The sequence below is a fragment of the Taudactylus pleione genome, unplaced genomic scaffold, assembly GCF_031769625.1.
Source record: "Taudactylus pleione unplaced genomic scaffold, aTauple2 ptg001138l, whole genome shotgun sequence".
In the NCBI taxonomy this organism is placed as follows: domain Eukaryota; kingdom Metazoa; phylum Chordata; class Amphibia; order Anura; family Myobatrachidae; genus Taudactylus; species Taudactylus pleione.
This window is the reverse complement of record NW_028285539.1, coordinates 367,476-511,654: the sequence shown is the minus strand read 5'-3', so window position 1 is coordinate 511,654 and position 144,179 is coordinate 367,476. Positions and strand designations below refer to the sequence as shown.

The window sequence follows — 144,179 nt, the reverse complement described above, 5'->3', positions numbered from 1 at the left end:
AGTGTGTATGGGGAGCGGGAGCAGGGTTAGAGGTAGTGTGGTGTGTGCAGAGATAGAGGTAGTGTAGTGTGTGCGGGAAGCGGGATCAGGGTTAGAGGTAGTGTGGTGTGTGCAGGGAGCGGGATCAGGGTTAGAGGTAGTGTGTGCAGCAGCAGGGTTAGAGGTAGTGTAGTGTGTGCAGGGATAGAGGTAGTGTAGTGTGTGCGGGGAGCGGGAGCAGGGTTAGAGGTAGTATAGTGTGTGCAGCAGCAGGGTTAGAGGTTGTGTTGTGTGTGCAGGGAGCAGGGTTAGAGGTAGTGTAGTGTGTGCAGGGAGCAGGGTTAGAGGTAGTGTAGTGTGTGCAGCAGCAGGGTTAGAGGTAGTGTAGTGTGTGCAGGGAGCAGGGTTAGAGGTAGTGTAGTGTGTGCAGGGAGCAGGGTTAGAGGTAGTGTAGTGTGTGCAGCAGCAGGGTTAGAGGTAGTGTAGTGTGTGCAGGGAGCAGGGTTAGAAGTAGTGTAGTGTGTGCAGGGAGCAGGGTTAGAGGTAGTGTAGTGTGTCCGGGGAGCGAGAGCAGGGTTAGAGGTAGTGCAATGTGTGCGGCTAAGGTGACCCATGGAGCCACACAGTCGGTTGCCGCAGATGAGAAGAAGAAGCCAGGAAATCTATGTCAGCCGACAGAGATCCTGTCTTCCCCCCCCCCTTAATGGCGCTGACACGCCCATAAACGGCAGCAGACTGTCAATCACTGAAAGTCTCTATGGGGATCGTGCGCCTGCGCAGATTCCCGATCATCGTGCACTGCTGAATGAGGTCCCTAGTTCAGTAGTGGTAGCACTAGTTTGTTGTATGCAGTATGCTAAAATTTTTGTTCTGCTGAGGAGTCCCAAAGGATATCTGAAATATACCCATTTTCCCCTGACATTTAAGGCAGTTTCAGCAAAGAGGCCTATTCTTCATCTGTGGCAGTTGGGCCACAATAAGTATCAAACCTTATCACCACATACTTAGACAAAGATGTTGGCATTATAGTGATAGCATACATAGGGTTACACCAGATAACTGTTCCATTTACCTGATACCTTCTGCGTTCAGGCTTGCTTAAATTGTCCGATCCTTAAGTCATACCATTACCAATGATAAATAGATCCCAAAAGCTTTTCCCATACTTCAGCTGTCTTACATGGGTCTGTACGGTGCATGATGACAGGTTGAGTAGAGCGATTTTTGCTCGTGGCACACAGAGGGCTTTCAATCAACACTACTCACTTTTCCTTTGTTCAGCAGGAAGGACATACAGACCACAATGCCGCAGGCTCAATAAAACAAAGAATTTTACAACAATTCATTGTACAAAGTGTTTATTTAGCAGGAGTAAACAAATTAGAGGGTGCAGAATAGACCCTGTCTAATCCACATCACTGGTGAATTAAACAGTTTTATTCAAGACCCAATATTAGAAGTATTGTGTATAATTTGCATGTACTTGCTGTGAGAATTGTGTACAGGTAATTTGCATTTCAGATGACTGAAACTGGCTGTACTATGATACAATCCCATTTAAGGTGTTAGCTATATTTACCTATAAGGCTCTGGTTACCTTGTCTGGTTTCTTATATGTTCTATAAACAAAGAAGGAACAACAACATCATGCTCCTAATACAAACAAATGGTGGGAGTCCACAACTGGTCCCCGAACAGTATATCTAGCCCCACAGGTTTCAGTACAACATAAATTTAAGAAAGAAAGAAAAAGACACATACAAATAGGACATTGTCGAACAACAGCCCCTTTCCCCCTCCAACTGCAGATCCCATTGCAGTACCATGCTCTGCTACTATATTATTCTGCTACTCTTGCCTATATTCAACTATTGGCAGGGCAGGCAAGCCCAAAATCTGCAAACTATGCACTTCTACTGAGCGGCTCTTCTAAGAAGAGGAGAAACAATCAGGGGTTGCTCCCGGTAACTGCCCTTGCTAGAAGTTATGACCCAGGGCGACCCACAGGTCCATGAGATGGGGGTGCCACTGCGTATTGAGGATCAGCTGGTTGTACTTTTTCTGATAAGAGCCTGTGCTGGCAAAGAGATGTAATTAGTGTGGTAACTTACTGGTACTGTTCCTCTGCTGCCAATGCGAAATGCAATGCTGTTGGGAGACATAATAAGTAAGGAGCACTAAGGGGCAGAAGAGACATGGTAAGCATACCATGGGAGAGGAGATAGTGGCACACAGAAAACGGGAGCAGCTGATAAGACATGGGGCCTGAGTCAGAGATGTGTGCAGATGACTGATAATCTGCTCATGCGTCTGATTCGCATGGTGCATACATCAAAGTACATTACTGTAGTCACTCGCAGCGACTATTTTCATGCAGAGTTATTGACAGTCAGGAACCATTTGGGGAGGTAACGGGGGAGTGGCGGCAAAAACGCAAGCGTGTCATGACCATATTTTCGGAGTGGGGTGCAGCCTGCGTCTGCGATCCAGTACACAGATAACATGGCTCCGGGGTCTCAGTACACATGGCCATTCTGAGTACCCATAGTGCTACTCAGAATGCCGGTTATCGGAGGATCTGTGACCAATGCTGCGTCTTTGTATGCAGTGACTTGGATTTGCCTGTGGGCATCTCAGTACATATCCCAGCGGCTGCAACATTTCCATATTTTCCCACAGCAGCTGCAAACAAAGACACAGCTGTAATGGCACTAGCCAACATATCTGACTCAGGCCTATGGAAGAGACAAAGGTGATGTTAAAGCAGGGGTATCTTAAGAGAGGAGGGGACCCGTGTGCAGTCTCCGCCCGGTGCCCCCTTCTCTCATCCAGACAGTGCACTGGGCGCAGTAGACTGGCACAACGCTAGAGTCTACTAGTGCTCATGGTCTACTGCGCATGTGCATGTCTTCGGAGAAATGGCACAGCTGCCATTTTACCAGCGATTTCCTACTGCGCATGTACAAAACACTGGGAAAAGCTGCCATGGGAGGGAGAGGGGGGACCATTGGTGTGTGTTCATTTTTCATGTGTGGGGGGATGGGGGGCTGCTGTCTGTGTAGGCTTTCAGAGTGTGTGTGTGTCAGTGTGTGTGTGTATATCAGTGTGTGTATCTGTGTCAGTGTATGTCCTGACTACAGTATATACCATGAAGACTATGGCACTGCACCACTGAGAGAGCGCTATTCCTGAATTTGAATCAACCTCTTTCTTCAGGGTCCATAGACTCAACAGGGAGACCTTGGGGGTGTAGGTGATGGAACTAAGGGCCCGATTCAGAGCCGGACGCTCTGACCAGAGCGCTCGCTCTGAATCAGGGCCCTCCTCCATGAAAATGGAGCGTCCTCCTTCATGCTCATATAGCTGTGGGTGACCACCCACAGCTATAGCGAGCGTCCATGATGATGGTCGCGATGGTCAAGACCATCGCGACCATCGGGCTTGCGACGGAGACCCTGCGGTAGGGTCTCGCTGCCGCAAGCCCTGGTGATGTCAGTGGGGCCAGCTTCAGACGGTAGGCGTTCCCATGGGAACGCCTCCGTCTGGCCGTCACGGCCCCGGCACGCCCACCAAAGGAAAGGGGGCGTGCTGTCAATCAACATCGACAGCACGCCCCCTTTGGTGCGAGACCCGGAGCAACAGCTTGGCTGTCGCAGTCCGGGTCTCGCGCATGCGCACGACGGAGCTGCCCTCCGTCGTGCGCATGCGCAGTGGGGCAACATCGACCCGTTTGCGAGCGTCCTTTGCTCGCGAACGGGTCTGTATGACCCCCTGAATCTGGGCACCACGCAGTTACAGCTTTCAGCTCCCAGGATGCACTTGGTCCACTCTCCTTATACCCCACTCCCGAGCCAGAGGCACCTCAGTTTCGTTGGTGCCCGGCCGGAGTCGGGTCACCGTTACACAGGGGTTGCCTAAGCCCTTAAGCTTATTATTTTAGTTTAATTATACTTAATCTTGAGCGCGCAGCAGCAGACTGTCCAAGGGACGTCTGCGCTGCCGCTCCGTCACCCATCCGGGCCGCGATGCCAGTACCGATCTGGGGATCTCGGCGGGCATTCCGGGGGTCAACGCTAGCCAGGGCCCCCGGAGAGGACCCAGACTGCAACCGGACTTTAGGGGACAGGTAAGGCAGGTCGATGCTTGCGGTGACCCGTGTGTTATGGCAGTCGATACCTCCAGTCTCAGGGGACAGACCGGAGGTGTTGAGTGTGTACGCAGGCACTAGCCATCGCGATCCACTAGACCACCAGGGACATTTTGGTGCGGGAAACCAGCTTCCCAGGTGTTAATAATCGGCCAGGGGAGCGAGCTTCCCTGTTCAAGCGGCTCCTCCCCTCAACTCAGGGCGCCTTTCCTCTGAAGTCTGTCTGGCTTCTCTGAGCTACTCTCCTCCGGCCACACCCCCTCTGAGTACTCCGGTGGCCATTTTCTTCATGGTGAAGTCACAGCTGTCTCAGGAGAACGCGTGGTCCGGTCCCCCTACATACCTCTCCCCAGGGTCAGCATATGTAGCACTATTTCCTACCAGACACTGCATCTGGGTAGTTTAGTATAGTGCCAATGTGCAGTAATTCCTGCATTGTATGTGACTTGTGCATTACTGTCTGTCTGTGTCTCTTCTCTATTGTCAGCATATGGCTATACCATTTCTCTATTTCATGCCCTAATACAGGTGTTGTTAGGGTGGTTCATAAATAACCTCATTCATATAAATAATATTTGTGAGGTCAGTCACATACTGAAGCATGCTGCACTGTGCCATATTTAGGCAGCAAGTCCCTGCATCTTACCCAAGCATTAGGCAGGACCAGTATATTGCTTCCCTGCTAGTATTTGTACATACTCGTGGTTGCATTGTACCCAGTGCCATATTGTGTGTTGTTTTACCTTGCAGAGATGTCCGACAAGGGTATTGAACACATTTCTGCACCCATTCTACAATGCAGATTATGTAATGCAGTTTTTCAGTGAGGAGGATTTGATTTGGGATGGGTTATGTGTGAGGTGTTTATAACTCACCAGGTAGCTCAAACCCCTGAATCGGTACAGGAGCCCCCTTGGGCAGTCTTTTCCCAGATGCTGGCCTCCATTGCAGGCCGCCTAGCGGTACCGGCAGCCTGTAATTTCCTCACAGGGACTACCGCTCATATTGCAGACCCCTTCTGTGTCACAGCAGGCTGTCATTCTCACTCCGGGATTACCACAGGGTATACCTCCACCATGGGTGGATGTTTTCTCTACTTCAGTGCAGGGTCTGGTAGCTTCCTCTACAACCATTCAGACCATGTTGCAGAATAAGAGACCTGTACGGCCAGCTAAGCATCCTGTGGTGTCATCTCAATCCACTCAGCTATAAGAGGCTGAGATGTCATCTGATGATGGAGAAGTAGCTGACACCAGACTCCCCTTTGCAAGAGGCGGAGACTAAAGCTGGTCACACACTAAACCAACTTTCATCCAACTAGTTGGCTGGCTGGAATGAAAATCTGGTAATGTATGGGAGTAAATGATGATCAGCAATTTGCTCCTAAATGCCAGGAAACAGATGAAAATGGTCGGTCAGACAAGTTTGTTAAATGTTTGATCTAAACAATTTGTTCAAACAACAGTTTTTGTCCATTTTCTGGTGTTTGGGAGCAAATTGCTGATTGTTATTTGCTTTCATACCTTACCAGATTTTCATTCCAACCAATCAACTAGTTGGATGGTTGGATGTAAATTGGTCTAGTGTGTGGCCAGCTTAAGTCTAGGATTAATATCCCTGCCTTGGTGCGTGCGGCCAGATCCATATTGGTTACAGAGGATGATGAGCCAGCCCCTAAATCCAAACACCCTCTATTTAAACAAATAAAGGTGACTTCGGCAGTGTTCCCTCTGTCAGATCAGCTAGTGGACCACATGGCTGCTGCCTAGCTATCACCAGGTAAGAGGTTTCAGCCTTAAAAACGTTTAGCTATTTCCTGAGGCTCATTATTAAAAAGTGGGAATCTCCCCCTGCAGTGGATTCCCACGTTACAAGATTGATTAAAAGTGCAATGTTACCTATGCCTTCCATTTATTGCTTGAAAGATCCTACAGATAGGAAAGTGGAAACTTGCCTGAAATCAACATACTCTCTTTCAGGAGCTGTTGCCCGCCCGTCCATGGTTATCTCCTGGGTATCTAAGGCCATAGAGTGTTGGGCTGATGCACTTGAGGACTCCTTCCCATCGGAAGCTCCGGTCAATCAGGTGTCGCTGGTTGGCCACATCCGGGATGCGGCTGCATATATCGGTGAGGCCACTCTAGATACTAGTCTACTGACCTCCAGGGTCTCGGTCGCAGCCGTGTCTGCTCACCATTCCCTGTGACTGTGCTCTTGGAATGCAAATGCCGATTCTAATAAAGGCCTGGAGGCTTACCCTATAATGGGTAGATTTTGTTTGGTCCATACCTGGACAAGATTGTGGACACATTGGCAAAATCAAAATCTGCGTTTCTGCCTTTGGCATCTGCTCCTTCAAAGTCTCGAGCCTCCTCCTTAACCACTTAACTGACGATTTTTTTTCCCAATACCCGCTCCAAAATTGTCGTGTTTTTTTATGAGTGAATTAGGTGAGGAACATCCATTTTAACTTCTCCAAAATGGTTTCATAAAAAAAATAGTTTTTTAAAATAACTGAACATCGGAAACATCTCGACCATCATGACGTTCAATTAGAGACCGGATACAGGAACCAGGTATGTCAGGGGCGTTAGGGGGGAGGTTAAACTTACTTTTTCCCAGTGACTGCTCTGTTTTGCAGGCGCTGGGTAGGGGGTCCTGCTTTGCTGACCGATGAGCAGTAATCGGCAGCACAGCAGACAGAGGGGGAGAGAGTGCTGGCAAGCAGAGGGACCGGAAGGTCCCCCTGAGAGCAGCAGCTGCGGGGAGATCTTCCTGCAGCTGCCCTCATGTTTATCTGTCTGGACAAAATTTACGTCCAGTACAGATAAAGAACTGCCTGGTGTGGACAGAAAATTATGTCCATGCCAGGCAAGTGGTTAAGGTCCTTTTCATCCCCAAGGTAAATTTAAAGGGCAGTCCTTTCCTAGACAGTCCACTGCCAAGAAGGCTGCCAAATCTAAGAAACAGGCCTGGACCACAAGACGTCCAGCCTCCAAGCCAGAGGATAAACCCTCAGCCTGACGGGGCGGGCCTCCCTCTGGGGGACCCCAGAGTGGGAGGCCGACTTCTTCAGTTCGCCTAGTGCTGGTGTCAAACCACAAAGGACGCTTGGGTAAGAGAAGTGGTCTCTCATGGATACACCCACTCATTCCTTCGAAGACCTCCTCACCAGATTTTCTGCACAGGCCCTTCTTCAGACAAGAACAAGGTCTTACAGATCCAGAAAGCCATACGGTCCTTGCTGCAGGCAGGGGTAATTGTGCCAGTTCCTCTAGCCCAGCGAAGCACTGGTTACTGTTCTACTCTCCTTCTGGTGCAGAAGCCGAATGGATCTCATCGGCCTATACTCAACCTCAAATTCCTCAGGGTACCCAGGTTCAGGATGGAAACCTTATGCTCCATCATACTGGCTATGGAACCTGGGGATTTTATGGTATCCCTGGATATTCATGACACATACCTACATGTCCCTATCCCTATAACGCCTTCTCATCAGCGTTATCTCCGGTTTGCTATACTACAGCAGCACTTCCAGTTCAGGGCGCTACCCTTTGGCTTATTCACTGCTCCAAGGGTGTTTACCAAAGTTATAGGCGGTCCATTTGCGGAATCAGGGTATCCGACTACTACCATACCTGGACGACCTCCTTCTGTTGGCAGGATATCCAGAAGTGCTTCAAAGCCACCACCTTCAACTGACAATTGATCATTTTTCTGACTTCAGACAAGATCCCAGCATTACAACTACGGATACGCAGATGCCTCCACAGTCGCCGTGTGTCCATACACTGGGCGATGCAGGTTCTGGGATCCATGGTGTCCACCTTCGACATTGTGGAATATGCTCAATTTCACTTCAGACCTCTGCAGGGCCTGATCCTCTCCAGATGGAACGGATTGCCCCACCGGATCAAAGCTCAGACAATAGTGCTCTCCCTGGAGGTGTCCGTCTCTGTTTTGGTGGCTACTGACGTCTCATCTAACCAAGGGTCATCCCTTTTGGATCCTGGACTGGGTACTTTTTTTTTTCAAAATATTTTATTGGTAAACTGTATACATTAATAAAACATACATAATAGACAATGTATCACAGTCAAATGTATAAACAATTACATTTTATATTTACCATGAAACATATATATATATGTAAGCTGTCAGAAACAAACGGATTGAGAGAACCGCATGTATCTCCAATAAACACCATAGGTCAGCCAAATTACCACTTTAAAAGGGTGAGCATCCTGTTGAAATAACTTCTAGGTTGTACCAAGCAGTTAACTTCACTGCTTGACGTAAGTTATCTTTTGTCTCAGAAGGTAACGCACAAACATATGGTAACCATATCTCGAAAAACTTTTTGACCTTTTTTTCCTTGTTAATTGACATTTCAAGCCAGTCCATGTGGAACAAATAGGAAATACGAGGTATTAACAAAGGTAATGTCAAGATATCTGTGGATATCCACTGAGACAGGATGGTCTTCTTTCCTGCTGCTGCAATTTTAGCTAACAAAATACGTTGACCCAGTGGTGGTTTAGGTAACTTTTGGTCAAGGTATATGTCCCATAGAGCCCATTCGGGAGAAATATTGATAGCTATACCCAAAACATCTTTAATGTAAGTTTGAATTATAAGCCAAATTTTTTTTACTTCAGGACAATTCCACATACAGTGATAAAGATCTGCTTCTAAAGCTTGACATTTGAAACATTTAGAATCATTGGAGGCCCCCATCAAAAAACGCAGCTTGGGTGTGTAGTAAGTACGGAGTAGCAGTTTATAATGCATTTCTGTGTAAGAAGCGGAAATAAGTATTTTATTTAGACGAATAAAAGCTTGAAGAACATCATTAAGTGGAATGTCAGGAAAATCAATCTTCCATTTAACAATACCAGACTGTAATTATTCCAAATCTATAGATCGTTTAATTTGAGAATACAAATATGAGGTAGAGCAACTTCTTCCTGAGCAACTACTCAACACTCTATCTAATGTATGTGTCTTGTCAGAATCTGTTAGTTTGGAGAGAGTGTTAGTCACATAACTTCTAAGTTGGTAATATGTAAATATAAAGGAATATTTATCTGAGGAAATGTTTCTTGTAATTTTTCATATGTAAGAATTTTAAGTGTCTGTCCATCCAAAACTTGATAAACCAGTCTCGGACCCCCTGAACCCCAAAAACGCACTAAAGTATGATGTAAAGCAGAGAATCCTTGAGACCTTGTATTATGATATATGGGTAAAAAAATAGTGTTATATGTTGATATACCCATCTTGCGTCTAGATAGATGCCAGGCTGTGCACGTAGTGGTTAACAACAAATTATTAGTAACCGAGAGAGGAAAATCTGTGGGTCTCATATGTAATAGGCTAGAGAGTGTAATGTCAGGACAAAAGGCTTGTTCCAAGCCAGTATTAGCGAACTCTTCAGAATTCTGTAACCAATCAACCGCATAACGTTAGTTTGCAGCTAGATTATTGCTATTTATACAGGGAAGGTTAATACCTCCCAATTGTGTGGATTGACTTAATTTGAATAAAGATATTCTTGGTTTCTTATCCGCCCAAATAAACTTGCTCATAGCTTTATTCAATAACTTTAGATCTGAATCTTTTAAAAGTAAGGGTAACATTTGTATTGGGTAGGAAAAGAGATCATTACCTAGGAAAAGAGATCATTTTTATTAAGTGGCATCTACCTATGTAAGACAGTGGCAAGTGTTTCCAGGCCTGAAAGTCAGCAATAATACAGGATATTACAGCAGGAAAATTAGCCATGTAAAGATCAGAGGGATTGACAGGTATATGTAAACCTAAATAAGTCAAAGAGGTATTTGCCCATCTGAAAGGAAAAGAACCATTCCAGGCAGCCTGGGCACCATCGTGTAAGGTTAAAGCTTCTGTCTTAGACTTATTTATCACAAATCCTGACATAATTTCAAAATCATTTAAAAGTTGCATAAAACCTGGGAAAGCAGCTTGTGGATTAGCAAAATACAATAGCAAGTCATCAGTGTATGCTGACACTTTTAATATTTGATTTCCAATTCGAATCCCTTTCCATTCGGTCTGCAAATAAAAATGTCGGATAAGGGGATCCAACGCTAAATTAAAAAGTAGGGGAGATAAAGGGCACCCTTGTCTTGTACCGCGATATAATTGAAAGTTCTCCGTATTTAAACCATTAATGGTGAGAAAGGCTGTGGGGGTATTATATAGTGACTTAAAAAATCGTATAAAACATGGACCAAAATTTTGAAAATGAAAGATGCGTAACAAATGTGTCCAGGACACACGGTCAAATGCTTTATCAGCATCACAACTGACCAAGAGAGACTTATCCTCTGAGTTTTGTAGTGATTGCGTTATGGCTGCTATTACCTGATGAATGTTATTTACTGAAGATCTATTCTTTACAAAGCCAGATTGTGATGTATGGAGTAACTTGGGTAAAAGCATCTGTAATCTTTGTGCCATAATGGAGGATAATAACTTTAAATCCTGATTTAATAAAGATATGGGACGGTAAGACTGTACTAATGTTGGATCTTTGCCCGGCTTCGGTAACATTATTATACGCGCTTCATTAAAAGAAAATGGAGCCGCTGTGCCAGAGAGAATAGAATTAAACAATTTTAATAAATGAGGAGTAAGAAATGGAGATAATAATTTATAATATTCTGCACTAAGCCCATCAGGGCCCGGAGCTTTACCAATTGCTGAATGTCAAATAGCCGCCAAGATTTCTTGCTCAGAAATTAAATCAGTCAGTATCTCCTGTTCCTCCTCAGTTAATATAGGGGAACCTGCCGACTTTAAAAATTCCATACCTAAAATTTGGTTATCTGGTGGTGCAATGTATACATTTCTAAAGTATTCCAAAAAGGAATTTGTTATATCAGAAGTGGAGGTAAGAACATGAGATTCCGAGACAATTTCTGAAATGTTAACCTGAGGACGCTGATTTCTAACCACATTGGCCAACAGCTTCCCTGCCCTATTTCCCCACTTAAAATAACAATGTTTCTGGTAAGCTAAAGAACATTGGGCTTTTTCTGTACACAGTGTGTTATATAAGTTTTTAGTTTCAATATAAATCTGAGGAGTTTCTGGGGTATTAAACCTTAATACATTTGTATAAGATGTAGAAAGAGCTGTACTAATAGCTTGAAATTTTTGGGAGAGTTTCTTACATTTTCCAGCAAAATAAGCTATGATCGAGCCACGCAAAACCGGCTTGGATGCTGCCCAAAATAAATTGATATCTTCAATATGTTGATTATTATCGTTGACATAATTCCCATAATGTTGTTCCAAATATAGCTTAAAATCAGGACAATTATATAAATAGGAGGGAAATCTCCAATTAAAGGAGGAAGGTTTTGGTGTAGGAAGGGATAAGGAGAACCATGTTGGAGCGTGGTCAGAGATAGCTATATTTTCTACTTTAGCATCATAAACTTCAGGAAGGAGATTTGTGGGAAGAAGCCAATAATCAATTCTGGAGGATGTATGATGTGGGTGTGAGTAAAACGTATAATCATGCTCCACGGGGTGTTGATACCTCCAGGGATCAGAGAGTTGAAGAGAAGATATAAGAAATTCTAAGGCCTTAGATATAGTGCCCCTTCCCCCATCACCTGATCTGTCTAATAGTGGGTTGAGAGTAATATTGAAATCCCCCCCTAAAATAATGGTCCCTTCGGCCCAATTCTCTATTTGAACATATAAATCTGTAAAGAAAACACTGTTAGGACCAGTTGGTGCATATATGGTGACAATAGTATACAAAACCCCCTCCAATTGTATTTTAACAAATAGAAATCTACCCTAAGGGTCACACAGTTTATCAAGTATAGTGTAATTAAGGGACTTGTGTAAAAGAAGAACCACACCTCTTCGATTAGAAGTATATGAAGCTGCTATGTATTCATTTAACCAATTGCTCCTTAACGTATTTGGATCCGCCTCCCTCCAGTGCATTTCCTGAAGCACAGCCACATCTGGTTTGAGCCTCTGTAGATGTTGTAATACCTTCCGCCTTTTGAGCAGTGTGTTAAGACCCTCTACATTCCAAGTGAGGAATTTTATACGATCCTTATAATTAACAGGTGTACCCAAGGAATTCAAGTTATCAACCAATACCTTGTTTCATGAGAATACTAATTTGTTGAAATTCGTTAAACATAGCATCCCATGTCCCAGCGAGTAGGGATGCCACTGTTTCTATAAACGCGCGGTCTCTCAATCTCATTATCACTACATTTAACCAAACACATATACACCAAAATGATACAGTCCTACCATTTTGTGTTTTTCTTTGAACCCAAACATAAGGCCATTGTGGCCAATAATAACCAGTAACTATATTCCAAATATGAGAAAATAATAAAAAAAAAATTCTAAATCAAAACAAATAATAAAAAAAAGAACAATTTAGAGGAAACAGAGTTTTCCAAAAAACAGTAAGAATTACACACAATATGCAAAAACAGATGAGAATCAATTTCTCATTAACAAATATTAATGACATAATGAGGCATATGCGAGTAATATAATACTTGCGATTTAAGCATTAACTCAATGTTCATCGACAGATGAAGGTACGTTAGATTCCGAAAGAGAAGTAACAAATGTCTTTGCCGGGGACACCGAATCAAAGAAATACCGTTTGCCATCATGTTGTACTCTAAGCTTAGCTGGGTAGAGGAGGGCAAATCTGATTCCAGCATCAAAAAGCGACTTGCATATCGGTGAAAATTCTCTTTGTTTCATTGCCACTTGATAAGAAAAATCTTGAAAGAGAAGCAACCTGTCCCCTTTATAGGACAAATTTTGAGATTTACGATAAGCCTCCATCAGTCTAACTTTATCCATATAATTAAGGAACCTGAAGATGACAGGTCTAGGTCTGCGGTGATCTGCTTGACGATCCGGACCAATCCTGTGTGCACGTTCGATCAATATAGGACCTGATGTAGAGCCGCAACCCAACTCCTGAGGAAGCCATGTGGAAACTAAGTCCATAAGTTCCCGCTGTTTGACAGACTCCGGTAAGCCAATCAGACGTAGATTATTGCGGCGGTTGTGATTCTCCAAATCTTCCAACTTTTCCTGCTTGGTGACAATGGAAGCTTCCTGCGTTTCAATTACCGATTTGGCCGTAGTAAGATCATCTTCAAGATTTGAAATGCGTTGTTCTGCTTCATTAAACCTCACACTATGCTCGCGAAGCTGCGTCACAGCTGAATCTATCGCCTCTTTCAGACCAGCCAACTTTTTATCAAGCAATGGTGAGAGAAGATCCGAGATTTCCTGTGCTTTGGCCACCGACGCGGCACTGAATTTGGAAGGATCAGACACGCCATCCATGATATCATCCCCAGCCGGGGAAGCAGGAGGACTAGAGGTGGTAGATGCTATGGTTCTGGTCTCTCTGCCTCTAACACCTGGACCTCCCTTACCACCCTTTTGTATTTTGGTAACGTGTTTATCCATATATAAATCTCAGATAATGGACTTTGCTAGCAAAAATTGATTATATTCAATATGCCAAAGAACAAAACAAAAACTGAATAATCCTGACCAGCAGGGAGAGCTGATATAGATATAGTGCCTTTGGAGATCCAGAAAAACTCTCAGATGTGTCTCTGTGCAGAATTGTGTTACAGGAACAGCAGCTACAGAGCCCTGCCAATCCCAAGATGGCGGCCGTGGGTTAATACACTGCACTGCCCACACAGCACTTATTTATCACCTGTATCACAGGGGGCCAGTGAAGCTAGAGAGGCAGGAAAGTAGGTGACCCCTCCGATAGTACACTTGGGGGGAAGAGGTGACAGGGGAGGCAGCTGCGCGGTCCGGCCGGATCCAAAATGGCGGCCGCGATTAGTGGTGCTATGGACTGCACCTAAACTCCGGGGTTATTGTGATGGTGGGGAGCCGGGAATAGTCTCCACTTACCCACCGCTATCTCCAGTGTTCGCGCCGATGTCCGCACGTCACTGCTCCCTGCGCTGTGGGTGGTAAATCTGCGCTAGTATAGAACGGGAGCGAGAGCTCTCTAAAATGCGGCCATCTTCAAGGTCCGCCCACCGGAAGTCCCTCAATGGACTGGGTACTTTTAACAACGGACGCCTGTTTTCTGGGCTGGGATGCAGTGACCTGTCCACACTCTTTTCAGGGTCATTTGACAGCAGTTGAGGCACCACTTCCAATCAACATATTGGAACTTCGGGCCGTGTACAGGGTCCTCAAGATGGCCAAACACATACTTTTCAGAAAACCAGTGCAGGTTCAGTCCGACAACACCACGACGGTAGCTTACATTAGCCATCAAGGAGGCACTCGAAGTTGGGCAACAATGACAGAAGTGTCACGCATTCTGACATGGGCAGAGCATCACCTACCACTCATTTTGGCAGTGTTCATTCCCGGAGTTCTCAATTGGGAAGTGGACTTCCTCAGCTGTCACGACATGCATCCAGGGGAATGGTCTCTCAAGAGGTGTTTCAACTTCTAGTGAATAAATGGGGCCTCCCGGAGGTGGACCTCATGGCCTCCCGACACAATCACAGGTTACCAGTGTACGGGTCCAGAACAAGAGATGCCGAGGCAATCTTCGTGGATGCTCTGTGAATGAAGTGAACCTTCCAGTTTGCGTACCAAACAAGACGGAGGCACTGTCCTGCTGGTGGCTCCAGCTTGGCTCAGACATCATTGGTACTCAGATCTTCTGAGTCTCTCCATCGACATTCCGTTTCTACTGCCTCAACATCCGGACCTATTGTCTCAGGGTCCTTGCCTTTACCAGGACCCGGATCATCTGTCTTTGACGGTGTGGCTCTTGAGACATCCCTCCTAAGGTTCAAGGGATTCTCTCGCTCTGTTGTCAATACGATGCTTAGAGCGCATAAACTGTCTTCTGCTAGGATCTACCACAGAGTGTGGCATATGTATTTCCAGTGGTGTCGTCCTAGGAATTACGACCCCCAGGTGTTTCGGATTTTTCTAGAGTCCTGGCCTTCCTTCTAGCTGGATTGGACCTCGGACTCCGCCTCGCCTCGCTGAAAGTGCATATCTCTGCACTGTCTGCATGGTTCCAACGTAGAATTGCCCCAGTTACGGATATTCGCATATTCCTCCAGGGTGTCCTCCAGATTCAACCTCCCTTTGTCCCCCCAGTGGCTCCTTGGGATTTGGCAGTAGTTCTTCGGGCCCTCCAGGGTCCTCCATATGAACCACCAACAATAGACCTTAAGTGGTTAACAGCTAAAACTCTCTTTCTTCTGGCAATAGCATCTGCCAGGAGAGTGTCAGAGTTGGGGGTGCTCTCCTGTTGCTCCCCCTTCCTGATATTTCACCAGGACAGGGCTGTGCTTCGTACTATCCATGAGGATCTGATTCAGACCCGCTCACTAGGATGTGTTCGCTTGTAGCTGGCCGATTTTTGCATTCTGCGCATGCGTATGCATCGTATTGAGCATGCGCAAACCATAGCGAGTGATCGGGAAGCGTTCACCTGTTGCGCATAGAGTTCCCAGCAGAGTGAGTGACAGGAGAAGCCATTTGGGGGTGGTGACAGGGGCTGGCCATTAATAATAGAGGAGTGGAGGTGTTAACGCAGGCGTGCCTGAGCATCTTAATGCTGCTTCAGAGGTGTGCATAATTAACAGGCAGTGTCATAGTACACGTCACCTGGTTGTATTTCACACTGAAGTGATCGCAGTGCTTCCAGTAGGGTATAGTCAACCTCAAGCTCTGTGTTTACTTCCGGTGGTACCCGATGTACCGGTGATTGCATACACTTCCTGGAGATGACGTGCGCAAGTGGGCGTCCTAAGACAGGCTTGGGGGCATCTACATACACTAAGCGATCGCACGCCAAAACATAGTGGGCGTGCTTATGCCTTGTCGTGCGATCGCCTGCCTTACTGGGTGTGTGCCGAATTTGCATACACTAGGAGTGAGCGTACGCATCTAGCGAGCGGGTCTGAATGAGCTCTTGAGTTCCTTCCTAAAGTTGTTTCTAGTTTTCATATTAATGAGGAAATTATAGTCCCGTCCTTTCAGTCAATCAGATCTCTCGGCAGGTGAGGCCTCCTTGGATGTGGTATGCGCCCTCAGGATATATGTGGACTGTACCAGTTCCCTTCGGAAATCAGACTCCTTGTTCGTACTCTATGGATTTCACAAAAAGGTATGGCCAGCCAATAAGGAAACAATGGCTAGATGGCTTCGTATGACTATCTCACAGGCTTACACGCAGGATGGCCTGCCTGTTCTGGCTTCTGTTAATGCTCATTCTACTTGGTCTGTGGGTCCCTCGTGGACAGCTCGCCATGGCACCTCGGCAGTTCAGCTGTGTAAGGCAGCCACGTGGTCTTCTGTCCAGACCTTTCTAAGGTTCTATGCCTTTGATACCTTCGCCTCTCAGGATACTTCCTTTGGGTGTCTCCTCTCAGCGCAGGAGCGTCCCCACCCTTAAAAGGACTGCTTTGGGACATCCCGAAGGTCTCCTGTGGAGCCTATGGACTCTGAAGAAGAAAATGAGAGTTATGGAAAGAACTTACCTTTGTTAACTCTCTTTCTTCGAAGTCCATAGGGTCCACAGGGCACCCACCCTGACGCACCTGGCTTCATATGGGCTATGTTGCTGGTCACTGGTTTTCCATCTCCTGTGTGAGAATGTAATTCTTGAGTGTTCCAGTCTTCCTTCTCTCTTGTCCTCCTCCGGCCTTTGGCTTATTACAAACTGAGGTGCCTCTGGCTCGGGGCGGGGTATAGGGAGAGTGCACCCAGTGCATCCTGGGAGCTGAAGGCTTTAACTGCATGGTGCCCGGATTCAGTTCCATCACCTACACCCCAAGGTTTCCTTATGGACCCTATGGACTTCGAAGAAAGAGAGTTAACAAAGGTAAGTTCTAACCATAACTCTCATTTTTTATTTTAATATTCCTTTACGCTTTTTTGTTTTTTATATGTGAAGTAACTCTCCCTTGTTACTTTGTGTACATTTATTTATTTTTAAATAACTTTATCAAATGTACATGACTTCATTGCTGTTCGTATCTAGTCATCATAACTTGCATAACTTCACCAACCTTGATAGAAAGTAGACATGGCTCATTCCCATTACCTCAATACATAATTTTATGTTATCTACCTAATTACTTATAGGACAATTGTGGTAGTTCTCAATTGTGGTAAATCTGATGTGTACATGATATTATGGAACATATAAGTCCTCGTTGAGTCTGTCCTTAGACAATTGAAATAAGGTAAAAATCCTTCCTGACTCCAGAATAATGAATCTATAATAGCACATACCCTTTTACATGTAACCAAACAGACATCAAAATATATGCCTTTCTCATATTTACTTCTGTGCCATGGGGCCAAAAGATATATCCACAGTTGGCCACTTTGGGGGGAGATGTATCAAACAGTCTAAGAAAGATAGGTGGTGAGGTTGCCCATAACAACCATCAGATTCTACCTATCATTTTATAGAATGCACTAGATAAATGGTGATACGTTCAAGATGCCGTCGGACGGGATCTTGGACGTCTATGTACCGACACCTGAATCCCGCCGCCCATCAAAATGCCGATGCCACCATACTGAAGACAACAGGTTTGCGACGCCGGCATCCCAAAGGAAAGTATACGGGTAAGTATGACACTTAGACCAGGGATGGGGGAGTTAAGTTTAGGGACCTCCCGGGGTGGGTTAGGGTTAGGCTTAGGCTGCGGGGAGGGGGGGTTATGGTTAGGCAACATTGGGGGGAGGTTAGGGTTAGTCACTTCCGTAGGAGGTTAGGGTTAGGCATCACCAAGAGAAGGTTAGGGGGGAGACAGGGAGGGTTTAGGGTACTTACCAGCCCCTGTCGGGATTCTGTGTGTTGGGATTTGAACTGCCAGCAATTGATCCACCGGCATATCATACCCATTCTGATAAATGATAGCTACAATCTGTTGCTATGGGCAACTTTATTCTTTTATAAAGTCTGAGTGAAAGGAGTGGATAGATATTCTTTTATTGCCATTGTATATGTGTATTTTAGTTATGATATAACCACTCACCAATACATTAAACAGTCTGTTCTCATAGGAAAGGGTTTCCTTACTAATGTGGTGGCATGTATGCACTTTTCCAAATACTATATTACGAGGTACTGTTATTTTGTTACTGAAGAACCATTAATAATTGTCTTTTGTATCCTTCAGCTACAATGCATGGCTTTGTATGTGACTACCTCTCACTTCATGTGCGACAAAGCTGTCCAGACACCCATGTTCTCTAGTTCCCAATGCAGAGAAGAGGCACATGCTCTGCAACAAGACAGATTTCCATAGCCCGCAGGCACAGAGACTCCACTTTCAGCTAAATCAGCCTCCAGCAAACAAACTGAAGCCACAAACTGTTAGTTCTCCTTTGATTTTACCATCTCATAACACTGATTTTCAATCCAAGTACAATTGGTCTAATACAGGCCTATGTTACACTAAGATGGTATTTGCTCCCTCCCTTATACAAATCAGGTACATAAGTGATTACATTTTAAGGTGGCAGTTACATTCCCATGGATGAGCGGTCGCAGTGTCCGCCTTTGCACATCAAGAATTATGATACTATTCCTTTCTTCTTCAGGGTCCATAGGCTCCACAGGGAGACCTTGGGGTGTAGGTGATGGTACTGAATCCGGGCACCACGCAGTTAAAGCTTTCAGCTCCCAGGATGCACTGGGTTCATTCTCCCTATACCCCGCCCCCGAGCCAGAGGCACCTCAGTTTCATTGGTGCCCGGCCGGTGTCGGGTGACCATTAACACAGGGGGCTGTTAAGGCAGCCCTTAAGCTTTTTATTTTATGATTTCTTTATTTTTACTTTACCAAAGGAGAGCGCGCAGCAGCAGACTGTCCATGGGATGTCTGCACTGCCGCTCCGTCACCCCTCCGGGCCGCAACGCCAGTACTGATCTGGGGATCTCGGCGGGCATTCCGGGGGTCAGCGCTAGCCAAAGCCCCCGCGGAGGACCTAGACTGCAGTTGGACATAAGGGGCAGGTAAGGCAGTCTATACCTCCAGTCTCAGGGGACAGATCGGAGGTGTCTGGGTTTTGACGCAGGCTCTAGCCACCGCGATCCACTAGACCACCACGGACATTAGGTGCGGGAACCAGCGTATCAGGGGTTAACAACCAGCCAGGGGAGACAGCTTCATTGTGGTTCCAAAGCACAAAAATATATTATTCACATAAAAGCATATAGTTACACGCCTTGATCTATAATACAATCAGTGCAAAGGTTATACAAAATACAAGGTACAGTCGATACATACGCATGCGCTCTGGATCCAGATTTCCCGGCATCAACTATGAAACCTCCGCCAACAGAAAGAGACGATGACTAACTACCAGATATAGAACGCTTGCATATATACCCTTGCAGAGATAAGCAATACAATAGAATGAGTTGGCATGATCCCATTGGTTCTTCTTCTTGGTTCTTCTGTAACGATGCAGTCCATAGGCCAGATTGTTTTGTAATAGTTCAGCCCTCCAAAGGCTCTCTGTGTGCATTTTCCCGCTGAAGAACAAGTCTAAACTGGCTAGCAAACATTACATTACAGAGTACATTTCAATGCTTAACTCTATCATTCATAATTTGCAGACGCATGTTGCGATCTCCTTGCCGATGGAACCGGAGATCTGGAAATAAACAGTGGTTTAGAATAGTACCAAACACGGTCTGCTTATCATGTACTAAGACTTAGATACCAAATATATGTATTCACAATAGACTTGATACCGTATAAAACCTTTAATATGCTAGGGAACCTTTTGTGTAAGTATGCAATGTGTTAGTGTGGGGATATTGCATATAGTCGCTAATATGCGTGGTGCGTTTTATGTGCAGAGTGCTTTGATAAACAGTGCAACTGTGAGCTGTGCATCATGTATATTATATGTATAATTTAATGTGCGTATGGGGTATGTTAGGACTTCTAACAATATGCGGTAGTAATGCAGTCGCACGATGCTAATAATAGCATATTAGCATCGCACACAATGGTTTCATGCTGACGACGCAAGATGGCATCGTCAGGGGCAACAAAATGGCGTTGCCCGATATTAACTTGAGATCTGGTCTCAGCTAATCAAATAAATGCAAAATGTACCTGGCGCCAATCTAGTTAAAAACTTAAATTAAGAAAAACAAAAGGGTTTATTAATAAATGCTTATTCTGCAGCTCTCTAGGTGGGAGATTTACTCGGAACCCTCCTAACCTAATAGGTAAACAGAAAAAAATATTAGAAGAGAGCGCTGAAAACAGCAGTAATTATAAATATTTATTAGATAATTGGCATAAAATTATATTAATAATCAACATATAACAATTGCCGGCCAGCAATAGCACAATCCAATCACTATTTATTGGTCTATACAATTTGAATAATGACACACAGAATTCTAAAAATAATTTTCCATAAATATAATTATAATTATAACCTATTGTATCTAGAGAGTGTTCAGTAGGATATTATATACCCTCTAAAGACAAGCCACAAAATAGAGAGGAAAAAAGAGCAACAGTATTTGTTTAAATAATCAATTATGAAGATACTTTTGTAGCAGTAAATATCGCTTTTCTTTCAGGAAAAAAAGGGGAATACACAGTTTATCTCCTGTTTGATTTGGGATCAAACTTGTCTGATAATACACACGTGCTCCGTTTGCAGTATTTTAGCAGCTTCACCTGTGTAGCAGCTGAAAGTAATTTGTAAGGTCTTATAGCAATGTGTTGTTTTTTATATTTTCAGCTTAGATATACATTTTAAATAAACAGATAGCTGCGCATGTATGTTTAACCAAGGATAATGCGTATCAATCCTCTCTAATATGCAATTATGTTAGATATCCAACATGGCCATGTGGAAAAAATGAAAAAAGAGAAAAATTAAAAGTAGAACAATGTTGTTTTACCGGGATATTGAGCCCACAGCTTGAGGTTCACCAGACTGAAGAACCACTTTCAATATTCCTCACTCCGAGTAATCTATCCCCTCTCTGTGTGGTCGGCATCTATCAATCAATGTCTGTCGGCGTCCCCTGCCAAGCAGAAATTAGGCCCGCTGTATATCCTTCGGGCTAGGTGCACATCTCTGGGGGTTGAAGCAGACAGTGTGCCCGCTGTACGTCCTTCGGGCTGAATGCTCGTCACTGGGGGTAAAGGTTAGCTGTTTTCTCGAAGTGGGTAGCGTGTATCCAATGATTGTGGATATGTATCAGCTGGCGTCACCTGGCAGCCGGACAGTGATACCGCTGCACTCTCCTTCGGGCTATTGCTCATCTCTAGATATTTGTGAGGTAGCAAATTCCTCTTTGCGGGTGGTATGTATCAGTCAATAAATGTGCATCTGCCGGTATGCATGGGGTAAAACGCATTTCTCCGCCTACAGATTCAGCGGTTTCCTCAGTCAGAATGTCCTTGCATTAGACAGGACCCTCCTTTTATCTGTCTGTCAAAAGTTAACACATGTGCAGCTTTTGTTCATTAATCAAAGCTCATTTCCATCTCACTATATGTATCATACTGTGGATTTTTAGAGACTTAATTGTTTCTTTCTGTTTTTAGCTTTCTTAGCTCTCCACTACATCTTATTTCCCTAGACATATAATATAATCATTGAACATATAACATATTATTGATACTAAGTATCACAAAAGAGGATAATAAATACATAAAAATCAAAAATTAAAACTAATTGAATAATTATTAAAAAAATAAAATAAACCATGTTCTCAATTTAAACCGTATATCTTGAAAAATTCTATAATGCTATCCCTATTATAAAGGGGATGAGTAACAATGAATGGGGACTAACCATTTTAGCCTAACGTGGATATATAGGATAGAGACCACCAAAATATAGATGTATGTATATATATATAATCCTCAATTTGTGGACCATCATACACACATACCTGCCTATACTGACAATATTACATAAGAGACAATGAAAGAAAAGGGGGGGGGGAAGAGAAAATACTAAAATTATTGTATAAATATGTAAATTAATATATTTCTACATATTTTAACATATTTAAACAAATAGAGGGGTGTATATGAGGGGGGAGGAGGGAAGAGATCCCAAACCTATTACACATTCTCCCATTGGGGGCTGCATAGTCCAAAGGGAACTTTGATCCTAACTAGTCCCTAGGGGACAGTATATCTAGCCTGAGATCTAATAAATGCTGTTGAGTTCAATCGTATCATGTAAGCCTTCTGGGAACAGGGTTCCAAGTTGGTAAATCCAAAAGGCTTCTCTTGTACAGTGTCGGCTAAATCTATCCCCCCCTCGTGCTGTAGATTTAATTTGTTCAATCCCTACGATGTTTACATCTTGACTAGAGGTTCCCTTACAGTAGGCAAAATGGCTCGAAAGGGGGTGTGTTTTTATAACTTTACATATGTACCTCCAGTGTTCCATAAACCTGATGTTAAGTTTCCGAGTGGTCCTGTATAATGCAAGGACATTCTGACTGAGGAAGCCGCTGAATCTGTAGGCGGAGAAATGCGTTTTACCCCATGCATACCGGCAGATGCACATTTATTGACTGATACATACCACCCGCAAAGAGGAATTTGCTACCTCACAAATATCTAGAGATGAGCAATAGCCCGAAGGAGAGTGCAGTGGTATCACTGTCTGGCTGCCAGGTGACGCCAGCTGATACATATCCACAATCATTGGATACACGCTACCCACTTCGAGAGAACGGCTAACCTTTACCCTCAGAGACGAGCATTCAGCCCGAAGGACGTACAGCGGGCTCACTGTCTGCTTCAACCCCCAGAGATGAGCACCTAGCCCGAAGGATATACAGCGGGCCTACTTTCTGCCTGGCAGGGGACGCCGACAGACATTGATTGATAGATGCCGACCACATACGGAGAGGGGATAGATTACTCGGAGTGAGGAATATTGAAAGCGGTTCTTCAGTCTGGTGAACCTCAAGCTGCGGGCTCAATATCCCGGTAAAAGAACATTGTTCTACTTTTAATTTTTCTCTTTTTTCATTTTTTCCACATGGCCATGTTGGATATCTAACATAATTGCATATTAGAGAGGATTGATACGCATTATCCTTGGTTAAACATACATGCGCAGCTATCTGTTTATTTAAAATGTATATATAAGCTGAAAATATAAAAAACAACACATTGCTATAAGACCTTACAAATTACTTTCAGCTGCTACACAGGTGAAGCTGCTAAAATACTGCAAACGGAGCACGTGTGTATTATCAGACAAGTTTGATACCAAATCAAACAGGAGATAAACTGTGTATTCCCCTTTTTTCCAAAAGAAAAGCGATATTTACTGCTACAAAAGTATCTTCATAATTGATTATTTAAACAAATACTGTTGCTCTTTTTTCCTCTCTATTTTGTGGCTTGTCTTTAGAGGGTATATAATATCCTATTGAACACTCTCTAGATACAATAGGTTATAATTATATTTATGGAAAATTATTTTTATAATTCTGTGTGTGTCATTATTCAAATTGTATAGACCAATAACTAGGATTGTGCTATTGCTGGCCGGCAATTGTTATATGTTGATTATTAATATAATTTTATGCCAATTATCTAATAAATATTTATAATTACTGCTGTTTTCAGCGCTTTCTTCTACTATTTTTTTCTCAGCTAATCATCCAGCTTCAACAGTCCACCCTTTGATAGCAAACAATAAGCTATCACACTCTGGTCTTAAATTTATTTTTAGTCCTACACTATGACATATTATTTAATGTTATATTATGGGATGGCACAATGTGGTCATTAAACCATCAATAATATGTCTCTGGGGGGGACATAAAACTACCCTTATACGCACTCCGCGGACCTTGGAAGATCATGGGAAAGATGTGGGGATGCACCTAACCTATAAAGGAAGTCTTGAAGGGGATATGGACTTACATTATTAGGGATGTTTAAAATAACATTTAATAATACATTTCATACATGGCTAAAACTATACATCATCTGATGGTACATTCTAGTTCATGGTTGTAATGCAGTTCTTCATTTACCTCATTATTCATATTGTTACTACTGAGCACCATCATAATTTCATTCCTTTGATTTACCTTAGTTTTACATTTTCCACATTTCAACACAGTAGGAACACATTTGACACATAAGCCAATTACTATGATGACAACCAATATGAGGATCAGGAGTTTACCTATACTAGCAACTATTTCCTGGACCCTCTCTCCTAGGCCGGAGAACCATTTCACTGGGTTCAATCAAGAAACCCATTCTTCTACCTTTTCCTCTACTTCAGCCGCTGAAGCATTATGGGTCTTCCAAAATTCCCATTTTAACTGCAGAATTTCATCCATCTTCCAGTCTATCACCTCCTTGGGGTCACTAGTATCATTTGTGATGTATGTGCAACACTTTACACCAAATTACGTGGTTAAGGTCACACAGTACCCTCCAGTGACAGCTGTTAGATAATTTAACACTAGTCTATGTTGCACCAGTAATCTTTCTTGTAGGCCTGTAACTCCTTACCTGTGTACCTAAACATGTCATCATACATCTCGGTGATATTATTTATTAATTTAGCAAGATCTTGAATATATCTGAAATTTAGAGTACCCCGAGCGATCCTGGTGGGATCCAATGCTGCTAAAACTTGAAAGCCAGTTGTTTCACTAATTAACTGTGTGGCTTTATGTACATCACCAGGTAATCTATTTCTTTTCTTTTTTTATATTTTATTTTTATTATGACTCTTTAGCATGTGAACAAGAAATAATATGCAAATGTACATGATACGTAACAATTCAGCATACAATAAATAACATTATATTAATGTCAGTCACATAATCAACGGTATGTTATATGACACAACAGTTTAAATAAGTGACTTCAAAATTGTAATAAAGATCTCCAAAGTTTTCCCCTGCCATGCGGATAGAAGCCCCCCATACTACATCAATATCGGTGGGTCATTATCCACCATTCGCAAGTCAAACCATGATGTAGGAGAGAAACATTTGTGAAGTAGCCTTTTAGTATTCATTGGTAAAGTATTTACATAACTCTCCCACATTTCAAAGAATTTACCAACTCTAGTCTCCCTCTCCAAGGATGCCTCCAACCATAGGTAATCTATTTCTTTTGTGTCTGTGTTCATAGTGTGTGTGAAGATATGGTGATGGTGTGTTTTTATGAATACCAAGCATTTCACCATGTGTAAGGGTCATAACCTCTGGGAGTACTCTTCCCAGGTAACACAACCTTCTGAACTTGGAGAGAGCCACTTATACGCATTCCTTCCACATATAAAGTATACATCATCGGGGAGAACATAAGGAATAGAATGCTTTATAATCATCCAACACATTTCCCTAACAAATGATCCTAACTCAGGTTCCCCCATCTGGCTAACACATGTTTCTGGTTGTATAACCCTGGCACAGTACCCTTCTGGTACTCTACTAACCATTTTATTTTATGTCACTTAGTGTGTACCGATACCGGAAATGTTTCCCACTTAACGTAATTGTGCGTAACAGTTCAAAATTTATAGGCTCATTATCAGCTCTTAGTGAGAAGGTCATCGTCTGATTATTCCCAGTCACCTCCCAACTTCCTGGTTTATTGAAGTTGGTGATGTTCAAACACAAAAGTGATTTATCCACTTGATACTGGTGGAGTTTAAAATGAGGTGGTTTTGACATAAGACATTTTCCATCCAGCGTCTTCCATTGTTGCAATTCTAGGACCTCAGAGACATTTAATGGAAATGGTACTAACCCTAGATTATGCTGTCCCTGAGGCACATGAGAGAACACCCAACAGTCAGTCTGGTTTAAAACTTTGCCCACCAGGCTATGATAATCCTCTAAAGGATACCCACCCCAATACTGGTTATACTTAGGTTGGCACCGTTGGATGCAATTCTCATCAACTAGGGATCCAGAAAATATAATATTCCTCAGACGATAAATCTTCACACTGCCTCAGAGTTTCCAGGTTAACAGATCTTTTAACAATTACTGTACTGCGTTTGGTCAAATACTCCCCCGATTGGTGTAGCACTCCTTCTCCTAACTCCACTCCATCGATAACACCATCAGCTCCCCTCTCCATCATCTGTCCTCCGTCACAGAAACCAGAAATCCTGAAACAAACTAGGATGATGAGAATTCTGGAAGAAGACACAAACGTAACCCCAGCACACCACTCCATTGTTGGAACAATATTCTACAAATTTCTTTAGCTCAGGTGTCTCACTGCAACTTTTAACCCTCCTGGAACAGGCTCGCAATTCACAGGTCTATGTTATCTGCCTCGACTCCGCCTTGTCCCTCCACCGGTTGGTTGACCTTCTTACAGTGAGTGGAATGGACCCAGGTATCTTTCTCTTACACTTTCAAGGAAGTTGCACTTGTCAGCAACACTTGATATGTACCTTCCCACTGATCTCTCAAGCAACCTGAACGCAAGAAATTTCTGATCATAACAAATGCTCCAGGTTCAACATCATGACAGTTTGTTTCTGGCATATCATGTGACAACAATTTCAGTTTCTGCTGTTGCTGCTTTAACTGTTTACTCATTGTTATAAGATACCTTACAGTAATCTCGTTGTTACTTTTCTAGGCTTCCTGCGGACTTATAATAAAATGAGGTTGTAAACCAAACAGTATTTCAAAGGGAGACAGATTGAGAGGGGGTCTAGGAGTTGTCCTGATACTATGAAAGACAAGTGGAAGTTCTTCTGGCCACCCCAGTCCAGTTTCTGCCATGATCTTACTTAATTTATTTTTAATAGTACCGTTCATCGTCTCCACCTCGGCACATGCTTGCGGTCGGTAAGGGGTTTCCCACTATTAATATCCATCAACTTACACATGTTTTGGAAGACATCACCTGTGAAATGAGTACCTCTATCACTTTCAATAATTCTAGGGATACCGTATCTGCATACAAACTTCTGAACAATTTTCTTAGCAGTAAACACAGCAGTATTAGTGGCAGCTGGATATGCCTCTACCCAGTTAGAAAATAGATCTGTACAAACTGATACATACTTGAGGTTCCTGCAGGGTGGTAATTGGATGAAATCAATTTGTATTACCTGAAAAGGTCCGTCTGTTGGAGGAATGTGGGATGGCTCAGTTGGTATTGTTTTTCCAATGTTCTTCCTCAAGCAGGTCAGACAGGACATTGCCCTCTTTTCAGCTTGGGAAGAGAAACCTGGTGCACACCAATACGCCCTGACCAACTTGCACATACCTTGCTTTCCCAGGTGAGTCAGACCGTGCGCTGCCTGAGACTCCTGGAGGGAAGCAGGCCTACTAGGCACAATAAACTGGGGTGGTCTTAGGAATGACCTTTTCATGAAACTCAGTTGCACAGGATAAAAGTAAAATTTTATTTATTCATAAAGAATTATAATCAGCAAGGTCTCATATAAAGGCTCAAACAGCACAGAGGTTCACATATGCAATAATAAGTATAGGAGAAAATCCCCAAATATATATATGCAGTCTTTAACATATAAGAAGTAACGTGATAGGAAACCCCGAGTCCAGTATGAGGCTAACACCTCAGGATGGCATTGAGGACCTTTGCCAGGGTAGAACCCTGTAGTAATGGAAATCCGGAGCAGAGCGAGCCCTGCAGAATAATATAGTTCCGGGACAGAGCCGAGCCCTGTGGTGCAGTTAGAGATGAAGCAAACTTGAGCCTTGTGGTGTAGTGAAGTCGGAGCAGGGTTAAGCCCTGTAAGGCGATGATATTCCAGAACAGGGTTGAGCCCTGTGGCGTGGCTAGAGTTCGGAGCTGGGTTGAAAATTAACCACATACTGACCAACTGGAGCTGCTCCCTGCTTTACTCGTAAAATGTCCACAGATGCAGCCACTGATGTTCCAGGTTCGTCAAATATCCTTTTAAAAGTCGAAAACAAAAGCTTGGTAATTAGACATTAAGGCATCATTTCTCTCCCATAAAGGAGAGGCCCACTCAAGAGCAGTACAAGACAATAATTACATAATATAAGCCACTTTAACACGAGCGGTGGTAAAACTCTGAGGTAACAATTCAAAACGAATCTCACATTGGTTTAGAAATCCTCTACATGTTTTTGGATTACCATCATAAGAGGTGGGAGTCGGTAGGCGTAAATGAGAAGCAGAAACCCCTGATGTACTTGCAACAGGAATTTTAAGTTTATCAAGATGTGGAAAGATCCTGTAGACATTGCAAAACTTGACATGAGTATTTTCCTGTACTTCCAAATGGGCAGTCAAACCCTGAAGCACCTGTACCCCAGTCGCCTGTTCCAGATCCGGATTCATTTTTAGGTCTGTGCAAACTGTCACGGCTGCCGACACCTGAGACTCCTGGAGGGAGGCAGGCCTACTAGGCACAATAAACTGGGGTGGTCTTAGGAATGACCTTTTCAAGACAGGAAGAGACTAAGGCCCTCATTCAGAGGTGGTTGCAAGAAGCGACCGCTCGCTCTGAATGAGGGTGGCCACTTGCTTTTTCTAGTGTGGCCTCCTGGTCGCTAGCTAAGCTGTGGGTTACCACCCACAGCTTAGCGACCGACCAGGTTGATGGTCGCGATGGTCATCGGGGCTTGCGACGAGACCCTAAGGTTGGGTCTCGGCAACCGCAAGCCCCAGGGAGCTTCCTGCTCTGATCAAGCAGGAAGCTCCCCACTGACATCACTGCTGATGTCAGTGCGGCCGCCCACAAAATGGTAGGCGTTCCTTAAGGAACGCCTCCGTTTGTGAAACCACCCCGCCTACAAAACGGGGTGAGCTGACGATCAGCATCGACAGCCGGCCCTTTTGTAGTGAGCTCCGGAGCGAGAGAGTTTCTCTCTCGCTCCGTGGCTTGCGCACACGCAGTGCGGCCACTGCACATGTGCAGGACCAAAACATCGACCCGGTTGCGAGCGCTCAGCGCTTGCGACTGGGTCTGAATGAGGTCCTAAGTCCTGTAATGGTAAAGCCAAAATAGAAAAACCTGGGTTCCACATTCAGCAGTATCCACACATTCCCAACAAGGTACGGATTTGTTGTTGTTTCTGCGGCAGTGTCATGGTCTGTATGGCCTGGATTCTGTCAGTAGTCAGATGTCGTAACCCCTGGGTTAGGCAGTGTCCCAAGTATTTAACCCTGGACTGGCATGACTGTAATTTGTCCTTAGCAACCTTGTGTCCTGTCTGTGAGAGATGAAGCAACAGTAGTTTAGTAAAATTTAAACATGACATAAACGAATCAGAACACAACAATAAATCAACTACATATTGTATTAGTACAGATCCATTGGCAGGTTGAAAAGATTATAAACAGTCGTGTAAGGCCTTGGAGAAGATACTAGGGCTGTCTATGAAATCCTATGGTAATCGTGTCCATGTGTATTGTACCCCCCTGTATGTAAATGCTAATAGCTACTGACAGGATGAAGAGGGACAGAGAAGAAGGTAGGTCAATGACAGTAAAATGGGTTGCATTTGGTGGGATCTGCATGAGGATGACAGCTGGATTCAGCACTACAGGGAATTGGCTCTCTACTACCTTATTAACCCCTCTAAGGTCCTGTATCAGCCTATAACGCCTCCCACCACTCTTTTTCACAGAATAGATGGGACTGTTGGCTACACTCGCTGTACGGACTAAAATTCCCTGTTGTAATAACCGCTCAATTATGGGACAAACCCCTATCATTACCTCCTGTTTTAATGGGTACTGGGGAATTTTTGGAGCTTGCCTACCACTTTTTAGATTTACCATTACGGGAGCGAAATTTGCCATCAATCCAGTGTCCTTTCCATCTTTGGTCCAAAGTGAACCTGGTATTTGAGATAACATCAGCTCTACATGAGATGAATTCTTATCTGAAACAGTAGAGTGAAACATTAACCTTTGGGGAGTGTCCAATATATCCCTCACCTCGTGCGCAACTCTCTGGGATATCTAGAAATATACCATCAGGGGTACAATAAATGACACATCCCATTTTACATAATAAATCCCTTCCCAGTAGGTTAGTAGGGGCCGCCGCTGCCAGGAGAAAGGAATGCCTGGTATGCAATGGACCGATAGTAACCTCTGCAGATTTGGTTAAAGGATAATGTTGCACTTTACCCGTTATACCCATTGCTGGTACTGTGTTGTTGGTCACCTGTAAATTAGATGGAGATTTTATCACTGATCTGGTCGCCCCTGTGTCTACAAGAAAAGAATGTTTTACCAGCTACATCAACTAACATTACAGGTTTTTCTCTAATATCTCCAGTTAACCTGACTGGCTGTAGACTATCGGTGTGACCTGACCCCTAGAGCTGACTATCTTCTTCCAGTAAAGCGTTCACTGCTGCGACATGAGCAGGTGATGGTTGGATTTGTCCTGACTGTTGTGGGTGCCCCTTCTGTGGGTAGGTCGTGTTCCCTGGTTTGGAGTTTCCCATTTTCTAGCCTTACAGAACTTACTTATATGGCCCTCTTTGTTACATCTATAACACCTTCATGGTTGGCATGTTGTGAAAGGTTGTTGTTGTGTGGGTTGAAGAATGAGGAATGATTGTTGTTATGTATAAGGGTTTGGAGGTTGTATGGGATGAGTGTATTAGGGCTGTGTGTGATAAGAGTGCTGCGGTGTTATTTGTATTCCTTCCAGAGCTTGACTACTAACAGCCATTAGTTTCTCGCTCTGCATCTTTCTCTTCCTAAGGATGTTTTTATCATGTTCAATTGCAGATTCCCTGAGTCTATCTACCGTAACTCCTCTCCAACCAGGAAGTGAGGTCTTAACACTGGCTTTTAGAGGGTCTTTAAGACCATCCATAAGCACCGTTATGGTAATTTCCCTGTGATGGGTGTTGTCCTTTATATCCTCTATGCCTGTGTATTGGGTAATAGTCTGCAGCGCTCTGGTTAAATAATCTGCTGCAGACTCACTCTCTTTCTGCTTAATCATAAAGATTTAACTCCAGTTAACAATTAATGGGAAAAATACAGCCAATTGGGTGACAATGTGTGTTATATTGTCCTGATTACCTTCATCAGTTATGGGACTATCTCCATCCAATATACAGGCCATGATAAACTTTTTCACGTTGGTATTGTGTGGAAGACATGCCTGTAATACCACTCGACAATCTTTGTTGGTTGGCTCATGAGCATTACCTAAATCCTTTACAAATCTCTGGCATTTTGCTAGTTCTTTCCTAGGGTCGGGGAAATCTGTTATAATGGAACGTAGTTCTGCTCTTGTCCATGGACAATGTATCACTACATTCCTTGTGGCCACTACACCATGTGCATCCGGATTCCTGCCACACCACTACCTTTGGCCTTACTACCTGTTTGAGGGTTCAGCCTATGGCTACTACGTATGGTATTAGCAATCTCCGCTACTGTTACAGCAGGTGTTAATACTTCCTGCACTGGTGGGGCTACCTCCATTTCTGGTACTAGTGGGGCAGCTACCTGTGCTTGCTGTGGTGGTACCTTTAACATTTGTGCAACATGGGAAAGAGTGGACATCACAACAGGTTCATCATCTGCATCATAAACATGTTGTTTATAGTTACTTAGAAGAGGGTACAAGTTACTTGTTACATTTTTATGAGTTTTTAGATCGACTGTACCTTCACCCCCATCCGCATAGGACGGAGGTGGTGTGTGTGTGCTACTAACATTACCTTCTGCAACACTACCTTGCTGTGCGTGCATGCTACTTTGCGGCGCGCACACAACGCTATTTGCGTGCACGCTCCCTTGCATCGTGTGCGTGACACTAGTCTGCGTCGCGTGCACACCGCTAAGCCACAAATCCCCCTCGTGCTGCCACAACTTCAAGCAATCATTAAACTTTATCCTTTTCTTCAGAGACTTCACTAAACATATACTGTCTCTGAGATTGTTCAGAGCCTCCGAATCAAAGCTACCAATCTTAGGAAAAGGTGTTCTACTCTTCTTGGTCATTTTGACCCATATGTCGCAGTACGCTGTAGCGTACGCACCATACTTTTTAAAAATAACATACCTGGCCGACCCAAGCGGCCCTTCCACCAGCAGCACATCATCGACCATTACTAGAGATTGCTTCGCACCCATCTGTGAAAATGCTTAGCAATTTCTAGAGAATTTCGATTGGTGAACGATTTTCAGTGAGTTACGTTCACGCACTCCCTCCCGTTATGCACAGTCGGCCCGCCTGGCGTTACAGTCGGCTTGCACAACGAGGAGCAGAATAACCACTTATTGAAAACTATTCTACCTGCAACGATATTAAACCCGAGCTTCCGCCGTTCGCTCCTTCCTGCTATACACCACTTTCCCACTAAGCAATGGAGTACGTGTGCATAAACGAGGAGTAAAATAACCGCTTAGTGAATTATTTTACTTGTGATGAATTTAACTCCAAGCTTCACCACTCGCTTCCTACTTTGAGTTTACTCCCACTGGTAGCATCTAGGAGTTCCAATAACTCCTAACCTTGCCAGCAGTTTCATTCCCATGACAACCCACTTCACAATCACGGTTTATATGACCATGCAGTTCGACTGCATTGCCCAAAGAACCTTATTTATCAATGGACTTTGCAATTAATGGGTGCCAGACCAAGAAACCCCTTAGTTTCTGGATAACCACAATGTACCTGCTTTGTACACTGGCCCAGTAGTTTGTACGGCCCTGTCGGGCACCTACCGAGTTTCAATTAGGCTTAACAGACAGTAGCCTCCACTTACACTTAGGCTTAACAGACAGTAGCCTCCGCTTTACAACCACACGTTTCAATTACACACACCTTTTCTGCGCAGAAAATAAAAACCTTTTTCCCTTAATATAGCAGTATAATTCAGAGTTTTAATAAGCAATCACACTATACATACAATGACCATTTGAACACATGGCAACAATACAGGAAATATGGGTACACTATTGTGTGACTTCCCCTTTTAACATGAACCTTTATCAATGAAGGAAAACAAACTTTTTCCTTCCTTGTCCCTGGATTCTAATTAGCGCTCCTTGAACTCACACAATAATGGATAGCAGTCTCTCAGCATCAAGTGGTAGCAGGTTTTTCGAATGCAATGCGCCCTTTCCTGCGTATGGTGCCTCCACCCATTGATGAGAGACTGATAACCGTTTGTTACCGTGTAAATTGGCAATGTGATCTCACTCTACGAGCCCCCAACTATGAATACCTAATGATCTCTATACCCAAAAATTGCTATTTAGTGTTGAGTATGCACAAGAAATAATTGCTTTCCAGACTTTGATTGTGGTTCCAAAGCACAAAAAGATATTATTCACATAAAAGCATATAGTTACACGCCTTGATATATAATACAATCAGCGCAAAGGTTATACAAAATACAAGGTACAGTCGATACATATGCATGCGCTCTGGATCCAGATTTCCCGGCATCAACTATGAAACCTCCGCCAACAGAAAGAGAAAGATGACTAACTACTAGATATAGAACGCTTACATATATACCCTTGCAGAGACAAGCAATACAATAAAACGAGTTGGCATGATCCCATTGGTTCTCCCTCTTGGTTCTTCTGTAACGATGCAGTCCATAGGCCAGTTTGTTTTGTAATAGTTCAGCCCTCCAACGGCTCTTTGTGTGCATTTTCCCGCTGAAGAGCAAGTCTAAACTGGCTAGCAAACATTACATTACAGAGTACATTTCAATGCCTAACTCTCTATGAGTCATAATTTGCAGACGCATGTTGCGATCTCCTTGCCGATGGAACCGGAGATCTGCAAATAAACAGTGGTTTAGAATATCACCAAACATGGTTTGCTTATCATGTACTAAGCCTTAGATACCAAATATATGTTTTCACAATAGACTTGATAACGTATAATATCTTTATTATTAACCTTAATGCTAGGGAACCTTTTGTGTAAGTATACAATGTGTCAGTGTGGGGATATTGCGTATAGTCGCTAATATGCGTGGTGTGTTTTATGTATGAATTTGATAAACAGCGCAACTATGAGCTATGCGTCATGTATATTATATGTATGATTTAATGTGCGTATGGGGTATGTTAGGACTTCTAACAATATGCGGTAGGAATGGATCCCCTGTCTCTGTAAGGGCAGTGGTGTGACCGTCTGAAGCTTCCTAAGGACGCTCCAGGTGGCATTGCTGCATAGAATCTGGCTGCAGGGTGCCATTCTAGGCACCCTGCTAGCCAGATAAGGCTAGCAGAATAAAGCTCCGAAAGGCCTGACCAAATGATTCTGGGGGCCTGAGGTTCCCCATCCCTGCTCTACAGCCACAACAGGCTCAGGCGATATAGGTAACTCCTGTACCTCCACCATGGGTAGACGTACTCTCTAACTCAGTACAGAGTCTGATGGCTACATCTAATGCCTTTCAAACCATGTTGCAAGGTGAGAAGCCCTTAGCCAGCAAGCCCTCTAAGCGTCCTGTGTTATCTTCACAGTCCACGCAACTCTCAGATTCTGAGATATCATCCGAGGAGGCAGACGATGTTCATCTCTCTAACCCTAACCCCCCTCTAGATGAGGATGAGAGTCGGTCAAAAATTAATATTCCTGCCTTGGTGCGAGCTGTCAGATCCATCTTATTAGTAGAAGATGACAAGCCAGCCCCTAAATCCAAGCACCCTCTGTTTAAACGACAGAGTGGCTTCAGCAGAATTCCCTCTATTGGATCAACTAGCTGAACACATGGCTGCAGCATGGGAAGAGGTTTAAACCACAGAAAAAGCTGACCTCATGTTACCCTTTTCCTGTGGCTCATTGTGCAAAATGGGAATCACCCCCTGCGGTGGATTCCCATGTTACGCGTTTAATCAAAAGCGCTGCGTTGCCTCTTCCTACAGTTACTTCCTTGAAGGATCCTGAAGCTTGCCTGAAATACTCTCTTTCAGGGGCCGTTGCCCATCCAGCAACGGCTATTGCAGCTAAAGCTATAGAGAGCTGAGCTGATGTACTTTTCCCTCAGTGGCTTCTAGGGATCAGATGTCTTTTGTTGCTCACATTCAAGATGCAGCTTCTTATATTGGAGAAGCAACATTGGATACCAGTCTCCTAACCTCCAGAGTCTCAGCTGCGGCTATGTCTGCCTGCCGTAGCCTGTAGCTATGTTCATGGCCAATGTGTCGTTATCGGCAGATTGACCTGCATGTTCAGGCGATGATAGATGTCGAAAACGACCAGCGGAAGATTTTGTTAACAGCAGAAGCCCTGTGGGTCGTTCCCTGGAGCCGGAGGCATTATGTGTAAGGGACACTACTACTGTGGGCATTATGTGTAAGAGGCACTACTACTGTTGGCATTATGTGTAAGGGGCACTATTACTGTGGACATTATTTGTAAAGGGCTCTTCTATGGGCATTATGTGTACAAGGGGCACTATTACTGTGGGCATTATGTGAATTGGGCTGTACTACTGTGGTCATTATGTATATGGGGCACTACTGTGGGCAGTATGTGTATAAGGGGCACTACTGTGGGCATTTTGTATATAAGGGGCACTACTGTGGGCATTGGGCACTACAACTATGGCATTCTGTGTATAAGGGGAACTACTACTGTGTGGCATTATGTGCATAAGCAGCAGCATCATTTACATCGGTGACACCCGGTGCGTTTGTGGTATGAATCTTCGCCACGAGCGTGCAAGGGGCATGGCCTTGCTATGTGAAGCCACGGCCCCTATGTGCCATTCTTGGGGAGTGTGACTGCATGTCACGGCTCCCGTTCTCGGCACACAGTGGGTTTACCCAGCGCTCCAGCAGCTGTTCAGAGCTGCCCACAGCCTCTCCTTGTAGTGTGGCTGCTCGTGACATAATCTGACGGGGTGATACCAATATAGCACAGCAGCTCTGTTATTTTGGTGTCACCCCCTCAGACAGAGCCGGCCCTAGGCATAGTCATTCTAAGCAAATGCCTAGGGCGACTGGAATGCCCAGGGGCATTCCAGAGCTCTGCCGCTGCCCCCCAGAGCTGGATTAAGGGGAGAGCGCTGGGGGTAAGTATCCCCGTGCCCCCCTCTCTGATGGGGCCCCCTGCCACAGTTCGGATCTCTATACTGATCTGATATCCGGCACTGCGCATGCGCACCTCGTTGGAGCCGGAGCGGGTCCGCTTTGGACGCTCTGGCTCCACTAACATAACAGCGCCGCGGCCCGGCCCCTTGTTAAACCAACATACTTACCCGGGTCTGGACCTTTTGGAGTCTGGTGTTTGGTATGCCGAAGCCAGTATCCAGATCTCCTTCGGGATATCAGTGTCAGCATTATTGCGGGCGGCGGGATTCCGGCGTTGGTATATGGACAGACAGCGGCATCCCGTCCGTCGGTAATATAACTACATACACGTATAAACACAGATTGCTGGTGGGATTATCTGCTAGGGGGCAAAAAATCAAAAATTTGCCTAGGGCACCAAATTGGCTAGGGCCGGCTCTGCCCTTGGATGGTGTCAACCAGTGCGGCTCGCACCTCCCTAGTGACGGCAGTGGCATAAGGGGCATTACTGTGTGGCGTAACGTGTGTCAGAGTACTACTGTAAGGCGCAACTAGAAAAAGGGGCACTACATTGTAATGCAATGTGAATAAGGGGCACTACTGTGTGTTGTAATGTGAATAAGGGACACTACTATGTGGTGTAATGCGAGTCATGGGCTCTATTTGCCGCGTAATGTGAATAAGATTGCGCTACTATGTTGCAAAATTTTAATATGGGGTACTATTGTGTGTCCACATTCCTTCCTTGTGAGACCATACCTCATTGGCAAAAAAAAAGTACAGGAGGGAGGAAGCAAAGTTATAGTTTGCAGGGAAATACCGAAACCCTAGCACAAGCCCTGATTTCATGTTTGGGTGTTTTTAACATTTGTTGCAGGTTTTTAGAAGTGGAGATGTTGCCCATAGCAGCCTATCAGATTCTGTTTAACCTTTATCTAGCACTTTCTAGAAGATAATAGCTAGAATGTGATTGGTTGCTATGGACAACATTTCCACTTCTAAAAAACCAGCACTTTATTAAATATACCCCTATATTTGTTTGTTTTTCGTGCATAATAAAACCTTTTCCTTCATTATTGGAAGCTAGACTGAGGGAGAGCTACTCCAATCGCTGGACTTCATGATTTTTCTGCAGATGGTTAGGGGCCCATTTATCAATAAATATTTGCGACTCATTCTCCAAAAACACCCAGTTTTGGGAGGTAAACGCAAATATTTAGTATCTCCCGAATGTATGACAGAGGGATAGCAGCAGAAACAGTATCTCTAATACCTGCTTCAATACCCCTATTCCCACAGGCAGCAAAAACCTCCATAGATTTCTCTGGGGGATGCGATGCTGCCATATTTACCAACTTCCGGAATGTGATGCATTCCAGAGATTTGCTACCGCCATCTGAAGATGGTGGTAGCCCACTGTAGCCTATGGGCTACACATCGCAAAAACTACGAGAAGACAGGCAATGGCTGTCGCACATATGTAGTCTGTAGACCACGCATGCGCTGGAGTCAAGCAGGAGTGAAGAGACCGCTGTTGTGGTCACTTAACTTCAAGCACATTGCAGGGATGGGCTCCTTTTGGATCCCCTGTCTCTGCGGGTGCATTTTGTTAAATCCCAGCACTATGATCGCATCCTGCAGTACAGTCATGGGCGCTAATATCGCACCCAGATCGCATTGCAAATGCTATCATTAATAAATGGGCCCAATAATGTTTGAAGATTACACTGATTAAATGGGGCCTAAAGTTTGAAAGACGTGCTCCCATCTCTTTATGTTGTATAATTTGATGTTATTCATCAGCCTCTATTCATTTTTAATTAATTAATTTATGTTATAATCATCTAATGTGACATCACTTCTGTTCCTCCCCAGCCAGCTCTCGCACTCCCCACCAATTCTCAGGACTGGTGGGGAGAAGGTCATTTTGTTTCCCTTTTTTTTCCTACATGCGCCACTGTGCAGGATGAGTGGAACTTGTCCTCCGCAGCCATGATATAAATGTGGGGGATGTGTGACTGGACCCAAAAATTCTTTATTGTTCTGAAACAGTGCAGTTTATTTAGTAATGAATCTAATTAAGGCTATGGCATATTCCTAGGCTGCTATAGGCACCTTTGCACCTAGACCTGCTGAGGTATAAATGCACCTGTCAGCAAAGTGGTGTATCGGAGACTGCTGACAATGCTGATTTTCATCTGTATATGCTGTTCTGCACAAGTGTGGCATGTTCACAAATATTGCGTGGTTGTAAATGTGTAGCATTTATTTGTCTCCAGGCAGAGGGTGGGCGCATAGCTCAGAGTCACTTCTGTGCACACACTTGTATGCTAAAACTCGCTATATGGGGTATATTTACTAAAATGCGAGTTTTTAGAAGTGGAGTTGTTGCCCATAGCAACCAAATTCTAGCTATTATCTTTTAGAAGGTGCTAGATCAATGTTAAGTAGAATCTGATTGGTTGCTATGGGCAACATCTCCACTTCTAAAAGCATGCACTTTAGTAAATATACCCTATGAGTCCGTGCAGAGATCTATCCCACACAGAATCAGCCGCAATATGACGTTATAGCTTTTACTACTTCAGATTGTGGAGTTATTTTAAAATTCCATATTGAAGACTACAGAAATCTTGTCTTTAACTCACATTATTACCCCATTGTTCTTTTCACAAATGATGTATCTGCACATTTTGTTATGTAAATATATATATATATATATATATATATATATATATATATATATATATATATATATATATATATATATATGTATATATATATATACGCACATGTGTATGTTCATTTTACTTCCCAGATCCGAGACAGTGATTAATGTGGTAACACTGCTGTAATAATATGCAACAACCTTTTCGATAGATTAGGGACACTCCGCTCCACATGGACTTATTTACACATAAATGAGCCTTATAATACTCATAAACAACTTCTGCAGGAATATTACTCAGAGCAGTGAATGGCGGGAATGTGCATCACATAACAACAGCACAACTACTCTACTACGTCTGTTTCATCTTATTTTTTACTAAAGCCAGTCACCACTGGGCATGCGCACTGCACACCAAGGCGTAGCGGGCCGGCTATGTATTAATTGGAGCAATACTGGAAGTAGGAAAGACACGCCCACCGTGCGCCTGACCTATGATAGGGGCCTGTCTTACTGTTATCACTGCAGAGAATGGAGTCACCATAGTTTCGAGTGGGCGTGGCTTACATGTACTCGATCGACCCGCCTTCCATATAAATACCGGTGGCCGGCTACAACGAGTGTGCTGCTAGCAGAGACAGCTTGGTTAGGTTGTGTACAGGAAGTGCCTGTCCTCAGTATGGGCTCCCGGGCGTCTACTCTGCTGCGGGACGAGGAGATAGAAGAGATAAAGAAGGAGACCGGCTGTAAGTAGGGTGACCCGCTGCCGGGCACTGTCATTCTTGGATAGGCCGCATATATGGTTCTAGGTTTTCCGTGTCTGTTGTCATTGACCATAGTCCACATTCAGCTGCTCGCTCCTACACTTCTGCAGGGTTCTTTTTAATAATTGTTTATTCTTCTACTGCACTACATCTCAAATATATTATTTTTGGTGGTTTATATTGCCGTGTTCTAGCTGTCATGTACTTTCCATATTCCTGTATTATCTTTAACCATTAGTCTACCTGTAACAGTAACCTGTGCTCTTCTGCTGAGCTTTGTAGTTCTACATTGTTTGTCACATTACCTGCACTTAGGCCAGATTGTCCCTGTGTTCCTGGGCAGCAATCCAAACAGGACAGTGATGTAGGGCTGTGATGGGCAACAGGTGGGTGCCAAGTTTGTACTTGCAGCACCAGCTCCTTCCTGCTTTGTTGTCATATTTGCTTGTTATAGTTTGTAACACACTTGATTTAGAAGGCTTGTTGGTATGTTATAATACATAGGTGTCGCTTTCATTGCTCAAGTGTATTCATTTAATTTACTAATGAGATTAAGAGTAATGTGCTGCCCTTTTTGACGGTTGGAGGGATGCCCAATCTGGTTACTGGCAAATGATGCATTCTATTGTTTATTAGGTTACTACCTTTTGCACACATAATGTCCAAACAGACCAGGATCCCAACTGTACAGCATTGCTCTGCTTTATTGTTTTAAGGTTCTTATTGCTTTGTCTGTTTTATTCTAGGTTAGTCTGTACCCTTCCATGTCTGCGTGTTACAGCCCCCTGTGCACAGTAGTGGACTAATTGCCCTCTGGTTATTCCAGTTTTGTTACTTAATTTAGCAATCAATTAGTATGTGTAGGTGGCTGTGGAACCTAGTGTGGTGAAATGGATATGTGCAAATGTGTTGATTATTGTTCTAGCTTTAATTAAAAACTGACATTGTAAAGGAATTGTTCTTGTTGTTATCTTATATCTTTAAGGTGCTGCCTACTTTCCACAGCTCCATCCAATATATACAGTTGTGTAATAAAGGAATAGCGGTTTGGCTGACTTATGTATTGTCCAATAGCCTAATTAGACAACCAATGTGTTTGCTCTCAAATCAAAATTTAATGTGATCATAACAATTATAAATTATTTTGCTAATCCGATTAGAAAAGGTCACATTGCAATGAGTGTTCATCTATTATATGTTGATGAACATGTAGAATTGCAACGTATGTGATGTTGATATGTCCATGGTCCGATTTCCCTTTGATATGTCTTGTGTCAGCTGGAAGCAGTGCACTACTTTAAACCAATATTCATGTGTCTGAGTAGGGAAACATGGTGCTCCATTCCGGGGCAGCTGTTATTTTTAGTTATTACTTATTTCTGTTTATGGCTTTGTAATTTATCTGCAATTTACCTGACCTATGAAGAATATGTATATCTTGTATATCAGAGGTTTTGGCTTGGGGCTAATGATAGGCGTCAGTGTTTAGACACCTATCTTTGGTCCCATGCCGGGCTTTCAATTTCTGGATTCTGGCGGTTGGCCTTTTGGCCGCCGGCATCCTAACTACGTCCCGTATCAGATGTTGCTTTGTTAAACACATTACATTCTAAAGCTGGGTACACACCTATACAATCATCGGGCCGTTCATCCAATATCGAGAGAATGGCCTTTGGATTGTATAGTTGTGTATGCTGACCCGATGCAGGAGCGTTCGCCGATAAACTGCTTTTAACGCTCCTGCAACGGTCGGGAGCGAGACGTCGTATCTTATGTACGGTTTAATATTGGTCGGTTCGACCTCCCTATCCCATAGAAGCCCGTACACACTGTGCTATGTTTGCACAGTGTACGCGGCTGACGGGGTCACACTGGGGACAGACTGCATGGCTGATCGGGACAGTTTTACCTGATCAGTCTGCAATTGTAAAAGTGTGTACCCAGCTTTAGCAGTTCGTTTGTATAATGTATGCAGTTTTCAATAAGGTTATCAATCCTTCACATATTATTATAAATTCATAGAAACAAATCTTATGTAAAATGAAATGCTAACTTTGTTTATCATTTTGCTTTATTAAACTTTTTAAATAACCATCAATTCTATTGGGAGTATCCAATTAGGCATGTTAAATTACCACTAATTACCTCGCCCGGGGCTATCCAGTTAGCCCTGAAGTTGGCCCGACGCTGGCACTTATCGGGGATTTTTTTTTTCGGGACCTAACGTGTCCCGAAAAATGATTCACGATAAGTGCCGTTTTTTTTCACCCCCAAAAAAAGGCGAAAACACATAGGTCCGCGAGCTTATTGCGACTCCTATGTGTTTTAGGGAGAACTATCCTATTATTTCGACCAAAATAATAGAATTAAGTGAAAAATAACATTGGCGAAAATCGGGGATAATTGTTGAAATCCCTATTTTTTGTCGATCGCGGGGATCAATTAGCGCCCGAACAATGTTCGGGGCTAATTGGATACCGCTCTGAGTACTATCTCATTTGTTCTTGTGTATGCAGACTAGTGTTGTGATTTAGCATGAGAACTATCCTTTTGTTTAGGAGCTGGCTGTTTTCACAGGACGTCATTCTTAGTTTATAATTCAATTATCTCCCAGTACAGAGAGAATGCACAAACCAGACAGAGAATGGTGTGAGAGGGCGAATCATGCTATATTTGTTGAAGATAAATGGCATTTAGGTGATTTTGGAAGGACAAGCTTTTTTTTTTTTTTTGCCAAGAAATTGTAATAAAGTTATTATATCATCTGTAGTCTTGTTCTTCAATATGGTCACGATTTCTCAATGACCTCTAATTTCAAGATAGATAACTGTATGTGAGGGGTGTGTTTATTGATTATCTGGGTTTTGGCATTGTTTGCTTTATTGGCAGCGCTAAGCTTTTAAAGGTTACACTTCGAGTTAAGCTTATGCAACTTTCAATGTTTCTTCATGCAAGCGTGCTTAAGTTACAGAATTAAGTGGCCTTCCAGTGACCATTGAACCATGTCCTATGTTGCTTGATAATTGTGCAGGGTAATAGCTGTCATTATGTGCCAGTGTCTTTCATAGTACATGCCTTTTGTATGCACCCAGATGTCTTGTAAAAAGAACCAAATTCTGCGAGCCCGATGACTTGGGTAAATCTCTGATGTGAGATCTATGAATGAGCAGATCTTGTTCTGCGAGATCACTGTGCTCTGGACGCTGCAGTCTGATTGACAGGCTGCAGATGTTTGCTGTCGCCCCCTGCTCAGTCCCCAGGCAGCATTGCAGAAAACAGGGTGACTTTTTGCCCACTTTTTCTGGGAGTGCTGGAGCCAGTGGCTGCATCCTTGAACAAAGCTTCACTGGCTTCAGCAGTGTGAAGTCCCTGGTCATCCTCAGTAACCTGAGGATTACTCGGATGACCGATGGTCTCACAGATGATCCGATGCTGCATCTTGGACGCAGCAATGAATCAGAAGCTGCCAGTGGGCATCTGTTTACACAAGAAGCCTCCTGCGGCATTGGCATATTTCCCAACTGCTGCGTACAAAGACACACTGACTGTGTGCTTAGCTTATATCTTTGAATCAGGCCTTAAATGTGGTATTTGAACAACTGAAGAATCCTATCATTTAATAGCCCAATGTATTGTTAAATACATTCTATAGTGGCTGCATCAAAGTATTTTAACTCTATGGACTTGCATTTAAATTCACAGGGGTATATTTTTTAAAGTGCAGGTATTTAGAAGTGGAGATGTTGCCCATATCATCCAAGCACTTGTTAAAGCTTAACCGATGAATCTTTTATACTGAAACAATCTGAGATGACCATCTTCACAAGTTTCAGTCAACCTTATTTTTTTAGTATTGGATTAAATAATTTATATGCGATGAGACAAGGCAAACTATGGGCTTGATTCAATTCCGCGTGATGCTGAATTGCCCCAGGAGGGAGCTCCCTGAGCTATTCAATTCCTGTGCTGTTTGTTGATGGTTAGGCACCAGGAAGGGAAGGTTAGGGTTTGACACCAAGGGGAGGGTTAGGTGAAGATTAGGGTTAAAAAAAAAAAATCAAGTGTCGACCACTTTCATGGTGACCTTTAGTGTGTTGACCTTTAGTCCCAGTCGACCTATTGACTGTCTAACATATGGGGTCTATCTAGACACTGTCGACCTTTTTGCTGTTTATCTGTTAATCCACACCTGAGCAGATTGCCTATTGCCGCTTTACTGATGCATATTGTTCCAGATAAGGGGTCATTCCAATTAGATGTGAGGTGTGAGTCGATGTTTTATTTGCAGTGCAAATTAATTTTAATACAATTAGCAACTCGCACCGATCCAGTCAGAGAAAACCCGCATACTTCCGTTCGCACCTCCCTGCGGGTGTGAGATTCTTCTGTATGACTCTGCAAACCAAATGATCAGTTTTTTGGTGTCAAGGATAGTCTCCCCACTTTTTTATGCTCTTTTGTCACATTACATTTGGCTGACAATTTGCAAACCCCCAAATAGGTATTTTTTTATTCCATTGGAGAATTCTTGGGTGTGTGCATTCGTGCGAAGTCCGCGAGTTTTATGAAACCAACTCTCAACTAGCGCCTAATTCGATTGATCCCTAAATCTACTTCCAAAGTCTGGTTTTCTTCTTTTGCCTGCATATAGTTTCAAAATGTATTATATTTTTCTCAGATCGGTGGTCTATTTGCATCAAATTGACTTCAGCTGTAGAAAATCTAGTGTATTTTGTTTTCATTGGCTGTTCTAATGTTTATCTTTCTGTTTAGTCTCTCACAGCCAAATAACACGTTTGTACAGTCGGTTCACCAGCCTTGACAAGGGGGAGAATGGAACGTTAAGGTAGGTGCATTTCAATAGGCAAAAAACAAAGTAAATTACACAGAATTGAGTGTGACGCTTAACCCTCTTCATGGTTGGTCCTTATATTTAACCTGCTGGTCTCAGTATCACTTTAATCTTAGCAAGACATCGTTGTGCCCATAAAGAGCAATCAAAATTCATTTGGAATCTGTATAATTTTGACCACTTGGGCTGCCAGTACTGGTTATTTGTATGCGTACTTGGTAGTCAGCCAGCCACAGTTGCTGGCTTTAGTATTGTACTTATTTAGACAGATAAGTGTGAATCACTGGCTATCCACATGTGTCCAGCCTGGTCACAGATCCAGCTATTAGGCCGAAAATCCATATGTTCAGGTGTCGCAACCTTTGTCAGATAATGCTGGAGATGGTTTCTCTTTATGAACTGCTGTCCAGGCCACTGCTTCATGTATACAGTAATTATTGTCAGCTTTAGCATTTAAACATGTATAAATCAGTAACTCTACTACCATCTGCAGAGGGAGTGGTGCATTATAGCTTCAGGGGCTGATGCAGACCCGCTCGCAAGCGGGTCTGTTTGCCTCCTGTGCATGCGCCGCCTCCGGCGTGCGCGAGAACCGGCCAGCGATGGGCGCTCCGTCGCTACAGGTCTCGCACCAAAACGGGGCGACTGTCAATTGTGATTTGTCTACAAACAATGAAAATCCAGGTGCTTTCTCAGGGTTACTTGTTGATCATATCAATATAGTCTCTAGGCTTGTGTATATTCCCCCAATGTCAATTCAATTCCAGGTGTTCCTTAATCACATATTCATTGCATCATGGTTATGGATATGTAAAAGAAGGAAATAATCACATATATAGTGAAATTTCATTTATTCAAATAAAAGTATAAAACAATTCCACCCCCATGGGATATTCAGCGTACCATTAGTGAAGGTGTATCCTATACACCAGAAAACACATGTAACAATGGTTCTAATCCGGATTTAGAAACCTGTTAAAGCGGTCCCTGGATCTGGAGATCCTTCCCACCACTCACGCTTCTGGCAGTCTGCTCCCACCTTCCACCAACGCGTTTTAACTTTATCAAGTCTTTTTCAAGGTGCATAGTCTCTGGTGGATTGTTAATGTCTTAAATACCCCGCCCTGCCCTTTGTTTGGTCCATAGCATCATCGGTTACAACATGTGTAAACTTAACACTACTTGAATTCAGCACATGCCTATTATACCTGGGCATCCTGCACTTCATATTTGTATAATATATATATTTTATTTCATTAAATACATAAAACCCCGTTTTAAGTGGCACTACCTATGTTCAGATCTCTATGGAACGCACTCGGTGGTTTGTGGGTAATATGTATTACCCTATCATCTGTATTACTATCAACGTGAGATCCACGTATCCTTCTCGGCAGGGGGCCGTGCACGTGACTTCCCACGTCACACGGCTCTCCCTCCTAGCCGTGCATCAGTCCCTGGTATCCGCGTGATCTCTAAAATTCTGTTTACATCTTATACTTAAATCAATCTCAAATCCCTTGAGGTCAATTACCTATACACTATATGTAGATTAGTGTATAGGTAATTTGACCTCAAGGGATTTTAGATTGATTTAAGTAGAAGTAGTAAACAATATATTATTGTAGATTTTATTGTATATTTTGTACTATTTAAGGTAATTTTAAGAATGTATTACTATACCTATTTTTAGAACTCTATGGTTTTAAGGGCACTTTGCACTTTAATGTTAACATAACGGAGATGCGGATGTAGAGTTGATACGCACAAATCAGTCATCATTTACTAGGTAGCTTGCGTTCCAAAGGATAGTCACGTGATATAGGTCGCGGACACGTGTCTCGAGAGACCACGCGGCTATTTGGATGCGGTCACGTGATCTAGAGATCACGCGGATACCAGGGACTTGACGCACGGCTAGGAGGGAGAGCCGTGTGACGTGGGAAGTCACTTACATGGCCCCCAGCCAAGAAGGATACGTGGACCTCACGTTGATATTAATAGATGATAGGGTAATCCATATTACCCACAAACCACCGAGTGCGTTCCATAGAGAACTGAACATAGGTAGTGCCACTTAAAACGGGGTTTTATGTATTTAATGAAATAAAATATATATATTTTATACAAATATGAAGTGCAGGATGCCCAGGTATAATAGGCATGTGCAGAATTCAAGTAGTGTTAAGTTTACACATGTTTTAACCGATGATGCTATGGGCCAATCAAAGGGCAGGGCGGGGTATTTAAGACATTAACAATCCACCAGAGACTATGCACCTTGAAAGACTTGATAAAGTTGAAACGCGGTGATCGAAGGTGGGAGCAGATTGCCAGAAGTGAGTGGTGGGAAAGATCACCAGATCCAGGGAACGCTTTAACAGGTTTCTAAATCCGGACTGGAACCATTGTTACATGTGTTTTCTGGTGTATAGGATACACCTTCACTAATGGTACGCTGAATATCCCATGGGGGTGGAATTGTTTTATACTTTTATTTGAATAAATGGAATTATACTATATATGTGATTATTTCCTTTTACATATCCATAACCATGATGCAATGAATATGTGATTAAGGAACACCTGGAATTGAATTGACAGGTGCCTTCCCAAGTAACACAGTTACAACATAAGCAGTACAATGGGCGGCACTCCGGTCAATGAATTGCTCCACACACGGTAGTAATGATCAACGTTTCCAGGGTACTTTATTCCCTCGTCATCAGGATGAGGGCATAAAGTACGCTCGAAACGTTGATCATTACTACCGTCTGTGGAGCAGGTGATCTCTTCAGAAAAATCTGTTTGGTTGCATTCTAAATTGGAGCGCGGTATTTATTTGTTTGATTCCTTACTGTCAGTTGTGATTGACAGCTCGTCCCGTTTTGGAGGCGAGCAGGGGGGGTGGCTGGACAAACAGGCGTTCCCGAGGGAATGTCTTCCGTTTGTGGGTGGCCCTACTGACATCACTAGTGATGTCAGTAGGTGGACTTCCTGCTCTATTAGTCCACTGGGGCTTCCGATGGATGGGACCCTACCACAAGGGTCTCGTCGCAAGCCCGATGGTCGCGACCATCACCTGGCCGCTCGCAAAAGCTGTGGGTGGTCACCCATAGCTTAGCAAGTGGCCAGGAGGATGAAACAAAAACAAAAAAACTCCCTGATTCAGAGCGAGCGCTCACAAAGAGCGTCCGGCACTGAATCAGGGCCTCAGTCACTAACACTGGCGCTTACTCTGTTCAGCCATTTTTGTCAGGCTCGCAAAATAAATGCGACATTGTTTCTTATCATTGGTTCTTCCCAACACAACTTTGCGTTTTTTTATGTATTTTTTTTATAATTCGACTGCTATGCGACCCTTTCAATGGATTTCTGAAACTTTGGTGTTAATAAATCTTTAATATTCTAGGCCAGTGAAAACTATTTATTCCCCCTTCCCTCCCCCTTGGAATTGGCTTGAGAATATTGGTACTTTTAACTTTTCCAGATTTTTAAAGAGACAGATATTCCCCACTTTAGGTAGTGCAGTTTTAAGCCAGTATGTCTGATCCTATTCAGTCTAGTTTTCCTACAATTTGAAGCTTTGTAAAAGCATAAATTGGACTATTAGAATTTCAAATGAATAGTCTTCCTCGGTTTGCTCTCCCCACACTGGACCACATCCAGAACTTTTTAACTGGCTGCCATCTCCCTTAACTGTTTTCCTCAGCTCCAAAGTCGTTATGTATCAAAATTGAGGCGCTGGAGATTCGGAAGTGATATAGGGCTTCAAGGCCCCAGGTCCAGGCGGTTTCACTGCCACCTATTATAAGTCCATAAACTCTATTCTATCCCCTTATTTGGCTGAGGTGTTCAAAGGTGTGGTGATCGGGGGCTCTTGAGGCTAGGATTATAGTTATCCCCAAAGAAGGGGAGGACCCCTCCAACTGTGCTCATTACAGACCCATCTCGTTGCTGAACACTGATGTCAAGATATATACGCTAAGATTCTCGCCACCCGTCTGAACTTCGTATTGCTTAGCTTGATCCATAACAATCAGGTTGGCTTTATACCGGGAAGACAAGCATGTGACAACACCAGGTGAGTAATTAGTCTCATTCACTCCATTAATGCTACCAGCACCCCAGCCCTGGTGCTCTCCCTAGACATTGAGAAGGCCTTCGACTGGATTAGCTGGCGCTTTATGGTCCAAATATCTCCCCTGATTTTTGCTCTGGTTATTGAACAGCTTGCAGCTCAAATTCACCTTGATTCAGATATGTGATGTAATTCGGCAAAGCAGAATACAAAGTGTCTTTTTGCCGATGACATTCTCCTAACCCTAACTTCTCATACGTCTCTTCCCAAACTCTTTCATACCTTGTCTGTCTGATTCAATTTTGGGCTATAAGGTCCCTCTCCCTTAATATCTCACCCACGACCTTAGATCTCCTGCATCACAATTACAATTTTGCCTGTCATTCCTTGAAACTCAAATATCTAGGTGTCTACATTACGAATCTGTACGATACTTTAGACACGGCAAACTTTCCTCCCTTACTTAAAACCATTATACTAGACTTCCTCTGTTGGTGGGATCTTATTTCTTTTTTCTGGGCAGGCTAGTGGCAGTTATATAATGAACCTTCTGCCCAGACTACTCTACCTCTTCCAGACCCTCCCTATTGTTGTCCCTAAATCAACCCTATCACAATTACATCAGTGGTTTGTCCAATTTGTATGGAGATCCAAACCTCCATGTATTAGCCTTCTCACTCTTCGTCGCCTCACTACCAATGGTGGTAATGGGTTTCCAGATGTTAAGCTCTATTACTATGCTACTCACTTAAGCCAGGCAATAGCTTGGTTTGCATCTTCCCATATACCTAGGTGGGTGGAAGTCAAAGCAAACTCGTGCAGTATTTCCATTTGTATGTATGAATGCATCAGATAGACCCAAATCTGCTTGCTTGTCTACACCTGGTAATTGCCTTTACATGCTGTGTTTGGGATTTCATTATGATATCACTTCCTACCCATCCTCTATTTCTCCTATGTGGTGTAACCCAGCATTCTCCCCGGATTTCAATCTTCCTCGTTTTTCCTCTTAGAATCAGGGAGGTGTTACGGTGGCATCTGATCTCCTTGTCTCGGGTGGACGCGCCTCTCTGGGTTCTTTATAGAGCAAATTTGACATGCCTTCTATTAACTCTTTTGCTTACATTCAAGTCCATCACTTTATAAACTCCCACCCCCGTAGCGATCAACAGATCTTTAACCCCTTTTGAGTCTTTGTCACTATAATGCTCTCATGAAGGGTATTATATCTATTCTCTATAACCTCTTGCCTGCCAACCTGGGTCACGAAATACAGTGGGAAAAAAGACCTAGGATGCCCACCTGATGAGGACACATGGGCCGTGAAACAGAGAGGGTGTTTTAATTCCTCTATTACCTCCGCATTCAAGGAAAACTCATACATGATACACTATAGATGTTACCTTGTACCTGCTCGTTTGCACAGAATGTATAATTCAGCCTCCAATAGCTGTTGGAGGGGATGTGGCGAAGTGGGCACTTATTTAGTGTTCACTCTAGCTCCGGCGGCTGGCAGGGCGCCGGAGCTAGAGAAGGCCCGCTCCCCTCCGAAAAGGGGGCTTGGCCATTGAACAGGGGGCGTGTCTATAAGACGCGTCACTCTTGGGGACCTGCCCGGCACTTACGGACACGCCAGGCAGCCCCGAAGCGTTGCTGACAGGGAGAATAGATGCCGGGCGCACACGGCACGGTACATTTACCCACCCGTGGGACACTGCGACCCGTGGGTTAAGACAGCACCCGCAGGGCAGGGCGCCACGCCCCGCTAAAACAGGCTAGCAGGAATGCTATTTACATATTTGGTGGTCTTTCCCCAAGATAACCCTATTCTGGGATGATTACCTTTCTCCTGTCAGAAGTTCTCAAGTTACCACTGAAAAATAAGTCTCACTGGTCTTTTCTCCTTGACTGTCGGGCCTCAACAAGCTGCTGATAAGCTCTTCATATTCTAAATGCAGCCCATTGCCCTAATAGCCAGACAATGGAACGGTTTTGACCCTCCCTCTGCCAGCAACTCATAAACAAAATCTGGCATGTGGCGGCCATGGAGAAAATATTGGCTTGCCTTCACTGTACCTCTCAAGTGGTTCTCCCTAGAGATGTGCGGGTTCGGTTTTACAGGTTGAGTCTCCCATATCCAAATATTCCGAAAAACCTTTGCTTTCTGATGGTTGCATGTGCACAAACTTTGTTTAAGGCATAAAATTAAAAATATAGTATAAAATTACCTTCAGGCTGTGTGTGTATAAGATGTATATGAAACAAATGAATTTCATGTTTGTACACAAACCTTTTTTGATGGACAAAATTATTAAACATATTGTATAAAATGACCTGCAGGCTGTGTATAAGGTGTATATAACATAAATGCGTTCTGTTTATATTTGATTCCCATTCCCAAGATAGTTAATTGTGATATGCACATATTCCATAATACGGAATATTCCGATATCCAAAATGCCCCTGGTCCCAAGCATTTTGGATATGGGAGACTCAACCTGTATTCGTTTATTATTGCCAAATTAGCACAAGTTCAAATTTATCTTAACTTTGCAATACAAAACACGTCAGAGCCTGGTAGCCAATATGATGCTGTTTGTGAGAACCGAACATATCAGAGTAAATCCGAACCGTACATCTCTAGTTCTCACATTATAGCACCACACCACATGGAACCCTGCCCCCTGGCTTTTTAGACCTCCTGCTTTAATGTTACCACATCCATTTTACCATGGTGATTTTGTTTTATTTTTTTTTTATATTTCTCTGTTATAAATTAGGGGGGCTTAAGCAAAGATCCCCAAATTATATAATGACTCGAACAAGGCTGTCTCCTCCCTCATCCTGTCTTCCCCGCCCCCCCCTCACCCCTCTTATTTTATGCTTTCATCTGCTTTCCTCCCATGCTTTAAGATTCCTATTTGCATTCATATTATAGTTTGATAATGATGCTTACAGCTAATTTTATGTGCCTTGGCATTTAATGATACTCATTTCTATACTTTTTTTTTTTTTTTTTTTTTTTTTTGTGTAGATCAGTCCTTTTTAGTTCTACACCTATGTTTTTATGTTAATTCTAGAATCCTAACATTTTATTTTTATGTATTCCTCATATTTTACTTGCCTATGCATGTATCTTTTGTTTGTTTTTTCTATTTTTGAAACACTAAAATAAACATGTTAAAACAGATTAATTTTTTTTCATTTGCTGTTTGGTAATTGCAAAATAATCTTAGCACCTGGTTTATTATTTTAAGAAAATTAGCATATTGTGAAGGCTTTCATTATACTAGACTTGAGAATTAAAAATCGTTGCTATTTTGTTGCCCCAACCACTCTTATGCAGCCATTTTAAAATAGAGAAATATGTTCACCACCTTTAGGTGTTAGCTTGTAAAACCCACACTTTCAAATATAATGTTTTATATGCAGTCAGGTATTTACAATGATCACTTCTCTTTAAATGACACCGTTCTTGGAAAAATGTTTTATGATGCTTGATTTGAGGTATACAGTGTCCTGCAAAACGTATTCCAAAAATAAAAGGGCAAGTGTATTTTCTGTTAATTGCGCTGGCTCATTTGTCTATCAGGTCAGCAGTCCCTTGCCTTGCTGATCTTTATACTTTTGTTCCCTCAGTTGGTGTGTTACACACCATCTAACCAACACTGGCAGCTTACTGGTGATAACACAAAGCTATTTTGTACTTGTGTTACAATTGCTGTGCTAAAAAAACCAAAGGAGTCGCATTTGGTTTTTGTATAAACTATATACTTAGATATAGCTTAATTTTAAACTGTTTAATATTTACATATATAATTGTTTGGTTTTCTCCTAAATTAAAAAGTGAAGTGTTTAGGCAGACCTCTTTTACACTGACATGAAAATAGTCTTTGCTTGTGAGCTCGCACTAACCCGGGATTTTTGTCAGTGGAACCTACTCAACCCGGGTCCATTGACCCTCGGGATCCAGCATGGGTAGCTTTTAAGGATACTGAATTTAAACCTCTATATGCTCCTGCCTATACCTTCTAAAATTGACGCTATTTGCGTACGCAGTCATACAGTAAATAAATGCCTTCGGACTTTGAGAAAATGTATTCCAACGCACAAAGGTTGTTGTTCAAGCAAAGTACAGATAGTTACACGCTGTGATCTAAATACAATTTACCGCAAAGAAATTATACAGACCCAAGGTACAGTTATACATACGCATGCTCTCTGGGACCAGATTCCGGCATAAACAAGAAATCTCCATCAACAGCATCAGCATGAAGACTGGGGTCAGAACACATATACCCTTACAGAAATAAACTATACAATAGAGAGGTCTGTTGCGATCCCATTGGTTCTCCATCACGGTGCTTCTGTTACAGGGCGTTTAACAGGTCGATTCAAATGGACACAGACCAGCCTCCAACAGCCTTTTGTCTCCTCTATTCCCCCTGCATGCAAATCTAAGCTGTTAATTGTACAAAGTACATTTTGGTGTTTTAACTGTCTACGGTCCGTAAGTTGAGAATGCATGTTGCGATCTTCACACTGATGATACCGGGAAGCTGTTGAGAGTGCAGATCAGTACAACACCAAACATGGCTTACTTATCATGTATTAAACCTTAGATACCAAATAGCCATTATTTCACAGCATTTGTAATAAATGGATAAAACTTGAATCTTATACTTTGAAGCTATGGAACCTTTTACGTGAATGTGCAGTGTGTAAGTGTTAGGGGTTTGGGGAAAGACGCTAGTTGGGGCAGATGCGTACGCACGATGCAAATAAACAGCGTTCGCATGTGGGGTATTATGCATTCGCTAATGTGTGTTATGTTAACAGCGCAAGTGTGCGTAATGTGCAATGTTTATGCATGTGAGTCTATTTATGATGGATGTTAAAATATATATATATATATATATTTTTTTTTTTTCTCATTCCTTCCTAACATTTTTAAAATGCAATGTGTTATGGGCAGTGAGCTTCACTCTCAAACAGGGTGGTGACCCCCCCCCCGCCGATTGCTGGTGCCATCCTGTCTGACAGTGAGTTTAAAAGCTTTCTTCCGCCTAATTAGGATACCTGTGTCAGTTCTTTTCAAGCAGATTTCTTATCATTGTACATTCAGTCATATTCAAGTGTCTGGGCCATATTACAATTGCCACATCTACACCTGTCCACATGTGGGGTCTCTCCATTTACATGCAAAAACACCCACAGTTCCTGGTGTATTGTCTTTTCTATTTACTTTTCTAAGGTAGCTGTTTTTCCTAGTTGTTTTGGTATTTTTCTATGCAAGGTTGTCCCCAGAATGGGCCTGTCATGGCTTCTAAAAGGATTACCAAAAACATTGCCATCTGTACTTGGCTCGTGAGTTGTAACTTAAAATGGCGCTGGACAGCCATTCGCAAAATGACTTATTTTTAAGATGGAGTCTGGTTTCCATTTGCAAGATGACATTGCTCCAAGTTAACTTTACACTGATTCTGTCTCAGCCACTAAACCAGCTTCGACACTTTGCATGGTTGGGCATGGGTCATTCCGGATCACCCTGCAGTGTAAACGGTGTGACCCGGGTCACAATGACCTGGGTCGTGTGGCATGCTAACTGGTTGGCTTCAGTGGCACGTGGAGATTACATTATCTGCAAGCGGCCACTGCAACGCAGAATGACCCAGGACACTGCAGACCCAGGTCCAGTGTGAACAGTGCTGACTCAGGCATAACCCGCAGTGTGAAAGGGGTCAGTCCCAGGTCTGATCCGGGTTGGAAAAGTGTTCCAAATCCCAGGTCAGACCCGGGACTTTGGTGTAAAGGGGTATAAATGACCTTCACTAGCTTTTATATTGTACTTTTTTTTTTTTTTCTTTCATCTCAATCATGACTATACTGATGAGCCTAATTAAGAAGAATCCCCTTTTTTTTTTTTTTTTTTTTTTTTTTTCCCCCTAATCAAAATTAATTTTTGAGAACAGCAAAATTTTGGTTTTGCAAATTAAAAGTTTTCTTTAAATGTCCTACCTATCTGCAGGTAATAATGAGCCATTGCTTTGAATACTGGGCAGAAGTTGTCACTTGGCCGGCGCAAACATATCTGTATCCAGTCTGTTCATAAAGCTGGTTACACACTATACAATATAGTGTATGATCTATCATCCTGATGTGGATTGGAACAATATATCGTACACATTATAGAGTTTGTACGTCCGATCCGTCATTCACTGATTGTTCATTGCATCTTCCCATCTGTTCTGCACAGCAGTTGGAATAATGCGGTGCAGCATGTAACAATACACTACGCAGTCATATGCCGGATCTTGCTGTGTATGACGCACGCAATGTATCGTTACATTGCATTTCACAATCTGCTGGGCCACACAGCTTAAGTCTGGATAGATCTGGTTGTGACACAAGTGATCAGCTCACATGAGGCTCAGTCGTTAATTAAGAACACAGTAATGTGACTATAATTACTGTGAAAGGCAAAAGGTTTGTCTCATTTTGATATACCGTATATACTCGAGTATAAGTCGACCCTAATATAACCCGAGGTACCTACTTTTACCACAAAAAACTGGGAAAACTCATTGACTCGAGTATAAGCCTAGGGTGGGAAATGCAGCAACTGGTAGTGCCCCCAGTGGTAATCACCCCCCCCCCCCTTTTAGTGCCCCAGTAGTAATCCCTTCCTGATAGTGCCCCCAGTGGTAATCCCCCCCCCCCCCCCCCCCCGGGGAGTACACCCAGTGGTAATCTTCATTCTCCCCCCCCCCCTTTTTTAGTGCCCCCTGTAGTAATTCCCTCCACCAGTAGAGAGAGACTTAATAAAAATAAAAAATAAATCACTTACCTGAAACCCCCACTCCTGGTCCCGCTGCTAACAGCTCCTTCGGCCGCTTTGCATGGGAGAGACGTCATTACTCATGACGTCTCTCCCATTACCCACTGTGGGAGCCGGAAGATGGCTCCCGCAGTGGGAGCAGCCGATGAGTCTGACTGACACTCTCATCAGCTGCTGATTACAGCAAACACACAGCTGTCGGCTTCGGTGGCTGTGTGTTTGGCAGTGTGTAGCGCTGCCCGAACTCCGTCTGGTCAGAGCTACACACTTCACTCGAGTATAAGCCGAGGGGGCACTTTTTCAGCACAAAAAATGTGCTGAAAAACTCGGCTTATACTCGAGTATATACGGTAATCAGTAATTGGGTGGGTGCATGTGTGTCTGTATGGATATATAGATATTGTATAACATTTATTTTAACCAAATTCATTTTCATTAGTTTCAAATACAATTCTAGGGTACATAAAGAAAAAACTAAGGAAGGAAGGGGGGCATGCCATTTAAAGGAAGGTACAGATCTGTTCACATACACCTATCCTAGAATGGCACCAAATAGTCCCTTTGGTGCACCGCTGACTATACAACTTGCCCGCACCATGCAGCTTTTTCTTCAAATATGTATCTTAATCTGCTGCTTGAGACAAAAAAAAACTAGCCCTAAATACTTATTAATTAATAGGTTAAAGTACTCAAGGGAAGTGCATTTGCTTCCTATGCAGCATATGTCCTGTGTGCGGCCAGCTCTGCATAGGTAGCAAAATGTGTTGTGTTCTGGGCGAATGTTATGTTTGCACATAGACTTATTGTGTCCAACTCTGCATGAGGCCCTGTAGCTGCAAAAGGTCATATTGGTTTGATTGTTAAATACTTTGTTTTGACCCCATCAGAAAATGGAAACTAAACCAATTTCCGTTTCTTTCTAGCAGAAGAAAGTGTTAGTATGTAACAGCCTTTTATAGCATAACCTGCCTAAACTGGTGAGTGCTGGATATTGTGTTCCCGATTTGCATCAAGTAATTATGTCATGGGGCCAACCATTAATTTCCTTGCTCTAAAACTAATTGCAAACCGTTCTGAGAGTGTTTAATGCACTATAGTTCTTTATTTAAGGCATGTTGTATTCTTTTAAAGTCATTAAGTAACTTTTTAACTCCATAAATATGTTATGAGGGACATAAACGTTAACCATACTTTATAGCATTGTCAGTTTTCTGGAATACGTAGTTTCTATTTGTGTGGGGGATTGGTGACCTTTTACTTATGTTTAACCGTATACTAGTCTTCAATATTTTATTTTTTTACATGAAAACATTGGGGGTAATTCAATTCAGCACGAGAACTCTTTCCTGGGGAAATTTGCTGAATTGAATTGTCCCCAATGAGAAGTATAATACTCATACAGGACTTTACCCACCTCATATCCAGGTGCAGATCCTGCTGTTCACAAAGCCAATGTAAACCGATTTCCTAGAATTCACTCATCTAATACTTAAAGCCTGGTACTGACATATTCATATGTGATTGTATTCAGCTGTACCTCTCCTTGTGGGTGTTGTGGTCTTATATCAATGCACGGTATGATCTTGCTGGGCATTTATCTGGACATGACCATGTTTAGAAAATGTCCGTTACAAGTGCCATATTTTGCTTGGAGCTTGTGCAGGTATATCCTAAAACTGTGTGGTATATAAATTACCCTGTACTAGGGAATCCTTATTTTTCTGGATTGAGGGTCTCTATGGGCTTGTTGCATAAGCTTTCTCTCCCTGTTCCAATGCAGATATATAGCAGAGATCCATTACTCTTTGTTGTGCCATTTTGCAGTCCATACCGCCGTGATCTTGCTGTGTCTATGGTGCATAATATACTCTATCGCTGCAGTCCGTAAGGACAGTTTGATCTTTCCTATCTTTCCTATTGATGTAGACTGGCCCTAGTAGAAGGAAGAGCAATCATGCTATGTTCTCTCACAACGTCAAATGGAACAGACTTTGATAAAAGCATGCCTAATCTAGCCGGATTGCCAACTTCACTATGTACCATTAATACATTTGAATAGCTTTGGGAACTCCTTCCCGGTGCTATTCACATCGCCCCTGGATCTCAAGCTTTCCCTGCACTCTTGTTGTAGTTGAAATGCAATGAGCAGCCACTTATTCAGACAAGTCCAAATATGATCACAATTTACCTCCTTAAGGAGACCCATTTAGATATAAAATATACTCCCTCTTGTGTGAAGCTTTGTTAAAATAACTGTTTATTGCTCAAGTTATGTTAGTTATATTCAACCAGTTTTCATGTAATTATCGTTCATTAATACAAATATAACTGAGTCAAATATAGGCCAATGTCACATTCAATTTGTGTGTATATAATGCTCCCCATTAAAGCACCTTTTGATAGAAGTTAGATTATAAATAAAAACTATATTCTGGAATGTGTGATGAAGATGGTCATATAGATCTGACGTGCTTGATTGATCAAGACTTGCGCCCCATTATGAAACGTTTACACTCCAAATCCTTACCGGATGTTCCAGCTACTAACTAGAGCACCATAACGCAAGTATGCGCTACTAGACTTTCTTTTCCCTTTTTTTTTTTTTTTTTTTTTTTTTTTTTGTGCTCTGAAAAAAGAATTTTACAAAAAAAGAATACAATATGGTTGTCCCAGATAGGTGTAAAGACAAATTATAGCATCGCAGTATAGAAGGCCTATGTAGTATTAAACTCAACAATGTAGTCTTATCCAATGTTTTGACCTAGGTCGAATAGCATAGATGAATAATGACTAATTTGGTACTACAAGCAAAGGGGAAAAAAGAATCAAACAAACTAATATGACCATTTTTGATTATACGTTTTATAACATAATTATGGTCTCTACTTAGGCCCGTACTCAATTAAATTTGCATTTGTGATAGTTGTGTCTGCCATACTTTTCGCCTATTTTAGCCGCAGAAACTTATCACGCGATTTGCCCTAGTCAATTCCATAAGACGCAGTAACGCAACCCAGTGAATGCAAAACGGGCAAAGTGCTGACAGAATTGGGGACAACAGCCTGTCACCCCCCTAAAAGATGCAGTAACATTGGGGATCAATGTACATGCCCCTGAATAGCCCTAATAAAGCTATTTGGGGTACTTAAGGTGTCCATTTCTTCTAATTAGCGTCTTTACTCAAAAAAACTGCTTAATGCTATTCACCACTTGTGCAGTGGGTGAAAATAAGTAGTCCTGGCAAATTTTGGGTACTTGAAAATGGGTGCATGCATGGTTTAAAGTCGATAAAGTTAAGTTTAAATAACTTAAACGCACCTTCGGCAAGCGCCTGCAATAAAAAAAACCCTCAAGTCTATTTCGCTAGTTTTTAAGTTTGTACCCTCACTGTGCACTTTTTGCCCCCATCTTCAAAGTGCTTTTTGGGGTGTTCCTCACTTTTTTTTTTTTAATGCAGTTATACTTTGTGGGGCTGTCCCAAGGGTGCTGAGTGATTTCTCCACCTTTGCACCCCCAAAATAGCGGTTTTGCACTTTTTTTTTCTCCACCTATTCAGAGGCGAGTCTTTTTCGCCTATTACATAGCGTATGCAATGCAAAGTGTTTGCCAGGCGGAAACTTATCTCCGTATTCAATTGCAAAGTCGCAATCGGCAATACTTTTTAAGGATTCCAACTTTTCACGGTTAATTGCGTACGGCCCTTAAGGTCACAATTATTAAAGAACATTATCCTAAAAAGCTGATGTTCTAAACAAACAGTGGCTAGGTGAGTTGCCCTCCCGTTTTCTCATTTGTCTAAAGGTGGGTACACACCTGACAAATATATCTGCAGATGATGGTCGTTCAGTGTGTATGAACGACCATAATCTGCATGCTACAGCGGGTCCCGGCAGGTGGTAGGAGGCATGGCCTAATCGGAAGGTGTGGCCCCGCTCCCTTAGAAAAACCCTGTTTGCGGCGCTGGGGAGGGGGGAGCTGTTTGCTCCCCCTTTGGCATAGGAGGCTGCTGCTTTAGCAGCCTCGGACAGTCTCCCAGTCAGCACAGCAGCGTGTGCTAGGCTGATGGGGAGCGGTGCTGGACTCGAAAGTAGTACCCGCACGCAGCTCCCCCCTTCCCCTCTCTGCACCCCTGTGTATGGGTGGACAGATATGTCTGTAGCCAACGTATCGTCTGTACACACTAACCGACGGGGACGCGATATATTGGGCGATCAATTAATCAGCCAATATATCTGCCAGTGTACCCAGCTTAAGTAGCTTTTGGGAGCTTAAAATATAGTGGGAACCCTCTATGGACACATCTAGTAGCATAAAATGTCCGCCGGGATGAGATACAATGCAATGAATAATATACTCTAAAGTCTTGCGCAACAATATAACTACTCCCCGAGTTATAAGAGGCAGAGGAGAGGACACGGAACTGAGATATATTAGGTTTGTCAACCTCTTTAGGAACGAGATGAATCTCCTGTAATAGAGACATCACAACGCGGTTTCTGACAATACACAAGATTTAATTTTTTTTTGTGCTTAATGGGTGAGATAATGCCGCCCACATTCCACAAAGCTAATTTAAGAGCACTCATATGAACCATTTCAAAGTAGGAGGTGGGCGGCATAACCTACACATAAGCAGGAGTAGTTTAGTAAGCACCAAAAGGTTATTTCAATAGAGAGCCGTGGTCCACGGAGCCACCCTAAAAGAACACCCATAACAAAATGAAGATATCTACAGTTTTATTTGGTATAGAAAACGATAAGAGACCAAATAAAAGCTTTTCCTCCATAAACGGGAGAAAAAATTGCGATAAATATTTTCTGGAAGTCTAAAAAGTAAAGTATGATAGTTAGTTAGTCTGCCCAAATGAAGCTCCTAGGTGCTATAACAAGATCCATGAAACATTAATTATCATAACTATTGACAAAGTTTTTTGAGGCATATGGTTTATACAATCAGTGGATAGAATCAAATAAAGGTGGAGAGCAACTGTAAATTCTTTTCTAAAATGCACTCTTGCTGATCTTCTAATTAGATCCATAAAATTATCTTTTGTTAGATTTTAAAATTAAGGAAGATCAGCAGATGAGTGAGGTGCCTTTAAAACAATTTTACAAAGAAAAGGTCAATTTTAAGCAGAAAAGGGATTAACTTCTATCTCTTGATATTTTACAGTACGAAGGACAATTCACCGTCTCAAACTAAATATTTATGAAAATCATACCATCCATGAAACATTTTAATTTTTCGACTCGTATAATTTTATTGAGTATGCAGAAAACCCATTTAGGAGAACAATGAGATTTAAAGGGGCATACACACGAGACAATATCTTTAAACGATATAGTTTAACGATATATCGTTCACTGTGTATGCAATGAACGACCAACAATGCGCGCTCCCACTGGACAATAACTATCTTTGGTCGTCCGTACATGCCGGCCAATTTGGACGATATCGTCAAGAATTGCCTGTTCAGAGATGTGCCAGGATGACTTCACTGAAATATCTTTCAGTGTGTACACCCAATATTGTTTGTCCTGTACTACAGAAAGTTCAAGGGAAATCTTTTAGCAATATAGTTCAAACAGCATATCGTCTAGTGTGTATGTGGCTTAAGAGCATTCAGTACAATTTGTCATGTAGGTAAATTACTACCAACATAGTAGAAAATTTTATAAATGGCAGAAGGGTCAACTGTAAAAATCAGCAAATACCTGTATTGAGGGACAGTATGGCGGATGTGGGCCCAGTAGGGAATAATCATAAAAAAGAAAAAGGGCAGGGGGGTCTAGGAGACTAACTCTCATAAGTGCAGTGTTGATTATGATGAACGAGGAGGATTGCAAATGAGCTTTCGGATGAAAAGGCAAAAACTTTTTTGCAAATATGCGCCTTGTGGTCCAAGAGGGCTGGAAAGAGCAAAAGAAGTGGTAAAACAGGGGGCAAAATTGTGCAGAGCTAAGGGAGGCAGGAGGAGAGCGAATAGAAAAAAAAAGGGGGGGGGGGAGGAAGGAAACAGCAGTGAGGATGTGTACTGAAGATGGTGAGAACAGAGTTTGTGGTCAAGTGAGGCCAGGAAGGGTCACATTATGGGCCCTATACCAAGGAGACCAAACAGAATGAAACTTATCCACTGTGTTTTGGAGGTTAGATATAAATTAGATTTTAGCCACAAACCAAGCTCACGTGAAGCTCTTGACACGACGGGGGTGAGGATGGTTTCCAGGCCCCAGCAATTTGGTATTTCACAGCAGAAGATATATATATGTAGGATCAGTTGTTAACATGTTTAGGTAACTGGCAGACTGGGGCACATAGAAACAGCCGAGGTGAAAGTAGGGCTAACTGGATACCGAGGCTGTAAGTGATTGAACCATAGCACAAAAAGGCCTAATATGTGGACAAGTCCACCAGGAAAAGAGCCTACTTGATCACATTGGCACCAGCATAAATCAGAAGCATTAAGGGTACATTTGGTGTAGGTGTTCCAGGACAAGGTACCAACGGGAGTATACTTCATAGGAGTTCTTCTTGATGGAGACACTAATAGAGCATTTTGAAATGTTTTAGATGCATCACCTCCCAGGTGCCCTCTCACAGGGATTCAACCAAATCTGTTTCCCAAAAGATTCATGGGCAGCCAAAGGCAAAAGGTCCAGAGTTAAAATGGAATGATATAACTTGGAGATGATTGCCTCTATCTGTGGGTCAGTATACTGTATGCAAAAACGTTCCATTGCTGTAGGATTGCGAAGAGTGTCTGGGGTGTTAAGGGATAACTTAACAAAATTACGAACTTGAAGATCCTGATAAAAAGCAGGAAGTGGAAGAAGTCTCTCTCCTAAATTTCTGTAAAGGATTGTGCAGCAAATCTGTCATGGACATGTTGAAAGCAAGTTATGGCAGCCACAGAGCAAAGAGCAGCCATATCGGATGATTGACCATGGTGAAAGGAGTGGCGATGCCATAAGGGTGTTTAAGGGGAAGGGTAGGTAAAGAAAGCAAACATGGTGGCAAGAGATTCCCAAATTGAAAGTGAGAGCTACTGAAGGAACTCTTAGGGCAGAGGGAGGTTGGTATTTGCATAGAAGCCATGGAAGGTCAGATACAGAGGCCACTTCACCAAGATCACTTTCCAAGTCGAAACCATCTTAATACCTTTTTGGAGAGTGCCAGGCTACCAACTGACTGATACTGGAAGGCTGTTATTTGGAGATCGACGGGAGGCCAAGTCCCTCAACTGTAGCCCTCTTGACAAGGACCTCCCTATGTAGATTAGGGTACCCATTATTCCAAATGTACAACAAAAAGATTGAAGAGAAGTGAGAACCTGGGAAGGGACTGCCACAGGAAGGGTCTGAAATAGGTACAGTAATTTAGGAAGGACATTCAATTTTTTTTTTTTTTCTTTTTACCAATAGATTTTTATTGAGTTTCATTTTTAACAGGTACAGAAATGAAGAATAAAATTAGATAAAGTAAATAAAATAGAACAATAAAATACTAATAATTAAAGAGTAAAATAGCAGAATCTTAGACAGTACACATTCAGGGGTTAATTACAGATATCACATTTTCAAAGCGACATATTTATAAAGCTGTTATATATCATCAAAATAATACATGTTTAGAGCTCAAGAAGCATCAGTATCAGAAGGGGAATGAAGAATTCCAAGATCAACTGGACCAGATCTCAAGGAATGTCCTCCCTGACTCTCTATTCTTTCCATTTAAACCACAGCTTGTGGGGAGACGAGACCGCAGTAGAGTATTTGCTCTCCGCTGTCTCAAAATCGCAATGACTTTGAACCTTATTTATTATGAAGCCTAAACCGGGTACGCTGTCTGATCTCCACATCTGCGCAATAGCAGTTTTTGTAGAAATCAGGACATGCCCATTATATATATACTTATATATACTATCCCTATCTCCCTCCCTTTTGAATCCCAAGGAAAAAAATTTAAACTGCGCAACCACTGGGTCCAGTGGTATTGTCACTCCTGTAATGTCCCCAATCATGGTAAATACTTCCAACCAAATAGATATCAGTAGAGGGCAAGACCAAAATATATGGAAAATACTTCTCACCTCTCCACACTTCCTCCAGCAAAATTTAGAAATGGATGGCCAAATTTTGTGTTTCTCTCAGGGGTGAAGTATGATCTATGGAGTAACTTTTAAGTACATTTCTGAGTGGTTGATGCAACGAGACATCCTAAAACATGTATGAAAAATTATTTCCCAATCCTCTTCTAACTATCTTGAGAAATCATCCTCCCATTTTTGTAAGCAGATGAATTTATTTGGACTATTCTCCGTTTTTAGAAGTTGATGCCACCATGTAATGCCACCTTTATGGTTAAAGGACTGGAACTGGTTCATTATAAACTCTGGTAAAGATATATGTTGGGCCTTGAAGGTGGGACAAGCTTTGAACTCAGTGCCGTATCTGGAGATATTGGAAAAAATCCTGTTTTGGGAGATTGAACTTAGGGGCTGATTCAGACCCACTCGCAAGCGGCTGTCCGCTCGATGTTGTGCACTGCGCATGCGCACGACGGCGGGAGCTCTGTCGTGCGCATGCGCCAGACGCGACGAGCGAAGGACTTTCCTTCGCTCGTTGTGTCTGATCAAAGGGGGCGTGCTGTCGATGTTGATTGACAGCACACCCCCTTTGGTGGGCGTGCCGGGGGCGAGCCTCCCTGACGGGGCGTTCCCAAGGGAACGCCTACCGTCAGAAGCCGGCCCACTGACATCACTAGTGATGTCAGTGGGAGTGATTTTGGATCTGATAGTCAAAATCACTCCGGGCCCTGCGGTTGAAAAACTCAACCGCAGGCTCCGGCTCGCAGTGGCGATGGTCAAGACCATCACGGCCATCAAACTGCACGCTCGTATAGGCTGTGGGTGGTGACCCACAGCTATACGAGCGTCCAGGAGGACGCTCCATAATTATGGAGGGCGGCCCTCATTCAGAGCGTGCGCTCTGCTCAGAGCGTACGGCTCTGAATGAGGGCCTTACTCTGAAGTTCAGAAAAGGAGGGCATTCCTCCACCAGCCATCATATCCCCCAGGGAGTTCAATCCTGCAGCCCTCCAAGGCTCCACCTGTAAGTTTCCAATTAATCTAGCTACAGTATACAAGATGTTGAGTGCTGGTGTCAGTAAAGAAATGTCTTTGCACCTAGTAACGAGTCTATTCCACGCCTGTATTGTTTCACTAACTGAACTAGAGTGCTTGGAACTTGGAGGTTGTGCGGAGATAGGGAGCCATAATAAGTCTGGAAGGGTTAAGGGGTTTACTGCCTATAATTCACATGTTACCTAATATCCTCCGCAAACCAATCTCTCGCCTGGTTTAACAAACAGGCATACTGATATTTCTCTATATCTGGGAACGCCACTCCTTCCAGTTTAGGTAAGGAGAGAGTTGCTCTTGCTATCTTTGGCTTACCCCCCTTCCAGATGTAACGGCCTATGGCTTTATTACATTTATTGCACATGACTTTAGGGAGGACTCTGGGGATAGTACGGAACAGATACAACAGCTTTGGCAAGAGCATCATTTTAAAGGTGCCTACTCTCCCCAGCCAGGATACTTCATGACACATCCTGCCTTTCATGGCTGCTTCAAAAGTGGCAAGAAGAGGGGGCATAACTGCATTCAATTACATCTTCGGTTCTAGTCAGGCACACTCCTAGGTATTTCAGGGTACAAGAGGACATTACATTAACATATATTTTATTTTAACTGAGTCTACCCCTTGAAGAGAGAAAATGACCACAGATAAATTATCATTTATCAATATTCCATTATATTATCTAATCACTACAACTGAAGTCGATTCTTTTCCAAACATAACCTTTCCAGAGTTTATAGAAATAAGTTATCTTCACTCCTAGCATTTAATTTATTTCCCAATCTCCCCAGTAACTCAACACAGAATTCCATGAATTAAATATCTATTTAATCAGCATTTTAGTTCTTAATTGTATGTTAGTGGTTAAATGGACAGTACTTTTCTAGTCCTTTCCCTGTTCCCTTGAGGACGAGATATACCCAAACTATAATGGGGTCCTGTCAACTCGTCATACTATATACCTATGCAGCTGTATTGTGGGTGCCGTACCCCCAAAAAGATTAAAGGTATAAACACACCTGTTGTTGAAACACAACCCTTAAGAATGCTTATAAAAACAATGGCGCTTGCTCGCAGGCATCGTTGATTGTCGCTTTAGTCTAAATGTAATTTAATGGTAAGACTTTTTTTCTTCCTCTCTTCTGATGGATAAATGGATCTAGTTTGGTGTTATGAATGAATGTTCCTTTATGTGTATAATGTGCTTTTAGTTTCAGAAATATCATTAAACTCCTACTCAAGTTTACTTTTGTGCTGATAAAATCTTCAAGATGTTTGCGTTCCAAATAAAACTGGTACACAGGAAGCATTAGTAGTCCTACTTAATGTAATGTGTGTATTGGCACACTACCCTTTGTTATAGACTTTAGGAAGTGCTATTAAATTCTGATAGTCTATGTAAGCGTCTTACATGATACCAGTTTTGAGAATGTTCAAATTAAAATGTAACCCTTGCGATGCGGGCCACCGTATATTGTTGCACTCCATTGTGAATGTGTAATGTACATACTATCTCATGTCACAGCAAATGTTTAAGTAATAGATAAACATACAGATTGTAGATCACTGGTCTGTTACTCAGCATTTTTTTTGTTATTCCCTCGTATAACTGAAGTGCTTTGAAGCTGAGTGGTAGTCTTAATTCATAGGAATAATCTGAATTTGTTGCGGGTTCTGCTAGTTGTCTGTCCGATTTTATCAAAAATGTGTTTATTGAAGTCATCAAATCATGATACACAAACAAATATATCACAAAGGTATGTCAGTCATAACATAGAATACAAATCATTTGTGGTTTTGAGAAAATGACTTCGCCACAATTTTCTCATTTTACCTTTCCATAGAAATTATTGTAGTGACTTCAACCATAATAAAGGTAAGATAGGAAACTGGTAGTAGAGGGAGGGAGGAAGGAAACCAATTGGATGCAACAAACCGCTTCCTGAGACTGCACTGATTAGTTTGATATGTGACACTGTATATCTGTGTGTGACGGAGTCTGTATAGGAAGTGCAACTAAACTTGGCCATGGCCGCTGTATCATAGCACTATACAGACTCTGTCACACATAGATATACAAGTGTAGCATATCAGAGTCTGTATATGAAGTGCTATGATGCCGTGGCCAAATTTTAGTTGCGCTTCATATACAGACTCTGGTGCACACAGATTATACAAGTCTCACATATCATATGGATCAGTGCTGTCTCAGGAAGTGGTTTGTCTCATCCGATTGTGACTGAAACGTGTTTTCAGGCATAAAAGATGCTTGACACAAGCAGAGTTGCTCAGGATTTAACATGCCGCATGGCGTATTTAGGCTACTGTAGGTGTATGAGGACATATCTGTAAACTTATAATTTTGCACAGAAGCACAACATTCTTATACCTGTTTGCACGATTTTTTAATGAAAAAAAAAGTTATACCGCAATGGGGTATATTTTTATTTTATCTATTGCAACGCATTTGCTTGTTTTACATGTTAGTACATTTCTAATCTGGCTGATGTAGACAATTTAAAATTCTGTCTACAGGCTTGGCACGAGGGGTTGGATTTACTATGCAGAATAAAGTAGACATATTGGCTTGGAACGGTAATTGTCATTTTTAGTGGCTGAAACAAAGAGAAATGTCTTGCTATGCGCACAATTTTATATTTTATTAATCTACAACCTCAATGCTTTGATGTGTTGCCTGCCTATCCCTGTATTACTTATCTCGCTGGCCTTTTTATTAAACTATTTATTCATGGTAGAAAATGGTAAAGAAACGAACTTTGCACTGCTTGATGTGGGAAGATTAAACGGTCACTTATTGCAATTGTGCAACACAGGTATTGACATGTAATCGCTACTTATGCAGTGATAAGTTATGCGGGCCATACATCTGCCGGGCAATTCCCCGATTCCAGTCTGCCGTAAGGCAATCTTATTCGCAGTTCGATGGACTCTAATGATCGGCAACTTCTCAGGGGAGGATCAGGGAAAAACCAAGTTAAAAATACCCAATTTGCCGACAAGGTAAAATTGATGTAGAACCATTCTACAGTCCACAAATTACTTAATGTCTGTCTCCTAAATGGACTGTCTGTTATACTGGAAACTTCTGTATGTACAGTCAGGTGCATAAATATTGGGACATTGACAGAATTTTCATATTTTGGCCTCTATTCACCACCACAATGGCTTTGCAGTTAAAGCACATCTTGTTTGTTTCATTTCAGACTTTCAGATTTAATTTGAGGGTTATTACATCCAAATCAGGTGAACGGTGTAGGAATTACAACGGTTTCTATATGTGCCTCCCACTTTTTAAGGGGCCAAAAGTAATGGGACAAACTAAACAATCCTAAATCTAACTTTCACTTTTTAATACTTTGTTGCAAATCCTTTGCAGGCAATTACAGCCTGTAGTCTGGAACGCATAGATATCACCAGACACTGGGTTTCATCCCTGGTGATGCTCTGCCAGGCCTCTTCTGCAAATGTCTTCAGTTCTTGCTTGTTCTTGGGGCATTTTTCCTTCAGTTTTGTCCTCATCAAGTGAAATGCATGCTCAATCGGATTCAGCTCAGGGGATTGACTTGGCCATTGCATAACATTCCACTTTTTAGCCTTTAAACGCTTTGGTTGCTTTTGCAGTATGCTTCGGGTCATTGTCCATCTGCACTGTGAAGCGCTGTCCAATGAGTTCTGAAGCATTTCACTGAATATGAGCATATAATATTGCCCGAAACACTTCAGAATTCATTCTGCTGCTTTTGTCAGCAGTCACATCATCAATAAATATAAGGGAACCAGTTCCATTGGCAGCCATACATGCCCACGCCATGACAGTACCACTACCATGCTTCACTGATGAGGTGGTATGTTTTGGATCATGAGCAGTTCCTTTCCTTCTCCATACTCTTCTCTTCCCATCACTCTGGTACAAGTTGATCTTTGTCTCATCTGTCCATAGGATGTTGTTCCAGAACTGTAATGGCTTTTTTTAGATGTTGTTTGGCAAACTCTAATCTGGTCTTCCTGTTTTTGTGGCTCACCAATGGTTTACATCTTGTGGTGAACCCTCTATATTCACTCTTGTGAAGTCTTCTCTTGATTATTGACTTTGACACATATACACCTACCTCCTGGAGAGTTCTTGATTTGGCCAACTGTTGTGAAGGGGTTTTTCTTCACCAGGGAAATAATTCTTCTGTCATCTACCACAGTTGTTTTCCGTGGTCTTCCGGGTTTTTTTTTTTTTTTTTTTGTTGCTGAGCTCTCTTGTGGATTCATTCTTTTTAAGAATGTTCCAAACAGTTGCTTTGGCCACACCTAATGTTTTTGCTCTCTCTGATGGGTTTGTTTTGATTTTTCAGCCTAATGATGGCTTGCTTCACTGATAGTGACAGCTCTTTGGATCTCATATTGAGAGTTGACAGCAACTGATTCCAAATGCAAATGTCACACCTAGAATCAACTCCAGACCTTTTACCTGCTTAATTGATCATGAAATAACGAGGGAATAGCCCACACCTGTCCATGAAATAGCTTTTGAGTTGATAGTCCCATTACTTTTGGCCCCTTAAAAAGTGTGAGGCACATATAGAAACCGTTGTAATTCCTACACCGTTCACCCGATTTGGATGTAATTACCCTCAAATTAAATCTGAAAGTCTGCAGTTAAAGCACATCTTGTTTGTTTAATTTCAAAGCCATTGTGGTGGTGAATAGAGGCCAAAATCTGAAAATTCTGTCAATGTCCCAATATTTATGCACCTGACTGTAGAACTTTCTTTACATGAAGGTTTGTTTTCAAAATCATGTTCAATATTAGTTGGGTAACTACTTTTTTTTTTTTTTTTTTCCCCCCATTTGTGTGCTGGACATTCAACATTACAAGGTAATGGAATGCCACCAAGATTATAATTGGACGGAGTTAGTTGACACTCAACATCATATTTATATTTATGATGCCGACACAGTTAAAATGCTTTAAATAAAATTTCTAAAGTGTTGGCATTTTTGTGTTGACAGTACAACATATACAAACATTTACAGAAGTATCATCAGTCCTCCTTATTTTTATTTTTTTTCTTCCTTTGGAATGAGTGTCCAGCATGCCAAAAAAAGTACACCACAAAAAGTAAATGAATGCATTCTGATCGATAAGAATTCCCCCCACCCCCCCTATAGTGTCAGTGAGGAAAACTGCTACAGAAGGAGTGTATCTGCAAGGAAAGTCTGATGTTCTTAAGTGTAGTAATCAGGGTTGCACGATTTAAATCAAACGATGTAGCTCTGGATCGTGCACAGAGACTCAACTGCATGATCAGTGATGTCGTTCAGGTGTGGAAGAAGCTGTTAGATGATCTTGAAGACCACAGCAATGTAGTAAAGATAGCAAAGGCAATAGCTAAAAGTTGCACTCACAGATGCCCACTTGCTGGTTAATCTACTTGATCCTAGGTAAAGGAGAAAAAATCTTAGTCCTGCTGAAATGGAGACTGCTATAAAGTTTGCTCATGCCAACAATTGTCAAATTATGCTGATCATCAACTTTCGTGCATCCATGAAACCATTTGCACTATACATGTTTGAAGTGGACACCAAGTATCTCCTCTAGCCTGGTGGATGTCCTACGCAGCTCAATTTCAGTTAAACACTTCTGTAGTAAATCTTCTGAAGCAGATGTTCACCGCAGTTTCATCAAGTGCAGGAATTGAAAGGATTTTTTCAACGTACGGTTTTGTACAATCCAAAACACGCAACAGATTGGGAAATGAAAAAACAGCTAAGCTGATTGCATTCTACAGAGCCTTTTCTGTTGAGGATGGGGACAAAGGCAGGTACATGTTTGACTCAGACTCAAACAACTGAGTGAAATTCAGAGCCTAATTGCACTTCTTGATGCAACTGTTTAGTGTGTATTCTATTACTGTGTTCATTTTGTTACTGTTCTCACTTCAAAAGTTCATTTATTACTAAAACAAGGTTTAAACATCTAAAATTAAACCGCTTAAAAAAAAAATTTTTTAACAAAAAAAATCTGATTTAAATCCAAAAAAACCCCCAGATTTTTATGCAAGCCTGGTAGTAGTAAATCCTGTTAGAGAAAATCCACTAATTTTGGTGGATATAGAATAGTCTTATTACTAGGAAGATGCTGCCATAAAGGAGTTCTAGAAAGTAAAAACGGAGTACAAAAAAGAGAATGTTGCTCCTTGAATTACAGGCCTGATCTGAAAATGGAAGGCAGATGTAGACCTTATGGAGAAGATGAACTGAGCAGCAGCATTGAGGACAGAGTGGAGAGAAGTGGGAGCCAGGGAGGCCAGATAGGAGGTTACAGTAGTCCAATCTAGAGATGACCAGTGAGTGGATGAGGGTCTTGGTAATATCCCGGGTGAGCGAGGGTCTGATCCTGGAATATTTCTGAGATGGAAATAGCAGGACTGCGAGAGGTACTGAATGGGTGGTTTGAAGGAGAGGGAGGAGTCAGGATTATCTCTAAGTGCAGTTGGGGCAGAGGAAATGGTTGTGCTGTCAATAGATAATTAATTAAATTGTGGGAAGAGGTTATGCGGGATCAGCTCAGTCGAAGACATGTTAAGTTTAAGAAAGTGCTGGGACATCCAGGAAGAGATAGGAGAGGGGGAGAAAATGCAGATCTGAGTGTCAGCATAGAGATGAAAATGGAGACCAAAATAGCTGAGTTCACCTAAAGACGACGTATAAAGGGAGAATGGGAAAGGTCCAAGAACAAACCCTTTGGGGGCACCTACAGTTAGTGGAAGTGGGGAGTGGAATCCTCAGAGGAGGCTGAGAAGGAACTGTCAGAAGCGGACAGGCAGAATAGGGCAATTTGACATAGTCCAAGGGACTGAAGAATTTGCATGAGGGGAGAGGGTGGTCCGTAATATCAAAAGCAGCAGAGCGGACGAGGAGAATAAGCAGAGAGTAGTGGTCCTTGGATTTGACAGCAAGGAGGTCATTGCTGACTTTCGTGTGGGCAGTTTCAGGGGATTGGTAAGAACTGAAGCCAGATTGGAATGGGTCAAGCATGGAGCGGGAAGAAAAACAGGGGGTAAGGCTGTTTTTAATCAATACGATCAAAGGCAAAAGGGAGGAGAGAGATGGGTCGGTAGCTGTAGCGCGTGTAAGGATTAAGGGTGTTTTTTTTTTTTTTTTTAAAGAATGGGGGAGACGTGCATACTTGAATGCAGAATGGACAGTGCCTATACTATTTGTACTTGGTAAAAAAAACATATTTGCGTATCATCACATTTTTAAACATAAGGGTTGCAGTACAAAAAAATTGAATTGGGGGGGCAAGGATTGAAGAAAAATCCAATACACAATGTAATACAAAGAGCAAATCTAAATGATAACACAAATATTCAATTTATAATTGATCATTTATACTAATTTTCTTGTGCTTTTTATCTATTTTAGGGCACAACGTTCCAAATTTTTAAATCCCCTTCACCTTATCTTAGATATTCTATTTCCCAAGCCTTCGGGATAAAAGATCTTGTACCTATGTGTATATTGGTACACAAGATATGGGGCTATGTTTGTGTGCTTGTCATGACTTGCTACATTAAGTGCTGATTCAGTTGGTTAAAAGAAATAGGTGTCTTTATATCCTTACTATGTATGGGCTGATTTACTGCAGCAATGCACAAGTGTCACATTTGCTTAAGGCACTTTCTCGATAATAATGTCATTCAGCAATCTTGTATTGCTCAGAGCTTAGTGGTTTGTGTGACTTTCTCCTGAAAGTTTGTTTTACGCTTAATAGATTTAGCCACTTGTTGGTGAATAACTTGTAATATGCCCACCACTGCTTCCGTTATTCAGCAGGTAGTGTGGTGTGAAATGTATACATATCATGTGAACTGGTTGTCTCCATTACTACTTTGCAATGCAATTGCATTATAAAGAACCATTTATTTTTGTATTTTTTTGTGTAAGGTACATTTTTCTGATTCTCTAAACCGTGAGAACTTTAAGTTATTTGTCCTTTAAGGCACAGGTTCTCAAACTGTCCTTCAAACAGTGCATGTTTTCCAGGTCTCCTCACAGAATCACAAGTGAAATAATTATAGCCACCTGTGGATCTTTTTTAAAATGTGTGTCAGTAATAAATACACCTGTGCACCTGCTGGGTGACTTGCAAAACGTAACCTGTGTGGGGTCCTGAGGACAGTTTGAGAACCACTCCTTTAACATATGGTCAGTGGATGTTGAAGATGGGCTATGAAACTGCTGATCATGTTGCATTTTGTATAACATTTGTTTTTTAAGTAGTCCTATTTCTTTTATCTCAAACAGCCGAGAAGATTTCCAGAGAATACCGGAACTAGCCATTAACCCTTTGGGGGACCGAATTATTAATGCATTTTTCATCGAAGGGTGAGTACAGTGTATTTTGCTTCCTCTTTCTTGGTTGGTTTGTAACTGGGCACATGAATAATAGACTTCAGGTTACACATAAGATTAAGGAGTAAATTCTGCAGTGCTCTGACTGTTTACTTAACATTCCCTATTGTTTATCTTTCCAAAGTTCATAAAGTGTCAACATTAGAAAACCACCTCAGTAGTATACGAATATAATGAATTAAAGAGGGGTGCTCTAGCAGTGAACACAGATTACTATGTTACTTGGCGTTAGAGTTGTGTTAGATGCTATAGCACACCTCTTATATTCATTTCATTAGTTGGTCTATTTGGAGCTGCATACTCCATTTGGTGGAGGCTTTAACACCTGCAAATAAGTGTCCCCTGAGGGCTACTGGACACATTTTGTATTTTTGTCCCTTAGTAGTTTGCAGCTGGTCCTGACATATTTTGTTATCCCCCCTGTAATTACTATCCTGCTAATTCTCTATTGTGGAGCATCTTGCTAACTTTAAAATGAAGGTATGGAGATTACAGTTTTTTTGTTTGTTTTTTTTCAGTTAACCTATGGGTTGTGCGATTACACTTTGTTCTGTAAGTCCTTCCTATTTTGTCTGATTATGGCACATCTCCCAACCTATGTGGTGAGGCAGTAAAGAAAAGACTTTCTTCTGCTTTGATTTTTTTTTTTTTTCTTTTGAATTTAAATTTGTAGTTTTGGAACATATTTCTACTTCAGGGTCCATAGGGTTCCACAGGATACCTTGGGGTATAGGTGTGACGTCAGTCGCAGGGCACCAAAGAGTTAAGCTTTCAGCCTCCCAGGATGCACTAGGTCCCCCTCCTATACCCCGCCCCCAGGCCAAGGCACCTCAGTTTAGTTTGGTGCCCGGCCGGAGTCGGGTGCACCTGTTGGAGTGGGGGCTAGAAGAGCCCCTGAAGCTTATTCTTCATGCAGCTGTGGCTGCACAACTGGATGAACAGCATGGACAGTCAGTCCTGACGTCCATGCTGTCTTCCCTACACCCCGCCGGTACCAGAACGCCGGTACTGATCCGGGGATGCTGGTGGGCGTCTGGGGTCACAGCTAGCGGTGACCCCAGATGCTCCGGACCATGGCCGGATTCAAGGGGGACAGAGGTAAGCAGCGGGGTCCCGCGGTGGGTCCCCGCTGATCACATGGTCCTAAGTCCCCAGGCAGGGGGCTCCCTGGGGACTGGCTGCAGCGTGGAGCCAGGCGACCAACCTGCGCTTCCACTACCCCCTGGGACAGCGGACCGCAGCAGAGCGGTAGCGCTGCGGCGTCCCAGGGGTTAAATGCATGCCAGGGGAGCGCGCCTTCCCTGTCTCACAGCCGGCGCCTCCCCCGCTGCACACAGCCCTCTCTGCACTGTGCTGACTGGTCCTGTGTCAGCGCTCCTCCCCCAGGCCAGCTTCTCTCTGCTCCTCGGCGGCCATCTTCTCTGCAACGCATGGTGAACGCTGCTGGAAGTCTGGAAGGAAGCATCGTGGTCTGGGTCCCCCCGCATACCTCTCCTCCGCTGTGGCTCAGGTCTGTGTATGCAGCGCTGTGTCCTACCAGGCCCTGTGTCTGTGTAGTTGAGTGATCAGCGCTGTTAGTGCAGGAATTGTTATTTCTCTGCATTGTATGTGACTGTGCTAGCGCTGCCTGTAACTATTCTTCACTAAACTGTCAGCTTTATTACTGTCCCTGTTCTTTCTGCTAAAGCCCTTGCGGTGCGGTGCTGCAGGGTGGTCTCTCGCCTATTTAATACTTAATTGGTGAGAGAGGTCACATACGTGGTGCCATCATGTCTGAAAGTGATTTTCCCCTCCGGCTACAGTGTACCACGTGCAAAGTACCGTTAGCGGAGGGGGAGGGTAGCGCGGAGGGCCTTTGCCGGCAGTGTTGTCCATGGCGCGGCCTATTACGGTTACAGCACCGGTACAGGAGCCGCCCTGGGCTTGTTTCGCTCAGGCGTTAACAGCTTTAGTGGGCCAGTTAGCTCCGCAGCCCGCGTTTACTCCGATGGGTTTGTCCCAGCAGTCTGTGGTGTCGTCACCCATGCAGGGGTTCCCACGACAATTGGTGGTACCCCACAGTCTCCCTATTTCCCCGCTCCCGGGTTCTCAGGAGCCAGCGTGGGTTAACTCCCTGACGAGTTCTTTACAGCACTTGTCGGATGTATTGCAAGGGGAGTCTGTGATGCGGCCTCATAAAAGGCCGGTGGCGTCTCTGTCCGCTCCTTATGAGGATGACGAAGGGACGTCTGATGATGGGGAGATTCTGGATCCTTACGATCAGGAACCTTTCCATACTAAGGACGCTGATGCTAAGTCCAAAGTATATATTCCTGGACTTATTCGGGCGGTCCGCACAGCCTTGGTGATTGAGGACGAAGTTCCCCCAGCGGCTAAATCTAAGTATGCCTTTTTCAAAGATGTGAAGGGCGATGCCACAGTCTTTCCTCTTTCGGGTCAGTTGGTGGACCATTTAGAGGAGGCGTGGAAACAACCTGGCAAAAGATACCAGCCGCAGAGACGCCTGGCGGTGGCTTATCCGTTCGCGGATAATTATTTTGCTAAGTGTGAATCCCCTCCACAGGTGGATTCTCACGTGACCCGTCTTGTCCGTAGTGCCACATTGCCGATGCCATCCATGTCCTCCCTTAAGGATGCTACGGACCGCAAGGTAGAAATCTGCCTGAAGTCCGCTTATTCCCTTGCAGGGGGGCAGCACGGCCGGCTATGGCCATTTGCTGGGTTGCCAGAGCGATGGAGCGCTGGGCGGATTCATTAGAGGCTTCTTTTGAATCCGACTGTCCGGCCGAACAAGCGGAGTTGATTGGCAATCTCCGTGATTCGGCCACCTACATCAACGAGGCGGCTCTAGACATTAGTACTCTGGTGTCTAGAATTTCTTCAGCAGCGGTAGCTGCTCGTCGCACCTTGTGGCTGCGATCCTGGAAGGCGGACGCAGATCCAAGAAAGGTCTGGAAGCGTTGCCGTTTACCGGAGAAGTTCTCTTCGGTCCGGATCTGGATAAGATTGTGGCCACGCTGGCGGCAGCCAAATCTGCTTGTCTCCCGTCGGCCGCTGCTCCTTCTGGTTCTGGACCATCGTCCTTTCGGTCATCTAGGGCCCAGGGCAGGCCCAAACCACAGTCGTTTCCTCGACAGGCTGGCCCTAAGAAATCGGGCAAGCCCCGGAAACAGGCATGGAGTACCAGACGTCCGGCCCCCAAGCCAGATGACAAGCCTGCGGCCTGACGGTCCGGGTCTCCCCTTGGGGGATCCCAGGGTGGGAGGCCGCCTGCTGCAGTTCTCCCGGTGTTGGTCGTTCACTACGACAGACACTTGGGTTCTGGAGGTGGTCTCTCACGGGTACGCCCTCTCCTTCCGGCACAGACCCCCGGCTCGATTCTTCACCACGGGTCTACCATCAGACCGGAACAAGGCTACGGAGCTGCGGAAGGTATTGCACACTATGCTCCAGGCTGGAGTTATAGTGCCTGTTCCATTCTCCCAGAGGGGCCAGGGTTTCTATTCAAATCTATTTTTGGTACAGAAACCCAATGGGTCATATCGTCCGATTCTCAACCTCAAAGCACTCAACAAGTCTTTGCGGGTCCCGAAGTTTCGGATGGAGACCCTACGGTCCATCATTCTGGCGCTGGAACCTGGGGACTACATGGTGTCATTGGACATACAGGACGCTATGGCGGTCATGGCGGCTTCTCTGCGGCTGCAAGGAGTCCGCATGTTGCCGTACTTGGACGACCTGTTATTGGTGGCAGGATCTCCAGAGCTCCTGTTACACCACTTGGACCTGACCATTGCACTGCTGCAACGGCACGGCTGGCTAATTAACTGGCAGAAGTCCACTCTAATCCCGTCTCGGAGGATTCTGCATCTTGGAGCCTTATTGGACTCGGGACAGCAAAGGATCTTCGTGACGGAGGACAAGATCTCTGCTTTACAGTCAAGGGTGCGCAGTTGTCTGCACAGCCGCCGGGTGTCCTTACACTCGGCGATGAGGTTACTGGGCTCCATGGTGTCGGTGTTCGACATGGTGGAATACGCCCAGTTTCACTCTAGACCTCTGCAGCACCTGATCCTGTCCAAGTGGAACGGGCTGCCTCAGTCTCTGAAGTTCCAGACGATTGTGCTCACCCCGGAGGTTCGCCTGTCCCTTGCGTGGTGGTTAAAGATGACCCACCTCAACAAGGGACGTCCGTTCTGGGTTCCAAATTGGGTCCTGTTGACAACGGACGCCAGTCTTCGAGGCTGGGGAGCAGTTTCGGGTCCACACTTGTTCCAGGGCAGGTGGACACCGACAGAAGCGGAGCTTCCAATAAATATCTTGGAACTCCGTGCGGTCTTCAATGCTCTCCTGCAGGCACAGCGGTTTCTCCAGGGTCACCCGGTGCAGGTCCAGTCGGACAATGCTACCACCGTGGCCTACATAAACAGGCAAGGAGGAACTCGCAGTCGGGCGGCTCTCGTAGAGGTCTCTCGGATCCTGGTTTGGGCGGAGCGCAATCTTCCGGCCATATCAGCGGTCTTCATCCCGGGAGTGCTAAATTGGGAGGCGGACTTTCTAAGTCGCCAGGACGTTCATCCAGGGGAATGGTCCCTGCACCCGGACGTTTTTCAACTACTGGTGGACAGGTGGGGTCTTCCAGAAATCGACCTCATGGCGTCCCGGCACAACAACAAGTTGCCGGTGTACGGGTCTCGCACAAGAGACGAAGGGGCGTCTCTGGTGGATGCTCTGTCCGTCCGGTGGACGTTCAGGTTCGCATACCTGTTCCCTCCGGTCTCCCTTCTTCCACGGGTAATCCGGAAATTCAAACAGGAAGGAGGGACGCTCCTGTTGATAGCTCCCGCGTGGCCCAGACGGCACTGGTTCTCAGACCTTCAGGGTCTGTCCGTGGACAGTCCTCTGCGGTTGCCGCTACGACCGGACCTTCTGTCTCAGGGTCCTTGTCTTCACCCGGACCTGACTCGGCTGTCTTTGGCGGCGTGGCTGTTGAGACGGCCATGCTGAGGTCCTGGGGGTTTGCCAGCTCTATGCTGTGTACCATGTTACGAGCTCGGAAACCGTCTTCCGCGAGGATATACCATCGCGTGTGGCATACGTTCTTCCAGTGGTGTCGACCGAGAGGTTATGCACCGCGGGAGTTTCGTCTGTCTCGGATTCTCGCCTTCCTGCAAGCGGGACTAGATCATGGGCTTCGCCTTGCTTCTTTGAAGGTACAGGTTTCGGCCCTATCTGTCTGGTTTCACCGTAGGATTGCTACAATCCCGGATGTGCGCACCTTTATGCAAGGTGTTCTCCGTATTCAGCCGCCCTTTGTTCCACCTGTGGCGCCTTGGGATTTGGCTGTGGTCCTGAGGACTCTCCAAGGACCGCCGTTTGAACCACTGGGCTCAGTGGATATTAAATGGCTAACAGCTAAGACTGTTTTCCTTCTGGCCGTTGCTTCAGCCAGACGTGTTTCTGAGTTAGGGGCTCTTTCTTGTAGACCCCCTTTCTTGGTTTTTTTTCATGGGAACAGGGCAGTGCTCCGCACTCGGCCCGAGTTTCTCCCCAAAGTTGTTTCCCAGTTTCAGGTTAACGAGGAAATAGTTGTTCCGGCCTTTAACTCACCGGGTCTTTCCGTGGGTGAGGCCTCTTTGGATGTTGTGCGGGCCTTAAGGACTTATGTGGACCGCACTTCTTTGTTTAGGAAGTCGGACGCTTTGTTGTCCTCTATGGCTTCTGTAAAAAGGGTTGGCCTGCTTCAAAGCAAACTTTGGCAGCCTGGATCCGTATGGCTATTTCTGAAGCTTATCTTCATGAAGGCCTACCGGTCCCTCCTTCTCTGAAGGCTCATTCCACTAGGTCTGTGGGTCCTTCGTGGGCAGCTTGACGTGGTGCCTCGGCAGTTCAGATCTGCAAGGCTGCTACGTGGTCTTCTGTCCATACCTTCGTGAGGTATTACAGGTTTGACACCTTCGCCTCTCAGGATGCTTCCTTCGGGCGGCGGATTCTCCTTTCTGCACAGGAGCGTCCCCACCCTTAAAGGATACTGCTTTGGGACATCCCCAAGGTATCCTGTGGATACCCTATGGACCCTGAAGTAGAAAATATGAGATATGGTAAGAACTTACCCTTGTTATCTCTATTTCTACGAAGTCCATAGGGTTCCACAGGACTCCCGCCCTGTCGCACCTGTGCTGCAGATGGGCTTTGCTCTGGTCACCGGTTTTCCGTCTCCCTCTGGTGAGAATGTGATTCTTGTATGTGTCCAGATCTTTGTTCTCTCTCTTCCTTCTCCTCCTCCGGCCTATGGCTTGGTAACTAACTGAGGTGCCTTGGCCTGGGGGCGGGGTATAGGAGGGGGACCTAGTGCATCCTGGGAGGCTGAAAGCTTAACTCTTTGGTGCCCTGCGACTGACGTCACACCTATACCCCAAGGTATCCTGTGGAACCCTATGGACTTCGTAGAAATAGAGATAACAAGGGTAAGTTCTTACCATATCTCATATTTTTACTACTTTGGTTCAGTGTCTCCATTGTTTACATGAAAGCATTGTCATACTCCTATATGAATGGTACATAGAAATAATGTTCCCCAGGGTAGCATTAATGTGACTAAAATTAATGTCCTGCCCAAACTACTGTATGTCTTTCAGACTCTTCCTGTTTCAGTTATATCACCCCTTACTGGCTGATGTTCCAATCTCTAATATCCTCTCCAGTCCATCTTAATTTTCTCCCTTAAACCTGCATATTTCATGCGCTGCTAAATATCAGATTGATGGATCTTGGAAGCAACCACACCCTCCGACCTGGCAACAGGATCGGTATGAATCACGGCCGGCTGCATGGTGGTTCAAATCCAGAGTTCTAGGTAAGTATGCCTCATCTATTCCCCCACCTTAACCCTCCCTTAGGGGTGTCTAACCCTAACCTCCCCCCCCAGTGCCTAACCATAATTCCCCCTCCAAGTGCCTAAACCTAACACCCCTCCACTGTCCCGCACTCTAAACCTAAAGGTGCCCACACACATACCGACTTTTCATCCAATTTGGCCGATTTCGACGAATCGTGACGACAGATCATGTAAAAAATGGCCAAATCGTGAGTTTCTACACTTGATGCCGATGCGCGTCCCCCGCTCGTCGTACATCGCATCTTCAGATCTGCCGTGCTGTAGGGCAGATTAGCCAATCTGGGATACAATGCACTGGCTGCACGATAGATCTTATATCAGATTGGACATTTTTAACTCCAAATCGTGACCACGACTGCCTGGGGAGAGTTCAGGGAGAGTTAAGGGGAAATCGTGTACATTAGCTGATTGGGAGCAAGTCGGTATGTGTGTGGGCACCTTTAGACTCCCCGGGGGAGTGCCTAACCATAACCTTCCCCCAGCGGTGCCTAATCCAAACCCTCCCGTGGGGGTGTCTAACCCCCCCACCCCACGCGGCTGTCCGTGCCCTGCTTACCTTCGATCGGGAAGCCGGTCGGCCGTCAGGCTCCCGGCGTAGGTAAAATTAATTGCGTCGGGATTTCCACGCCTGTCATTTAACCCTTGCCGAGATTAGACAGTCGGGTAGCCGGCGGTCGGCTTCCTGACTGCTTCCCCCTTGCAACAGCTCATCAACCACAATACTTGCCTTTCTTCACGCTGGTCGCTAGGCACCTCCAGACCATGTCGTCAGCGCTCCTGTGTAGACTTTGCCGCCAACTGGATCTAACTAGATCTAGACCAGCAGGCTTCAGTCATCGCGGGTGACTAAATGACGTCACCCATTCACCCGTGCACTGCTTCACTAAGAACGCTGGCCTCTAAAGCGATCAGAGGCTTCTTTAGTGTCCGATAGCTTTAGGGACAGCCTTCCCAGTTTTCAATACAGTAAACACTGCCCGATTGGAGCTGAAATCCGATCGCGGCAGGGGTGTGGGCCCGCACTGTCGGGCTGCATAAAATGCTTTATTTGGGCCGCGAGTTTGACATGCCTAGTTTAGTTGAACTTGATATATGGTTTACATACCATGCACAATGCCTAATTGTGAAAAACAATTGTTGTAGCTCAGATGCAGTGTAATAACGCAGCACAGTATTTGTGTGCTACATGCAAAAATAGGAAGTATTTTCCCAGCATACAACAATTATTTTGCACCCTTTTGCAGCTCTTAATGTAACTTGCGGTGCTTCTAGTCAGCATAGCAGCCCTGGGCAAATCAGTCTCTGCATAGGGTTGCAACATAGCACCTTGGAGGTGCAGAGGACAAAGTCCTAGCAAGAGCTGCTGTAAGTCTAAATGGTACCCTAGGAAGAGTAGTAGATTAAAGGGGAGTACTCACTAGACGATATTTTACACGATTTGCCCAATTCTGACGCATCGGAACGACAGATCATGTAAATTATGTCCAAATAGTCAGTGCCCACTCACGATGCCAATGCGCCTCCCTGCAGGTCGTACATCGCATCTTCAGATCTTGCCTACAGCAGACTAGATCTGCCAATCTCGTACACGATCCGGCGACATATCGTACAGTCTTTATGATTGAACGATATGTCGTTCGGAACTGCAAACGATTCTTGCAGGCATGGATCAGGGAGATCCGTGCTGCAAGCATGAAGACAGATGCATGGATTGATCCCCGTCCGTGCATCCATGTCTAAAAAAAATTAATAACCTGTAACCTGTTCCCCAAAAGAGCAACCAGCACCGAGCTTAGTGACCCAGTGCTGATTGTGCAAAATACAGGGGACAAATTATGTAGGGTTCCCCTGTATTTAAGCACAACCACCACTGGGCTCTGATCCGGGCCTGGTTCTGGAAATACAGTGGAAAATATTGCGTAGGTTTCCCCTGTATCCTGAACATCACCAAACTTTTTATCGCAGCGGGCTAATGCCACAGCAAGAGGAACCCTATCAATGTCCCCTGGCTGAATCATTAACCCTGACTGCAAGTCGGCCCAGGCTGGGGATCCCTGGGGAGCTGGGGACCCCCCCCCCTCTATAAAGGGGTCCCCCTCTCCAGGGACCCGCAGACCTAGGCAGATGGCAGCCTGGGGCTATCCCTGGCTCCCCTGAAGTGGTGGGTGCTGGGTTGAAAGTGTAGTACATTTGAAAGTGTTGAAATATTTCTCTTGCTGTGGAACTACAGGTCCCAGCAAGCCTCCCCCGCATGCTCTGTACTTAGAGAGCCACAAGTACCAGCATGCGGGCATTACGGGCCTGTAGCTCCACAGCAAAAGCAATATTAAAATAAACACAGGACACACTCACTGTACAAAGTAAGTTCATTAAACATACATTAAATGCAGTGCTGGTTGCCCCCCCGTATTTTCCACAGCCTGCACTGGGCCACTAAACCCCGGGGCTGGTTGCTCTTTTTTTTGGGGGGGGGGGGGGGGGCGGGGGCTGATCTCACTGATCCGTCTGTGCATCTGTTAATTTTTTTTACAGCCCGATGCATGCATCACGGATATCCCTGATCTGTGCAAGAATCTGTCTGCTATCCTGCACCATCTAAAGATCGGCGAGTCTTTAAATCGTGCACGATAGATCTTGTGACACATCATTCCGCTTTTGCTGCACATTGTGTACTGGAGTGCAGGAGCAAGTTCAAGGGAAATTGCTCACGATATCGCATCGTGAGCACATCGTCTAGTGTGTACGCACCTTGAGGTTCATTGTCCTTTAGATGACCCACAGATTAAGCACGGTCTCACTTAAGCATAACAAAGCTTAATCAGCATTATAAAATGGTGTGAGCACAGACAGAATTAACTACTTTACCTTGTTACTGTACTTGTTTGTGGAAGTATTATTTGCAGCTTTAAACCAATCCATGAAGCTATATGTGCCACCATGCACTCTCCCTGCATTGCTCTCAGCTTGTAATACAACTCTACACTCACAGGTCAATACAGTGAAAACAAAAGCCTGGCTTCTAGGAGTGATCACCTTCTGCTACGAGAGTCCTAGCAGTGGTCAACATGCAATTCCACACAGATAAGGCCCTGGATGGAATCCCACCCATGACCCCAGGACTGTGCAGCAGCAATGCTAACCACTGTGCCATTGATGCTTTTCTCACAGGGGAAGGTATCTTGGCTATAGTTTGTACAGGACTTTATTGGGGTGATGGATCCAGGGCATTTATCAGATGGACCCTTTTCTGTATTGGGAAATATTTCTCACCTTCCATTTCTTCTGTGAGGCCAAATTGGCAACTGTTACACTATGAGCTTTGTTTAACTTTGTGTCTTTTTATATTACTATGTAACAAACACAATTGTGGTGACATAACGTTTATTCAAAATGTGCCTATACCATTTTCACCTGTAAAGTTATATCGCTTATCACTCATTATTTGTTCTATTTCCTCAGGGAGGACCAAGTAAATTTCCGTGGCTTTATGAGGACACTGGCTCATTTCAGACCTATTGAAGATAATGAGAAGACCAAAGATCCCAGCAGCTTGGAGCCTCTGAACAGTAGACACAATAAACTCTTGTGTAAGATGAAGGTTACCTCTTAACATTGTCCCATAACCACTGAAGTAACTGATACACATAGAAAGTTTTGATCATTATTGTATTATCTGACCATGATGGGCCTTAGTGTGCTGTCACTTTGCATATACACCAACAGGCTGCAGTGACGCGGGAGGTGATGCAGCAGCTCTGAGCCCTATGGTCAGATCTCTTGAGTGACCAACTACAACCTGTGATTGCTCGTGCCTACCGGCAGCATGTGCCACAGGGGAATTTCCAAGCTACACTTCCTAGAGATAATATGCAAATATGCCAGCCTAAAAGTGGCACTAACATCTGTGTGTTACCAGTAAGACTATTTGCTTGGGCTGGCTGATTCCCTCTCCCCCCTCCTACTATGCACATAGTACTAGCTGATATGAAAATGGATATTTGTCTTTTTAAAGGGCTTAAAAAAATAAAAATGTATACAGATTACCTTTGTCAGATTGAGAATCTATTGACTGTAATGTCAGAGTTTGGGAATCTCTGGTTTATGTTACTGACTATACAAAGATGCAAAACAGGATGGGGTCTCCTGAGGTGCAAATCAGACAAATCCTTGGGGAATCATGAAGGTTTAGGTTCTTCAATGAAGAGCTATTCGCCAAATGGCAAAAATAGAGATAAAATAAACATTTGAGCTTAAATTCCATGTGCCACTTTGATTCCCCTGATGGGGTCATACCGTCCTGCTCCACACTCCCCTAATCTAATTCCTGCTCAGCCTGTTTGAAATATGCCGTACACAGTTGGTGCCTCTTCCCCTTGAACTTCCCATTATAACTTCACCAATTCAATGACCAGAACATAGAAATTTAACGTTTTAATTTTATTTTGTCATGTTTTGGGTGGCACTATGCTAATTATAAGCACTGTGTGTATGTGTAATCTAGAACAAATGTAAAGCTCAGATATGTGTCTTTAATTACTTAAGGTAGGGAATTTTATTTTCTACCCCAGTAAAAAAAAAAATGTTGCAAATGTTTTTACTGCTAACCAACTTTGGTACGTGTGATCGCCAATGAGAATGGGGACATTGTGGTAAAGCATTGTGCTTAAAGTTCCAAAGCCGACATGGTTACAGTGCTATACCATATCGGCATACCGGGTTCAACATCACACTGTCCCCCTTTTCATTGTCAACATCCTGAAATTCGATCACACGTACCAAAGTTGGTTAGCAGTATGTGTACACATTGGCACAATGTTTTAAATTATTTTACTAAATTAAGTCTAGAATTTGAATCACCTTCATATTTGCCAGTGTGTTGCCTCTATAGTTTACCATTGCCCAGGTGAGTTTATGCACATGGTGTGCAGAGCCATATTAGAAGATATTACCATTGGGTGTGATCTTATTACAATTTTTCTCTCTAGTTCAAACTAGAACAGATCATAAAAATGACATCCACCAACCAAAGCAAAGGAAGCCATAGCAAATGTCAGGTTCACACATTTCCAAGGAGAAATCTTTTTAGCCTTAAACTCTTTGGTTGCTTTTGCAGTATGCTTCGGGTCATTGTCCATCTGCACTGTGAAGCACCGTCCAATGAGTTCTGAAGCATTTGACTAAATATGAGCATATAATATTGCCCGAAACACTTCAGACTTCATTCTGCTGCTTTTGTCAGCAGTCACATCATCAATAAATATAAGGGAACCAGTTCCATTGGCAGCCATACATGCCCACGCCATGATCTACCACCACCATGCTTCACTGATGAGGTGGTATGTTTTAGATCATGAGCAGTTCCTTTCCTTCTCCATACTCTTCTCTTCCCATCACTCTGGTACAAGTCGATCTTTGTCTCGTCTGTCCATAGGATGTTGTTCCAGAACTGATGGCTTTTTTAGATGTTTGGCAAACTCTAATCTGGTCTTCCTGTTTTTGTGGCTCACCAATGGTTTACATCTTGTGCTGAACCCTGTATATTCACTCTTGTGAAGTCTTCTCTTGATTGTTGACTTTGACACATATACACCTACCTCCTGGAGAGTGTTCTTGATTTGGCCAACTGTTGTGAAGGGGTTTTTCTTCACCAGGGAAATAATTCTTCTGTCATCCACCACAGTTGTTTTCCGTGGTCTTCGGGGTCTTTTGGTGTTGCTGAGCTCTCCGATGCGTTCTTTCTTTTTAAGAATGTTCCAAACAGTTGATTTGGCCACACCTAATGTTTTTGCTTTCTCTCTGATGGGTTTGTTTTGATTTTTCAGCCTAATGATGGCTTGCTTCACTGATAGTGATAGCTCTTTGGATCTCATATTGAGAGTCGACAGCAACTGATTCCAGATGCAAATGTCACACCTAGAATCAACTCCAGACCTTTTACCTGCTTAATTGATAATGAAATAACGAGAATAGTCCACACCTGTCCATGAAATAGCTTTTGAGTTGATAGTCCCATTACTTTTGGCCCCTTCTAAAGTGTGAGGCACATATAGAAACCGTTGTAATTCCTACACCGTTCACCTGATTTCGATGTAATAACCCTCAAATTAAATCTGAAAGTCTGCAGTTAAAGCACATCTTGTTTCATTTCAAAGCCATTGTGGTGGTGAATAGAGGCCAAAATATGAAAATTCTGTCAATGTCCCAATATTTATGCACCTGACTGTATATTACAATGCAGGCATGGATTCCTAATATCTGGGTCAAAGTGACCTCTATCACCTAGTATGGAGGGGTTAATTCATACTGGAAATGCATCTAGATGCTCTTTAGTGAGCTTGATATGCTCAGCATCGGGTCTGGTTAACTAGATCTATGTAATTTCAGCATCCACGTTTGAACCTTTGGCAATACAAGTATTGCCTGCCATCCAGATTGCCTTGTAAATGGAGGCTTTAAAAGTGAATAATAATAAAAAATTTTACTTTTTTTTTTTGTTGTTGTTTTTTTTCAGTTGCTTTTCGGCTGTATGATCTGGACAAAGATGACAAAATCTCCCGTGATGAACTCCTGCAGGTAACACTTACAGAATAAACACCTGTTCACAATCGTGTGTGTGTGGTGTCCACATAAATAAGGTTAATGAAGAGAACCTTAGATAGCTTCTTGATGACATTTGGAACAGACATAAAGGGGGTAACTAGCACATTACAGCTGATCAGCTTTTCTAGATCTAACTAATGGTTTTGGGACTCATCAAGAAGGAAACTTCAGTAAGTATGTCCTAAACCAGGGGTATTTAACTGTTGTGGAACTACACATCTGAGCATGCCCTGCCACTGTTTCAGCATGCCCTAATAGCAAAACTATTGCAGGGAATGCTGGGAAGTGCTGTTCCACAGCAGTTGGAGGGCCGCGTGTTGAATACCCCTGTCCTAAACCTATCCATACATGAGCAATACTGATTGGATTAAATAGCAATAGCCGTTTAGACAGAATTACCCAAAGCTAAACTAACCATAGTGTGACCACAGAAACTTCACTGGATGGGAATTAATACAAAACCACATTGGAGCCCATGTGGCGTTGGGTACATTTGTGGCTGAAATCTATGCAGGAAAATCACATTTACATAGACATGTTGAGTTGTTCGGCCCTTCAACACCAGCATATGGGGTACATCAGCCTTTCTTGGTCTCTGGAAGGGATTGACTAATTTTCCCTCTGAATCTAAACTGGCCACTCTTGTACTAGATCAGCACCATTACAGTCTAAGGAAGGCTGGACCTGTTGGACTGATGTCTGCATAAGAAATCTTTATATTGATGGGCCAAACCATTCACCCAGGTTTTATTTACCTGGACGTTTGTAGCTATTAATGGGATGCATTTTGCTTTTCACTGGCAGGTTCTGCGAATGATGGTTGGAGTGAACATATCAGATGAGCAGCTAGGAAGCATTGCTGACCGTACCATCCAGGAGGCCGACCAGGATGGAGACTGTGCCATTTCCTTCACTGAATTTGTCAATGTATGTACCGGATTAGATCATATAGCACTAGAGGGATCCATGTGAATTGTGGAGTGTAGCCTTACAATAAATTAGAATGTATGTCGTCTTAATTGTAATCCTACTGTTAAACATATGTTATTGCTTATTTCCAGTAGTGTGGAAAAACGGGCCATTTAATTTCACTTCCTTGCGTTGTGTAACTTGTGTTATGTGCAGGTTTTTTCATTGTGCCACATATACGCCTGCTGTGATTCTCCTTGCACCTTGCTGTCATCGTGCCTTGGATACATAAGTTTCCTGAACTTGCATGTAATTTAGAAAACCCCAAAATACAGATATCTCTGCATATATCTATCCTACGTTAGTGTCAGCGGCTGTAACACTATAACGTAGCATTTCTTATACAGATACAGCCGCAGTTGCGCACAGAACATAGGTATGCTGCATGTCATTTTAATCAGCAGAAGCTGCTTGTGTCCTATTCACATCACTGTGCACCATTTGAAGGGGAAACGTTGCATGAAAAGACGTCCAGCGAGCCAAGTCATGCCAGTCAAGGCGAGATGTATGAGTATGCGAAGTAACTAAACATCGCTCCACTAGATCCGACATAAACATTGCGTGCACCTCCGAATCATGCGCCCATTGAACCTTGTTTCAAGGGCCAAGACTGTGCTCTGTCAGTTATGTCTGAGTCCACCAAGCTCTTTCAATCAGAAATCCCAAGTTTCTCCTTCATCCACTAGGGGTCACTGGAGAGCATAGACAGTGGGGTATAAACGGTGCTGAACGGGAGCTGGCACTTTAAGAATTAAAAAGAGCGACTAGCTCCTCCCCCTCTATACCCCTCTACAAGCCTCAGTCTTAGTTTGTGCCTCGAGGGGAGCTGATATGTTTTTTCACACTCTCCTCAAGGAGGTCTAATTTACAGAAGCGCTGCTGCGCTGAAGTTTTTACATTGAAAGAACAGACAGACAGTAGCTGCATTGCCTGTCTGCACTGTTGGAAGCTGCCGGGGGGACCCACTCGCAACTGCATTCAGTTTGCCTGGGGTCCCTGACTACTAGAGTCACCATAGGAGGTCCCACATGCCACTGCTTGCAGCGCGCATAGCGGACCTCCGTTAGTAAGTCGCGCACCGGCAGCTACAGCAGCCATGTGAGTATGGCCTGGCTCCCCGTCTAGCGGGGTAGCCAGGTTAACCTAAAAAGCGGCATGTAATGCAGTAAGTAAGCTGAGAGGAGACAGCCAGCATTAAGGCTGACGCTGCTCTCTCTATTACTGGTATAAGTACCAGCTATATCCTTTCCTCCAAACTGCTCCGATTAGCAGGGCAGCCAAGACTAATACTGCATGTGCCATGTTACAAACACTAGCAGCAGCTAGTATAGCAAGACTAACTAAGTTTGGGCGCTATAGCGTGGGGGCGGAGCCTAGCTCCGGTGCTCTGCTTCCTCCTCTCGGCCATCAGCGCTTCCCTCGGGGGTGCGGCGGCCATTAACGCACATGCTCTGTGGCTCAGCTGGACAAGCACAGCTTCTCAGTCACCAGAAGGTCCCCGGTACGAATCCAAGCTGGGACATACAAATGTACTGTCTACAAAGCTACGTGGCCAGCATCTGAGGACACGCTTTTCAAATAAAATGTTCTCAAGCCCATTTATAGTCAGGTCTCTGCATCCTGAGTTTATATTCTGTAAGCAATATCCTAGAAACTGCAGATATCGCCTGAAGGGATGAGAGAGTGACGTCAAAAGATCTGGAGTTGTCAGCGCATAGGGCGCTGTAGTTTAAAACTTGACAGTTTGTTTTTTTTATCAAGGGAAGAGCAAATGATTGAGAACTAGAAGGGTTTTCTCAAGATAAGGGAGGTCAATCCTCTTATATTCTGTCTGCGACTTTCACTTAAAAGAAGAAAAAAAAAAAATACGTGGCAGAGTTGCAACAGTGCTTGTTTCGGCAGCACATATTGGAACGATACGTGGCCCCTGCGCAAGGATAACACGTAAATTCGTGAAGCGGTCCATATTTTAACAGGAATATCGTTTCACAGAAAAATATATCCTAGCTACAGTGGTAGTCCAGGTTCCCAGACATTAGAATGGACAGCCTTTTCATGGGTCCGAAGCCTTACAACTTCGTCAGACCGACACAGAGCTTGTAGAATCTCAATTTTTTTTTCCTAAGGATTTTAAAGTTAATATAGAGTCCCTTTTGTCGGGTATTGCGGAACTAAAGGATAGATATTCACGATATATGTGGATATCAAGAACTACTTTCTTCAGATCCCTATCAGACCGCCTCACCAGGCGTTTTTGAGATTCGCAATTCGTATTCTCATTCCGGACTCAGAGCTTACTCTTGGGCTTATCATCAGTCCCTAGATTAACATAGGGAATCACTATTATCAATTACCTGGATGTTCTTCTGTTGAAGGCAGATTCCAGGGACCAGTTACTGCAGAATGTCTCAGGGATTCACTTCAGTCTCAATTGTCATGGTGTAGATTCCGTATTTTCCCAGGTCTCATTGGCAACAAGCGCCGAGGCTACAGTTTTCTGGATATGCTCATGGACATCTTCGGTCAGTAAGTGTGCCTTCAGCAGGAAGGAGCAACGTCCATTCAGTTAGTAAGGACAGTGGCGTTCGTATCCTGGGAAACCTGTTGCAGCATTCGAGTCCATTATTTAAGGATATTTTCCTTCTGGGAGTTTTCAGCTTTACCGACACTGTTTTTTTGGGTTTTTTTGTGGGCAGGATCCCATTTTTTCCTTTTAATAATGAGTACGGTTAAGTCTCAGAACTCTGATATTCCCTCTCTAGGGGTAGGAATTAATACTCCTACTGGAGGGTATAGGTTTCAAAGTAAAGGATTGGATTCTTCTTTCCAGAGACGCGAGTCTGAGAGGATGGGAGACAGTGATTCAGGAAGATCTCTTACAAGACCACTAACCAGTACAGGTAGCGAGTCGACCTGTATAGATTAAATTGTGGTAAGTGTTCTCCGCTTTTCTTACGACAGATCTCCTGTGGCAGGGCTGAGCCGTCAGAGTCCACTTGGATGACACCACAACCGTAGCGTACATCAGACAAGTTGGCACCAGAGGTCGGGCGGCTATGCAGGCATTGAGGCGGATTCTATCCTGGGTGAAAAGGTTTGCAGTGGCAATCTTCATTCCAGGTGTAGCAGATTTGAGGCTGTCTACCTCAGCTGGCAGGTCGTGCATTCAGGGGAATGAGCTCTACATCCGCAGCTGTTTCAAAGGCTGGTCCTATGGTGAGGTCTTCCTCATGTTGACCTCATAGCATCAATACTGAACCATAATTGGTCTCTTCTGCTCTGGGACAAGATACCTGGCGACAGTGACAATGGACGCACTGTCATCGCAGTTGCTTTTCCAATTTGTCTACCTGTTCCCTCAGTTTCCTCTTCTCCCTTTGGAGTTTATCGGACTGAGAAAGGCCAATCTTCTATGAGTAGCTCTGGATTAGCCTCACAGAATTTGGTATTCCAACCTTCAACTTCTACTCATCAACGATCTGTGGTCTCTACGTTTGTGAGAGGATCTTTTAATATATGGTTCTTTGGTCTATCCGGACTTACAGCGGCTATGCTTGACAGCATGGCTGTTGAAAGGGCCATTTTACGTCTTAACGGGATTCCAGGGTACTCCCTACTATGTCTAGAACTTGGAAAATGGTTGTTTCTCAACATTACCACCGTATTTGGTAGACTTTTATATTGCAGGCTCTATCTGTTTTCTTTCAGTAAATGCTGGCCTCGATGCCAGACGTACAGTCTTTTCTTCAAACGATTATTCTGCTACATCCACACTTTCTTCCTCCTACGGATCCAAGGAATTTTGATATCGTACTTTCCTTCTCACAGTCTACCCTGTTCGTACTGTTGGAGTAGGGGGAGTTGTTATACTTTCGTATACCCCCTACTTCTCACACTGGTCTAAGCCAGGAGGGTGTAGTAACTGGGAACTCTATACGGTCATTTTTCATTCTTGCTATTTCAAAGGTTGGAGCGGAACTCCGTTCTTACATTTCCTTCCTAAGGTGCTTCGGTTTTCTACATCAACCTCCCTATTAGGGTTCTGGTTCTTCCACAGGCATCACCTTTTTGTCTAGTTTTTCTTTTGGATGTTATTAAAGCTCTTCGTATCTCTGTAGAGAGGACGGTAGCCATACATGGAACAGCCATTTATCCTGTTTTTTGTATTACGTTAAAGATCCTCGCTAGCCAGCTTCCAGACGGTCACTCATCTACTGGTTTTGTCTGACCTTCAGACAGGTGGATATGGCATCATCTAGGGTATATGCCTTATTGGCCTTGTGGTAGGGTAATGGCTCCCACCACAGCCTAATGTTATAGGGCCTATTTTTTTTATTACAGAGCATTCCTCTCACTCAGTGGGTTCCTAGTGAGGGGCTGATTGCGGGGTCTTCCATGTAGTTACTTTGCCGAGCGGCTACTTGGTCTGGTTGGCATACCTTTGTTCATTTTTATAGATTTGACATGTTTGCGGCCTCTGCAGCGCAGTATGGGTGGTCACTTTTGCAGGGTTCTCAACGCTTCCCGCCCGTATTGGGAGCTCTGGGACGTCCCCACTGTCTATGCTCTCCAGTGTCCCCTAGTGGATGAAGGAGAAAACGGGATTTTGGTACTTACCGATAAATCCCTTTCTCGGATTCCATAGGGGACACTGGATGCCCAACCTGCGCTGTTCCTTCCTGCCAGGGTTGTGGTCATGTTTTATATTGTAACGATTAGAGAACTGTGTTTGATGTCTCTGGTTGTGTTACTGTTTCTCAACCTTTTCCTCTGTTCTGTGTGATTGCTTCGTCTCCCCCTCTTCAGTTTGTTTATCTCAGCTCCCCTCGGGCACAGTTTTCTAAGACTGAGGCTTGTAGGGGGGTATAGAGGGGGAGGAGCTAGTCACTCTTTTTTTTTTTTTTTTTTTTTAAATTCTTGAAGTGCCAGCTCCCATTCAGCACAGTCTATACCCCACTGTCTATGCTCTCCACTGTCCCCTATGGAATTGGAGAAAGGGATTTATCGGTAAGTACCAAAATCCTGTTTTTGTAAATAAAATTAGAAGTGTCTGGCACAGGCTGTACAATGATCAAACAAATTATCCTTTGTGCCGAAAAAAAAATAAAAAAAATGTACAGATGTGTTCTTGCACATCTTTGCTGCATTCGCGCCAAACAGCCCCTCTCTGTACGCCAGGTCTCGTGACACTTTGCACATATTTTTTCACTTTTTTTTTTTTTTGCTGCACAATCTTCTAAGATGCGATGCAACTAAGACGCACCTGGAGACTGATATAATTTGATATGTGGCCGTGTGCAACTGAGTCTCTGAATCAGCATGTAAAGTGCTACGATGTCACGGCCAAAGGTTTTTTTTTTTTTTTTTTTCCACCCCAAGTTCTGCCTGTAGACAGTAGCACACAGATACACACGTGGTGCATATCAAATGAATCCGCACAGTATCCTAGTCGCATCGCATTGCGACTTAGATGCATTTTTGGCACAATAAGGCGCCCGACTCTAGCAGAGTTGCATGGGACCTGGTGGCTTCTTAAGGATAGGTGGAGGAGAACTAATTTGTATTTTTTTTTTTAGGTTCCATAGGGCTTCACAGGGGAGACAATGAGGTGTAGGTGGAACTTGGAGGACTGGACAGCAAAGCTTTTCAATCTCAGGATGCTCCGGTCCTTCCCCCTACCCCTTCCACAGCCTGCGGGCAACTCTGTTTTGTTGGTGTCCAGAGCACCTGGATCACTGTTTTAACAGTGGGGTTGCTATTTAGCAGCCCAAGCTTATTTGTATGATTTCATTTTATTTTCATTTATTCTACTAATGAGCAGCAGCACAAGACTGTCCTTTGGACATCTGCACAACTGCTCCATCACCACTCTGGCGCCGTGACTCCAGCCCTCGGCTAGGTACTCTCGGCGGGGCTCTGAGGGGGACCTAGCCAGCGAGGCTCCCCGGATCCCAGACTGCAGCCTGGACTCAAGGGGATAGTTAAGGCGGGGACCCGTGTGTATGCGTAGTCTTGACTCCGGTCTTAGGAGACGATGAGTCACTGATGTGGACACCTGGGCATTACTAGCACTGGCGAAGGGCATATGTAAGGTCAAGGGACCCGGTGGCTAAAGTCAGCATAGGGGAGAAGGTGCTCTCCCTGCGTACCCTCCCCTAGCTCAGGATGCCATTCCACTGCGGTCTTGCTGCTCCTCCCTCACCCACAGCCCCCTCTGAGACTCACTGCAGCCATTTTCTGCATTCAGATCTCCAGGAGCGCTGGGTCCAGTCTCCCTGTATACCTCCCCCAAGGGCAGGTTATACAGCACTATAGCCTACCAGCCACTGTGGTCTGTGTATTTTATTTTAGTGCCCACCGCAGGTATATTTTATATTCTGCATTGTATGTGACTTATGCTAGCGCTGTTGTCTGTTTTCTTTTTCATATGACTGTTGGCTTATACCTTTTCCTTTCTTCTACTATAACCCTGGCATACTAAGGTATAAGGGGGTTCATTGTACCTCACATCTCCATATATTTGTTGTGCGCAACAGCAATATATAGTATGTGATAGCCCTCACACTGTGCCATATTGCACATACATCTGGGTTGTTCACTGCAGTGTGTTGGATTGTGGTATAATATTCTTGCAGCTATGTCTGGCAGAGGCAAGAATGACAAGCATTCTGCTCCTCCCACTCTGAAGTCAAGCCTGCTGAGCAGGACTTACAAGACACCAGAGGATCTCATTTAGGATGGTCTTTGTCCATCGTGCTATACTGCCCCGGGCCAAATAGCTCCAGTGTCCTATCCTCTGGACCCACCCTAGGCTACTTTTTTACAGGTGCTGGCAAAAATTGTGGACCATCTAACTCTCCCTGTGGTAGCTCCCCCTATGGGATGGCCACGGCATGTACTCCATGCAAATCCTTTGCCTCCCCCATGGGTAGACTTGCTTTCTACCTCAGTGCAGAGTCTGGCAGATACCTCTAGAGCCTTTCACCAAATGCTGCAAAAAGAGACCCTTACCTAGTAACCTACTAAGCGTGTTTTACTTCCCAGTCCTCCCAACTATCAGATACTGATTGCATCTTCTGCCTCCCCAGATGAGACATCTTACGCTGACTCTCCTTCATTAGACTAGGAACCCTCCTCTAAATTGAATATACCTGCACTTGTGAGAGATGTAAAATCTATTCTTCAAATAGAAGAGACAGAACCTGCTCCTAAAGCAAAACAGCCATCCTTTAAACGACCAAAGGTAATTTACCAGAATTTCCTCACTCTGATCAGTTATCTGACCATATGAGTGAGACATGGAATATGCCCAGTAAAAGATTTCAGCTGCCTAAGTGTTTAAGTTCCTTTTACCCTAAATGGGAAGTTCAACCAGCAGTGAATTCCCACGTGACACGTCTGGTCAAAAATGCTACATTATCTTTCCATACTGCAACCACCTTGAAGGAGACTATGGATAGAAGGATGGAAGCTTGTCTAAAATCTATATACTCTCTTACAGGAGCTATTACTTGTCCTGCTAGTGCTATGGCCTGGGTGGCTAAGACCATTGAGAATTGGGCAGAGGCCCTAAAAGAGACATTTCCCTCTAATGCTTCAAGGGAACGGCTCCCCAGAAATTCTCCCATGAGAGATGCAGCCTCCTATTTGGGTGAAGCAGCTATGGAGACGGCTCTCCTAGCCTCCAAGGCATCTGCCACTTCTGTAATAGCCCGCTGTTTTGTCTGGCTCCGCTCATGGAAAGCAGATGTGGACTCTAAAAAGGCTTTGGAGTCTCTGCCTTATTCAGGGGATATCCTATTTGGCCCAGAATTAGACAAAATTGCGACTTCCTTGGCAGCTTCCAAGACTGCGTTCCTGCCCTCTGCATTTAATGCGAAACCTTGGACATCATCCTTTTCGGTCCTTTTGTCCTCAAGGAAAAGGTAAACTAAGGCCTCCAAGCCTAGGACCAAACAGACCTGAGCTACTAGACGTCCACCTACCAAATCTGAGGACAAGCCTTCAGTCTGATGGGGCGGGCCTCTCCCTGATGGCTCCCATGGTGCGATGTCGACTTCTTCAATTCGGCCAGTTCTGGCGTTAGACCACAACAGACGCCTGGGTAAGAGAAGTGGTCTCCCACGGATATGCCCTCTCCTACCTGAGGTGACCCCCCCCCCCCCCCCGCCCCCACTCCCAAGCAATTCTTTTGCACAGGCCCTCCATCTGAATATTCAGGACACTTACCTATAGCCCCTTCTCATCAACAATATCTCCATTTACTATACTGCAGCAACATTACCAATTGCAGGCTCTGCCTTTTGGCCTTTCAACAGCTCCTCTGGTCTTTACGAAGATCATGGCAGTTATGGCGGCCTCTTTGTCGTCAAGGCTTCAGACTGCTCCCATATTTAGTTGATCTCTTGCTGTTGGCCAGCTCCCCAGAAATTCTTCACTGCCAACTACAGATAACCATTTCCTTTCTACAAATGCACGGTTGGTTGATCAACTGGAAAAAGTCTTGACACCTTCTCAAAGAATGGTACATCTGGGGCTCTCAGGTTCAGAGAATCTTCCTAACTGCAGACAAAATCTCAGTATTACAGCATCTGGTGCGCAGACTACTACACAGTCACTGAGTGTCATTTCACTCTGCAATGCAGACCCTGGGATCCATGGTGTCCATCTTCAAGTTCACTCAGTTTCACTCCAGGCCCCTTCAACACCTGATCCTATCCAAGTGGAATGGGCTGCCTCATCTGCTCAGATCCCAGATGAGCCTCTTCCCGGAGGTTCGTCTGTCCTTGGCCTGGTGGCTACAGACGTCCCACTTGAACAAGGGACCACCCTTTTGGATCCTGGACTGGGTACTCCTAACCAGACCCAAGCCTCTGCGGGTGGGGTGCCGTGACTGTCCAGCACTCCATCCAGGGCCACTGGACTCCAGCCGAGGCATTCTTACCAATCAATGTCCTAGAACTCCGAGCCATCTACAGAGCTTTCACTCTGGCTCAGGATATCCTTCAGTGCTGGCCAGTACAAGTACAGTCCAACGCCACGGCAGTCGCCTACCTTAATCATGAAGAAGGTACTCAATTGGGAAGCGGATTTCCTAAGCCGTCACGATGTGCATGCAGGAGAATGGTCTCTACATCCAGAAGTCTTTCAGCTTCTGGTGGAATAATGGGGTCTCCCAGATGTGGATCTCATGGCCTCAAGACACAACCACAAACTTCCAGTGTAAGGAGCCACGACAAGGGACCCCAACACTGCCTTCGTGGACGCATTATCTGAGGTGGACCTTCAATTTGGTGTACCTCTTTCCTCCATTATCCCTTCTTCCTTGAGTTCTTAGGAAGTTCAAACAAGAAGGGGTCACAGTCCTGTTGGTAGCTCCAGCTTGGGCCAGACGCCATTGGTACTCCGACCTTCAAAGTCTCTCCATAGACGTGCCTTTTCAACTTCCTCTACGACTAGACCTGATGTCTACATCTGGACCTGGCCTGCCTGTCTTTAACTGCTTGGCTCTTGAGACATCCCTCCTAAGGTCTAAGGGATTTTCTAGCTCTGTGTTCTAGACCATGATCAGAGCTCATAAACCAGCCTCTGCCAGGACTTATTACTGGGTATGGCATACATATTTCCAGTTGTGTGCCCCTAAAAACTATGATCCTCAAGTTTTCAAGGTATCTAGAATACTTTCCTTTCTTCATGCTGGTTTGGACCTTGGACGCCGCCTAGCATCTTTGAAAGTGCACGACTCTGCTCTGTCCATATGGTTCCAGTGCAGAATTGCTCTTCTACCGGATGTTCACACTTTCCTGCAGGGTGTTCTACGTATACAACTTTCCTTTTTCTCCTGTGGCTCCGTGGGATTTGTCAGTGGTTCTCCACACACTTCTGGAAACTCCATTCGGACCCTTGGAATCAGTGGATGTCAAGTGGCTCACTTCGAAGACTGTTTCTTCTAGCTATAGCATTTGCCAGTAGGGTATCTGACTTAGGGGTGCTGTCATGTTGCTCTCCCTTTTTTTAATCTTTTTCATCAGGACGGGGCTGTTTTTAGAATGTGCCCGGGCTTCCTTCCCAAAGTGGTTTCTAGTTTCCACATTAATGAGGAAATTGTGCTTCCGACCTTTCGGCAGGTGTGGCCTCTTTGGATGTGGTTCGTGCTCTGAAAATCCACGTGGACTGCACTAGTTACATCATGTCAGATTTCCTGGATTCCGTAAGAAGGTCTGGCCAGCTAACAGACTCTAGCCAAATGGATTCGCATGACTATCTCACAGGCTTACACGCAGACTGGCCTTCCTGTGCCAGCTCCAGTATCTGCTGATTCTACTCGCTCTGTGGGTCCCTCGTGAACAGCCCGGTGTAGCTCCTCTTATGAACAGCTATGCAAGGCGGCTACGTGGTATTCTGGCCACACCTTTTTTAGGTTATATGTCTTTGATACATTTGCCTCTCGGGATGCTTCCTTCGGGCGCATCATGAAAGAAGCGTCTCCGTTCTTGAATAACTGCTTTGGGACATCCCTATTGTCTCCCCTGTGGAGCACTATGGACCCTGAAGAAGAAAAGGAGAGTTGAGGTAAAGCTTACCCTTAACTCTTTCTTCGAAGTCCACAGGGCACCTGCCCTGACGCACCTGGCTTCTTCTCTTGGTCACTTGTTTCCTGTGTGGTTCTTCAGTGTACCAGTCTTCCTTCTCTCCCATCCTGCTCCTGCCTTGGGCTTGTTAACAAAACTGAGTTGTCCTCAAGCTGTGGGCGGGTATAGGGGAAAGGACCGGAGCTTCCTGGGATTGAAAAACTTTGCTGTTGGTGTCTGGTCCCCCAGGTCCCACTTACACACCATTGTCTCTCCTGTGAACTTCGAAGAAAGAGTTAACAAGGGTAAGTTTCACCATAACTCTCTTCTTTTTTGGGATCTATCGGACTAGGGTCATTTTAATGTTAAGCTAGGTACACACTGGAGCGATCAGCAATTGTTCGAACTTTAACAACCATTTCCCTTGAGCCCAGAACAAGTGATATTGAGTGTACACACACTGCAATCTTGTGAATGATATATAGTAGTGTCTGGTTGCTAGTGATTTATCATTGCTCCTGTGCATACTAGAACAACCATTGTTAGGATCCCCTGAAGAGCAGTATGCTGGCTCTGGTGAACAGTAGCTGTACAGTCTGCACGGGGTCCAGCATACAGAGAAATGTCGGAGGGCAGGTGGGAGGACCAGAGCGTGGCATGAAGGTGACATCAGAACAGTCCGACATATCGTTTGACGTCCAGTTTGCCATACACACTGCGCGATGGGCACAAAATTGCTAGCGATATCGCTAGGTTTGAGCAGCACAGACAACCAGTGACAGTTGTCAGCGACCAGTAGGAGCATGCAATCATGTGGAACGGCATATCTGCCCAACATTGCTCCAGTGTGTACAAAGTTTAATTCTTATCCAATTTCAAATGGGTTGTTATAGAACAATCTGTAGCTATCCACATTTTGAAAATTCATGACTCCACGTAATTTAGAAGCTAGGTCTGCTGGACTTGTCTGAGGCTGTGACCCATCCACTTGTGTCAAGTTTGATAGTTTGCCCAGTTATCTCCGGTTTCATGGATGCTAGAGGAAAACCATGGGTTCCCAATATAGTTTTCCCTTGTATAGATAATTGGAACCCTTTATATAATCACATCTAACTTTAAAGGCTACAGAGTCACTGGTAGATAATTGATCTATGGATGAGTCCATACTGTGTGACCCTAAAGTATGTCCAGGAGAGTAACCAAGAGGTAATTTTTTTTATTTTTTTTTTGTAAACATGGATTTTGCTACTTATACCTTTTGCTTTGGCTGTTAGATTGCCTACGTACCATAAAAGCATTGATTACGTGCAGCTTTGGCTATTTGGTATGAGAAGGTTTTTCTCGTTTTTCTTCTTCTTTACACTGATTTAATGCAGAAGATTACATATTGATACCTAGCATTGTATACAGTAGAAATCACTACTGTTAGTCATTGCCCTTTTCCAAACAAGCCTTTCTTTACATATATTTTCTGTTCCCCTCTTTCCACAGGTCTTGGAAAAGGTTGATGTTGAGCAAAAAATGAGCATTAGATTCCTGCATTAATCTCTGTGACTTCACGGAAACTCCAGCAGAGGAACATAGAACCGCATCTGCTTTAAGGCTCAAGACGTTACCTGCTATAAACACAGAGACTCTCATTAAACTGATTCAAAATATAATAAGGAACAAAGTACTGCCACTGTTCTATGGATCTTTGTCAATAATGGGCTCCTGTAACTCTGCTATTGGTATTACCGCTAAAGGATTATTCTGTTTCTCTCCTTACACTATTAAATGTTTTCTGGTTGCTGTGACATCAGCCGGGCATAATGCTAAACTACTCTGCAGCCAGGCCTGTAACTCCATTTTGTTTGGCACAGCAAAATATTTGAACAATATTTAACTTCTTGTAAATAAATTCACCATTTTATGATTTAATCATCCATGTCACTTATATCATATGTTTGTGTTCATTAGATGGTAACTGGTTCTGAACGAGCGATGTTCTTAGTAACGTTGACCAGCTAGTAGTCATATCAGTGCTGATTATACATATCCAGGTGTCCGCCTGTAGCCGGATGGGCCTAATGTACCAGGGCCTCGTCCCTGATATTGTGGGTAGTGTATACTGCAATATAGCAACAGTGGTCATGGGAAGTGTTGAGAGCTGGAATGTGGATTAGATCCGTAATGCCAAGTACATAAACTATTGCCTATATTAGTTCTTACTTGCATCTGTTTTAGTGTGGAAACCTCCTGACGACAGCATTCTGCTTTTATCCCCATTTTTATTTTCTACCCCACACAAAGTAGTTATTAGCTCAGATCTCTAATTAATGACTACAATGATTGATTATTTAGACATATACTTTGGCCGGTGAAGACTGCGCTGCTGTGTTTTAGGCCCATTACACAGTGCCCAATCATGCTTTTATTAGCTGTTTCCCTTTAGTGCGATTCTGTGTTTGGGACCTATTGGTTTTACCCCATACCCACTTGCAGTCAGGAGTGTTTGTGGCAACGCTGTTTTGGTACCTGCTCAATTTAATTGTGTTCACAAAGTGTCCTGCCTGCTGTCTATTCCCACACTGACCATGGCGTCTCCCTCCTCATTACATTGTTCTGCTGAGATACTCCGCTACAGTAGGATATAGGACACAGTGATCACGTCTGTGTATGACCCAACCACAGGAATTTTTTTCTTTCAAAATATATAGGGGCATATTCAATTAGGTGCGAAAAGTCCCGTACTTTTCGCATGCTGGACTTTTCGCCGACATCACTGGTTTTCCATGCGAAAAAGTATCTCGCTCGTCCCCGTTTATCCCCATATTCAATTACAAATCGTCAAACGGGACTTGGCGAAAATGCTGTCAGATTTGGGGAAATCCACCTGACATCCCCCAAAAGATGCACTGACATTGGGGATCACTCTAGATACCCCCGAATAGGCCTGCTGAAGGTACTTGGGGTACTTAAATGGTCTCAATAGCTGCTAATTAGCGTCTTTGCAAAAGTGGTGAATAGCATTTAACAGGTTTTTTGGGTGAAAATAAGTAGTCCCAGCAAATTTGGGGTACACGAAAATGGGTGCTAGCATATTTTAAAGTTTCAAAAGTGAACTTTTAATAAACTTCCACCTGCCGCAAGCACCTGCACTTGGGGACCCCCCTGGAGTCTATTTCACTAGTTTTTATGTTTGTCCCCCAACTTTGTACTTTTTCACCCCCTTTTTAAAAGTAATTTTTTGGGGTAAGTATTAAACTTTTTTTTGACAGTTTACCTTTGAGGGGCTGTCCCAAGAGTGCAGGGTGGTTCCTGCAAGTTTGCACCCCAAAACCCCAATTCTGCATTTTTTTCGACAGCTTTCATAGGCGAATCTTTTTCGCCTACTCCAATGCATTGACTTTCCGCTCGAGCGAAAACTCTGAAATTGAATACGGGGATAAGTGTTCGCCTGGCGAATTGATTTCACGGGGGATACTTTCCCTAGAAACTGGCTTTTCGCACATAATTGAATACGGCCCTTAGTCTATTTTTTTTTTTCCTGTAAACATCTAGATAAGCTCTAATACCTGTATTTGCCAAAAATAAAAGCAGAAATGCATTTATTAAATATTCAGACAGAAACGGCACATATCCTTTAATTGAAATGTTGCTTTTTTTTATTTAAATCTCAACTCCCATGTATTATAATCAGTTTTGTTTCTTGGCTTTTACTAGCTTTCTGAAATCCTCCCCCTCTGTCCCTGTACACAGTGGGAATGATTTCTGAATGGGGAGTAGAGAAAAGCTGGTATGAATAGCAGTATTTTATTATTCCAAAGTCACAATTATTAAATTTGAGCCAAATGTAGGGGAGATTGACCAAATCTTGCAAAAATAGTACTTGCTTATAACAACCAATTCAGCTGGTAACTACTTTTTCTAGCACAGCCTGTAAAATGACAGAAGCAGATTTAATGGTATGGGCAACTTCTCTAATGGTGCATACACAGTCAGATTTGCTAGATCATTATCGTTGAACGATTTTAACATCGATTTGTTCAACTATTTCTGTTTTTAATAAAAATGAATGAAATCGTAGAAATCTTACTGCAAACAGTTGATGTCAGATATCGTTATCTGACATGCGGGAACCTGCATTGTTGGTCGATGTATGCCCAACATGTCAAAGATATGAATGATTTTTACAACCGTTATCATTCATATCTTTAAGAAAATCTGACCGTGTGTATGCAGCATCTAAGATTTGATAATTCTCCCCCATAATCCATTTTCCATGGTGCTGGGAAGAAATGTGTCCTGCAGGTATGTGTCATTGCATTTCACTGTACTAGTTATCAGTGCTGTATTAAATCCACCCTGCAAATTTCTTTGGAAACTGATTCATTGGTATTTTATATACTTATTAAAACAATATTCAAGAAGTAAAATATTACTGTTACATTTTGTTATCTGCGGTCATGTTTGCTTTTAAAGGAGATTTTCTAAACCTTTATATATATATTTTTAAATTATGTAAACAGGCATCTTATGAGGTATTGGCTTCAAATTTTTGAACTGGACAAAAACAAGTCTTTTGTACTTTTATCATGGATATGAGAAATATACCATGCTCTAAAGCTTGATACCGAACTGGTGGCTTATTTGATCAAATTTTAATGCTAAATTCATATATTATCAGCCATATGAAGTGCAAAAAGAGTGGATAGATGTGAATGTCCCCTCAAAATAATTCTGTGATGTATTCATAATAAGTAAACAATCATAAAATTCTTGATTTTCAAATGTATAAATTTTGATTAGCAATCCAATTGTGTTTTGTTTTTTCACAAAACCTTGTATTAGTTGTTTTCTTCTATTGGCTCATACAGTCTACCACAATCCCTTTCTTCAATTTGTTTTCTACACCCTAATACAATTGTAGTAACATGAAAGAAAGTACATAACTGATAAAAGGTATCTTTACTACGTATGTGGAGCTTCAAAACAACTATAAATGTTTTAAATTGGAAAATGCATCTCATATGTTTAACCGAATAGCCCTGCTGCTCACTAAACCAATACCCATGAAATGTATATTGTTGCCTGCAGCAGATGCTCTAACTCTTCTAGGAAATGACTTTGCATCAGGACTGGGGGGGCATATTTATCTATTAGAATGCATCCCATGCGACTTTGGGTATTGGCTCATATTGTACAGAAGGACAACGTAACCCATTAGGATGGTGCAGATCCACAATTGGTTCTTGGTAACAGGAAGGTTTCCGAAAGGGTAGAAAGGAAAAACCTAATCCATAATTATGATAAAAAGATTACTATTAGGTTTCTTTTGAAAGTTTATATGTAGCATAGGCAATTAGGGGAGAGAGAGTGGTAAATGTCATGAAGAATAACAGGTACATCACTAGGCTGTAATCAATAAGAAAACCTGTGTGTCATGAGAAACATGTCCTTTATCAATGTCCTTATTTATGTAATATAAATATAAAATCTTTATCAGTAATTTCAATGTCAAGATTTGGAAACAGCCTATTGTCAAAAATAACAAACTATTTTGTGACTTCCAATGTATTAACAAGAGCATGTACAGATAATGAATTCTAACAACTGTAACCAGGTGGGACTTTGGGGAACCTCATCTACATGGTCATTTACATCTACAACTGCTCTGTGAATAGAAATCGAAAGTGTAAAAGCAAAATCAATAATTGAATCTTGGAAAAATAAAATGTGTAAGATACTCTGCGTGTCACTTTTTTTTTTTTTCTTGCATTCATGGGCTGGAGTGGTTGCAAATGACGCGAGTCCTCTATGCAAAGGTCAAACAAAGTGAAAAATAGACTGATTAGAAAGATTTGAGATTTTACTTTGATACTGCAAATGCTATAAAACACTAAATTCTAATCCCACTTTGTGCCATCACTCAGACTGGATCATTTGCTCCAATACTCTGAAATAGAGCGATGTAACCAATATACCCCCTGTCGTAGACAGCGGCTAATCCCGAATGTCCTGAGGTAAGTAAAAACTAACCCTCCTTAGGGGTACCTAACCCTAATCCCCCCTTCCCCTGGGGGGGTGCCTAACCCTCCCTGGGATTCGCCTAACCCTAATTTCCCCCCCCCCCCCCTCCACAGCTGTCCGCTCGCAGCGTCCGGCATCCCTTCGATCGGGAGGTCGGGCGCCTGTTTCCCGGCCTCGGGAAAATGACAGGTGTCTAGATATAGACGCCTGTCATTTAACCCACGCCGGGATAAAGCAGTCGGGAAGCAGACTGTTTGGATCACGTCAGCCGGTTTCCCGATTGCATCCCCCCCTATCTCTTCCCCATGAGACCATTCCCCTTTTTTGGGTGCATTATGTCCCTATTTGAAAAAATGGGGGGTGCCAATGCTCTTTCTGGCACAGGACACCAAAAAGTCTAGTTACGGCTCTGCTCTCCTGTGAAGCCTATATAGACACTATGGGGGTTGCAACTGCTATCGGAAATAGAGGGAGGTCCCTCCATGGTACATCTGGGGGATACTCAATATCTGTAGGTATCCCCCAAAAATGGGTGTTTTGGAGGAATATGCTGCAAATATTTAATGATAAATAGTCCCTAATATGAGAGCTTAGACACAAATACTATAGACTGGACTACGAGTGTAAGGGCTGCTTCACCTGAGATATTGGGAAGATTAGTCATTTAGGCTGTGGGAGCGATTTAAAGAAAAGGCTGTGTTCTTTGGAAAGATGATAAAATGATCATAATAAGCCTGCAGATAAGTGTCGGTATTGTCGTTATGAACTTATTACAATGAAGAAGTGTTTAGACCCGAGGTTCCAAACTCTATTAGATTTTAAGGCTATCCATGCTTGAGTACAGGTGACTTAAAGTAGTGCCTCAGTCAATTTAACTTAACCAGCTGGGTTCAAGTATCGATAGCCTGAAAACCTGCACTGTCATGGTGGAGTTTGGAACCTCTGACTTAGATCTGGGGGTGACTCCACCTCTGAATATTATATCAACCTCATTAAAAATAAATGATTTAACCAGTAGGACTAATAAAATACTGTAATATGTGACTTATAAATGAGGAAAAAAAAGTAACCTTTTTGAATGGTCAGGACCCAGCTATTCATTTTCTGTAATGGTCATCTGCAAAACATAAGTCCTGTTAACATCCACAGCAGTGGTGTAAATTCATCCCAGACGCAAGTTATAATTTGGTAACCCTCCCCCCCCCCCCCTCCTCCAATCACAGCCGCTGACACTGTAATGTAGCAATTCGCCTGCAGACAGGCTATAGATGGAAGAAGGCAGCGGCTGATGGTCTAACATGGAGCTCTCCACTAGTGTATGGTGCTGGGAAGGGGGTGCCATGTATTGGGCGGCCGTGACAGTACACACCGGGTACATAGCCAAAGCCCTAAGTGGGGTGAATATGTCGTGGACAATGGAGGAGGTGCCCCTTCAGAGCTGGAGCCTGGCGACAGGCGCCTCCATTGTCTCCCATAGTTCTGCCCTTGCTTCACAGGGAGACTAATCATTGCATGCACTAGTTAGGTTACATCTGACCTTTTCTCAGTTTGATTACCATTTACAGCTCAGTTATTAAGATTACATCATATCACAGCACCACTATTAACCTTCTCAATAAGTCAACAGAGATTACTTTCTTTTTAATAACAGCTGATATAATATCCCTTTATCATAGACCATAATGCAGTTATAGCTGATCTGTCGAAGCATCGGCACATGAGTTAAACCCTTCCTGTTGTATGGCCATTTCCTCATGACCAATAACTCCTCTTGGTTTCAGAAAAAAATTTGTATCCACAAGAAATGAGGGCTATGGGCCTGATTCACAGTGCACGCAGATTCCCGATGGAGGATATTTGGCACCATATTTTCTGGATTTCTTTAATCCTGCACAGATGAGTTAATCTATTTTGCTTGGTCAGTAATTATCCCATCTGTTTCCACAGACAGAAATCCTGAAAACATGACTGGTTGGGGGTACTTGATGACTGAGTTGAGAACCATTACCATAGGAGATCAAAACAACAAAATAAGATAAAATCCACAGACTACAATACATCTGAACAGACTATAAACTGTTTTCCTGCTAATTGGCTGAATAATAACCAATTTATAACAATAGGGTCAAATGTAATCAGTACTGATTTGGCAAAAAAGTACAGATATTTCTGCAATTTTATTGAAAGGCAGAGCCAGGTTTGGATTTGCTGATAAAAAAATAAAAATAAGTTGCTTTTAATCCTGCAGCAAAAATACCGAAATATTGTCACTTTGCGGCTGGTCAGACCTGACGTGCATGCTGCGTGCCTGTCGTGCGTCAATGGTACTGATGATTATGCTGTTTGCATGTCGTTGTGCGGATATGAGAAGGCAGCAGGGGGCGCCCCTATGCTCGGGATGGCATTAGCATCTGTAATCAGTGGGAGTAGGCAATGGTTTACATCACTGTCAGTCTCGGAAACAGGCCCACTCACTATATATATATATATATATATATATATATATATATATATATATATATATACACACACACACACACTGATATATTCGCTGATCTTGTGATCGCAATGGCCATCATATAGTGTGTACCTCCCATTCTGCCCAATCTGTAGTTTAATGAATTGGGTGGTTACGTCTTCCCATCTGATGTGCTGCACCTCAAGTGGGACGATTGCACTAACAACGCAGTCTACTTACATTATGCATGTAATGATATATTGCGTCATCGTATGGCAGATCCTGCAGTGCGCACATTATGTCGCTACATCGCTGAGGTGTGTACAGTTATGCAAATAAGGAAATACAATATACATGTAAAATAAAAAGGCTACAATCCAATAACAAAGGATGTGAATCGAGGTTGTAAATCAGGCAGTAATGGAAGCTAATGTGAGCCATACATAAGTGCAGCGATTCCTTTTTCTGCTAAAGCTGATCCATGATCAAAAACGATAAGTGAACATTGATAACTGGCGATCTGGCCGCAGATCGGGGGAAAACTGCATGTTTAAAATCCACGAATTACTGAGCCTGACATTTTTGGGCATCTGCAGAATGGGGAATTGCAGATGTATAGGTCCCATAAGAAAATTAACCGAAACAAACTATTCGATTTTGACACATGACTTATGATCTCCGGACAAGCATTTTTCCAGATGCGCCAAACAATCTGAAAGTGCATTCATTAGAGAAAATAACTTTACCCCAGTCATCAGCAGTCTAATCCCTGTACCTTTTGCAGAATATCAATCTGCCCCTGATGTTTTTCCTGGAGATAAGTGGCTTCTTTGCTGCCCCTCTGGACACCAGGCCATCCCTCGTCCTGTGTCATACCAACAGTAAAGTATCCTGAGACCATTCATGTGTGGGGTTGCTTCTCAGCCAAGGGAGTAGGATCACTCACAAACACAGCCATTAATAAAGAATGTTACCAAAACAGCCTCCAAACGCAATTTCTCCCAACCATCCAAGAACAGTTTGGTGATGAACAATGCCTTTTCCAGCATGATGGAGCACCTTGCCATAAGGCAAAAGTGATAACTACGTAGCTCAGGAACCAAAACATTGAAATTTTAAGTCCATGGCCAGGAAACTCCTCAGACATTGATCCCATTGAGAACTTGTGGTCAATCCTCAATAGACGGATGGACAAACAAAAACCCACGAATTCTGACAAACTCCAAGCATTGATTAGGCAAAAATGGGTGGGTGGGCGGCCGTCAGTCAGTATGCGGCCCAGAAGGTGAGTGACAGCATGCCAGGGCGAATTGCAGAGGTCTTGCAGAAGAAGGATCAACACTGCAAATATTGACGCTTGGCATAAACTTAATGTAATTGTCAATAAAAGCCTGTGACACTTATGAAATGCTTGTAATCTTACTTCAGTATACCATAGTAACATCTGACAAATAGGTCTAATAACACTGAAGCAGCAAACTTTGTGAAAAATCAATAAAACTTTTGGCCATGGCTGTATATATAAAGTATTCAAATTTTCATTAATGGGTACTCCCCAGAACTACTTCATAAAACCAGCAAAAGGTTTATTTAGTTACAGACCATCATATAAACAGATTTGCATGCATTGGATTTTTGGTCTTTAGTGGTGCACCCCACACGAAAAAAACATTGGAGCAGCGAGTCCAGTCTTGATGATGATGATTATATATATATATATATAAACTATATTCTAGGAAAAGAAGAACAAGGAGCACACAATGTATTTTATATCAATTTTATATAATAAAAAGTGCATACAATCATCTATTTCAGTAAAAAAATTCTGCATAAGTCAGCCTGTAAAGTCACCACTTGGGCGAACCCTGTTACCTTCACTCCGAGTTGATGTTTTCCGGAGGTGCACTGGCTGGAAACTGTGCCTCGGGTAATACTTGTTCTTCTGGGACAAAATCACTGACTCCAAAGTAATATCGGGGACTGCCGCTCACACAGTCAGCGTTTCAAGCCTCACACTGGTCGGCTTATTGGAATGAGCAGATGTCCAAATGTTCGCATTTCATCACTGTTGGACTTCGTCAGTGGGTGTGCCCTTACATCACCCTTCAACCAATTAACATCTTATTACAACCAGTGACTGATCAGTTAATAAATCTTCTGTGGTTAATCACCGACCAAAGCTCATTTATTGCATGTCAGACCCTTGTGTTGCAGAGTAATCTGGAGAGGTAAATCAACACACAACCAGCCTTGTGCTTTAAGATTCCTCTGACTATAATTACTTGTCATACAATAATATATAGCATTCTCACATCGCAACATATTAGTATTTTCACACTACATCTTAATACAGCAGTAATTGTTAGTATTCATTACATTATTTTTTATTTATCTCAGGAAGGGAGTTAAGGGAGTTTAGGAGACAGTCTATTCATACACTATCTTGAAATAAGAACATCTGCACATTCCAAAGTTTCAGAAACTTGAAGGTTAGCAAAAATAATTCTCTGTAATGTTCTACATTTAAAGCTATGAATAACTTAAAGGCACACAACTTCTTTTAACAAGATTTATCATTTCCCATCTTTTATTCATAACTTTATCCTATACTATCTACCTAAGAGGAACGTGATCTTGCTATTCTAACAGGTGTGTATACATATAAGCCCCATCTACAGGAACCTATACATAGGATCACCCCCCTCTCCTTGGGAGCATTGATCCATCCCCTGCTGGGGCAAGTTCACAGTCTTCAATCTCTAATTGTCTTTTATCCTGTCCATCTTGCCATGAATATTCAAGGAAATGATGATAGTCTTGCATTGTCCACATGTTCGCTTGTCATCCTCAATGAGGCTGGTTCCATAATGCTACAGCTTGGAAAGTTGTCTTAGGCATAGATGTTATCATAGACTTGAGTTATCATCAAGGCCTTTGGTGTATTTTCCTTGGAAAAACAACAGTCAAGTGTAAGTAACTTCTTAATCAGAAAAATAACAAGTTTTATAACTTATATAAATTATTACAAACAAAGCTAAACCTTTATCAATAATTGAAAGAATTCCTGATATTCATCTACTAAATTCATTAAATCATTTAGCTGGGTTTAATAAGGAAAACCATTCATTATCATCAAGACCATACTCTAGATCATTATGTTCTTTTCTAAACTGGTTCTTTAATTTCTTGATTTTTCATATGTTCGTGTATCAGGTCAGGTCAGGTCATACAAGTTATCAGCTATATACATCACAGCAGGCTAGTCTCACTATATGACACACACCTTATCAAGCAGCCGTGAGGTGGTCAAGGATCAGTCTAAACTGTCCAATAACCTTTACTTTAAATTGCAGTTCATTGGTGATCATTTCAAGCCCATCAAATATTTCATATGTAAACTATTTCATATTTCAAACAATTTGGCTAAAACTTCTATATTGTGAACATACTATATACACTGAGTCTCGATGTTGTTACTGCTTCCTGTCTCTTGATATACCACTATTTATGCAGTTTCTCAGCTTAATGTGAAAAAAATTCTAAGTTTAAAGCTAAAATTAAAACTATAACAAGAAAACAAAGCTAAAGGTGAATATCCCCTAGATCAGGGATGGGGAACCTCATTTGGTCCGGCCATCAAAGCTTTTTTCTGCTAGACTCATCTGGCTAGCAGGGTGCCTAGAATGCAACTAGAATCTATGGAGCAGTGCCGCCTGGACTCTTCAGATGGTCACACCGCTGCCCTTCAGCTCCCCGGAGTATCTACAGGATGCTCCGTGCATTGGTGTAATCACCAGGGATTGTGGCCATGCTCCCATGTGACATCACGTGGAGGGGGTGTGGCCTGCACCGGGCCCGCGAATAATATATATATCAAAATGGCCCTCGTCAGAAAAAAGGATTCCCCACCCCTGCACTAGACAATTAAAATGAGCGATTGAATGATATCAATATCGTTTGAAAATCATTTGCAGATTGTTTAAAAAAATTGGTCTTTTAGACGTCTATCATCGTGCAAACATGCTGGTCAACCTGACGATAACATCAGGTTCAGCATGTTTGCAGATGATTGATTGTGTCTACACTGAACGACTGCTCGTTCAGTGTAGGCACATCACAGAGTGACAAACGAATGTTGTAATCGTGCAGTCTTTTGCCTGTCTTCTAGTGGATAGGCACCTTAAGTATATATCCCCACAAGCCTTTGGCTTGGGGCCTAGCAAACCATCTATTCATAATATCAAATTACTCCAACTCCACTTGGATGAAGACTTTGCAATAGGAGGCATATATTCAGGTTCCCTTCCCATGAAGTTTCACTGAAATAAGTATTGTCAACAGGTTTTGGAATAAACTTTCACATTTGGACTCAAAAGCCTTCCTGGTATGCTTCCAAATTATCATCAAATCTCCTGGTTGTAAACGGTGGGTACCTGTATCAAGATAAAGGACTGGAATAGAAGAATACATCTAACTATGTATTTTAGTTAATTGTTTCTGTAAGATTGATATATAGGACACCATATCTGCAGGTGACCTTAAATCATGATTTTCTTAATTACCTTGGCATCTGCCTTCCAACACACCTACCCTCCTGGCCAGTGACTGATGAGGCTCATACAAGAGGACATCAATTTGTATCCTTTGTAAGGAACACTGAGTCTGGGGAGTACTTTTCAAAGAGGTTGGGACAGTCTCACCCAGATTGTTCAATGCACATATTAGACACCTTGTTTCAAAGGCCTGTACTGTCTGTGCAAAGCCGGGAGCTATCCAATTACGGTTGTCCATCTTTTTTAGATACCCTACAACATTTACTGTGTAGAATATTCAGTAATGCTATTATTTTATGTAAACACTACTGCTTTGAGTTAACATATAAAAGTAAATCGCACACATACCATATAACGATTATGCTTGCACTGGCAAGCAGCCAATCTTCTAATACTAGGGCTTATAGCACCCCCTTGTGGCAGTTTAGTCTAAACATGTATTGCTTCTTTGGTTAGGGACTGAAAAGCAGTAAAAATCTATAAGGTAGTATGCCATTCAGTAAGGTGTGCAGATTAGGTACAATCAATGTATTAACTTGTAACCTTTTATTAATCTCTTATGAATCATTTTAGAAAGGGAGATTCATCTGGATTTGGGGTCTTCCTTAAAATAGGAATAAAAAAAACTAGTTCTGACTGGAACGACATTTCCTAAGTACCCCTGCTTTCAGGTAATCTCCTACCTGTTTGGTTACTGCAGCCACTTGATCTGATCTTAAAGGATTTTGTTTAATCTTGACCGGCTGTACATGTGGCTTAAGTTTAATTTCTACAGGCTGGATGGGCAATAGTCCGACATCCATGTTGCCCTTTGCACATAACATATCAGGGACTTTAGCAAATGTCTCATTTAAGTACAAGTTTCCAATGTTAACAACATTGATGAGACCTATTAATACATTTCTTATATTAAAAACTATTCTTTCAAGAAATCCTGGTTTGGAAGCTAAAGTCACTTCCCCATCTTTGTATGTTATTGTGGCATAATCTGCCTCTTAAAAGATTAGGTGGGCAGTCATCTGAGACTAAAAACTGTGTCTCTAATGTCACACTATTATTTACAGTACTCTGCAATGGTTTATTCTTTTGTATATACTGTATTTGACCATCCAGGCCAGTGGCCGGGACTACAGAGGAGGTCTAATGTTCTGGTGAGATTAATTTGAACTGAATAACATTTTTAGCAGCCCCAGAAGGATACAATATATTGTGTGACACTAACTCTATTTCCAAAGTTGAACCAGGCCATTACCATCCTTGAGATTAGCTCTGCCCCAATAATTAGTTAGGAGTCCTGTCTTTGCTGTAATAGTTGACAGCAGATGCGGCCAGAATAAAGATGAAAAGGTGTTGGTCCGGAACCTCATGAATATTCTCTAATAGTCTGTGACATTAGAGGGGTGCTAAACGCGTTTAGTTGTGGTAGCATAATGCCCAGAGTCCAGGAATAGGGTTTATTTACCCACAGAGATAATTGCACTAAGAAGCAGCTGTACAAAGAAACAAAGACCAGTCACAAAGATTGGAGGTTACACTAAATATACTCAAGCCAACAAGTCAAATTAATAACATTTATTGTATATAAAAGTGATATATTTAGAAAGACCACATATGTGATCTATGCAATTGAAATAATTAAAGATAAGGTTAATTAACCAATACAGATATATACATATCTACATTAAATCATTTAAAAAGGTCCTAATCTGCGGTTATGGCTCAAAATTGTAAATTCTCTCCAAGGGAAGTAATATGTATACAAACTGTCTCTTGGGTGAGTTTTAAAATGAATTGAGCAGGGTAATCGAGTAATCCTTGTGGAAACAAAGTTACCTTTGGACTCCAGTCCTTTGCAGCAGGGAAGGTAATAAAGATGAGGTATCTGTACCCGTATGGTGCTGCGCTCAACTCAAATGACGGGGAGCGACTCGATGGAGCTGTGTTAGATAGAATAAAAGAAGCTGCCATCAGGGTAATTGCCTCTTTAAAGCATTGAGTTTCCAGCAAACGAGGGATCCACAAGCTCAAAGGAACACTTCCCAGTATCACCGGTCTTATATTCCAGAAGCCGCCGGGTGTCTGGACGCTGGCGAGGTCCAGATGATTCACCGATACGGCGCTATGTGTCTCCGTATGTAGGGAGTCACAGCGATCGGCACACAGATGTCTTTGCGGTGAGTAACTGGAGAAAAGGAGAACCGTTGTCAGGGTCCTTCGTGCTCAGAGAGAAGTGTTGAGCCGTACTCTCGCAATCAAGGACCAGGGAATCACCTACGCGTTTCGACGTCACAGGCGTCTTTATCAAGGTGTGTAGATACTAATCAGATCCCAGTATAAAAAGCGATCCTAATTAGACTAATGTGATACAAATTGTTTAAATTAAAACAGTTGGCTTGAGTATTGCACTTTAAAACACTGAGAGAGACATCAAAAGGAAACAATATACGATCCATTCATGTGCAATAATTACATTTCATATCATACAGTTATAAAGTTAGCATTTCCCAGTGTTTTATCTTATACATTTTAATAGATATTTATTTCTTTTACGAGCTAAAAAAGTAGTGAATTAATTCAGAAACACCAAACACGAATTGCATCGATATACTCTTGGCATAATACTCAATATTGTGTATGCGACTCCCACCTCTCCTCAACATACCTAAATAAATATATATATATATATATATATATATATATTATATATGTATATATTTATATTCTTTAGGTACAAAATAGCTGTCTCAGGTCTCAAACCATGGATAGTAAGTGTATGTGAAAACATTCATATGAGAAGTGATCACAGAACATAATATATAATAACAATATAAATGTAGAGCAAAGAGGTGAATAAGGGGTGAACAAGTAACAATTAGCAGGTACACAATCTATAGGTTAATTGGTTTCTTCCAAAAAATATATATCTATATTAATAGTAACAATGGTAAATAGACAATTGAACAGATCAGGCTCTCAAGATCTTCAAAAGACAGTATTAAGTTCTATCTGTTCGTTTAACCAGACTGTTCATATTGAAGATCCAAAAGATCTCCTGTTTACACAGAATCCTATGAGTCCCCTTTTCTTACTGTAGATGGGATAGCTTCTAATCCTGTTACTTTGAGCGAAGTAACCTCACCTCCATGGAAGTAACCTCACCTCCATGTTTATCTGCAAAATGTCTACATACGCTATGTAAGGGGTTTATCTTAAAAATATTTCGCCTGACTTCCGGTGGGCGGACCTTGTAGATGGCCGCATTTTAGAGAGCTCTCGCTCCCTTCACATACAGGCGCAGATAAAACACCTGTAGCGCCGGGAGCAGTGACGCGCGGACATCAGCGCATCACCTGGAGATAGCGGTGGGTAAGTGGACACTATTCCCGGCTCCCCATCGTCACCATACCGCCGGAGTTTAGGTGCAGTACAAAGCACCACTAATCGCGGCCGCCATTTTGGATCCGGACGGATCGCACAGCTGCCTCCCTTGTCACCTCTTCCCCTCAAGTGTGCTATCGGAGGAGCCACCTACCTTCCTGCCTCTCTGACTTCACTGGCCCCCTGTGACAAGTGCTGTAGTGTGGGCAGTGCAGTATATTAGCCCATGACCACCACCTTGGGACTGGCAGGGCTCTAGCTGCTGTTCCTGCACCACATTTTTATACAGAGAACTATCAGAGTTTTTCTGCATCTCCAAAGGCACTATATCTATATCAGCTCCCCCTGCTGGTCAGGATTATTCAGTTTTGTTTGTTTTTTTGGCATATTAAATATAATCAATTTTCCTAGCAAAGTCCATTATCTGACATTTATATATGGATAAGCACGTGACCAAAATACAGAAGGGTGGTAAGGGAGGTCCAGGTGTCCGAGGCAGAGAGACCAGAACCACTGCATCTACCACCTCTAGTCCTCCTACTTCCCCGGCTGGGGATGATATTATGGACGGCGTGTCTGATCCTTCCAAATTCAGTGCTGTGTCTGTGGCCAAAGCACAGGAAATCTCGGATCTTCTCTCACCATTGCTTGATAAAAAGTTGGCTGGTCTGAAAGAGGCAATAGATTCGGCTGTAACGCAGCTTCGCGACCATAGTGTGCGGTTTGATGAAGCAGAACAGCGCATTTCAAATCTTGAAGACGATCTTACTACGGCCAAATCGGTAATTGAAACGCAGGAAGCTTCCATTGTCACCATGCAGGAAAAGCTGGAAGATTTGGAAAATCGCAACCGCCGCAATAATCTACGTCTGATTGGCTTACTAGAATCTGTCAAACAGCGGGAACTTATGGACTTAGTTTCCACCTGGCTTCCTCAGGAGTTGGGTTGCAGCTCTACATCAGGTCCTATATTGATCGAACGTGCACACAGGATTGGTCCGGATCGTCAAACAGATCGCCGCAGACCTAGACCTGTCATCTTCAGGTTCCTTAATTATATGGATAAAGTCAGACTGATGGAGGCTTATCGTAAATCTCAAAATTTGTCCTATAAAGGGGACAGGTTGCTTCTCTTTCAAGATTTTTCTTATCAAGTGGCAATGAAACGAAGAGAATTTTCACCGATATGCAAGTCGCTTTTTGATGCTGGAATCAGATTTGCCCTCCTCTACCCAGCTAAGCTTAGAGTACAACATGATGGCAAACGGTATTTCTTTGATTCGGTGTCCCCGGCAAAGACATTTGTTACTTCTCTCTCGGAATCTAACGTGCTCTCATCTGTCGATGAACATTGAGTTAATGCTTAAATCGCAAGTATTATATTACTCACGTATGCCTCATTATGTCATTAATATTTGTTAATGAGAAATTGATTCTCATCTGTTTTTGCATATTATGTGTATTTCTTACTATTTTTCTGGAAAACTCTGGCCCTCATTCAGAGTTGAGGGCCGCCCTCCATAATTATGGAGCGTCCTCCTGGACGCTCGTATAGCTGTGGGTCACCACCCACAGCCTATACGAGCGTGCAGTTTGATGGCCGCGATGGTCTTGACCATCGCGACCATCGCCACTGCGAGCCGGAGCCTGCGGTTGAGTTTTTCAACCGCAAGGCCCGGAGTGATTTTGGCTCTATCAGAGCCAAAATCACTCCCACTGACATCACTAGTGATGTCAGTGGGCCGGCTTCTGACGGTAGGCGTTCCCTTGGGAATGCCCCCGTCAGGGAGGCACGACCCCGGCACGCCCACCAAAGGGGGCGTGCTGTCAGTCAACATCGACAGCACGCCCCCTTTGATCAGACACAACGAGCGAAGGAAAGTCCTTCGCTCGTCGCGTCTGGCGCATGCGCACGACGGAGCTCCCGCCGTCGTGCGCATGCGCAGTGCACAACATCGACCCACTTGCGAGCGGACAGCCGCTTGCGAGTGGGTCTGAATCAGGCCCTCTGTTTCCTCTAAATTGTTATTTTTTATTATTTGTTTTGATTTTGAATTTTTTTTTTTTCTCATATTTGGAATATAGTTACTGGTTATTATTGGCCACAATGGCCTTATGTTTGGGTTCAAAGAAAAACACAAAATGGTAGAACTGTATCATTTTGGTGTATATGTGTTTGGTTAAATGTAGTGATAATGGGATTGAGAGACCGCACGTTTATAATAACAATGGCGTCCCTACTCGCTGGGACATGGGATGCTATGTTTAACGAATTTCAACAAATTAGTATTTTCATGAAACAAGGTATTGGTTGATAACTTGAATTCCTTGGGTACACCTGTTAATTATAAGGATCGTATAAAATTCCTCACCTGGAATGTAGAGGGTCTTAACACACTGCTCAAACGGCGGAAAGTATTACAACACCTACAGAGGCTCAAACCAGATGTGGCTGTGCTTCAGGAAACGCACTGGAGGGAGGGGGATCCAAATACGTTAAGGAGCAATTGGTTGAATGAGTACATAGCAGCTTCATATACATCCAAACGAAGAGGTGTGGTTCTTCTTCTACGCAAGTCCCTTAACTACACTATACTTGATAAATTGTGTGACCCTGAGGGTAGATTTCTATTTGTTAAAATACAATTGGAGGGGGTTTTGTATACTATTGTCACCATATATGCACCAACTGGTCCTAACTGTTTTTTTTTACAGATTTATATGTTCAAATAGAGGATTGGGCCGAAGGGACCATTATTTTAGGGGGGGATTTCAATACTACTCTCAATCCACTATTAGACAGATCAGGCAATGGGGGAAGGAGCACTATACCTAAGGCTTTAGATTTTCTTATATCTTCTCTCCAACTCTCTGATCCCTGGATTTATCAACACCCCGCGGAGCATGATTATACGTTTTACTCACACCCACATCACACATCCCCCAGGATTGATTATTGGCTTCTTCCCACAAATCTCCTTCCTAAAGTTTATGATGCTAAAGTAGAAAATATAGCTATCTCTGACGACGCTCCAACATGGTTCTCCTTATCCCTTCCTACACCAAAACCTTCCTCCTTTAATTGGAGATTTCCCTCCTATTTATATAATTGTCCTGATTTCAAGATATATTTGGAACAACAATACGGGAACTATGTCAACGATAATAATCAACATATTGAAGATATCAATTTATTTTGGGCAGCATCCAAGCCAGTTTTGCGTGGCTCGATCATAGCTTATGTTGCCGGAAAACGTAAGAAACTCTCCCAAAAATTTCAAGCTATTAGTACAGCTCTTTCTACATCTTATACAAATTTATTAAGGTTTAAAACCTCAGAAACTCGTCAGATTTATATTGATACTAAAAATTTATATGACACACTATGTACAGAAAAAGCCCAATGTTCTTTAGATTACCAGAAACATCGTTATTTTAAGTGGGGAAATAGGGCAGGGAAGCTGTTGGCCAATGTGGTTAGAAATCAGCGTCCTCAGGTTAACATTTCAAAAATTGTCTCGGAATCTCATGTTCTTACCTCCACTTCTGATATAACAAATTCCTTTTTGGAATACTTTAGAAATGTATACATTGCACCACCAGATAACCAAATTTTAGGTATGGAATTTTTAAAGTCGGCAGGTTCCCTATATTAACTGAGGAGGAACAGGAGATACTGACTGATTTAATTTCAGAGTAAGAAATCTTGGCGGCTATTGGACATTCAGCAATTGGTAAAGCTCCTGGCCCTGATGGGCTTAGTGCAGAATATTATAAATTATTATCTCCATCTCTTACTCCTCATTTATTAAAATTGTTTAATTCTATTCTCTCTGGCACAGCGGCTCCATTTTCTTTTAATGAAGCGCGTATAATAATGTTACCGAAGCCGGGTAAAGATCCAACATTAGTACAGTCATACCGTCCCATATCTTTATTAAATCAGGATTTAAAGTTATTATCCTCCATTATGGCACAAAGATTACAGATGCTTTTACCCAAGTTACTCCATACATCACAATTTGGCTTTGTAAAGAATAGATCTTCAGTAAATAACATTCGTCAGGTAATAGCAGCCATAACGCAATCGCTACAAAACTCAGAGGATAAGTCTCTCTTGGTCAGTTGTGATGCTGATAAAGCATTTGACCGTGTGTCCTGGACACATTTGTTACGCGTTTTTCATTTTCAAAATTTTGGTACAAGTTTTATACGTTTTTTTAAGTCACTATATAATACCCCCACAGCCTTTCTCACCATTAATGGTTTAAATACGGAGAACTTTCAATTGTATTGCGGTACAAGACAAGGGTGCCCTTTATCTCCCCTACTTTTTAATTTAGTGTTGGATCCCCTTATCCGACATTTTTATTTGCAGACCGAATGGAAAGGGATTCGAATTGGAAATCAAATATTAAAAGTGTCAGCATACACTGATGACTTGCTATTGTATTTTGCTAATCCAAAAGCTGCTTTCCCAGGTTTTATGCAACTTCTACATGATTTTGAAATTATGTCAGGATTTGTGATAAATAAGTCTAAGACAGAAGCTTTAACCTTACACGATGGTGCCCAGGCTGCCTGGACTGGTTCTTTTCCTTTCAGATGGGCAAATACCTCTTTGACTTATTTAGGTTTACATATACCTGTCAATCCCTCTGATCTCTACATGGCTAATTTTCCTGCTGTAATATCCTGTATTATTGCTGACTTTCAGGCCTGGAAACACTTGCCACTGTCTTACATAGGTAGATGCCACTTAATAAAAATGATCTCTTTTCCTAGGTTGCTATACCCAATACAAATGTTACCCTTACTTTTAAAAGATTCAGATCTAAAGTTATTGAATAAAGCTATAAGCAAGTTTATTTGGGCGGATAAGAAACCAAGAATATCTTTATTCAAATTAAGTCAATCCACACAATTGGGAGGTATTAACCTTCCCTGTATAAAAAGCTATAATCTAGCTGCAAACTAACGTTACGCAGTTGATTGGTTACAGAATTCTGAAGAGTTCGCTAATACTGGCTTGGAACAAGCCTTTTGTCCTGACATTACACTCTCTAGCCTATTACATATGAGACCCACAGATTTTCCTTTCTCGGTTACTAATAATTTGTTGTTAACCACTACGTGCACAGCCTGGCATCTATCTAGACACAAGATGGGTGTATCAACATATAACACTATTTTTTTACCCATATATCATAATACAAGGTCTCAAGGATTCTCTGCTTTACATCATACTTTAGTGTGTTTTTGGGGTTCAGGGGGTCCGAGACTGGTTTATCAAGTTTTGGATGGACAGACACTTAAAATTCTTACATATGAAAAATTACAAGAAATATTTCCTCAGATAAATATTCCTTTATATTTACATATTACCAACTTAGAAGTTATGTGACTAACACTCTCTCCAAACTAACAGATTCTGACAAGACACATACATTAGATAGAGTGTTGAGTAGTTGCTCAGGAAGAAGTTGCTCTACCTCATATTTGTATTCTCAAATTAAACGATCTATAGATTTGGAATAATTACAGTTTGGTATTGTTAAATGGAAGATTGATTTTCCTGACATTCCACTTAATGATGTTCTTCAAGCTTTTATTCGTCTAAATAAAATACTTATTTCCGCTTCTTACACAGAAATGCATTATAAACTGCTACTCCGTACTTACTACACACCCAAGCTGCGTTTTTTGATGGGGGCCTCCAATGATTCTAAATGTTTCAAATGTCAAGCTTTAGAAGCAGATCTTTATCACTGTATGTGGAATTGTCCTGAAGTAAAAAAATTTTGGCTTATAATTCAAACTTATATTAAAGATGTTTTAGGTATAGCTATCAATATTTCTCCCGAATGGGCCCTATGGGACATATACCTTGATCAAAATTTATCTAAACCACCACTAGGTCAACGAATTTTGTTATCTAAAATTGCAGCAGCAGGAAAGAAGACCATCCTGTCTCAGTGGATATCCTATTTGTTGCACATGGACTGGCTTGAAATGTCAATTAACAAGGAAAAAAAGGTCAAAAAGTTTTTCGAGACATGGTTACCATATGTTTGTGCGTTACCTTCTGAGACAAAAGATAATTTACGCCAAGCGGTGAGGCTAACAACTTGGTACAACCTAGAAGTTGTTTCAACAGGAGGCTCACCCTTTTAAAGTAGTAATTTGGCTGACCCATAATGTTTATTGGGATACGTGCGGTTCTCTCAATCCATTTGTTTCTGATAACTTGTATATATATATATATATATATTTCATGATAAACACGGAATGTAACTGTTTATATATTTGATTGTGATACATTGTATACTATATTTGTTTTATTAATGTATACAGTTTACCAATAAAATATTTCGCCTATGTTCAAGAAACCTTTCACGTAGGCTCCTTATTGTTCTGCCTACATATCTAGTATTCTCACAGCTACAAGCAAATAAACTACATATTTAGTATTACAGTTCATAAACTGTTTAATAGTAAAGTTCCTATCTTGTCCCTCAACAGTAGGATTCCACAAATGTGGGATACCCAAATGCATAACCTGTCACCACGCAAATAAAGAAACAACTATTGTTGAGGGACAAGATAAGAGTAACTTAACTACTTGTTTATGATCAATTTACATTTGCATGTTTTTTACCTTGATTGTGTAATAAAATCATATAATATTCTGAATCAATTTAAATAGATCACAAAATTGCATTAGTCATAATACCAAGCTAGGCTACAACCATACAAGAAGCATCATTTTCCTACATTTTCCAATCACCTAGAACACATTTAGTGGTGAGCGCAGTAAACCTATAAAGTATACTTATAACTATGAGAAGCAGCAGGCACTTCTTAACTACGTGCGGCACACCCCGCCCCAATATCTCTGGTGCGCAAGGTTTTTACAAAATGTACCTATACAACAACATCAACCTATCAGATAAAGAAGGTTAGGTAATGTCAGTAGGTCGAAAAAAGGCCCACAAAGGGATACAATACCTTATTCAGAGTCGGCGCTCACAACCGACTCAATGTTGGTCCACAGGGCATGCGCACGACGGACTGCTCCGTCGTGCGCATGCGCGAGCCCCCGCTAATGACGGATCACCCATCGTTAGCGGGCTCGAAGCAGACGGAGCGAGCTGCCGATGTTGATTGACAGCTCGCTCCGTTTGCTGGGCGGGCAGGGGGCGTGCCCGGCCAAACGGAGGCGTTCCTTTCGGAACGCTTGCCGTTTTGTGGGCGTCCCCACTGACATCATCAGTGATATCAGTGGGGAGCTCCCTGGGGCTTATGGTTGACGAGACCCCAACCTAGGGTCTCATCGTAAGCCCCGATGGTCGCGATGGTCTTGACCATCGTGACCATCTCCCTTAGCGGTCATTAGAGCTGTGGGTGTTAACCCACAGCCTAATGACCGACATGGATTCAGCCGTTCAGGATGCAAGTGGCCGCCCTGTTTCTGAGCGACTGCTTGCATCCTACGACTGCCTCTGAATGAGGCCCACAGTATGGCCATGGCTGTGCCAAACTGCACCTGAATAATTAACACCATGGGTGGGATGCATGATGCATCGCACTCGCGATGCGATGCATTGCGCCAGTCATCGCATGCATGCCGGCGTTGGTAACGCTGGTATGCATAAAGATCCCTGCAACACCGACTGCTGAATGACGGCAAAGGATTCATGATAGGCACCTAAACACTGACTCCTATCATAATCCCAACGCCGGAATCAAGGAGGACGCGAGCCTGAACGAGGTAAGTACGGGCCATGCGTTCTCTTAGCCGCGGGAGGGAGGGGGGTTAGGTTTAGGGCAGTTAGCTGGTTTAGTGTTAGGTTTTGGGGGGGAGGTTAGTATTAGGTGACCCTAGGGGGGAGTGTTAGGCACCCCCAAGGAGAGATTAGGGCTAGGCACCCCACCCAGGGAGGGTTAAGTTTAGGGAGCGGTAATGGGGGGTTAGGGTTAGGCACTAGGGGGGAGTTTAGGGTTAGACGCCACTAAGGGAGGGTTAGAGGGGGAGACAGGGGAGGTTAGGGTTCTTACCTGCCCCTGTCGGGATCTTCATCCTGTGGGGCAGCTGCTGTCGGGATTTCAACCAGCATTTCAATCCCATTCCGTCAAGGACACATACCCTGGTAATTAGACGACACCTTATGGAATAAAGGTGGGTCTTGTTTGCCAGCGTTTACTTCAGGCAATAAAGGAAAAACAGCCAATAGTAATACAAGCCTTAGCAAATGGTATGTGCCTGAAGCTATAGGGTTATCAGCCCAGAAGCGTGCTATACGGCAATGTAGCATTAGTCAGAGCATTGTATATGATCTCTCATCAATTTCATTCATGATTTTTTTATTTTCTGAAAAGACACAAACCAGCGATTACGTACTGTATATGTATGTAGCAATCGCTGTGAGGCGTTAGTACTTGTATACGCTGTGAGGTGCTGACAGACAGAGGAATCTGTAAGGGACACATTATCTGAGCGCTGTGGGCTCTGGTCAGTAAAGCAAATGTTACTGATTCTGTAGTATAACGCGGTAGTAGTAGTATTGCATTATTAATATTATAAACTGACAGAGGTACAATCAAGGGTATCTAATAAGACGTGGCCTTGGACAATGCAAGTGTGCTCCTCTGCCCTAAAGGGCATGTCACCTACGGCAGGGAATACACACCTATAACTAGTGGTATGTGCCCTGTAGTATGAGCATATATGAGCCTTGTAGTATGCGTCTGGAACATGAATAACACTGGGATTGGGAAACTCAATTGTGTCCTGGAGTGTAAATTGCAGTCAGGAGACCTGAGAGATGGAACCCACACTGAGCAAAGGATACCCATGAAAATGAAGTCCCTAAAGCTGCATACACATGCTACAGTCTGTACCACTAACTACTTGTAAGATATCTTTCAGTGAAGTTATCCTGCCACACAGTGGCGGATTCTGGGGGGTGGCACAGAGGCACGTGCCACCCTGTCGTTTTTGGGCACTTTACTTTACAGCCTTGTGGTACAGCCGCTCAGAGCTGAAGCCGAGCAGCTGCCTCAATGTTAGGCTGTCCTTGGCTGTGCCTGTGCACAGATTCCTTCCTTTCAGTCGTGAACGTGACGTCCCTCTGCGCACCCTGGCCTGTGAATAGAGGAGCCGGCACTCATGAGAAGAGCAGCACAGCCAGTGTAGCTGCAGGCTGCGACAGGCACAGATCAGCAGAGTCTCAGAAGAAGCTCAGGTAAGTGCTGCTCCTGTTGCAACGGGAAGGGTGGTATTAACTAAGGGTGCACTGGAGCTCCAAAGGGGGGGGAAGGGGGTTCTGGGGTGGATGGGATATGTCACCCACTCTGCACCCACGATTTCCATCAGTGCTGCAGCTGTCTCGCAGCTCCTCAACATCAAATCAGCACCACGGCTCCTCCCCCTCACACAGCACAGCAGGGCTGGATTCCGAGCTGAGCCTGACAGGAGTAATTACAGCCACTGCAGCAAGAAGAAACTACACATATACTGATGCAGAGCTGTCAATTGTTGTCAGGCAATGCACAACTGATATACATTGACTGTCAACTCATAGCCTCCCCATGAATATAGTTTATTCTTGAATTCCTGCCTCCTCTTCTTGCATCTCCTGGCTCCTGTCCCTCAGTGATAAAGGTTTGTGCTGCTAAGTGAGATTTAGTCATTGATAATATAAATATATATTTACACATTGATTTTGAAATATGTGACCCGCCCATACATACACAAATCAAAATAGTACATAGGATAGGCAAAGAATAATAAAATTCACGACAAAACAAAATACATCACAAATAGGTCAAGGATTCCTTGATAATATAAAAGGTATGGAAACTCCACACATTGGCCAATATTCCTTTATGTGTGTGACTGAGCTCGGTGTATCCATGGGGTGCGGTTGTGGGTCCAGTGTGGATCAAGGTCACTACCTCCTCTTCCCAACTCCGCTCTTCCATGATTTTCCACCCCTGCTGGATTGGCTGGAAGATTTTGAGGTAAAAGGCCTGGTCATTTATTCAGAAACGTCAGGTAGCTCAGGGTTGGAGTTCAGCATGTTCATGGATTGCTCCTTTTCTTTAGGAAAAGGACATGGGTTTAGATGGATAAGCGATATATAAACTGAGGACCTACGAGTTCCAAGCAAACTGTACTGTAACTTACCCGACGCTCGGACCACTAGTGTTTACAACTTTAGGAAGAAAAACAAAGATTAGAAGAGGAAGAACGATCATCATCACCTGTACAATAGAAACAAAACTGGTCAGGACTAAATCTGTGGTTTGGAACGTTAAATAATGGTACTGTATATAAGTATGGAAAAGATAGAAAAGAAAATGCAGAGTCACTGCTATTACCTCATATACAGATATGATCACCAAGAGGAGCTCTGCTAAACAATCTGATGAAGGGGTATTGTTATATATCATTGGAGCATGGGGAAAGACAGGAGGATTGCTTCTAAGTGTGTTTTGCAGATTTTGACATAGCAAAAAATGTGCTTACGAAAACCTTTATACCCAAAGACTTCTGGATAATAGATCCTTTACCTGTAATTAGAATAGCCTCTGCATGAACATGCAATGCCTGAGTAGAGGCAGCTTTGGTAGAGACACATAAAAGAAAAGCCAATATATCTAGACCCTTTACCGCCTCGAAGTATATCCCTTTTACTGGTAATCCTATGTTCCCACCAGGACTAGATAACTCTGGCTTTTGCCAGTTGAAATAGAAGGGTATTGCCTTAATTAAGGACATTTTCAACCCAGGTGGAGTTATTCTCCCTTTCTCTACCCTCCATACTGATGCCCATATTCTCCACACAGACAATTCTATATGTATCTTCAAGCCACTCATTATGCTCGTTCTCTTAAATTCCCGGTTCATTCCTCCAATTCGCCTGATCCCCTGCACAGTCTCCTATCCTTTCTCGTGCTACACCCCTATAAGACTAAGTATCTTACTACAGATCTGGTGGGGAGTTCGCATGACAAGGTATGGAAACATACATTTTCATCATGTAGCAGAGACCTGACTACTGTCACTTCCATGGATGCTTGTTGCATACTTATGATGCTACTCTTAAATTTTTGCGCTGTTCCTGGCTACAAGAGGTTCACATCAAAACTATTAATAGAGCATATATATCGCAGGCTCGCAGGAGCTTTATGGTGCAAGGGGAGATGGGTGATTGCTTAAAATGTATGTGCCCAAATGCTACATTTTTTCATAATTTCTGGATATGCCCTAAGATCGCAAAGTTCTGGGGTAAGGTAATGATCTTTATTAACTCTATAGTGATCCACTGGCCTTATTATGTGCTAATTTCACAAACTGGGATTTGGGCCCTGATAAATCTCGCATAGTCCCATTACTGACTGTCATTGTCACCGTAGCTAAAAAAGTCATTCTATGTGCTTGGACCTCCCCTTCCCCTCCCTTTTTGGGAACGCTTAAGTCTATTATGCTCCAGACCCTGTATTATGATAGACAAGCAGTTTTCCCTGCGGTTTTCAAGACAAGCAGTTTTCCCAGGGGTTACATCCATTTATAAAAAATGGGGCGCATATATTGAATCACTCGACCCTACGCAAGCTCAGATTTTGAAGGTGTTGGAGGTGTTGGAGACTACCTCATGGTATTTACATAGACAGTTGTCTTGATACGGAAATTCTTATGTGTAGTATTTCCTTTTGATCAATTGTAAACCTGGATGTTCCTATATATAGTATGTATGCTCAGGGGACAAGCTCCGTACATCACCCTGATATTGACCACGTATTCTCTCTTCATTGATTCTACTGCAACGCTGCCTTTCTTTCCTCCTTCCTCCACCTCCCCTCCTTTTTACTAATATTTGTAATTTTTGCTGTTATTTTTGTGATTTGATCCAAATATCCATATGTATTGTTTTACTTTTGTTTGGATACTATAATATTGTTAATGGGCTATTTTTGTAGTGTTATACAATTGTTATTCGAACTGGGACTATATTTCTACTTCCCTAATGTATGTTTAGAGGCTGAATCTACACACCAGTTTGCTTTTTCCATGTTACCTTTATATAACTATTGCACATTGTGATTTACTGTTATTGATATCTGCCTGTAACATTTTCTATTTTTTCTGTCACTTGATTTTTGAAAATCCAAAATAAACAGATCTTTAAAAAAAAAGAAAAAAAAAGAAAATCCAATAATAATAAAAATCTAATTATAATAAAAAAAAAAGAAAAGTCCATAATAATAATAATAATAATAATAATAATAAAATAAAAAAAAAGCACGAACAACCGACCGATCCATATGCCGGACACAGGAACTGCGGACAATGACGTCACTATTGATCCTGTGGCCAGACATATCGGTCGGACGGTGTGTATTGTGCACCTGCATACACACAAAATTAGTCTGGCACCCAAGTGTGCACCTGGCATTACTGCCATGGAACTCACTGCCCTACTCTGATTAACATTAATAAAATACTTGTTGAGATTGTGTCAAATACCAGAGCATGTAATAACTGGTGAGGACACAATACATTGCCGTTATCTCTTAAGTGTATATAGGGAAATCACTGTATAACCAATTTCTCAAGAACAAAGTTTTACATCATAAACCTACCATTGGTCCATAAATAAGTCAATCACAGCACTCACATAAATGACCAGTAACATTTCTCTGCATCTGCTATAGTTACTACTAAATCCTTTCAGATAACCAACATCCCATTCAGACACTGCCAGACCAAGATACGCTGTTAAGTGATTATAAAGCAATGTTTAATCCTAAAAGGAACGGAGACAGCACTGAAGCAAATGTAATTACCGGCTACAGGACCCCCTTTATAATTGCCTGTATTCAGTGTCAGATTCAGGGGGTGGCACGAGGCACATGCCCCCCTGTCATTTTGTTGTCTCAGGTAAGTGTTGCTCCTGTTGGGGGGGGGTATTAACAAAGGGTGCACAAGAGCTCCCAAGGGGAGGGGGGGTTCTGGGATATGTCATGGGAGTGGATAGATCCCCTTCAATTCCTGTACCCTGATGTCATCAGCCAGAGTCCAACGTCATTCCCTGCCATCCAAGTGGGCACAGAGGGGGAATATAACCTTGTGGCCAGCGTAGTGAGCCACCGAGCCCAAAGCGTGGCGAGCGGAGCGAGACCGCTAGGGGCCAACTTTATTATTTTGGTGGACAGTGTTGGTAGGAAACTGCACTTCCGTCCACAGTCACGTCACTTCCAGGTACGGCTACTGAAGGGGAAATATACTTCCGATATGCCACGATTTCCATCAGTGCTGCAGCTGTCTCACAGCTCCTCAACATCAAATCAGCACCACGGCTCCTCCCCCTCACACAGCACAGCAGGGCTGGATTCCGAGCTGAGCCTGACAGGAGTAATTAGTAATTACAGCCACTGCAGCAAGAAGAAACTACACATATACTGATGCAGAGCTGTCAATTGTTGTCAGGCAATGCACAACTGATATACATTGACTGTCAGTGATTGACAGCTCATAGCCTCCCTATGAATATAGTTTAGTCTTGCATTCCTGCCTACTCTTCTTGCATCTCCTTGCTCCTGTCCCTCAGTGATAAAGGTTTGTGCTGCTAAGTGAGATTTTAAGTAGATCCATATTTCCATTTTATTCTAAACTGTTTGTTGGAGGAGGAAATGGAGACACACAACAAAAACGGGAGGTCACTAGGGGGCATTGTAGACAGGGTTGTATCTAGATGCTCTTCACCGAGTGGACCCTGACCTCATCAGTTACTGTCCAACCTCATTCCTTACTATCAGGGGCAGAATGGGCCGCCGGAAAAGTTCCCTCTGGCCTGGTCGCTTGAATCCCTCTGCTGGGCTGGCCAAGTCGACACAGCCTGCCGGCTGCCGTTCTTCCGGGATTTGCATTCCACTGTGGAAAACAAATGGGAAGCTCCCAACGGTTGCCAGGACACGCACCCTCTCGCCCTACCCTAGTTACGCCACTGGGCAAGAGCACATCGCACCCTTCGCAAGTAATTGGATTGAGCCCTAAATTTACCAACTGTGGGGGTCTGCTAATTAGAGGCACAGTGAAAGACTTGTGAGCCATGACAACAGTCTATTTGTAGACTGTGGTTTTTACATTAATTTGTACTGCTAAATAAATCTAAAATAAATCTAATTGGAAAGATGTGTACAGAATCAGATATGTTGATAGAGGACGTTTTTCTGAGTTTTGTCTTCTTGGCAGTTATAGTGCATACTATGGTTACTGATCTGCAAAAATTTAATTTTGCTTTGCACTCCAACAGGTAGTTTAATGAAAGATATAGGTACTGTATATTGTAAGGCATTCCTGATTGTATGGGTTGACTCAGAGCTTTGTTGACATGAAACATAACCTATACAGTTTGGATATTGTAGAAAGTTCCAGCAAATTGCTGTGTATACTGTATAAACCAAAGATAGTGTGCTAGAAAATGTATTTACTCTGAGGATATTGAAGTATATATCACAATTGACCATTGTTTTCAGGAGTTATATGAAACACAAATTATGGTCAAACAAACAATAGAGCGAGAAATTACTAAAGGCGCCCACAAACTGGACGACACGCAAACGATGCAATGTCGGTTTCCCTTGAACTCCCCGGGCAACTCACTGGCACTCCTGGACAGACGACATCTTGCTAAACTGTGTAATGTGACTAACAACCTATCGTGCGTCCTTAATGATTTCCAATGCATCGTTAAGGAGATTGCCAGATTTTACTCTGCAGTAGGTAAGATCTGAAAATACGACAAACGACCTACAGGACCGTGCATCATTATCGTTCCTGGAGCTGCACGATTTGCATATTTTTAATTAGTATATCTTTCAGATGCATTGTTTTTGTGCAAATTGTGCCTAAAATCGTCCAGTGTGGGCACCTTAAGGTGCATATTTATAATAAAAAAATATTTGTAGGATATCCCACGAAAACACGTTTGCAGTGGATGGTAAACGAAAAGCCCTAACGTTATGTCCAAAACCAGTAGATATGGATGGAGTTATAGTTACAGCTTGGTATACCAGTCATTGGGATGCACTCTATGGGCTCGATTCAATTCACTGCAATGCTGAATAGCCCTGGCAGGGAGCTCCTGGAGCTATTCAATTCACCACACTGTTTGGTCCGACTAAAGGATTTCTTCTCACACCTCACTGAGGGTGAGAGGAGAAATCGGACTAAAATGCCAGCTGTACGGCTGTTTTCCTGCTTAGCATAGCTGGCACTTTAGTCAGTGAATGTCGGTTCTTGCGTCTAAATACCCAGGTTACGTTACAAGAATCGACATTCTCCGACTGAACTGCTTCCTGACTAAGCAAACAGTGCGCTGATTTAAATCGATCCCCTATGTTGTGTAAAGGTCACTAGGATGGGATTTTTTGAATGGCTGTATCTAAAATCCTCGCTGTATTATTTTGCCATCACTACAATGTTCTCTGCATTCTATGACATAGTATTGGCATATCTCTGCTCAGGTGGCTATGTGACGTGTGTTAAATTATTGAAAGGCAGAACTTCCGGCTCCAGCCCCTAACGGAGATGGCCGCTGTATAGTGCTGCTCCTGGAAGCCAGCAGCTAACTATCCATTTTCGGGCACCTCCGCGGGTCTAAACAGCTGGAATTTCACCACCGCCAGCTCAGGGAGGGTCCCAGCAGTGCATGGAGAGATATTTAATTCTTTCCATGCCTAACAAACAACAGCGCCAGCACTCAGAATGGGAGAGGTGCGATTCCAAGATGGCGGCCGCGACCTCCCTACAAACACAGCCCCAAGCTTCTTCATCACCTCCTTCTCTGTCAGCAGCTACCTCGTAGAGTGGGAAAACCCCTGCTCCTGTCCTAGCCTCCTATGCTGATATAGTGAAGGGTATTAGAGACACCCTGGCCCCTCTGATGCAGGAACAGGCAGACTCCTTCAGGCAGGCACGCAGGAGTCAAACAATAATATTGTAAAGCTGCAAAAAAAAGTGTAGGTTAATGAAGCTAAAATGGGAGAAGTGTTCCAAGTAGGGGTGAGCGGGTTCGGATTTCTGAAATCCGAACCCCCCCGAGCCCCCCCGATCCGAGTCCGATCCGAGTCAGGCTCGACTTTTCCCGCCTGACTCGGATTCTGAAATCGAGGCAAAACGTCATCTTCCCGCCTTCCGAGTCTCGCGGGTTTTGGATCCTATATAAGGTACCCACGTCGGCGCCATTTTCTCACTCGGCTGTGGACAGTGAAGAGGGAGGGTGGGAGTTAGGGCTGTGTAGTGTAGTGTAGTGTAGTGCTGCTGTTGTCCACTACTTCAAAGTCCATAGGGGCTGGCTGTGTTGTGCTGTGCTGCTGTTGTTAATAGGGGCTGTGTCCACTACTTCAAAGTCCATAGGGGCTGGCTGGACTGTGTTGTGCAGTCAGTTCTCCATAGGGGCTGTGTCCACTCCAAAGTCCTGTGCAGTGTCCCAGTCCTAAAGAGGTGCTGTAGTGTTGTCCAGGGGGTGCTCTGTCCATCAGGGGTGCTCCCCCCAAGTGCTAAAAAAATAATATATTTTCTGTGTTTGTGAATTGTGTGCGCAGTAGCCGCACGTGCATCAACAAAGTAGTGCCAAGCGTGCGCCTGTGTCATAAGTAAAGGGCCGGCTGGCTTGACCGTTAAAGGGTGCTGTAACCCCCGAAAGTACACTCCAGTCCAAACCAAAAAAAAATTATTTTCTGTGTTTGTGAATTGTGTGCGCAGTAGCCGCACGTGCATTAACAAAGTAGTGCCAAGCGTGCGCCTGTGTCATAAGTAAAGGGCCGGCTGGCTTGACCGTTAAGGGTGCTGTAACCCCCGAAAGTACACTCCAGTCCAAACCAAAAAAAAAATTATTTTCTGTGTTTGTGAATTGTGTGCGCAGTAGCCGCACGTGCATCAACAAAGTAGTGCCAAGCGTGCGCCTGTGTCATAAGTAAAGGGCCGGCTGGCTTGACCGTTAAGGGTGCTGTAACCCCCGAAAGTACACTCCAGTCCAAACCAAAAAAAAAATTATTTTCTGTGTTTGTGAATTGTGTGCGCAGTAGCTGCATGTGCATCAACAAAGTAGTGCCAAGCGTGCGCCTGTGTCATAAGTAAAGGGCCAGCTGGCTTGACCGTTAAAGGGTGCTGTAACCCCCAAAGTACACTCCAGTCCAAACCAAAAAAAAAATTATTTTCTGTGTTTGTGAATTGTGTGCGCAGTAGCCGCACGTGCATCAACAAAGTAGTGCCAAGCGTGCGCCTGTGTCATAAGTAAAGGGCCGGCTGGCTTGACCGTTAAAGGGTGCTGTAACCCCCGAAAGTACACTCCAGTCCAAACCAAAAAAAAAAATATTTTCTGTGTTTGTGAATTGTGTGCGCAGTAGCCGCACGTGCATCAACAAAGTAGTGCCAAGCGTGCGCCTGTGTCATAAGTAAAGGGCCGCCTGGATTGACCGTTAAAGGGTTCTGTAACCCCCAAAGTACACTCCAAACCAAAAAAATATATATTTTCTGTGTTTGTGACTTGTGTGCACTGTGGCTGCACGTGCATCAACAAAGGAGCAGCGCCAAGCGTGCGCCTGTGTCCCATAAGTAAAGAGCCGGCTGGCTCATTTCTTAAAGGGTGGTGTAACCCACAAAGTGCACTACTCTCCAGCAAAAATAAAAAAATATTTTCTGTGTTTGTGTGCGCTTTAGCCGCACGTATATATATCAATATAACATAAATGGAGGACCAAACTTTCTCTGATAAAAATAAAATAGGGAAAGATCAAGAACCACTTCCTACTAGTGCTGTTGCTGCTGCTGGGAGTTGTTCATCATCCCAGAGAGGAAGTAGGAACATCACTACTTTTACTAAACAATTGACCCTCCAACAGTCCCTAGCGATGAGGATGAAGTACGTCAGCAGTCATCCTGAAGCAAAACGTATAACTGAGGCCTTGACTGCTATGTTGGTGTTAGACGTGCGTCCGGTATCCGACATTAGTGCAGTGGGATTTAGACAATTGATGGAGGTAGTGTGTCCTCGGTTCCAAATCCCGTCTAGATTCCACCTGCATCCTCAAAGCAGCAGCGACAAGCGTGCGTCTGTCTGTTAAAGGGTGGTGACACCCTCAAAGTGTGCTACACAAACAATTAAAATATTGTTCTTTTTTTTTCTGTCTTTGTGAAATGTGTGGGCTGTAGCCGCACCTGCATCCTTAAAGCAGCAGCGACAAGCGTGCGTCTGTCTGTTAAAGGGTGGTGTAACTCACGAAGTGCTCCAAAAAATAAAAAACTATTTTTTTAATGTGTTTGTGACTTGTGTGCGATGTAGCCGCACTTGCATCCTCAAAGCAGCAGCGACAAGCGTGCGTCTGTCTGTTAAAGGGTGGTGACACCCTCAAAGTGTGCTACACAAACAATAAAAATATTCTTCTTTTTTCTGTCTTTGTGAATTGTGTGGGCTGTAGCCGCACCTGCATCCTTAAAGCAGCAGCGACAAGCGTGCGTCTGTCTGTTAAAGGGTGGTGACACCCTCAAAGTGTGCTACACAAACAATTAAAATATTGTTCTTTTTTCTGTCTTTGTGAATTGTGTGGGCTGTAGCCGCACCTGCATCCTTAAAGCAGCTGCGACAAGCGTGCGTCTGTCTGTTAAAGGGTGGTGACACCCTCAAAGTGTGCTACACAAACAATTAAAATATTGTTCTTTTTTTTTCGGTCTTTGTGAAATGTGTGGGCTGTAGCCGCACCTGCATCCTTAAAGCAGCAGCGACAAGCGTGCGTCTGTCTGTTAAAGGGTGGTGACACCCTCAAAGTGTTCTACACAAACAATTAAAATATTGTTCTTTTTTTTCGGTCTTTGTGAAATGTGTGGGCTGTAGCCGCACCTGCATCCTTAAAGCAGCAGCGACAAGCGTGCGTCTGTCTGTTAAAGGGTGGTGTAACTCTCAAAGTGCTCCAAAAAATAAAAAACTATTTTTTTTATGTGTTTGTGACTTGTGTGCGATGTAGCCGCACTTGCATCCTCAAAGCAGCAGCGACAAGCGTGCGTCTGTCTGTTAAAGGGTGGTGACACCCTCAAAGTGTGCTACACAAACAATAAAAATATTCTTCTTTTTTCTGTCTTTGTGAATTGTGTGGGCTGTAGCCGCACCTGCATCCTTAAAGCAGCAGCGACAAGCGTGCGTCTGTCTGTTAAAGGGTGGTGACACCCTCAAAGTGTGCTACACAAACAATTAAAATATTGTTCTTTTTTTTTCGGTCTTTGTGAAATGTGTGGGCTGTAGCCGCACCTGCATCCTTAAAGCAGCAGCGACAAGCGTGCGTCTGTCTGTTAAAGGGTGGTGACACCCTCAAAGTGTGCTACACAAAGAATAAAAATATTCTTCTTCTTTTTTCTGTCTTTGTGAATTGTGTGGGCTGTAGCCGCACTTGCATCCTCAAAGCAGCAGCGACAAGCGTGCGTCTGTCTGTTAGAGGGTGGTGTAACCCTCAAAGTGTGCTCCACAAACAATAAAAATATTCTTTTTTTTTTTCTGTCTTTGTGAATTGTGTGGGCTGTAGCCGCACTTGAATCCTCAAAGCAGCAGCGACAAGCGTGCGTCTGTCTGTTAAAGGATTACATCGGTGACAGCATCCAAGTAGGCATGTCAGACAGTCCGTACCTGTACTGGCAGGAAAAAGAAGCAATTTGGAGGTCCCTGTACAAACTGGCTCTATTTTACCTGAGTTGCCCCCCCTCCAGTGTGTACTCCGAAAGAGTGTTTAGTGCAGCCGGGAACCTTGTTAGCGAAAGGCGTAGGAGGTTGCTTCCACAAAATGTGGAGAAGATGATGTTCATAAAATGAATGATCAACTCTTCCAGGGAGACCAGCCTCCAGAACGTACAGAGGGACCTGTGGTTCCAGCAGGGACGAATTAATACTCTGTGAGGATGAGGATGTACATAACACTGAAGAGGGTGAGGAATCTGTGGATGAGGAGGATGAGGACGACTTCTTGCCTCCGTAGAGCCAGTTTGTGCAGGGACAGATTAATTGCCAGCTTGTTTTGTGGGGGCCCAAACGAACCAATCATTCAGCCACAGTTGTGTGGCAGACCCTGGCGCTGAAATGATTGGTTTGTTAAAGTGTGCATGTCCTGTTTATACAACATAAGGGTGGGTGGGAGGGCCCAAGGACAATTCCATCTTGCACCTCTTTTTTTTCTTTGCATTATGTACAGTTTGGGGCCTAGTTTTTCAATGCCATCCTGTCTGCCACTGCAGTTTCACGCCTAGATGGGTCACGTGTTTGTGCCGCCCACTCGTGTCGCTTAGCATAGTCATCCAGCTACCTCGGTGCAACCTTTTGGACATAAAAACACTATTGTGAGGTGTGAGGTATTCAGAATAGACTGGAAATGAATGGAAATTAAGGTTATTGAGGTTAATAATAGCATAGGAGCAGAAAAACCTACAAATTCTGTGATTTTAGCTGTTTTTATGCTTTTTTTCAAAAAAATACAGATCCAAAACACAAAACCCAGAACCCAAAACACGGAAGGGTGGTTTTGGCAAAACCAATCCAGATCCAAAACACGAAGAAAGATCCAGATCCAAAACCAAAACACAAAACACGAAAAGTGGCCGGTGCACACCCCTAGTTCCAAGATGTATTCACTTTGAAACAACAGTATGATACTCTCCATAAGCAACATCTTCATACTCTTAATTGGACGATTTAGAGAACCGGTCTCGGTGGAATAATTTACACATTGTGGGATTGCTAGAAGCAGTTAAGGGTGAGTCCATATCACGTTTTATTACTACATCCTTGCTGGAATTGCTGGAAATTGGCAACTCTTGCACTGATATGGCTGTCCAACGAGCACACCGTATTGGTCGGCCCTGTGACAATCTAGATGTCCGGCCGAGAGCGGTGATAGCTCAGTGCTTGAATTTTCTGCACCGTGAGGTGATATGGTAAGCTTCGAGGAGAAGGCGCTCCCTGGTTTGGGAGGGTCACAAGCTATACATCTTCCAAGATTACTCTGCAGAAGTAACCAGGCTCAATTCAGTTTTTGCGGGTCTGGTCAAAGAAAATCGGTGTTTTGCACTACTGTATCCAGCAAGACTTCGTCTGTTTACTAAAAATTCCTATTTGGATTTCTCAACTCCAGATGACGCAACGGCATATCTTAGGGAAGAAGCTGAAGCCGTGATTGGTGAGTCTACTCCTCCTCACGTGGACTCCTAGGGGTGCCTGCTTATCTCAAATTATGTTAACTGGTAGTTGATATATCCGTTATCCCCTCTGTTTTATATATTTTTTTCTTTATTTCCATCCTTTAAATATGTATGTGTCTTGTTACGCATATGTATTATTGCCATTTTGATCTTTACAGATCTTACTTTGTATTCGTTTTATACTGTTGAATTTCTATACTGTTGTCGCTGGTGTTGGTGACTATTCCGTCACTATTTATATATATATGCATTGCTATATATTTGTTGCAATATTGTATATGGCTGTTTATTTAATGTGGAATGCGTTCACTAGCTGAGGCTCCTTAGCGCCGTGTCCCTGTGCTACATATATTGTTTGCTGCAGTTTTACTATTCTAATTGCTAGGCAGTCTCAATTTTGGCCTGATGGCCTGCAAGGTTATTTTTGCCTTGCTTTGTTTTTTTATAATTTATTTTTCTGAAGATTGTACCCACTCTTTTATTTCCCCCCCATTTCTTTTGTTTAGTTATTGTTATGAAATTCCCCTGTTTTTTGCTCCTTTCATTTCAATCCACATAATTTCCCTTCCAGATTTTTTGCCTATAATTGATGTGTTCCCTATGGTATTGTTTATAATATCTATCTGTTCCTTGCTAACCGTACTATACATTGTCTCACGGCTTGGCGTGCACCTGGACCCGGAGTGGAGTTGGATGGCAAGTGAGGGTTCGTTTACTGGTACTTGAAAGCAGACAGCCTTAGGGGGGAATGACTCATGAAGGAATGGTTTACACGAAGGTGTGAGACAGGCTGGGAGACACTGGCGGCACTCGGAGAACCGGGTAGCCGGTGTCAGGAGACAGGTAGTAACAGGAGCAGAACCGCACCAAGGCTGAGAGGTGAATCTGCAGGAACACACTGGAGCAATGGCACTTTTAAGGAGCAAGGGAGCACAGAGAACTAGCTCACAGCATACGCTGTGATAGACGTTGCACTGGCAACTAAGGAGCCTCTTGACAGCCCTTTAGTACCCTCAGGTAGTGCAGGATTGGCTGCTAGCCTCCCTAGCCCAGGCTGTCCTGATTGGCCCAAATCAACATGTGACCCAAATCCAAGATGGCTGCGCCCAGTGGCCAGTGTGCAGAAGCACTGTCAGACTCAACCTCTTTCACCTTCCTCCAGATGGAAGCCCTTAGTCTGCATAGGCTCACAGTACCCAGCGCTGCTCTCCAGGTCCCTGCACCCCCGCCGGAGACGCCATGCCAGAGCACCCGGAGCGGTAAGGACCGCGATCTCGGCAGCCTGTCAGCCCTGATCGTGACACATTGCAATTGATATGTATATGCTGATATGTTTATATTTCCTCATCCTCTGATATGGCCCCATTGAATTTTAGCTCATGGATTGTTGGTGGGATTAATTCCCCCATCAAACGCAAGAAAATACTCACATACAGTCACGTCCATAAATATTGGGACATTGACAGAATTTTCATATTTTGGCCTCTATTCACCACCACAATGGCTTTGAAATGAAACAAATAAGATATGATTTAACTGCAGACTTTCAGATTTAATTTGAGGGTAATTACATCCAAATCAGGTGAACGGTGTAGGAATTACAATGGTTTCTATTTGTGCCGCCCACTTTTTAAGGGGCCAAAAGTAATGGGACAAACTAAACAATCCTAAATCTAACTTTCACTTTTTAATACTTTGTTGCAAATCCTTTGCAGGCAATTATAGCCTGAAGTCTGGAACACATAGACATCACCAGACGCTGGGTTTCATCCCTGGTGATGCTCTGCCAGGCCTCTACTGCAAATGTCTTCAGTTCCTGCTTGTTCTTAGGGCATTTTCCCTTCAGTTTTGTCTTCATCAAGTGAAATGCATGCTCAATCGATTTCAGCTCAGGGGATTGACTTGGCCATTGCATAACATTCCACTTTTTAGCCTTAAAAAACTCTTTGGTTGCATTTGCAGTATGCTTCGGGTCACTGTTCATCTGCACTGTGAAGCGCTATCCAATGAGTTCTGAAGCATTTGACTGAATATGAGCATATAATATTGCCCGAAACACTTCAGAATTCATTCTGCTGCTTTTGTCAGCAGTCACATCATCAATAAATACAAGGGAACTAGTTCCATTGGCAGCCAAACATGCCCACGCCATGACACTACCACCACCATGCTTCACTGATGAGGTGGTATGTTTTGGATCATGAGCAGTTCCTTTCCTTCTCTTCCCATCACTCTGGTACAAGTTGATCTTTGTCTCATCTGTCCATAGGATGTTGTTCCAGAACTGTAATGGCTTTTTTAGATGTTGTTTGGCAAACTCTAATCTGGTCTTCCTGTTTTTGTGGCTCACCAATAGTTTACATCTTGTGGTGAACCCTCTATATTCACTCTTGTGAAGTCTTCTCTTGATTGTTGACTTTGACACATATACATCTACCTCCTGGAGAGTGTTCTTGATTTGGCCAACTGTTGTGAAGGGTTTTTCTTCACCAGGGAAATAATTCTTTTATCATCCAGCACAGTTGTTTTCCGTGGTCTTCCGGGTCTTTGGTGTTGCTGAGCTCTCCGATGCGTTCTTTCTTTTTAAGAATGTTCCAAACAGTTAATTTGGCCACACCTAATGTTTTTGCTATCTCTCTGATGGGTTTGTTTTGAGTTTTCAGCCTAATGATGGCTTGCTTCACTGATAGTGACAGCTCTTTGGATCTCATATTGAGAGTTGACAGCAACTGATTCCAAATGCAAATGTCACACCTAGAATCAACTCCAGACCTTTTACCTGCTTAATTGATAATGAAATAATGAGGGATTAGCCCACACCTGTCCATGAAATAGCTTTTGAGTTGATAGTCCCATTAAAAAGTGGGAGGCACATATTGAAACTGTTGTAATTCTTACACCGTTCACCCGATTTGGATGTAATTACCCTCAAATTAAATCTGAAAGTCTGCAGTTTTTCCAATATTTATGCACCTGACTGTATATAGAAATATGACATGATGGATGACATTATTTATTTATTTTTGTCTAGTGTATTTTGTTATGCTACTAGGATTGGCAAGGGCTGCTTTTGACCATGTTTGGAATTGCATCACTTGGGACCATTTGTGATTATAGTCCATTTTCAATTATCACATGATTGAATACCCCCTATATCCCTTTGTTCCCTTCCCCCTCCTTTATTTTACCCCTTTTCTTTTCTTTATTTTAAATACTATTTCTATTGTAATTGTATTATAATGCAGTTTATGGATGTGTGGTCAAATATTTGTTTCGAATTTCAGAATTATATTTGTTCCAGTGATGGACTTTAATGTATATTTTGACCATGTGCATAGTATATATGATTCTTCTGCACCACAATATTGAAATTTGAGATTTTGAAAACTTTTTTATACATGCTGCTGTATTGTATAATGATTTATTTGAAATAATAAAGATTTTAAAAAAAAAAAAATTATTGAAAGGCAACATGAATGTCAATGTTTGCACTTTATGTCACTTGCTTATTTGGTCAGAGTTTCCGAATTGCTCTACAGCTGGTAAAACTACATGTCTTTGTCCTGATGTATCAGCTGCATACAGGCAGAATCCACAGCATAGTCAGTGCTAAATCCTGCACTAATGTCATTTAAAGGTCCCGTGTAAGGACATCCCCTCACTTTCTCTCTGTAGTGCAAGCTCTCTGTAAATTTATATGGTGGGGAAGGAAACCTAGGTTTAAACATATAATTCTCTGTCAGCAAAAAAGTTGTGGGGGGAAACAAGTCCCCATGATCTCTACCTACTACCATACTATTGTTTTAAATAGGGTTTTGAGCTGGACCCGTGACTCTGAGGACAGCAATGGGTAAAATTAGAATCCTCATCCTCCAACCTTTGCCTGGGGTTGCTCTCGTGGTGCTCTACAATAGTGCATTCATCTCACCCAACCGTAGGGCCTACACTAGAGACATGGAGGAGGTTAAGAGGTAAAAAGATATCTCTCCTGCACCATCTCCTTTCTATACAATTATCAATTTCCTCCTGGAGCTTCAGGGAAGCCTATTTCCATGTGGTCAGAGACTGGAATCACTAGGGTATGCCATGTACTCTCTAAGGGTCGGTTTCTTTCCTTTCAGGAGCTCTGTTCTACTACTTCTTTGGCTGAACGGTGTTCTTAGTTCTACCTTCAGCTTCAACACTTTATTTTGCCCCTTGGGGGACTCTGTGTATCTACATATGTATGTAGAGTCTTTGCCACACTTCTTTGTCTGTGTGGATTTCCTGCAAGTAACACCATAACAGTGTCTGCTGCACTTCTGTGTCTGTGTGGACTTTCAATTTAATACAACAGCCCTCTAGGCTGCAACCCAACAAGTTCACATTCAGCATTGCAGGTTCAACATTATTCCCACCTGCATCCTGAGTAGCTGGCCTGCCTTTACCAAATTCACATCCAGCATTTCAAGTTCAACATTATTCCCATCTACAAACTGAGTAGCTGACCTGTCTCAACAGAGTTCACCTCCAACAAAGCTGCTTCGGCATTATTCCAACCTGTATCCTGAAGAGCTGGCCTGCTACTATACAGATCTGCGTCCTGTTTGTTCCTGTGCAGGTCCACCTGTGTCAGATGATTGCTGGTCTTCAGGTCATGTAGTTTCCCAGCGGCAGATCCTAGCACTCACCTTCATCTGTTCACCTCTGCTATTAACTCCTACCTTGCCTGCTGCCATCACTCTAGGTATACATTATGTGGATACCTGCCTATTTCATGAGCTCATTAGCGAATTCAAGGGGTATCATGTAAAATAGTGCAGGTACATTCATAACATTTCTAGAGACCTGACCTCCTTTGAGTCTATTGTTGTCATCAAAAGGCCCCTACACATATTTATAAGATTCTACTACATTCTCAGTTCCATGCAAATTCTAGATTTGCAGATGCTTGGGATCAAGATTTATCACCAAAAGGAATACAAGTTAACTGGGAAAAAGTGTTTCAGATTTCCAGTGCTTGTTTTTCCAGCTTAGAGGTATTGGAGTCTCAAAACAAAGGCCCATATTCAATTAGGGAGCAAAAAAGTCCAGCATTGGAGCTTTTCTGGGGATAAAGTATAGGGCACGTGCCCACTTTATCCCCGTATTCAATTTGGAGCCGTCGAAAACAGGAGCCTGCGGAAATTTAAGTATCGGGAAAAATAGGGGAATTTTCGGGAATTCATCCAGACATGGGGGATCACTGTGGGTACCCCCGTTTAGCCCTGCAGAATGTGTTCTGCATTTTTAAATAGCCGTGGCAGGTGTTTTTTTCCCGACATTGAAGAAGTGATGCAGAAGAGCACTTAGGTTTTTTTTTTCTTTTTGAAAAGTGTTTCCATCAAATTTGGGGTACATGAAAATGGGTACTAGCATATTTTTAAGTCCCTAAACAATTTTTTTTAAAATTCGGCAAAAATGCATCTGCCGCTAATAGCCTATTCTAGAAAACACCTGCCGCATACTTACAGAATACCCCTGAACCTATTTCGCTATTTTTAAACACTGCGCCCTTTTTTTTCCCCCCAAAATTAAAATATTTTTTTTGTGGTGTTCCTATTACAAAAAAAATAGCCTGCACCCCTAAACCCCAATTCTGCACTTTTTTTTCGCCATGTAAAACATGGTGAAAAGTTATCCCCGTTTTTTTTCAAAGACTTTTCAAACCTGCGAAAAGTCTCTGAAATTGAATACGGGATACTTGAAATAGTTGAAAATTACGTCATCTTTTGGGGGTTATTCGCAGCCTAATTGAATAACCCCCAAAAGTCTTAACTAAGTTGGTTTCGTTGCCCGATAATACTTCACAAATTCTTCCCCTCTATGTCCCCTCTTTGCTGGCATTGTCAAAAGGAGCCATTTACCTTGATTCAGATATGGTGGGATTGCTCCCTTATTGCCCCGGTTTTGCAGAAAATTGTACCCTTGGCCTCGGAAATAGTAGGTTATTCAGTACCCCAGAGCCCTGATTTTTGGTTACCTTCTCATTCTAAGATCCCAGTATCACAGTACAAAAAAATCCATTCTTCAGCCTATTAACAATGCTGCTAGGGCGGTCCTCCCTGTACATTGGCGTTCACACGTCCACCCTTCACTGGTGTCAACGCCTTGAATTTTACATGTCCATGGACGATATTTTTCATTCAGCTCCTGAGAAGCACTAAGAGTTTATAGCACTGTGGTCTCTCTGGATTGAATTCAAATCTACTCCCTCATATAAGACTCTCTCTCTTTTATATTTGAGAAAAGTTTCTTGAAGTATTTGTTCTACTTGTTTCTATATAGTTATCTATATCTGTTTCTACACTAAATTGTGTTTTCTAGATATGTGACCAGTATTATATTATATTATATTACTTGGTTCCATATGCTTACTATTTTTGGTACTCGTGATGTCAGTAGTGAGCTTCATGCTCTATTTTAGCAGGAAGCTCACTGGGGCTTGCAGCAGACGAGATCCTACCATAAGGGTCTCGTCGCAGGCCCGATGGTCGCGATAATCGCGACCATCACCTGGCCGCTCGCAAAAGCTGTGGGTAGTCACCCACAGCTTAGCGAGCGGCCAGGAGGCCGGGTTATAAAAAAAAAAGCGGCCGCCCTGATTCAGAGTGAACGCTCGCTTTCTGCGAGCGCCTCTGAATGAGGGCCTTTAGCCTATATTTACCAGCTCCTTCCCAGTGGGTTGCAGGTGAAACTTTAAAACTTTACCCGCTGTCAGCGTAAAGCCTGGCCTCTTTATACTGACTGAGGATGTCGTTTTACATTTTTACCTGCAGCTCGCTAGGAAGCATCAGCTTAATAAAGCCGCTGCTTTGTAAATATAGCCCCTTGTCTATTGTAGAGATTATGAGGGTAACAGACTAATAAAAGCAGGTAGCTATATATTTATTTTTATTGGCCTACTATTTGAGCTTTGGCTGGTGGGAGAAGTGTAAACAAAAGAATCTAAACTTAATTTCACCCTATCCAAATTCCTAACGTTTACGGGGGCTTAGGTGACCCCCAGGCCCTTCACTTTAAATTTTCATACGAACAAATCTACTTTCCCACTTAATAAACTGAGCTGCTCAAAATACAAGTACAGCTATAGATCATATGCTATTGTTTTTGGCACAATTAACTATATATAGACCCTATATTCACAGTGAGCACGTGGGCCACAGTCCCTCACACAGTTGGTCACACCCCCAGCCACACAATCAGAGTGCCTCCCCTGTAATTTTTTCCTGTATCCGCCCCTGCTGCCACATCTCTGAACAGGCAAAGTTGACAATATCATGTAAGTTGGCCTGCAAATACGGACGATCATAGATATCGTTATCGTTCATGCGGGAACGTGCATCGTTGTTCAATCACTGCATAAAAATGAACAATATAAATTATATATATCGTTGAATGATATCGGTATCGTTCATAGATATCGTACCGTGTGTACGCAGCTTAAGACACCCTCATTCCCAAGACACCTAAGGGATATTATAAGGCACGCTAACCATAGAGCTGTAGTCTTAACTTAAGCTGGGTACACACTGACAGATATATTGGCCGATCAACAGAATCAGTGTAAAATTAGCTTGGAGCTACGCCATTTTGCAGCAGACATATCTGTCCATCGGCAGGTATGTAGGAGCGGTCTGCAGACCGCCCATACACACAGATCGGCAGCCGCGAGGAGGGGCGGGACACGCCCCTGCGACATGCCCCCTGGTCGCCGGGACCTGCAGGCAGGCACAGATGATGGTTGTTCAGTGTGTATGAACAACCATCATCTGTAGATATATCTGCAGATCACTCGATCTGCAGATATATCTGTATAGTGTGTACCCAGCTTTAGAGAGAAGTACCTTAGCCAGAGTCATCTAGGATGGCAACTGCACAAACAACGGCTGAGTGGAAGCCAACTATACAGAGTATGTTTAAATCAAATTGTGGAGGAAATTATAACCTACCATACTTATCTGCAGGAGTGCAAGCTGCTGAGAAGATGGCCTCCTGAAGTTCACCCGAGATGACCTAGCGGGCTGTCCACAGGAGAGAGTGCTGCTCAGGGTCTGATCCTCAGTTTCTTATCAGTCACCTCAGTCTGAAGAAGGGAGGAGAAGAAAAGCAGCATTAGTTAAGTGACTAATGTATTGTGTAGATATAACACTCCGGTGGGTCTGACACCGCCAATCTGACTTGTCAGACACTTAACATCAGAGGGCAATCCGAACTCTGAACATAGCCAGTGGTTCCAGGGCCGGATTTTGGTGTATTCCACCAGTACGGATGTACAGGAGAGCCACCCATAGAAAGCGTACCCCTCCCAATGATCCCGATTTCAATAGACAGTTCCGTTTTTCGGGCACTGTCGCGCTGTTCCAACTGCAGGTTGAAGTGTCTCGTGGGCAGGACTGGGCAGTGGTGCTGGAGTCCAGAGAAGCTGGGAGAGGGCTGGGGCAGCCCAGCTACTGACGGAGTGCTGGGCTCGTCCCCAGCCTGACGTT

The 144,179-nt window shown here is 43.3% G+C and overlaps 1 protein-coding gene and 1 pseudogene across 1 annotated transcript; both read left to right on the top strand.

Annotated features, from left to right (window-relative positions):
• The first annotated feature begins 39,482 nt into the window (after positions 1–39,482).
• Positions 39,483–103,753, top strand: CHP1 (calcineurin like EF-hand protein 1). Its single transcript, XM_088462048.1, has 7 exons — positions 39,483–39,626; positions 44,418–44,490; positions 72,879–72,959; positions 83,344–83,471; positions 86,396–86,457; positions 87,289–87,411; positions 99,516–103,753. Exons 1-7 carry the CDS (start codon positions 39,560–39,562, stop codon positions 99,567–99,569), a joined length of 588 nt encoding a protein of 195 aa, XP_088318174.1. The 5' UTR covers positions 39,483–39,559; the 3' UTR covers positions 99,570–103,753.
• On the top strand, positions 89,340–89,425 carry LOC148453502 (U6 spliceosomal RNA; annotated as a pseudogene).
• Positions 103,754–144,179: the final 40,426 nt, after the last annotated feature.

What these genes read in the sequence shown, in the direction of transcription:
- CHP1 (XM_088462048.1), top strand. Translation starts at nt 39,560, where the DNA reads ATGGGCTCCCGGGCGTCTACTCTGCTGCGGGACGAGGAGATAGAAGAG. An exon ending in GGGGAGAATGGAACGTTAAG is followed by an intron (nt 44,491 to 72,878) that starts GTAGGTGCATTT and finishes TATCTCAAACAG; the next exon opens with CCGAGAAGATTTCCAGAGAA. An exon ending in AATGCATTTTTCATCGAAGG is followed by an intron (nt 72,960 to 83,343) that starts GTGAGTACAGTG and finishes CTATTTCCTCAG; the next exon opens with GGAGGACCAAGTAAATTTCC.